The sequence below is a fragment of the Miniopterus natalensis genome, chromosome 7 (assembly GCF_054644295.1).
Source record: "Miniopterus natalensis isolate mMinNat1 chromosome 7, mMinNat1.hap1, whole genome shotgun sequence".
NCBI lineage: Eukaryota > Metazoa > Chordata > Mammalia > Chiroptera > Miniopteridae > Miniopterus > Miniopterus natalensis.
In genome coordinates this window covers 16328934-16473112 of record NC_142087.1, presented here as the reverse complement: position 1 = coordinate 16473112, position 144179 = coordinate 16328934, and the positions used below count along the sequence as shown (strand labels likewise).

At 46.9% G+C, this 144179-nt stretch overlaps 2 protein-coding genes and 2 non-coding genes across 5 annotated transcripts in view; 2 read left to right on the top strand and 2 right to left on the bottom strand.

Annotated features, from left to right (window-relative positions):
• Nucleotides 1–36486: 36486 nt before the first annotated feature.
• On the bottom strand, nt 36487–76487 carry STK35 (serine/threonine kinase 35). Its single transcript, XM_016215786.2, has 3 exons — nt 75980–76487; nt 63163–63912; nt 36487–41089 (listed from the first exon to the last, which is right to left on the bottom strand). Exons 1-2 carry the CDS (start codon nt 76470–76472, stop codon nt 63200–63202), a joined length of 1206 nt encoding a protein of 401 aa, XP_016071272.2. The 5' UTR covers nt 76473–76487; the 3' UTR covers nt 36487–41089; nt 63163–63199.
• Nucleotides 76488–82179: 5692 nt separating this feature from the next.
• On the top strand, nt 82180–123381 carry LOC107539342 (uncharacterized). 2 transcript variants are annotated; one of them, XR_001603391.2, is made up of 10 exons: nt 82180–85241; nt 92568–93419; nt 96217–96453; nt 101736–101824; nt 102744–102862; nt 114747–114901; nt 118593–118816; nt 119064–119227; nt 120145–120637; nt 123079–123381. It is a non-coding gene; the product is annotated as an uncharacterized LOC107539342 (transcript). The 2 variants fall into 2 exon arrangements; XR_015714808.1 differs by lacking the exons at nt 82180–85241; nt 120145–120637 and having other exon boundaries at nt 91240–93419.
• LOC148092700 (U6 spliceosomal RNA) lies at nt 109775–109878 on the bottom strand. Its single transcript, XR_015714880.1, has one exon. It is a non-coding gene; the product is annotated as a U6 spliceosomal RNA (small nuclear RNA).
• Nucleotides 123382–142901: 19520 nt separating the features above from the next.
• Nucleotides 142902–144179, top strand: part of PDYN (prodynorphin) — a 9703-nt gene continuing 8425 nt past the window's right edge. Inside the window, exons 1-2 of the mRNA XM_016215801.2 lie at nt 142902–142934; nt 143403–143460. The gene's annotated coding sequence lies outside the window, so the exon portion shown is untranslated. The remainder of the gene's footprint in view (nt 142935–143402; nt 143461–144179) is intronic.

Here is a 144179-nt window from a genome sequence, read left to right as displayed (position 1 = left end):
CTGGAGGTGGAGTTTCCATAAATAAGCAACTTAAGCTAAATGCTAAACTCTGTCACCAAGTGGAGAAATGAAGATTGCACATTGCCAAAGTGATTGGGTGCATTTGGGAGAAATTATTTTGTTTATCAAGATGAAATTCACAGAACTTTTAAGCCCAAGTGCATAAATGATTAAAATGGGATTGAACTAGGGAAAGTTAATGAATCAATAGAGCAGTGTTTACGGAAATCCTTTGCGGTAGGGTTGGCGAAGGCAGTGCAATGCTACTGGCTGACATTTATCATGACATTTATTGTACTATGAGCCAGACCAAAGGGTGGGTTATCTGAGCAGCTGCTCAAAGCAGGAATCCAAGGGGACAGTGGGAAATATGGTGCCAGCTTCTTGAGAATTTCACACCGGATTCCTTCAGAGGTGGTGAACTGTTAAGTGGTCCCACTCCCACAGACATAGAGTGCATGGGATGGGGGCGAGGGGCTTTAGATCAAGCCGAGGAGGGGACGTTCAAGGGAGGATACCTGAGTGTTCCAGGCAGAGAGACAGCGAGTGCAAATGTCTTGGTCCCAGGTGTTCAGGAAAGACAAGGGTGCCACCGTGGCTGGAGCCTGGGAGGGAGACGTCAGTGCGGTTGGGACATAGTCAGGAGCCATGGGAAAGAATTTGATTTTATTTAAATATTACTTGAGCTACGATGGGAACACATTGACATTTTCCACAGGGAAGTGGCATGAGCTGACTTATCTTTGAAAGGCCCCATGGGGCTAATGTGTGGAGAATGGATCCCAGCAGACAAGAGTGGAGACAGAGAGAGTAGAGAAGCAGCTGCTGGGGTGAATTATTCAATGAAAGATGATGGAGGTGAGAGGTGTGGATGGTGGGAGTGGAGAGGTAGATGGACTTGGGATGATACTTCTAGTTAGAACCAACGGGCTTTGCTAAATAGAAGGGGGGAGATCAAATATGACTCCTAGGGTTGTACAGCGTGCGTCTGGGTGGATGGTGGATGGGGTGGCCGTTTACTAATCTGTGGCACATCTGGGAAGACAGGGCTGTGAGGAGAGGGTCTAAGGTTTTGTCTGGAACATGTTAAGTGTAAGATGTTATTAACAGTTGGGTATCCAAGTCTCCAGTGGGAACTCAGGGAAGAGGCAGGACTGGAGACAGAGAGCCGTGACTCAGCGCATAGATGCTCTGAAAACCTCAGGGCAGAAGGACATGGTCCACGGAGAGGCTGTGGGCAGGGAGGCAGAGGGCTCAGGCATCAGGTGGAGGAAGCTCTGAGCGAGGCTGAGAAAGAGCAGCCGGTGAGCTCAGAGGAAGTTCCTTGGGACTGAGGCCATTCTGACGAGTGGAAAATTCCCAAGTGTTATGTTACAATTAACGCATGTGTAAGACCTCTTTTCCTTTTGGGTTTTACCATATAAGGAAGAGTCTCGTGCAGAGGATCCATTTTTTGCTGCCAGTCTCCTGCTGTTCCCACCTGCTCCGCTTGCAGAAGTCATTGAGATGCTGTTGAGAGAGTAAGGGGGGGGTCTCACCCCACCCCCAACTGTTAAAAGTTGTCCTTGATCCTATTTTATTTACCTCCCTCCCCACTTAAGCTACACACTAGCGGCTTCTGTCTTCTAAACATTCCACATCCAGGCATCTCTCACGCCCTCACTGCCACCGCCCTGTCCCAAACCAGCATCTCTTTCCCGGACGGTGGCAGCCCTTCCTCACCGGCAGGGCTGGACTGCTGCTTCCTCTCTGATGAGCCACCCTTGTGCAGCAGCCAGAGGGCTCTTTCTAAAACATGAATCAGGATGTCCCTTCCCCTTAAAGCCCTCAAGCGAAATAACCGAAATGACTATCAATAGGGAAATGGTCAAATAAATACTGGTTAAATAACGCCTGCGGAATGAAATATTATGCAGACATACCAAAAAAAACACACCATGAGAACATTCTACCAGTAATGAGACAAATGATCTCTAGGACATGAAATGAAAAGAGCAAAGTGTAAATATTATGCTACCATTTGTAAAAGAAAAAGGAGAGGGGAGAGAGAGTGTGTGTGTTTGATTGTATCTCATGTAATACCTCTACAAGCAAACACAAGAAACTAGCCTGTAATTGGCTTCCATGGGAAAATATAAATAAATAAAAATAAATGACTTCCAGGGAAAGCATCTGGGCAAGTGGGAGAGGGGTGGGAGGGAGACAGCTTACCTTTTGGTACCCCTGAATTTTGAGTGGGAAGACCACGGTATGTGTCCAACAATAAGTCAATTAAATGAAAATGCTTACGTGAATTAAATCCTGAACTCTCATCCCACTCTCCATCTCACCTAGAAAATCTGGTCTCACATCCCCACAGAGCCTCACGCCAGGGCCCTGCCCCTCTCTGCTCTTTCTCACCAGGTTCCAGCCTCTTTGCCTCCTCTTGAACCCTGGCAAGCCAAGCACAGCCCTTTCTTGGGCGTTTGCTCTTACTGACCCTGCACCTTGACTTCCCTCATAGCCCTCCGTGGCCACCCTTGTAGTCTTGACTCTGAAGCGCTTCCTCAGAGATGACTTCCCCCACCTCCATATAAACTCGCTACCCCCACTCCCATCACTGAAAATCCACGTTCTGCGTTCTTCATAGCAATGACCACTATCTAAAATGACTTTATTTACTTGCTTACCGTGCATCTCCCCCACTGTGCTCATATGCCACCACAATCTGACGCCCAGAACAATGTCCTGCTCATCCTATACAATAAATATTCGTTAGTGAGTGAATATGTTTTATTTTTTCTCATGGTGGTCCTGACAGTATATTTATAATAACTCCTGTTTTGCTTCTTTACAGATCATAGTGACAGCATTAGAGTTCGAATCCTAGCTTCTCTTCTTAGCTTTGTGACCTTGGGCAAGTCCCAAACCTCACCAGGTTTGGTCAAGATTAAATGAGATCTGAGGTCTCAGGTGCCAGTTCTGGCAGGTCCCGCTCTCTCAGTGGACCCTCATGGCCCAGGAATGACTTGTTTATTTGAGGAGGAGATGTGCCCAGGTGGGGGAATGACCTGCTCAAGGTCATACAACCTGGGCAGCAGAAGCAGGTCTCCACTCCAGGGTTTCTGACTCCATGCTCAGCACCCCAGCGCAACAGGCTTTTTCTCCTTACTGATTTTGAATCAAGAGCCCCTCCTCCCCTCCTCTGGGAATGGAGCCTAAGTTTATAATCAACCACCACAATAATTTCCATCTTTAGGGGGAATTGGTCGTTTATCTTTTGGTTTTCTTCTCATAAATGGTTGATATGTTTTGGCCTAGAAAACAGTACAGAATTTCTAAACAACATCATCAAATTAAATGCGGTGACACGCTGACTTAGGAAAACCATTCGTCTCCTCATGCTTTAAACTCAATGAAACGGTTGACCAGCTCAGCCTCCGCATGTTTATTTGTTATAACTGATAGAAACACCAACAATGAAAGCTGGAGAATTGAACCTGCCTTCTAATCTAAGCGCTGAAATACAAAGTCATTTTCCAGACATCGTGTTCATATGTTATTTTCCCAATTTAGGCTGCAGACCGCAGGAACAAGGGCTGGATTTGTAATGACCTGGAGGGAACAGTGAATAACGGGAATTTGACAATAGATGTCACCAGCACCATGCTGCTCACACAGCCACGGGTGCCACCTGTCATTTCAGTGCTTATACGTTTTCCTTGGCATAACAAATTTTTTTTGCAAGAATGCAATGCCTTATTTTCAAAATTATCTGCCTCCTTGTAACACGACATCTGATCTTTTTTATCCTTGCAATGACCTTAGGAAGGTCACAAACATACTGTCCATTTTATAGATAGGGAAACTGAGGCTCAGAGTGGCCCAGCATTGCCCAGAGCGATGCAGAGAATGATCCATGCCTATCTGTCTCCCAAGCTGTGCCATCCAGTGTCACTGTAAACAATCCCCAAAGTGTGCCATCCCTGGGGAGAGTCTACCTTGCAGCCATCCTTCTGAGCCAATTAGAGCTACTCAGATTAGGAATGTCAGCCTGAAGCAGATCAATAGAGGCAGAGTGGGCTGAGATGCTGAATTGAACCGAGCAGAACGAAGGCACGGAGCTCCCAGAAGCAGAATCCCAGTAGGCCCTCCAGCTCGCAGCTCCCTGAGGCTAAGTCCCTGGCATTTGAAAAAGCCTGCCCCTTGACAAAGCGTGCATCCGATTTCCCTCCCTCCTCCTCTCTGTGAAGTAGCAATCAGCTTTGTCCTTTCTTCAGGAAGCCAGGCAGGGTGTGCCAGGGAGACTGCAGCTGAAAACTTAATGCGTCTCTTTCTTGCCAAATCTAGGGAACAAAGAAGCTGTTTTGCCCTCTTTGATTCACGTCAGTCTTCAGTGCCCTGCGGAGAATGTGTTCCTCCCACCTCCCAGACCTGGGGGAGGTGGAGAGGGCAAGAGTAGAAGAGGGGGAGGCACAGTGCCAGCCCACCCTCAGTATTTTGGGGTGGGGGGACAAGGGCGACACTGACATTTACTAGTCCCTGCTGTGGGCCAAGTGCTTTGAAAATTAAGTCCTAATCTAAACCCAATGACCCTGTTAAGCACCAATAACCCCCTTCTTCCCATTTTACAGATGGGAAACCAGAGGTGCAGCGGTCACATGACTTAGCCAGGAGCCAGAGCCTGGACTGAAAGTCAGGCCTTTGGCTGAACCATCTCAACTTCCAGTGAACCACCTCATTCCCACTCTTGGTGTTCCTGGGGCCAGGCCCCTCCCCAGACCCTCCTCCAGGGTGGATCATTGGAAACACGACTTCCACATCCAGGTTCGGGTGTGGGCTGTGCCAGTGTCTGGCTGGGCAAGCATGGACAGGCCACTTCATCCCTCTGAGCCCCCATTTCCAACGATAAAACTACAATGATGGTCACCGTTCCAGCTTCACATCAGACCATTCGGCACCATTGCTGGGGCTCCAGCTGGAGTCAGCCTTGAAGTGGGGCACTGGAGAGCCCTACTAGCACAAGACTTTAAAGTAGATACTATTAGCAATATAGGGATTAGAAAAAAAAGCGGTGCCCTTAATATCCTGGAACTTGCCGTCTAAATGTTACAAAATAATCACATGAACAAAACATATATTTTTGAGGTGTCCCTCAGTCCTCTAGTAGAAGAACCTGAGCTGGTCTGGGTTACTGGGGAGAGCTCCCTTGCTTTCCTGGGCAAGTGAAGAATGAGTGGAAGTTAAGTGTTGAAGAGGAGAAAGGATGATGGGGAAGAACATTCCAGACAGTGGGAGCAGCATGGACTAAGGTCCTGTGGCAGGAGAGAAGCCTGGTGGGTGTGAGGGAGAAGACGGAGGCCAGAGCAGCTGGAACTGAGAGAGTAATAGGGAGGGTGACCTGAGGGAGCCTGGGATGGGGACAGGGGGGCTTAGCGGTCATAATAAGGGATTCTGCCTTAATCCTAAGAGTGACATAGAGTCATTCATGCATTTTCAACCAGGGTAGTGGTGGGTAGGTGGGTAGCATGGTCAGATTTTTGTTTTAAAAAAGCTCTCTCTCTGGCAAGCCATTTCGAATGCATGTATTGAACTCAAAATTGTGTATACAGGGTGGGGCAAAAGTAGGTTTACAGTGGTTTGTATGGAAAAATAATACAAGAATAAATAAATAATACAAGAATAAGCTCTGGGTTTCACGTACCCATATATATGGTGGGTAAGAACTCTGAACCTGGAATGCCTAGGTTATCACTTATTACCTACGTATCCTTAGGGAAATGAATCTCTCTGCCTCAGTTTTCTTATGTGTAAGATGATAACAGTAATACGTACCCCATATGGTTGCTGTGAGAATTAAATTATTTAAAACATGTGAAAAAGTTTAGAACAGTATCTGACTCACAGTGTGCATTCAATAATATGTTATTATTATTATTGTAAAGTGTAATGGTAATGGGTATTGCTATCTCCATGGAACAGATGAAAAGCCACAGTACTGGGAAGTTAAAGTATGTGTCCACGGTTGTTACGCAAAGAGGAAGATACAAAATTCAAATCCTGTCTAACTCCTACATTATCAAATATCTCAGCAGCCAAGATAAGTAGTACTAGCTATGTAGGTCAGTCCTTGGTGCAAAATTCCAAAATGGATCTGGAAAATTTGGGGGACAGACTAAAGAGTGAATAATCCTAAATAATTAGCTACCTGGACAGTAGTCATTCATTCATTGCTGATTTTATACATATTAAATTCCAAGCCCAATGCTAGAATGTTGAAATAAATTAGATCATGGATCCTATCTTAAAGAGATAACAGTCTAGAGGAAGAGGTATGCCAGTAAACAGAAAACAACAACAACACAAAAGCGTTGTAGGTGTTGTGTTTGAATGCCTTTTAAGGTAGGTCTTAGCTGATGTTACTTTTATACAAGGAACAAGCTCTGCTAGCCTTGGCTCAGGCTTCATTAAGTGTAGGATCAGTCAAGATGCTGTTGGCTACAAGTAACAGAAACATACAACAATAAGAATTTTTTTAACCTCAATAACAAGAAGTCAAAGAAGTTAGTAGGCAGGAATCTCCAGGGTTGGCTAAATCAAAGATCCATGTTCCATCTTTGAAACAACTTCTAGAATGGTGGCATGAAGAGCTCTGCAGACCATCTTCCCAGTGAAACAACCTTAACTGGTAAAAATTATTTTCTAAAAAAGATACTTAAAGTCTCTAGAAAGTGTCTTATGGACATAAAGCAAATGAAGAAACATTTCATGATAAGCAAGAATTGCAAAATCTGTGTCATTTGAGCCATGGTTTGTTCCTCCCCACTCTTCCAGTTCAGCATGATGAAGCTCTGCCCCAGGTGAGTGCAGATAGGAACACAGGACTCCCTCTTCCCCCCAGACCCCTGCTGAGGCCTAGAGTATTATAGGGCACCAGGAATTCTCATCCCACCTAGAACCACGATGCAGAGGCTAATTCTAGGCAAGAGTGGCTGAGAATTCTGGGACTTACTTTCCTCAACCAACCCCCCACAAGTAGGATGGAAGCTCTGCTTCAAGCATGGCAGGCTGAGAATCCTGAGGTCCTGGATGCCCCACTCTAGCTCAATCATGAGGCAGAGGTTCCACACCAGGAGAAGCAAATCAAGAAGGCCAGAAACTCTGACCCCACCCAGCGCTGCACTTACATAGCAAGGATATCACTGCAAGAGGAACAGGCTGCTGGGGGAGTAGTACAGAGATTTTGCCCCTCTGGGAAACGGAAGCCCGAAGAGCAGAAAACTCTGAAGCTTTCCCCCAAATAACTGACTTTATTGAGAACAAAATGAGGAGAAGTTCAAACCTAAGCGTACTCTCAAAAACAACACAGATTTTGGTGTAAGCAATTACAAGGAGGTTGGTAGCCCCTTAAAGCAAGAGCTAAACCTTAGACCATCTAGGAGTTTAATAGAGAGAATCATAAAAAGAGACAGGTAAGAATAGCCCTCTCGGGATGAGAACAAGCCTTAGAGACTGGCCTTCAAGATTATTCTTGCAAAGGGGTCCATCCAAATTTCACTGGAGCAGATTGTGGTGCAATTTATGTTCCAGGGCACTGTCAAAGACAATGGCGCAATCATTCATCAGTTAACAGAGGCTGACAGCCAGGTGTGATACCAAGAGAGACAGCTTAATATATTGGCATCTGATTGGCATCTTCTCCTGCTCTCATGTTAGATTCACACTATGAGCTTCTGTGGTTCCCGGGCCTTTGGACTCAGACTGAATTACACTACTGGCTTTCCAGGGTCTCCAGCCTACAGATGGCAGACTGTGGGATGTCTCAGTCTCCATAATTGTGTGAGCAAATTCCTCATAATAAATCTCCTTTTGCATATCTATACCCATATCTATCGGTTCTGTTTTTCTGGAGAAACTGACTCATACAAAATATTAATAGAATAAAGAAAGAAAATCACATGATCATCTCGACAGAGGCAGAAGATGTGTAACAAATTCCAACACCATTTTGTGATTTTTTTAAAAATCAGCGAACTAGATAGAAGGGGATTTCTTTAACCTGATAAAGAGCATCTATGAAAAATCCAAGCCTGACATCACACACAACAGTGAAAGGCTGAGTATTTTCTCCCTAAGGATAAGAACAATAGAAGAATGTTTCTCCTCAACACTTGTATGCCCCACTTCTATTTTAGAGGTTATAACTAGAGCAATTAGGCAAGAAAAAGGGTTAAAAGCATTCAGATTAGGAAGGAAAAAATATCTATTTGCATACGACACAATTTTGTATGTAGAAAATCTTAAGGAAATCACTAAATCCATTACAATGAATGAATGATTACAGCAAGGTTGTAGGATATGTGGTATACCAGCAGTGAACAACATGAAAGTGAATTTTAATAAAACAATTCTGTTTACAGCAGCATCATAAAGGGAAAAAAATCTTAGAAATAAGTTTAACAAAATAAATACAAGACCTGTTTTCTAAAATCCTATATAAATGGAATGACTCCTGATGGTGATGAATTGTTAAGAAGGCAGCAATCCTCAAATTGATCTACAGATTCAATACATTTTCTATCAAATCCGAGTTATCTGCCTTGCAGAGATTGACTAGGTGATCCTAAAATTCATATGGAATCTCAAGGGAGGCCAAATAGCCTGAAAAAGAAGAACAAAGCTGGAGGACTTGCATTTCCTGATTTCAAAACGGACTACAAAGCTACAGTAATCAAGACACTGTAGTTTGGCATACGGGGAAACAGACAAATCAATGGAATAAAATGGAAAGTTCAGAAATAAACCCTTGCATTTATCATCGATGGATTTTCCGCATTGATCTCAAGGCAATTCAGTAGGGGGAAGAATAGTCTTTTCAACAAACAGTGCTGAGAAAATTGGCTCTCCTCACATAAGAGAATGAATTTGGACTTCTACCTCACACTATCCACCAAAATTAACTCAAACTGGATCACAGACCTAAGTGTAAGAACTAGAAGGTATAAAACTCAGCCCTGGCTGGGCGGCCGAATGGTTGGAGTGACGTCCTGTGCACCAGGAGGTTGCTGTTTGATTCCAGGCCAGGGCACCCAGGTTTCGGGTTTGATCCCTGGGCAGGGCGAGCACAGGAGGAAACCTATCGATGTTTCTCTTTCACGTCGATGTTTCTCTCTCTCACTCTCTTCCTCTTTCTAAAATCAATAAACATTTCCTCAGGTGGGGATTTTTAAAAGAAGTATAAAACTCAGGAAAAAAATATAGGAGTAAATCTTTATGACATAAACTTAGGCAAAGCTTTCTTATATACCAAAAATATAAGTGACGAAGGAAAATTTAGATGAATTGGACTTTATTAAAGTTACCTTTTGTGCCCTGGCTGGTGTGGCTCAGTTGGTGGGTTTTGTCCCATGAACCGAAAGTTTGCCATTTCCATTCCCAGTCAAGGCACATGCCTGGGTTTTGGGCTCCATCCCTGGTAGGCGGCATGTAGGAGGCAGCCGATCAATGTTACACTCTCACATCAATGTTTCTTTCTCTCTCTCTCTCTCAAAAAAAAAATCAATAAACTATTCTTTAAAAGAAAAAGTTCATTTTGTGCTACAAAGAACATCATCAAGAAGGTGCAAAAGGCAATCCAGGGGATTGGAGACATCTACAAGTCATATATGTGATAAACGACTAGTAGCCAGAATATATAAAGAACTCTTACCACTTAATAGTAAGACAACCCAGTTTAAAAATGTGCAAAGGATATGAATGAATGGACAGTTTTCCAAAGAAGATATACAAATGGCCACTAACACATGAAAAGATGCTCAGAATCACTCGCCATTGGGAAAATGCAGTGCGAACCATGAGCTGCCACTTCCACCACTAGAACAGCCGTAATAAAAAACAAACAGTAATAAGCATCGGCAAGGACGTGGTGAGACTGCCGCCTTTGTACATTGGGGTAGAGATCTAAGATGTGTAGTCACTTTGCAAAACAGTCTGGCAGCTCTTCATGGGACAACATCTAGAAGAAAATAAAAAGAAGTGCGTGTAAGGTGTGTGTGTGTGTGTGTGTGTGTGTGTGTGTGTGTGTGTGTGTGTGTGTGTGTGAATTTCCTCCTCTTGTTTCTTTTTACAATCAATAACAACTTTCCCAGGAGCCCTCAGGCAGACTTCCTCTCACACAGCTCATTGGCCCTTAAAGAGAACAGCACTTAGCTACTCAAAACCTTCTAAGTTCTCCCTTCTTACTCAGAGCTGAAGTCCTTACAATGGTCCACAATATTCTGCATGGTTGAAATCCCACCTTCCCCCTTTACTGCTTGGAGTGTCCCATGAGCAGCCCAGGCCTGAACTGTGTTTGGCCCCAGCCCAATCTTTTATGAGTTCACCTGTACTCTTTGCTCTGACACAGGGCCCTGCCTTGTTTAGAAGGCAGTGTTTCCTAAGTAGAGAAGACTCGTTTAACCTCAATAAGTTTTAGCATTAGTAATAGAAACAATGAAGTAAATTATACCCACAATTTGAATATTTTTATGTATGTTTGGTTTAGGAATAATTTGTGTATATTTAGTATTTTTATAAAGTAATTGTAATAGTAAAGATTATTTGGCATATTGAAATAGCTAAGAGATTAGCTTATGATTCCAATTAAAAATTGTAACTGAGTAATTGACTTAGGTTTATGATTTTACATTAAAAAGTGTAAGTGGTTTTATTATGTTTGTAAACTGATTTGGAACATGTAAGAAGCCTTAAGAGTCAGCATATTGCAAACATCACTCAAGTATTTAAAAGTTTTCATTTATTAGACAGGCAAGTAAAGCACTAAAAATAAAATCAACTGTATTAAATTTAATAATGCAGTTTGAAATGTTTAAGTTAATTGCAAAGGCTCCCTGAAACTTGGTTGTTATCATTTGTTAGATCTAGAGGTAGAATAAAGATTTATTAGTTGAACTTAAAAGTTTAAAGAACTAGGTTTTTAATTTCTGACTTTCACATATTTAATGTTAAATTTAAATTTTAAAGTAACCAAAAATAGTCTTTTCTGAGTATAAAAGTTATCCTCAGGGGACACACTCTGATGCTTCAGGGATGGGCCATGACCCAGCAGAGCCAATGAAATGTGAGAAACTCTTCACCAGGATTTCTGGAAAGGTGAAGCTCTTCTCTCCTTTCTACACGGGCTACCGCAGCACACTTCTCCCTTCCCTTAGTCAGCAATAGAATGATATGTGGTCTAGAGCAATGGGACCACTGCGAACATGGGAGACCCTAGACCTATTTTGCGATGGGGCAAATAGGGAGTCAGAAGAAGCAGCTAAGCAACATGCGCTGAGATCAAAGGAAAGCAAACCTTTGGTGACACCATTTGAGCTGCTGGATCAACACTTACCTGAATCTAAATCTAGACTATTTGGTTACATGGTCCTGAAAATCCCCTTCTCTGTTTAAGTCAGTTTCAGTTGTGTTTTCTGAAGGTGTCCTGACTGGTGGAAGGAGTCCCTGTAGTATTGGATTGAGCCTGAAGCTGGATTCCAGCATACTTGGGCTCAAATCCTGACTTAGCATTCACTGGCTGTGCAGCCTTCCTTGGGCAGTGCTTCCCCTTTCTGAGTCTCAGTCCTCTTCTGAAACATGGCAGTCAACCCTCCAGTGACATACCAAAGGTGCTCATCAGGTCTGTTGAACACCGTGATTAATGAATGTGTTCATTTAACACATTCTAGCTGCTGGGGACCAATCAGGAGCAGAGTCCCTGCCTCATGGATAAGTCCATTACTTTCCCTCCTTTCTTTATATTTTTATATATTCATGTCATATGTGCCCCAACAGTAATTGTGCAGCTGAATTGAATTGCTTCCTTTGTTCACTGGAAATACAAAGTCAAAGTTATCTCACTCCTCAAGACTCATTTTGTTCCCCTAGCAACACTCCCAAGATCCCTTCGGTTTATATTGTAGTTATTTGTAGCCATGGTTTATTATTCCTGCTACAACCAGAGTGTCTTACCGACACCCAGCATGGGACCCGGTACACAGTAGGTACATAATAAGTGTTTGATGAGTGAATCAGTTAATTTAAAAATATAAAGAAAGCTCTTAAAACTCTCATCCTGTCTGCTTTCTCACATGTGAAACAGGGGCCCTGGTGCGCATCGTTGGGCTGGTTTTCCTGCCCGTGAATGCCCGCCCGCCCCTGTGGGCCGCGGGCAGTGTGCCCTTTTCCCTGCTCTCTCGTTCGATCGTCCGTTTCTGCAGTGGGATCCGAAGCTGCTGGTGATTAAGGGACTAAAACCGTAGCAAGCTAACAGCTGATGTGCCAGCATTCATCACTGGCTTCACTTTGCTGCCTTGGCTTTGCCCGTGGACGGGATTGAGACACACTATTAACTTTGATGCTTCACTGGAGGGTTGTTCTGTGCCTTTGGTAATGAGATTTGGCAGTTCTTTTCTATTCTCTGCTGGGGCTGGAGCTGAGCCTGTTGGTTCCAGGCATCTGATTAAATTGTCCTCTGAATTTGTCTTTAATTCTCAAACATGAGTAAAACCAAGTCATTTGGGGAACAGTTTCCTTCATCTACCTCTGTGCCAGGTAGAAATGTGTTTTGTGCAAGAAACAGAAAAACTGACTCAAGTGGCAATAAACCAATAGAGGTTTGTTTTTCTAATATGACAAGAGCAGAAGTAGGTGGCTGTTAGTTTTGGTTCAGCAGCTCAACTGTATCAGGACATATGCCTCCCTTGACGCGATGACAAGATGGCTGTCTCCATACCGACCCTCATGTCTGTGTTCAAGGTAGAAGGAGAAAACAAAAGCTTTCAGAACTCCTAGGTCCACCCTCCACCCACCTTGGCAGACTTCTGTTCGGGTCTCATTTGCCAGAACTGGATCTCGAGGCCACCTTTGGCTAGAAAGTGGGCAACATTACTGTTGAGGTTGGCTTAGACCAACTGCGATCCCGGCCATGGGCCTGGGCGCATGGTCTTCCTGGGCATGTCTACCTCAACCTTTGAGGGATGGTGCTTGGAGTTGCAATCTTTTCTGTTATTTTCCAGCCCCTATGCGAGCTGGGGCCTTGCTGCATCCTGAGATCTAAACGAGATTGGCTAGAACCCTTGGCTCCAAGCCCTGTGAAAGGTTTCCCTGAGGCATCTGTGAATGTCCAGGGTGGGGTAGGAGTGCAGCTGATGCCCTCAACGTCAATTCCAGCTTTGGGCTCCTGTTTCCTCAGTTCCACTCTGGATCCCTTTAGATGTCCCCATACAGCTCCGTCCTCTCCACCATCAACACCATCCCCTGCCGGAGAAAACAAAACCAATTCACACAGAGCACTTGTGAAAACGGCAGCCTCTGATGAAGCGCGGGAGCCCCCCGTGGGGAGGAGTCGCACTGAACACCATTCTGCAAGCGACATCAAATTGCATCACCCAAACCCACTCTCAAAACCCATCGCGTCTCCAGCACCAGGGTTTCCTCCAGGGCCTTTGCCCCACCTGGCCCAGACCACAATCTCTGCAGTAAGTCCCTTCCCGCCTCTGCTCTTTCCTCTCTTTTCCTATTCCTTCCCTGGAGAAAAACACAGTTCTCAACAAAATAAACATCTCAAGCAGAGCAGTTTGGCCTTTCTCTCTGGTGCCCTGGCCCTGCCAACACTGAGCCTTCTTCCTCTTCTACCTTCAGTGATAGATCAAGGTGTTTTTCCAGACAAGGAGAGTTCCCCATGCCTATTCTCCGTCAGAGATAAATTCTGATGACAAATACTAGTACAATTTTCCTTTGTTATATGCCCAACTTTCGTTGTGGAGGGGTAGAAGTCTCAATTCTTCACTCTGGGCATTTGATGGGGGTGGGGCAGACCAGAATAAGCTGGTTTGAAGCTATTTCATTCTGACTACCCTGAGAAAAGAGTGGATCGCCATGGTCTACATCACTCACTAGGTTCTCTTCACTGATATTTGGTGCAAAACTCAGCCAGTCATGAAGACTTGCCATGCCTCCCCTTTGACATGACCACCTTTATCTCTCTATATACTCAGAGTGAGACTGCAGAGGGTTTTCACCCACTCTTTGCTTATAGTCAATGAGCATGCATAAATCAGCACGCTTATTTGTAATATATATGTGCGTATGTATGAAACTTGACTCACACATGGGGCTCCATGTTCGTCCTCTTGCAGGATTTCCCAGTGATCCCAAGAGGCAGGTGTGAGAAGGGGCTCCGAGAATGCAGACCTGCCTGACTCCAGGTATTCTCTATAGGGCAGCACCTCAGTTACTCATGCTTTGCGACAGGTGACCGGATTCCCAACTCAGTTTCTTCTCATTGTATGACCTTGGTCATTTTACCCTGAACCTCAGTTTCCTCTCCATTAAACAGAAAAGAAATCCATCGTGGTCAGGCTGTGTGGTGTAGACTCATGTGGTGGCCACTCGGCTTGCCGAGGGGAGCGCACAAGGCCAGACGAGAGGGTGCAGGCAAGTTGATTAGGGCATCTGAGCCCAGGCAAGTTGATTAGGGCATCTGAGCCCAGGCAAGTTGATTAGGGCATCTGAGCCCAGGCAAGTTGATTAGGGCATCTGAGCCCAGACGGCTAAAGCTTCTGTGTGCAGATGGGCTGGGCTTCAAGCATCAGGCTGAGTGGGGGAACCAGTCTCTTTACAGGGGGTAGGGAGGGAACTTCTGAGCGGGAGTAGAAACTACTGAATGTAAGGAGCAGGTTGCTGCTTGAGATACTCTCTCACGCAGGGAGTGAAAGCTGCGTAAGGAACAGACTGTGGCTGGCAAGTGAACTCATCTAAAAGCTGCCTTCTTGGCTGGGCAGGGGAGAGCCCTCAGGAACATCAAGGTTTTGCCCAAACCTAACAGTGGCCTTGTACTCTGTCAAACCCACTCCCTTCTTGGTCCTAGGTCAAGGCTGGCCATCAGAGGAGTGCATGCAAGAGTTGGAAGGTTGGGGAGAAGCAGAGGCCATGTCTATGCTGCAGAGGTGGGCACAAGCTCAGCCTCCATGCGGCGCCCACACTCCGCTGTGCCTTGGCTGGCTCACCCTGCTGGTGGCGGCCATGGCTGGGGCTCCTCCTGCAGCTCCTCTGGACCCAGGGCCAGGTTCATGTGCAGCCCCCTGTCAAAGTCCTTCCCACAAGTCACCTGCCTCATCCCAGTTGGAGGCCTGGGACTGGTGAGAGACTGAAACGGGTGCCAGTGCATCCTGTGGGTTCAGTTTTCCTTGCTCTCACCCGCTTACAAGTCACCTCTCCTTCCCAGCTGCCTGCCTCCCTCACTTCTCTGCCAGGCTCAACCCTGGTCTGGTCTCCAGACCAGCCAGCATCAGAACATCAACCCTGGACAGATAAATTTAACTAACTCCCACAGCTGCATAAGGTCAAATTCCTGTAATAAAGCTCTTGTTCATCTCCGGTGGATCTGTTTTTCACCTTGAACTCTGATGGTACAATTAACCAAAAAAAAAAAAACAGATGGAAAAGCACCAAGCACACAGCAGGGCCTCAATAAATAGTCCTCTCTCTGCCATGGTCCTCATTCCACTTCATTCCGATCAGGTGAATTAAGAAAGATGGTGAGGGTTTGAGGAGGAGGGCTTTGAGTTCCTGCTCTCAGTTTTAGAGAATCCCATTACAATAGTTAGGATTCCTATTTGTAAATAAAAGAGTCACTGCCTTCTGCCCAAGGTAGTTTAAGGGAAGAATTTCAGGATACAGATGTTTTTCCTGGAGCTCCAAGGACAAAGGTATAGCACAGATTTGGGACCCAGCAGGCCTTCAGAGACTTTCTCTCCCTGTCACTCACTGCATCTCTGTTATGCCTTCCTATTCTGCCCTGGTCACCGAGAACCATAGGTTTTTGTAGTTCCTCTATCCAAGAGATCAGCCCAAACTAAACTCTTGGTTCTAAATTTATATTCCCAGGAAAGAGCTTGTGCAGCCAGCATTAGCCTCAAACTTGGTTTATTGCTTTGCTGTTGCCATCTTGAAATCTCAATACATTTCACACAAGGGCCCCACAGTTTCATTTTGCACGGGGATCCACACTGAGACTGGAGAGGCTGCATGGAGGGAGGGGGGATGCAAAGTACTGTGTTCCAGGCCGCGGACACAACATGTGCAAAGGCTCAGAGGCGGGAGAGAGCCTGGGACATTCTGGAAACCGGAGTAGTTTGGTCCAGCTGGAGTGTAGAAGGCACAGAAATGCCAGGGATTGTGGCAGGGGCTAGCTGTACAAGGCCATGTGGGTGTTCCATGCTAGGAATTTAGACTTTATCCAGAGGCCATAGTGCATGTTAATTGCAAGAGAGGGGGGCACAGGGGGCAAGGTTGGAAGCAGAAAACCCAGTTAGAGCTGGTTCCAAGAATACAGGGCGGAGAGACAGGGAGATTCTGGCTGATTTGAATTACATTTAGGGGGTGGAAGCCAGTAATTGGTGACTGAGTGAATACGGGGGAGAAATTATGCCAAAGTCTGTGTTTACCCAACACCTTTAATTCAGAACCCCTGGGAGTGGCTCCTGCAGATCCGGGCATCGTGCCCCTCAGATGCTGGCTTGTGACACCTCCCAGCTTAAACCCCTGTGGGGAGTTTCCAGCCTCTTTGCTTCCAGCTCAAACACAAGTTCCAAATGAGCTTTCTGCCCGGAACTTTAATATGTTAAAAATGACTGTGCGGCCTGCCTCTGCCTCCCAGCACCTGATGCTGCAGGAACTGACGCCTGCGGGGGCCTGAGAGGAAGAGAAAGCTGATGGCACGAAGGAGGGGCCTGGCTCCACACCACGAGTCCCCAGGGTCAGTCCGTTCCGTTTGGTGAGTCTAGACTGAAAAATGCCGAAGCCAGACAGAAACTTAGCCGCAACCTCATGCAACCTCTTTCCCATTTTATGGATGGAGAAACAGACTCTGCAGGGACGAAACTAATTGCTCCAGGTCACCAGGGAGGAATGGAGCCTCTGGGGCTCCTGATTCCTGTTCTGCAGCTTATGCCACCCTGTGGTGTTGCCTTCTTGACCCTTGACCCCTGGCCTCCCCTACCCCAGAGGATTTGAGAGGCACACAGCTCCAGGTCACAGGATGCCTCAAGATGCTTTCAGCTTCAAGGAACAAAAACCTTAACCCCCCAATTCTCTAAATAATGGTTCTCAAAGTGTGGTCCCCAGACCAGCCAGCATCACCATCACCTGGGAACTTGTTAAAATTGCAAATTCTTGGCTTTGCCTGCTGAATCAGAAACTCTAGGGGTGGGCTCCAGACAGCTGTGTTTTAACAGGTGATGTCAATGCGCTCCAGTTTGAGAACCAGTGCCTGAGCAATAAAGATGTTAATCTCACAAAACGGGAGGCTCCAGGGCTGGTTATTTCAGTGGCTCGATGGCTTCATCAGGACCCTGTCTTTCCAGCCTCCAGCCTCCCTGCAGGGACCTCTGTCTTCAGGTTTGGCCCTTGGCTGTCTCCTGGTGATCGCTTCACCATGAAAACATCAGGAAGAGAGGAGACTGTGTTTTCCAGAACAACTCTTTTAATCAAAGAGAAAACCCTTCCTAGAGCTCCCCCAGCAGTCACCCCCTCACATCTCATTGGCCAGAAGGGGGGTCATGTGCCTTTCTCAAACCAATCACTGGCCAGGAATATCGAGTTATTATGATTGGTTCAGAGTAATCTCCACTGCAGAGAGGAACTATAGCATACTGATAGAGAGAGCACAGATTCTACGACCCCTTCAAATCCAGGCTCTGCCATTTACTCATTTCATGACCTTGGTTAAGTTACTTGACCTCTCTGTGCCTCAGTTTTCTCATCTGCAAAATGGATATAATAATAACACCTATTTCATAGGATTGTCAGGAGGACTAAGAAAATTCATATTTATAGAGCATCTAAAACAATACTTGGCTATATAAGAGTTTGCTAAATAAATATCGGACACACTGTTTTTAATCAGGATTTTTAATTAATTTATTTTTATTTATTTATCTTGCTTTTTTATAACTTAACTTATAGGACTTGAGGATATCCAATAACAGTACAGAGAGCCCTTCCTTTTGGTTGCAGAATATTCCATTATATGAGGGTATAGAATTTATTTAACAATTAGGTTATTTGAATTTCTTTGCTATTACAGTGCTGCCACGGATAAACTTGCAGATGTTGTTTTGTGTGTGTGAGTATGTATGTAGGGCAACATCCTAGAAATAAAATTGCTGGGCTGAAGGGTTTGTGTATCTGTAATTTTGATAGATGCTGCCACGTGGCCCTCCAGAGCAGTTATCCCAATTTAACCCCCCACAGCTGCGTGTGAGGTACCTGCTTCCCGAAGTCTCACCGCAGAATAGTTACCTCTTCTCAACTCCTCCTACCCTCATGGCAATTCCTGTGCATTGCTGTGTCATTTGCCCAGGAAGAAACAGACCCAGAGAGGTGAGATGACTTGTCTGAGGGCCGTCGGTGAGCTCAGAGAGGAGACCGCGTGGGACCCTCCCCTAGCCTGGTGGCCCCTTCACAGTTTACAGAGCGCTCCCTGTGGTGGTAGCTGGTCCCTCGGAGGCCAGCTCCCAGGGTGCTTCCACTGCCCGCAGCCAGCGCCTGTCTTTCAGAGGACCGCTCGTGGCCTGGGAATGGATGTCCTCCAGAGGGGGATTTACTTCCTCCAACCACTGCTGAGTACAGGAGTATAAATACCCCAGCTCCCGTGCCCCCCCCAAGGGGACAGCTCTGAGGTGTGACCTATACTATCTCCAGGGCACTGCTGCAGGCTTCATCCAACATGGGGCTTTGAGATGCCACAGCCTTGCTTGGCCTCTGTCCATTACCTGTCCTGATTTCCCATATTCTACCTGGAATGCTGTCCTGGAATGCTTCACAGTAGGCTTATTATAATAGATGATGATATGATATGATATGATGATATGATATGATGATATGCTTTCTTTACTTTCATAAGAATCCTTGTTTCAGGGTCAACTACTGGAAACCCTAATCTAAGGCACCTTCTGTGGTCTCTTTCATGCTTCCCTGTCAGGGTACCCATTGTAGAGATGAGAAAACAAATTGGGGAAGTGAGTACTTGGAATTTACAGAGCCACAAGTGGCCCAGGCTGGGATTAGTACCCAGGACGTCTAACTCCTTCCTTCCTTCGAAGGAGGACTGAAGCTCCAGGGCTGGCTGAGAATGAAATTCGTCCCCTCCTCTTTTCTCACCTCCTGAGTGCACTGAATCTTCTACAAACACCTGCCCATGTGAGCATCTCCCATATGGCATGTCTGGCTCCATGGGCCTCTGCCTTGTCTTGTCTCTGAAGTGACTGAGCTATCCGATACTGAAATCAGCTCGGTATTTCATGTCGGTCACATCCTAAATGCTTCCCAGTTTGACTATAATTGCAGCAGGCAGACCATAATGCACTTATTGAACATGCCCTGAGTTAGAACCTCTTGTATATATTTGCATGCTATTTTCATTTATTCAACTGGACGGGGGGAAAAATCAAGTGATGCAGCTCTTGAGTCAGGTGGGCTGGAGAGGGAGCTGAGTGCCCCAGGGCTGACCTGGGCAGGAGCCGAGGCTCTTGTGTGAGTCGCCCCTCACCCCAGGGCTCTCCCTGCCTGGACCTGGGATGATGGCCCTCTGTGTCCACATCTCCACCCCCGTACACATTACCCCAGACCGTGCTCCATGAAGGCCAGCTCTGTGTGGTCAGCGCTGGCTTCCCAGAGCCTGTTGAACAAATGAATGAATGGATGAATGAATGAATGAATGAATGAATGGACAAGTGAATGCACATGGGCTAGTTTATCTTCCTGAAGCACAGTTAGTTCTGGTCCTGCTCCTCTCTCGCTCAAAAACTCACAGAGGCTCCCTATAACCTACAGGATAAACCCAGGGCTTCATCCTGGCATTCAAAGCCTCTCAAGTCTCATTCCAAATCTATGGGATTGTAAACGTTGGTGGCATAGCTACCGTGCCAGGTGTGTGACAACGACCCTGCAGTTTGACTTGGAGAGGTGAGAATGTGAGCTGACTTCCACTTCCCCTCCTTCCACCTTTCTCTGCACACCCAGTTAGAGAATTCTGAGGGTCAGGCCACCCAAATACCAGGGTAGGGAGGGGAGGCTCAGAACCGATCCCGAGCCCCCAGGGGGAAGAGACAGAAGATGGGAATTGCCCCGGTGTCTGCGAGGAAGGGGAGCTAGAACCAGCCTCAGGCCCAGGCTCGGACCGACTTCACTTCCCCCACTTGTCCAGGAGGGGGCGGCAGCATCCCTGGTTCGGGGCCCCGAGCGTCTGGGAGCTTCCCTGCCGACGAGGCCGGAGGGTCCCGGGTGTGAGCCAGGTGTGGATGCGGGCGTGTGTTTGCAAGTGTGGGAAGAGAGAGGGTTGGAGCGTGTGATGGAGTAGACCGTGTGTCCCTGCAGGTGCAGTTATTCTTTCTACTCTCGCTCATTCACAAATGTTTATCAAGCGTCTTCTCTGCACCAAACCCTGGTCTAGAGGCTTAGGACACAGTAGTGAGCCTGATGCATGTGGTCCCTACTCTCAGGAGAGCAGAGCTGGGTAGAGGGAGGCCAGGAAAAAAGCATGCCAACACCGAGAGTGGCATCGCAGGGGGCCATTCCCTGCAGAGGTCGAAGAGGGCCAAGGGCTGACCGTGTGCCTGTTGGAGTTTGAAAATTTAATCTTAGTCTAAGGACAGGGAGTCCTCAGACTTTAAGCTCAGGGGTGTTGCGACGTTTGACTCAGTTTTAAAACCTCTCTGGCTGCTGAGTGGGAAATGACTTGGAATCGGACAGAGAGGACAGGGAGGAGGCTACTGCAGTTGTCCAGGCAAGAGTTCCGGTGGCGGGGCCCCAGCTGCGGGTGGGCTGAGGGGAAGGGCTGAGGGGAAGGCACAGACTCACGCCCCGTGGAGCTGGCACTGACCTGGGGCCAGAGGAGGGAGCAAGGGCCCTCCTGGGTTCTTGGCCTGAAAGGAGCTGGGCTTCCAAGTGGAAGCAGCTGTGTCAGGGGCGGGTTTGCATTTTAAAGACCAGTTTCTGCCCTGGGGCCCCTCTGTCTCAGCTCCCTGGCCTGTCTGCCCAGCTCAGACCCCTGAGCACCTGTCCTGCTTCAGCCCTACCCTCCAGGCTAGCTCGGGGTTCAAGGACAGAGCATTCTGCTTGGATCCTGCCCGGGGACCTGCCATCTGCAGGCAGCTCCCTCACAGCAAAGCTTTACCTTCCCCTCATTCAGTCCTTCCTGGGGGACACAGGCCTTGGAGACAGGCTCTCAGGACTCAGGCTCAGGTTGTGAGGAAGCGTAGGTCCCATGGACAGCCAGCCACTCAGCAGCTAGAGTCTCAGCAGCCAGCCAGTGCCAGCCACCCAGCACACAAGGAAAGAAGACTTCAAAAGGTTCCAGCCCCAGCCTCCGGGCTAACCCCCCTTCCCCACTAATGCCAGCAGGAGCAGAGATGAGCTGTCTCTGCCGAGCCCTGCCCAAATTGCACATTCACTCACACAATAAGCGTCGCTGTTTGAAGTCATTATGTTGTGGGGTAGTTTGTTATGCACTAATAGTTAACTGGAACAAATAACCTTGAATCCCAGCCCTGCCCTTACCAGCTGTGTGAGCTTGAGTAAGTCGCTTAACCTCTCTGAGTCTCAGTGTCTTCAGCTGTGGAGTAAGGATACTGATACCCATTATGAGGAATCCTCTGGAGAAAGCCTCATAACAGCCAAAGGGTGGACTCATTTGTGAAGGATCACTCAGATGGCAAACAGAGGCCTGGAGGCTGGACCCTGCTTTGTGCAAGGCCTAGTCCAGGGGCCTTTGTCCCCATAGCCTGAAGCACTCCCTAAAGAGCCACGCTGGGTTGGCCAAGGAAGCAATGAGGGGGTCTGAAGATCTGGGTCAGCATCCAGAGGCTCAGGGCTTCTAGGACCACGATCCTATGTGTGTCCACGGAGGGACTGCCTCCAGGAGCCATGGCCCAGGTGCCATGCAGGCTTGTTCTGCCCCAAGTAGCTCAGGGCCTTGATCACTTCACCTCTGGGACTGCCACCTCCATGGCAGTTGTAACCTGGACCTTATGTCACCAGGACTTGGAAGGTATCAGCCATCTCTCTTCACCTTCTCATCTCCCCTTCTCCCACCAAACCCACTCCAAAACCTACCTAGGACCACTGGCCCCTCTGCCCTTGCTCTCTTCAGGCCACGGCTGAAGAGCTGTCTGCTGACCCACCACCCAATCCTGAGCAAGACACGGGGCCACCCTGAGTTCCAGTTTCCTTACCTGTACAGGGGCATAAGGATGAAGGGCCCTATTGGGTGAGTTCCTACCAGGATTAAAGATAATACCAGGAGGACCCGGGCACTTCTGGGAGGTGCTAGAAGGCTGGAGGTGGGGAGGGCCACATGCAAATGCCCCTGGGAATAGGACACTCTGCCCACCCTCTTCAGCACCCAAGCAGATCTGCTCTGGGCTGGTGATGTGGGCACCACCTGCACCCTTGGCCACCCACGGTGTGTGATGGTGCCTGTTGCTAGGCAACAGACCTCAGCTCGGGCCTGAGCCCCTGATGTCAGCCACCTACCAGCTGGACTGCTATTTCTGGGCTGTGGGGGCTGCCAGTGGCCTCCTAGATTTCTCTCTTCCATAGAGTCTGGGAGGGAGGAGGGCAGGCTGTGTGTTGGGGACTCCATGAGTTGCCATGCCTCTCAAAAGGCAGACCCAGGAGAGGCTGGAATGAGGAATCCCGACCTGTGTGTCATCAGGTTTGGGGCCTAGTAAAGGGACTTGCCAAGACAGAGCAAAGCAGCGGTGGAGCAAGGGCTCTAGCACCCAAGTCTACTCCCCATTCCTGTCCTCACCGGAGAGATGATGCAGATAGGTCAGAGAGGTCAAGCGACTGAGCCAAGATCATACAGCAAGCAAGAGGCAAAGAGAGGATTCCAGCCATATCTGCCTATTCTGAGACATCATTTATGCTTGTGACTTGCAGATGGGACTCCTTAGGGCCTCAGGCATCCGCAGAAGTATCTCAGGGGCCTCAGAGGGGAGGTGACGGAGAAGCCGAGCTCACAAGGGGAACTCTGATACTACTCCCCAATTTCATCCATTTTACTTGGGTCTCACAAGGAACAAAGGAAGGCTAAAATCTCTTTGAAAAATTGCTGGCCCATTCAGCACCTTCACAGCATCAATGTGGAAACTGAGGCTCACAGAGACGAAGGGGCTCATCCAGGGATCACAGCAAGGACTGGGAGCCAGGCTGCGGATCCCCACCCGGGAGCTTCCCCAGGAGAGGGGAGGGGAAATGACACGGATTGGGTGCAGAGGGCCTTCTCATACTTCAAGCAGCAACTACTAAGGCGCTAAATGACTTGTATTACACCGGCACGTTCACCCCACCGTGCTCCTAAGCGGCGCCCTGCCCCTTTCCTCTCCATCCGTCTTTGGGGGCGCTGCTGTCAGGAGCCCGAGCGCTGTTCCCAGGCTCGCTCACTCGGTGCCAGCCGCCCCTCTGCTCGAGCCAGCCCTGGGAGCGGGCACTGGGTCCATCTTAGCAGTTACCTGGCTCCCTGCACGAGCCTCGGCTCAGTGATAGGCATGACAAAGCCCTTAGGGGGACATTATCATTTTTGGTCATGGAGTATCCATCTTCCCCTTCCTAACAGCACCCCGATTGCCTTTTGGAGAATTGCCTTTCCCACATGCAATTTAGTAATCTGACAAGTCCCTCAAGATAATTTCTGTAGTTCTCGCCTCCCACTGCAGAATAAAATAATAATAAAAACAATAATAACAATAATAATAATAAAACAACAACTAATATCTATTGAGCGTTTTCTGAAGGCCAGGTACTGTTAGTGCTTCACACATATCACTTCATTCATGGGAAACCCAGCCCGCGACGCAGCGCCCAGCCCGGCTGCAGGGGCAAAGGGAGCTCGAAGGTTACCTCGCTGGGCCGCAGCGGGCTGGGGTCTGAGCAGAGCTGGGCCAGCTCCGGGGGCATCGTGCTTTCTCACTGCCCTGCGGGTGTCTTTTCCTCAGGCCTTGCTTCTTAGCATGCTGACACAACTGAGGCAGGACACTGACCTTGCGCATCCAGATGGGACTTTCGCCCTTGAGTGGGATGATACAAGGACGGACGTATAGGCGGAGTCGCTCATTCCACAGGCAGGGCCCTGACAGTCTGGTAGCTATTCTGGTTCCTGCCTGTTTCCTGGCTCTCCAGCTTTTGCCTCAATTCTGTGGTCCCCAGTAACCTCCCAATAAATTCTCCTTTTAATCAAACACCAGAGAACCTCATGGATACAAGGTGAAGAGAGAATGCCTCAGTCAGCTGCTGCTGTGGAACAAAATACCCCCCTCCCAAGTATTGGATTAAAATAACAAGCAATTATTTCTCACAGTCCTGTGAGTCTACTGGGAAGTTCCTCCGGTCTGGACCAGCTCATCAGGGCTAGATGGTCTAAGATGGCCTCACACACCTGTCTGGCAGGGAACAGGTTGGTTGGTCTGGCATGTGGCCTCCCAGCCTCCAGCGGGCTAGCTCAGGGTCATTCACATGGTGTTCTCAGAGTCCCAAAGAGCAGCCAGTGCTTTGCAAGCCTCTGCGCGTGTCCCATTGCTATTGCACTGTTGGCCAAAGCAAGTCACATGGCCATGCCCGGAGTAGGGCGAGGGGGGACCACCAAAGGGCATGGATGGAGGGAGGGGATAATGTGTGGCCATTTTCACCATTTACCACTGGCGGGAATTTTTCAAGGTTGGGGCTGGGATGATCACTATTGTCCAGACAGGAAACTAAGGCATGGAGAGGGAAGGTGACTTCCAGCAGCACACTGTGGGTAGAGGAGGAGAGGGGACTTTGCAAATCTTCTGGAGTCTCGACCTCAGTCTGCTGCTGAAGGCAGGGCCCCGTTTCTCTCTCCAATGTGAATCAAGCTGATACAATAATCCTCCTTGCAACCAGAAAAAGCTACAGTGAAACATTTGTTGTGCGGAATTAGCGAGGCCCATTTCCTGTGTGCAGTGCTGACCCGGGCTAATTGCCTTTATGCACAGAAAAATAAGAAAGGGACCTGAAAGCATTTCCAGAGCCCAGAAAGGTCGCCTTCTTTAAAAAAATCAATTACCTGTTCCCACTTCAGAGAAAACACTTCGCACATGCATTTTACATTTTAAGTAGAATTCAGTGCTCCTGGCCGAAATCTACCTGGAAATTCTTGTCAGGGCCTGAGCGGCCAAACAGAGGCCCCAATTACCTTGGCTATTGCCGTTTCAGGCGGAACATGGTGCCATCTCAATAATGAACTGCTTTTCCATCCAGAAGAAAATCCCAAAGCATAACATAGGCCTTGGATTCAGTTTCTCCTCCTGCCTGGTCCGCCATCCACGCAGTTTCGTGGCGCCTCTTCCCCTCCCACATACACTTCGTGGTCACATAGAAAAGGCACCGAAGAAATTGTCTGCCTTCCTCTAGGTTGGCATGAGCTCTGGTGTCAGACTCAAGTTCAACCCCCTTCTGCCACTTTCTAATTGTGTGAATCTGGCTCATGATGCAAGAGCTCTTGACCTTGGTTTTCTCATCTGTGAAATGGACGCAAGAACAGGACATCACAGAGTGGGGAACAACAGCAAAATTCCAGGTGGCAGCACCATGTACAGGGGTAGAGATGAGGGAGTGGATGTTTGTCGAGTACTTTCTGGGTTCTTCGGGCCTCAGCCTCCCCACAGTCCTGACTGGTGGGTAGCCAAGGGGCAGAGGGGGAGGGTCGGGCTCTGGAGTAGGACTGGCTAAATTCAAATCCCAGCCCCGCCACTCGCCAGCTGGCTGACTTATGCAAGTCACTTCACATCTTTGTGCCTTGGTTTTCTCATCTGTACAAGGGGCTATCCACAGTGCCTGCCACGCAGAGCAGAACCCACGGAGGCCTGGGGGAGGCAAGTAGTGTCCTCGCCCCCAGACACGGGAGGGCGAGTATGAAAGAGGCTGGGCCCACGTGGAGGGGAGGTCAGCTCTACCTACCTTCAGCCTGTTGACTCTGAGGTGCCCTTGGGTGGGTGAGTGCAGATATGGGCGCACTGGATGCAGGGGTGAAGTCCCGGGCAGGTGGCTGTGGCACGGATGGCTGGGAGGCATGGAGATGACACTGGCCCCTTACTGTGACGGGGAACCGGTGTCCGACAGCGATCTCTCAGGAAAGTGCTGTGTGCATCGGAGGAAGAGCGTGAGAGGAGGGCGGTGGGTGAGACCTGGCACGAGCCACGGCCTCCCTGTAAAGAGAGTCACTGAGAAAGGCAGAGACAGTCCTCTGTGTCCATACCTAGGCTGAGCCCGACAGCTCCTGGTTCAAGTCACTCTCCCTGTCTTTAAAATGAGGACAGTATCGGGCAGCCTTCAGGGTGCTGTGGTCATCAGCGGTCACCAGCGGAGGTGTTAGCGTCCATGGCTGTCACTGTTGCATCTGTCCTGACACTACCCTCCGCTCTGACCCGTCTGTCAGCCCTCCTGGTGGCTCTCTCTGCAGAATCTGCACAGGCTCTGCCGCTTCTCGCACCTCCCCTCTGCCAGGCCGCCCGGCGTGGCCACCTCTCCCACAGTACGTGCTGGCCACCTTCCTCTTCTCCAGCTGCCCCCCACCCCAAATCTATTCCCAAGGTGGAAGGCAAGGGACCCTTTGAAAATGGAAGCCGGATCCTGTCACTCAGCTCACACGCTCCAAGGGCCTTGTCGTGGCCTACAGGCCCTGCGTGGTCTGGTGTCTCCCCTCCCCTCCGCTCTCTCACTGCTGAGGCCACCTGCCTCCAACCCAGTGAGACCCTCCACTCAGGGCCTTTGCAGGTGCTGCACCCCCCCCCCCCAGGCATCCACCTGGCTCACCCCTCTCCAGTCAGGCCCCTGCTCAAATGTCACCTTTGCAGGGAAGCCCGCCTGTCACTCTCACCCTCTTGATCCCATTGTCCTGATGTCTCTCCTTCAGAGCACGCACTGCCTGCTGCCTACTTCAGTTGTTTATTTCTACCTGTCTCCTTGCACTGAGCTTGAAGGGCCAGGAAAGCAGGGGTGTCATGCATGGATGACTCCAGATCCCCAGCAGCCGGTCTGGGCCTGCCTCCGAGTGGCCCCTCCGTGACCTGGACCATAACCACCGCCCTCACTTGCTGACCTCTGGGAGGGAGCCAGGCCTCTGACATGTGTTACATCTCCTAACTGTGTGAGGTTAGGAACCAGTAGACAAGGGAGGACCCCAGGCTGGCAGAGCCTGTAACCGGCCGTGGGTCACTCTGTGGGTAAGAGGAGGTCTGAGGCACCAGGTGGTGTCCCTCCAGGCAGCTCAGGCTGTGAGTCCCAGCACAGGAAGGTCAGTGACAGAGAGGCAGATGCCCAAGTAAGCACCTGGAGCCCCAGGCATGTGTGGGCAGGTGGGTGGGTGAACGTAGCCTCCTGGGGTCAGCAATGCCTAGGTGACCCAGGCAACAGCCAGCGTCCAGGACACACCAGTGCCTGAGCTCCTCCCAGCCCCGAGTGCCTGTGCCTGCAGCTTCTTTCAGAGCCAGTGGGCAGAGTGAATGGGCAGTGGGTCCTGTCGAGGTGATTAGGGAGCTCAAAGCTGAAGGGCTGGCAGCTAGGGATGTGGCCTGGTGACGCTTCTCTGGGTAAACACAGAATAAAGGTCCTGCCAGCCCCTCTCACCCCTGCCCGGTGCCAGATTATGCAATGTGTTGATGCTGCGAGTGGCACCCACCCAGCTCTGAGAACTTTGCCTCCACTCTAGGAAATGAGTCTCAGGAGGATGGCCCAGCTGCTCACCACCCCGTGCCCCAGCCTGCACAACACGCACACGCCCACGTATACACACCACTGTCCACAGGAAAGCAGAAACTTGGCTTTGGAGTCAGCCACTCAAGATATCTTTATTGAGCACCTACTATGTGCCAGGCACTCTTCGAGGTGAGCAGGATGGACAAGCATGGCTGCCCTTAGGAAACTGGCATTCTAGTGGGCGTTATGAACAATAAATAGGACAAATAGATGCTACAGGAGATGGTGATGTATGCTCAGGAGAAAATTAAAAATAAAACCAGCAAGGAAGACAAAAGGAGAGGAGGGAACTGGGTAGATATCAGAAGGAAGTGAAGGGGGAGATGCAATTCAGGAGAGCGAATGAGTGTAAAAGCCCTGAGGCAGGAGTGCCGTGATGGGTGTCTCCCCAAAACACAGCCACTGGTGGGGCTGGAACAGTGTGAGTGAGGCGAGGCGAGGAGTCAGGGAGGGGACAGTGGCAGACTAAGGGCCTGCATGCCATGGTGGGGCTTCAGTTATGCTCAGGGTGAGGGAAGCCACTGCAGGGCGAACCTGCCCTGTGAGCATACGCCATGTCACTCATCTGCACACGGAGCTGCTGGCCCCGTGCCTCTTGAGGCCATGGCAGGAGTGTAGAGGACATCTGCAGCCCGCCACTGCTCTGCTTCTCCATATTTGCTCCCTCCCCCGGCAACTGGACCCTGCTTTTTTATGAGCTCCAAGGGGCTCTGTGAGGGAAGATGCAGGAGGACCCCGGCAGGAGGGGACAACCTCCCTGCCACCCTTGTCCAGGCCAGACAGGACTATGCTGCTGAGAGGAGAAAGCAGCTGCTGGGCAGGCGGCGGGTCAGGAGAGGCCCAGGTGCGGCCTGGCGGTCAAAGGTCTGAGCCTTAAGCTGACTCTCCAAGCAGGAAAGACCCGTCTGGGCCAGCTACCCAGGCCTGATCTCTAGCTTTTAACTGGAGTATTTTTATACCAACAGAAAAATGACAGGCATCTTGCAAGGAACACCCCACATACCCTTCACCTATGCGCTCCCTTCCTCTCTCCAGCCTCTCTCCAGGGAGCGAACAGAGGCAGAGGTTAGCTATGAGGCCCTCACCCCTAGACACTTAGCCCGTACCCATGTATCGCCCCCAAGCAAGGCGCTCTTCTCTTTCTTTCTTTTTATTGTAGTCTCATTGACAGCATTTTTATTTTTTATTTTTAATTAAAAAATTTTTTTTTTTGTTAATCCTCACTTGAGGGTATTTTTTCTATTGCTTTTTCAGAGAGGGGGGTAGGGAGGGGTGGAGAGAGAGAGAAACATCGATGTGTCTCCCTCACATCACACATCGACTGGTTGCCTCCTGCACGCGCCCAGACTGGGGTCGGGGAGCAAACCTGCAACTGAGGTACATGCCCTTGACCGGGAATCGAACCCGAGACCCCTTTAGTGCGCAGGTGACCCTCTAACCACTGAGCCACACCAGGCAGGGCAAAACATTTTTCCCCACCCCCATTTATAAGGACATTCTTCTATACAACAAAACACTAAACTCTAAAATAACCAAAATGTTTAACATTGTTATAATACTATCAACATGCAGTTTATGATCACAGAGCCCAGATTCTCGGTTCCCCAAATGCATGGTAATGCCCCTTTATAGTTGTCTTATTTTAACACTTTTTTCGACCCTAGATTCCCTCAGGGACTAGCTACTTCACTTGGTGGGTGCCTTCCTTTCGTGTCTGATCTAGAATGAACAATGCCACCACCCCACCCACGCGGCCTTTTTCTCCCGTTCATGACACTGCGGGTTTTGGAGATGGCCCAGCTGTCTGGGTGAATGTCCCTCCGTTTGGGCGTGTCTGGCTGATTCCTCGCAGATAGATTCGGGTGGAACACTTTGGGCAGTACCACCACCAAGGTGGGGTGGCCTTATGTAAGGAGGGCGTCGCACCAGCTCGGCCTGTTGTTACTGGCGCTAACGTCACACTTGCTGAAGGTGGTTCCGCCAGATCTCTCCACCGTAAAGTGAGTCTTTCCCTTTGTGAACGACGGCCCGTCTGTGCGATGAACTACATGTTTGAGACCGTGTGACTGTCCTGTGTGAATTCCCTCACCAGTTTTCACCCAGTGACTTCAGCAGCTATCCATACACTTTCCAAATTATTTCACTGGTAAATCTATTTAACCTTCTACATTCTTCTGTAGAGAAGTTTTCCTCCCCTCCATGGATTCTTTTACTGTTATTACTATGCGATGTGTAATATTCCATTGTCAGCATTGTCAGTTATTTTTGATGTTCAGATTGTTCCAAGCTTGGCCTTATTGTCCGTTCAAACTGGCTCTTATGTCCCCCCACCCTTTTTTACATAACAATTTTATTGAGGCACAGTTGATATGGAATAAATTGCACATATTTGAAGTGTATGATTTAATAATTTTTTGATGTATGAAACCATCACCATATTCAACATAGGGTAGGGCTGGGGAAGGGGGTCAAAGGATCAGTCCTGGGAAGCAAGTTTGGGCCCCTGAGAGCAGAGAACTGGCTGGGCTCTGGGGTGAGGGGGAGAGCAGCTGGATCCGCTCCACAGGCATCCATGGCTAATCGTCCTTTGTTACCAGATTACTGTTCACCTGATGACACAGGAATTAAAGGGCTATTTTTCTGTGCTGGAATTGGGTGGCCTCTTCTTCCGGGGCCCCGTCCATAGGGCTAGCCTGGCTGCCTGTCTAGAATTATGTCACAGGTGCCCACAGGCTGCACCCAACCCACAGAGCTGGGACCAGACCCCATATCTCTTAGCCCCTTAGCCTGAGCCTAAGTTCTCAGGACATGTCCTCTGTGTGGTCCACTTCTGGCTCCACACCTCAGCCTAGTGTCCTTCAGGACTGTCAGCTCGTGACACGGAGCTTAGCACACAGTAGGGGCTCAGAAAATATCCCTATGATGAGGGAATCGTGTCTAGATGTATTTCATCTTTGAATCTCAGTGCCCAGCATAGTAGGTGCTCAGTGAATGCTCAAGATGGGCAGGAAGAAAGCAGAAGAGGTATCAAGGAGCTCCACAGTTCCACCGAAGAGATCAGGGCTATTTTTTTCAGTGTTCAATGCACTTTATTTGTATTAATTCATTGAACTCTCAGAATAATCCTTTGATGGTGTTTATCATCTTCTCTATCTTAGGGATGAAGACAACGAAACATAGAGAGGTTAAGTAAACTGCCCAGATCACACAGCAAGAGGCAGAACTGGGATTGTAACCCAGGCACTGTATTTCAGACCCCACTGTCACCACACTGTATCTCTTCACCTATCTCCTCTGCATCTCCAGCCCCAGAAGAGTGCAACATACAGATGGCACTCAGTACGTATTTATTGAACAAGTGACATGCGAACAGACAAGAACCCAAGTCTACAATTCCCCCAGTGTCAGGTAGCTCTGCTGGTTGTACATAGGTGGCCATTGTCCCAGCTCTGAGTAAGGTGCCCTGGATCCTCTCTGGCTAATTTGCTACTTTCTTTTTTAAAAAAACCCAGGCACGTAGAACTATTACTACTACTACTAATACTCAACCTTTATTAGAATGAGCCAGAGGCACACTTGTGGGGCAGAGTGGCTACTTGCCTTACCCAACACCACGTCTCCCCTCAACTTTAGAAGCAGGGCCACTGCCCGCCTTGTTTCCCAGTCTTGGCATCAGGTATGGCCATGTGCTAAGTTCTGGCCAAGGAGATGTAAGTGGAAGGGTAGGGTGGGACTTCAGAGAAGGTCCCAGAAAAGGAGGGAAGCAAGCTCTTTTTTCCTCCCCTTTTTGTGCTCTTGCCTGGGATGGGGAGAACACGCCTGAAGCCCCAGTGGCCATCCTGGACTGGGAGGTGACCTTGAAGATGGGAGCTTCTTGCTGAGTATGTTGGAGCCAGAAGACAGTAGGAGATGGGAGCCCTGATGACCTCATGTGACCAGCACAAAAGCCTCGGATTGCCCTTCACACTTTCATGCACGAGAGAAACGACTTCTCTGTCGTTTCAGCTGCTGTTGTCTGGGATCTCCCGTTTAGGCAGCCACACCTGTCGCAGACACAGGTGCAGTTATCTCCATTTTACATATGACAAAGCCGATTCGAGCCCAGGCGGTCATGCAGCGGGCTGTGGGCGGAACCACTGCAGGTGCTCCCAGCGCAGCCCTAGTGGCCCATCGCACGGAGGAAACACTAGCTGCAGGGTGGCTGGGCTCTGCCAGCGTGGGAACGAGGAGCGCGGGGCTTTGGCAGTGGCCTTGGCCTGCTGGCGGGGGCAGCTGCTCTCCGTGTTCTCACCGCGCTGGAGCTGTCTGGGCCAGGCCGCGGTTATTAAATTCCTCATATTCCGATCTGCCCTCAAGGAACCAGTCGACCAAGCAGAGGCAATTATTGGAGGCTTTTGCAGGGGAAAGCGGTGCCAGCCCCACGTGAAACAGGATGGGGTGGCTGAAGTCCCCGGACAGGGAATTAGGATCTGAGAGCTGCAAGGATGATCTCACGCAGCATCTGCCCACGTGGGCTCCGACGCATTTTCCGCAGACCACCAGTTCATCGGAGGTGGGAGCAGGTGTTCAGTGCAGAAGCATCGGCCATCCAAGCGGCCTGAGACTCAGGACTTGCCCCGGGCTTCTCAGAGCTTTCACGCGTTGGGACCCTCCCGGAGGGGAATGAAATATACAGTATTCCTTAACAGTATTTACATCTTGAGCCCTTTTTTTAAAGGAGGATGTTTTCCCCTTTAAAAAGTATTATCAATAGATACCATTTATGGACAACTCACTGCATGCCAGGCGCCATGCTATGGATTACAAATGCCTATCTCATTAGTTCTCAGAAAAATCTATGAAGTGGGCGGTATTGCTATCATTTTATAGGTAAGAAAACTGAGGCTCAGAGAGTAACATGCTAAGGTCACAAGACTGTGAGTGGCAAAGCAGCAATCCAAACCCTTCTGATTCCATCCTCTTTGGCCTAGAGAAATGTGCCACATCCCTCGCAGTGGGCAGGCAGCCATCCACGCTGGACCCGGACTCAAGTCCCTAGACTCCTGTTTCCATTTTTTCATCTTTTCATCCTTTGCTGCTTCTAGATTCATGAATGTGTCAGTTGGTGGGTGATGTCCATCTCCCTACACTGCAGTTCCCTCCCACGCCCAGAGTGTGACCGAGAGCAGCTGCAGGGGAAGCGGAACTTCTGGGCCTGGCCCTTGCCTTGTCAGCACCATCCTATGACCTCTCATTCACCTTTATGGGCCTGACATGTGACACAGGGACACACCCCTGAACTGCACCCATCAGTTATGGGCCATTCTGTCCACCACAGGCCCAGCTCATAGGATCAAGCCCTAGACTGCTCTGGATGTGTGGTTTTTGTGTTTTTAAATGGTCAAGAAAAACAGTATTTTATGACACTTTGGTGAAAATTGTATGAAATCCACGCAGCCATGCTCATTTGTTTACATATTGCCTGTGGCTGTTTGTGTGTTATAATGGCAGAGGTGAAGGGCCCATGGCCTGCAATGCCTGCAGTATTTACTTTCTTGCTCTTGACAGAAAGTTTGCTGATCCTTGTTCCAGGTGAAAGAAATCAAAGCTCTAGTATCTTCACGCACATCTGGTGATCCCTTCCCTTCCCAAGTAGCTGGTTTCATTGCTGCCTCTCAGGGGTTGGCCGGAATGAAATGGACTGTGACTAAGCCTCAGGAATGGAGAGAAGTGGCAGGCCAAGCCACGAGGGTGGGCCAGGGCCCAGGAGCCCTGGGTTCCCGTCTTAGGGCTACCCCTACGGCGGTAGGCTCCTGAGCAAGTTCCTTCCACTGGGCCGTGTCCTGATACAATGTGCTCTCACCCATCTACTTAATAAATATGTACTGAATGCCCGCTGTGAGCTATATCAGGCACTGTGCATGGACAGAGATTATTTAAACACAGACAGTTCCCTATTGATAGCTCAGCTTTGGATTTTTCGACTTTACCATGGTGCAAAGCGATACCCATCAGACCATTGTTTTTTACTTTCAGCACAGTGTTCAATTACACGAGACATTCAACACTCTATTATAAAATAGGCTTTGTATTAGATGATTTCACTGAACTGTAGGCTAACGTAAGTATTCTGAGCACATTTAAGGTAGGCTAGGTAAGCTATGATGTTTGGCAGGTTAGGTGTACTCAATGCATTTTCAAGTTAAGATATTTTAAACTTATGGTGGGTTAATCAGGATATAACCCCATTGTAAGTCAAGGAGCATCTGTATACATACACACTTATGTGTGTATTATATATGTATGTAATATAGACAACTTTCTGCTGCCCAGGCGGTGTGGCTCAGTTGGGTGAGCATCATTGCAGGCACCAGGAGGTTGCCAGTTTGATTACCGATCAGGGCACATGCCCAGGTTTCAGGCTCCATCCCCAGTAGGGGGCATGCAGGAGGCAGCCGAATCAATGTTTCTATTTCTCTCTCCCTCTCCCTTCCTCTCTCTGAGATCAACAAAAACATATTCTAAAAAAACCTTTCTGCTAGTGGTAAGTACTATAAAGAAAAATAAGGCATGTTACATTTGCCAATGATACATCTGATAAGGGATTAATATCCAAAATTTATAAAGAACTGAACACCAAAAAGAACCCCCCCAAAAAATCCAATTAAAAAATGGGCAGAGAACCTGAATAGACAGTATCTCCAAAGAGGACATACAGATGCCCAATAGACATATGAAAAGATGCTCAACGTCACTAATTATCAGAGAGATGCAAATTAAAATGAGTTATCACACACTTGTCAGAATGGCTATCATCAATAAATCCACAAATGACAAGTGTGGGCAAGGGTGTGGAGAAAAGGGAGTCCTTGTGCACTGCTGGTGGGAATGCAGACTGGTGCAGCCACTAGGGAAAACAATTGGGCAGTTCCTCAAAAAATTGGTTACCATATGACCTAGCAATTCTACTGCTAGATATATGTGCCCAAGGGTATTAAATACAGGTCTAACCTGAAACTAATGCAAAATATTATTAAATATAAACTGTAATTGGAAAAAAGAATCAGAAAAAAACCAGAGGTCTATGCAAAGGCTTGTACAATAATGTTTACAGCAGCATTATTCATAAGAGCCAAAAAACGGGGGGGGGGGGGGGGGGGATACCCGATGTCCATCAACTGGTGAATGGATAAATAATGTGGTATTTCCATATAATGGAATACTATTTGGCAATAAAAAGGAATGATGCACCAATGCTACGACATGGATGAGCCTTGACAACACTGCAGTGAAAGCAGCAGACAGGCCACACACTATATGAAGCCATTTACATGGACTGTCCAGCATGGGCAAGTCCATAGACAGGTAGAGTCGTGGTTGCCAGGGGCTGGGAGCACACACTTGGCAAGGGATAAGTGACTGCTAATGGGAGCAAGTTTCTTTTTAAGGTGATAAACACGTTTTAGAATTCGGTGTGATGGTTGCACAACTCTGAATAAACTAGAAACCACCAGCATGAGCACTTCAAGGGGTGAACTATCTCAGCAAAGTTCCTAAAAAACCCAAAATAGTGGGCAGTCCTTTTCTAAGCTCCAGGCTGCTGTCTAGGCCGAGCAGGGAAGCACCCTTTGCTCCATCCCCAGCAGTCTTTGGACACCAAAGCCTGGGCCTGGAATGCAGCTCATTTATTCTCAGATTGAGCAGGAAGCCTGTCTTATCTTTTCCTCTAACACACATCCCAAAGTGCTGACTCGGTCCTCCTGTAGTTTTGATTTCTGCGTCTACCGGGTCTCCTGAGAAAAGGTGGAGAGGTGGGTCCCACGTCAAACACCAACCCTCATTAGATCGATGAGCTTCTTTCCGAGGCCGTGGGACGCCAGGAATCAGGGCTCAGCATTCAGCAGATTGGGCGGATCCCAAACCTGTCCGTTTGGGAAAGGAAACTAAAGTCATTTGTTGGGAGCCTACTAAGTGCTGGGCCCAACACCAGGTTCCTATTTAACCTTCTGCTGCTCTGAAGGTGGCTCTCACTTCCATTTGCCGGAGGGGACGTGCAGTAAGACCGCGCCACCTGCCCAGCAGCAGGGGGCAGAGCCCCTGGTCTGCCCCGAGCACCAAGCATTCGTTCTCCAAGCGGTCTGGGTTTCTCTGGGATTTAGTTTTCTCAAGGGCAGAGGGGCTCCCACACCTACCAGGCAGGTCACGGAGATATCACAGGGAGGTGGGCTAGATGTACTTTCACCTACCCCAGGCCCACGGCAATGGCCTCACTTGGAGCCCTCTGCTCTCTAGGCCTGGGTGCCACTGCTCGGCCCACAGGGGCTCTGCCCTGGCCCTGCTCCTCTGAGAGCCCACCCCCCTTCCCCTGCTGCTATGGTTTGGAGACCCTGATCATCTCTACATTAAACACCCAAGGGTGGACCATGCAGAGGCGCGGTGCTGGGCCTGAGAGGGCCTGAGGTGTCTGAGGGCCCACGCGGGCTGGGGTCCTGGGCCCCTGCGAAGGCAGGTTCCTCGCCTCTGAACGCCTGGGAAAGGGGTGGGGTGGTAGGAGCAGTTGAGGGACAGCAGGCAGTTTTCTCGTCAAGCGGCCGAGCGTCCTTTCCTCTCATGTTCACCCATGGGGACCAGGGACAGGGAGTAGGGGACTGGGGAGCTGTCACAAGGGCTGGCTTCTCCTCCCCCCAAATAGATGACGACAAAACCACGAACACGTTTTCAAATCACATATGGCTTCTTTGACCCCATCAAATAACTTTATTCACACAAACGTCCCTTAATTTACAAAGCCTCAGTCATTCATACACATTAGGGGGCTCCACAGTGTTCAAGGAACTTAAATAGAATGTATCATACCAACCCAAGTAAACCAAATACAAAAAATACTCATATAAAGTTGTTCACACGTAGGTCCTAGATTACCAGCTTCTGTGCAAAAAAAGAAAATAAAGGAAAATAGGTTTATTAACTAGTATTTGAAATGAACTTTGAGCCTGGGTTAAAACTTTCCTCACTGAAATGGCCCCACACAACTGTTAAATCATTGGAACATACTCCCCTGCTCTGATGGAAAGAGGCCCCTGGGCACAAATGATGTCTTTAAAACATCCCTAAATAAACTCCTTTCCCCTGTAACCTTAGGGGCGTTCGGGCAGCTGATGACATTGGGTTCATCTCCTGATGATGGCTGCGGATGCCTACTTTAGTCAGCCCTCCGGTAACATCTCCTGGTTCCCCCCTTGAGGGCACCTCTCCAGGCTCAAGTGGACAGGATTAGAGATGGGCCTGTGTTGTCCTGAAGGCTGTGCTTCAGCCCAGTGTGGGAGGATGGTCGAGGCAGTGCCTCTGGGCCTCAACCCCAAGCCCTGCCACCTGAAGAACTTAATAGTTCAAGCTTGGCTGTTGTCAGGTCGCCAGTTCCTAGAAGACTCCAGCAGCTGTCTGTCTGGGGGCCAGACAGACCTAGGAAGGGGAAAGGAGTCATGGAGGGCAATAGTCCAAGAGCCCCATTAGAGTCAGAGGCACCAGTGCCCCAGATGTGTGTGTGGAGGGGGCACCAGCAGGATCAAGGGTGGGAGGTGCACTTGGAAGAAGGGGCTGGAAGTCCAGGTGACATGGAGCATGGTGAGGGCAGAGTTAGGATCCCCTTCTTAGGGGGTGAAAGCCTGACTCCTGCTTCTCCAAGCTTCCAAAAGATACCCCAAAGCTGAAACCCACAAGTCCATCCGTCTTCTAAGGAGGTAAACAGCCGACAGCATAAAGAGGAGAATCCCTCAATGTCAAATCTTTTCCTTTTCTTACAAAAAGACTCAAGCAAAAAAAAAAAAAACACCTTATTGCTCCAAACACTGGTTCTCTAGGAGGCAACTGATATGTTAAAGAGCCAAGAATGGGGGGGGAGGGGGAGAAGGAATGCGAGGTGGGAAATGTCCAGGGGCCAGGTGGCTGTGAGGAAGGTGGCGAGTGGTCTTAGCACCGCAGGGTTGAGGGCAGAGGGAGTGCGCCTGCCCCTGGCACCTCTGCCTTTGTGTTCACTCTGGGGCCACCGCTGGCAGTGCCACAAAGGCCAGGCCCTGTCCCGAGTCACTGTCCACCTAGTCGGGCACCATTCTCCTCTGGCTGTAAACAGGGTATTTCTCAAGTAAACATATACACTCCCTCAGAAAGGCAGCCATGAGGGGCAACCCACATCTGGGAGGGAGGAGAGTTCCCATCCTCCTGTCCCAGTGCCTCTGGGATGAGATGAGGCTGAGGCCTGCGACCCTAGTCCCCAGTGCCCAGAAGGGGGTCAGATGGAGCCAGTCTTGAACAGGCCGTGGCAGCCTCCTGGCTAGAGGTAAGAGGCAGGGACGTGCTGGGTGTAAGGGGCAGCGTGCACCTGCCTGAAGCAATCTTCCCATCCTTCGCTAAAGCTGCTAGAGCGCACGTGGTGGGGAGGGGAGATGTGTACCTGGCTGCAGCCCTCAGGTAAGGATGGGGGAGGGGGTAACCCTCCCTGTGTGGCTACCTGTGAATGGGAGTGAGAGCTTGAGACAGATGGACACAAACAAGGAGGAAGGAGAAACATACGCTAGGGGAGCCGGGGGTCTGGTCAGGGGAAGGCAATGGAATAAGGCACTATGATCTGTCTTGCTGATTCCTCTCGCTTAGGGGAAACCAAGCTCAGACCCACAGGGCTGAGCCCAAGCCCTCCCTCCAATAGGCTCTCCCTGTCACAGATTGAAGAAGAGAATTAACGGACTGCTATTTTAAGGTTTGGAAACTTCCAGAACTTGAACAAGCTTAACAAACTTGATGGCGCTGAGATGATGCACCGAAGAGCTACTGCCAGGCCTGAGACCAGGTGGAGAGGGTGAAAAGGCAGGAAGTGGCAAGGAAGCCGACCATGGCGGAACAGGTGGCAAGTGGCTGAGAAAGAGGACAGGAGCCACCTGGGCCTCTGCCCAGGTCAGTCTACGGCCAGGGCAGAGGCAGCACTTCCTTAGGAGGGACTCCTACCTAGCTGCCTGGGGGCCTCAGGCGGACAAAGTGGAGCGAGCGGGGAGGGAGGCGAGGGAGAGGCAGGCACTTGGGTTAAGGAGGCGGCCCTCAGAGCTAGGGAAGGAGGTCCCACCACCAAGCCAGGAGGGCTGGGAGTCCTACAAGGGAAGGGTGCATGGAAGCTGGCTACCCAGGTGCCCACCTCACCCACAAGGTATGGACATCCTGTCGCCTACAGGGGACACTCTGGCACCAGGAAAAATAACAGGGGGAGCACTGCAGTTCCCAGACCTTACTCAGAGCTCAGAGACCGGGGAGGGCAGAAGAAAAAGAGAAGCGAAAGGTAAAAAACTTGTTAGGCCCAAGCCCTCACTAGGTACTTCAGGGCATGAGCCGCACAGGGAGAGTTGGGGCTGCTGAGTTTGGGGACTGTTTTTCCCATATGCTCATGTACAGAGACAGCTGGTCCAAGGGAAGGCAGGGTGGTGGGGCAGAGGAGTGTGCACTGCAATTAGGGGATGCTGCACTCCCACCTCCCAGCTGCAGCTCAGAGCACACACAGGAGGTCACCCAAGAAATCAGAAGAAGAGACAAGAGACAGGCGATCACAAAGGATTTCAGCCAAGGAATGGAAGAGCCTGGTTCCCACCTGCAGTCCCATCGGATCCCACTAGCCACAGCCAACTGCCTGCCCAGGAGGAAGAAGCCTTGGGATCTGAGGGGCTTGAGAAAAGGCTGAGAGAATGTGAGCAAACACACTGTCAAGTTTCAGCTGGGGCTGTGCTAGCCTCTCCCAGACTCCCAGAGCCCAGACTGCTGCTGCAGGGAAAGCGCCCCTTGGTCACACAGCACTTAAATGCCCTCCAGCTGTCCCCCGTATTGATCCTATGCTGCTGTAGAGAAAACAAAACCCAAAAATGAACACAAAAGAATTCCTTCTCCTCCCCAAAGACCCTTTCCTGCTTGGCTGTCACAGGATGAAAAGCCTCTGGAGTAGCTAAAGCAGCATCCAGGTGACACAAGAGGGACAGCACAGGAGGGGTTTCCCTGTCCTTGCATGGGGGCGGGGGGGAATGCCAGGTTCAGAAGCCTGTGAAAAGGGGGCTCCAAGAGAGTTGTTGGAGTGCAGATCAGCTACACTGACAGACACTGCTGGTGGGGTCCACGGCTGGGGAAGCTCTAAGGTGGCAAACCCACAACCAGGCACCAAAGGCTGCGGGGGCCACCTCCCGACTCTCGGCAGCTCCATCCTTTCCGTCAGACACATTTCCACGAAAGTGGGCACCTAACAGCACATCCCTGGGGTGAGGGAGATGGTGCTTGACACTGTTACCATAAGTGGTACCAGGGGACCCGGTGCATAGGGCACACCCTTCACTGCAGTGACAGCCAGTCCAGGGCACCCTGTTCTTATGGCAATGCTCACAACTGGATTGCAGGGATTCAGGCAGTCTCTGTGACCACATGGGAAGAGATTTGGCACGACAGTTTTTTCCTGGGGATCGTCTTCTGGGAAGATCACTAACAGAAACGTAGGCCTGCAGAGTTGGGGTGAGATGACCACTCAAACTGCCAGGAAGTGGGAGATGGTCACTTCTGTCCCGTTACCCACCACCACCCCCCTCAGAGATCCCGGTTATAAAGGGCAGTAGAGGGAATGACTCCCACTGCAGTTAGTCCTGTGTGGCCTGGGGCTTCCACAGCTTAGAGAGAACACACCCACAGTTTAGAGCTTCTTTCTTGAGTTCTCCTGGGCAAAAGCTGGTCTTCTTCCAGGTGGATCTTTATTCAAGGCAAAGGGCTGGCAAGGAGCAGCTCCCGTGTCTGGCAGTTCCTGCACCTGGTAGAGAGGTGGCCAGAGGCCTCCTGTCTCCATGCCCCGTTCCAGGAGAAATGCCCACAATCTCTATGGACAGGCAGGCCCTCTCTGGGAGAAGTGAGGTGTTAAGAGGCAGAACTGAGAAACAGGTAAAAGAAAGACAGGGAAAATAAAGGACAAAAATGAAATAGCTCCCTAACCCCTTATAAAAATGAAAAATGAAATTTATACATATATTTGTCCATATTAAATTTCTTTAAAGAAACTGGTGCCTGTCCACAGCAGAGCTCCTGCTCTTTTGACATCTTAAATCGTTTAAATAAAAAAGAAAAAGAAAAAAGAGAAAGACAAAAAATAAAATAAAAAAAAATTAAGCGAAACTGAAGAAGGGGGAAAACCCAAACAAAGCTTCACATTGCTGGCGCTCCAGCTGCTGGGAGATCGCCAGCCGGCCGAGCCACCTGTACCCTCTGCCGTCCTCTGTGAGACTTGATGAGACTGTGGGTCCCGAGGATCAACCTGGAAGACAGAAGGCAGGGCACAAGTGAACACTGGTCAGTGGGCTCGGGGTGCCTCCAAGCTCCAGATCCCTCCCCCTCAGTGCCAGCATCTAACCCGATGAATTCAGAAGCTGTGATGTGCTGGGGTCCAGGAGAGAAGGTCTCTAAATACTTCATCTGAAATAGATTTAGCTTCACTATTACCACCCTGCCACAGACACACATTCTTACTATTCAGATAACAAAACTGAGGGGCAGGTTAAGTGACATGCCCAAGGCCACATGGACTGAGGGGCAGACCCTGGCTGGGAACCTGGGCACACAAATCCCATCAGGAATCCTGTGCCTCTCTAATGGCTTCCTTCACTGTTGGAAAAATTGCCACTGGCCCGGCAGGCATGGCTCAGCGGCTGAGCATTGACCTAGGATCCAGGAGATTGCGGTTTGATTCCCGGTCAGGGCACATGTCCAGGTTGCGGGCTCGATCCCCAGTCAGGGGCGTGCAGGAGGCAGCCGATCAAGGACTCTCTCATCATTGATGTTTCTGTCTCACTCCCTCTCCCTTCCTCTCTCTGAAATCAATAAAGATACAAAAATAAAATGCCACCAGACCCTAGCAACCTGTCCCCGCAGGTCTTGGCAGTTCTGGTTCCCCCTCATACTTCCTTCCCCATCCTCTCTAATCATGCTGCCCTGAAGCTTCAAGGCAACTCTCTTGAGTTTACTTAACCCATTTTAGGAAAAAAGAAAAGTGAGGTCCAGGCCTCTGACAACTGATACTACTAGGTAGCCAAGGTTCTTCCATCTTAGGAGAGGCCAGAATCCCACAGCCAGGGCAGTGTGGGGCCGAGCCATGTGCTGGGTCCTTCGCTGCAGGGGTCAGGGACGAAGTTCTGGAGCCAGAACCTGTGGCTGAGTCAACAGGCTCTGGCACTTGATTGTGGGCAAATTTAAGAACTCTGTTCCTTGGTCTCATCACCTGTACCTAAATCACAGGTTACTATGAGGACAGTGCCTAGCTCTAATATTATTAGCTATTATTTGAGAATCAATCACCTTGGTGCTAGATCTCAGGAACAAGACAAGCTATCTGCCCTTCGGGGACCTGTTCCAGTGGAGGCCTAGAATACAAGCACCTACAGACAGAGGTCAGCCTTGGGCCAGCTCTAACCCACCACTCCAGCTCTCCCAGCTCAGCCTGACAGGGGCTAAGTGCAGCCCCACCCTAGGCAGGGTGGCATCCAGGGCAGCAACCCTTCATCTAAGACTTTCAAAGTGCCCGTGCTTACCCTGAACCACTGAAGCAGACAGGTCTTTCACTGTGTGCTTAAAATCCCCCCGTTGGCTTCAATACTCTAAGCTCTTTGCAGCGTGAGAAGTGTGCCCTCCCAGCCCAGGCCTTCCCACCATTACTTGCCACCTGTGCAGTCTGACAACACTGGCCGGTCGTCCTCAGGTCCTGGGGAGATGCCTGGCAGTCCTCACGAGAGGCAGTGGAGTACAGTGATATGGAACAGTTCACTTCCTGTCAGCCTCAGTTTCCTCCTCTGAGAAATGGGGAGGGCTCTATTTTGAGGTCTGAGGGGAATAACTAAAAAGTACTGGCCAACAGCAGGAACTGACATACTCGATGAGCCCACCCTCTCCCAGCCATCTGTCCCCACCAGAAATGATGAATGTTTGAGATTTAAACACCCGTGGTCCTCAGCCATTTAACCACCAGCCCTGCTTGTAGCTGGGCGAGGGTGCCACAAAAAGGACACATGCCCATGGGAGGAGGGGAAGCAAGCCTTTTGGAGAGCAACCTGGCAATGTGTTTCTGAGCTTTCGACGTGTTTAGGCCTGTAGTTCCACTGCTGGAAATGTATCTTACTGATAATCCTCAACATGAGAAGGACTTTATGAATAAAGATGTCCACTGAAGTATATTTAAATTACCAGGCAACAATCCACAAAATAAGAGCCTTAAGCAAATGATCCACCCACCAATGATATTTACAGAGGAAATGAGGAGGCTGCGCAGCATTTTGAACATTATGGCAGAACATTCCCTGGGTTAGGCGGGGAAAGTAGGCTACACGGTTCTGCGGCTTGAGTATGACCACACAAAACCTCCGAGTACAGGACAATTGGCAAAAAATACACCACAATGTTGTACTTGTCATGAGTGTGTGTAAGTGTGTCTGTCTTCTCCCCTCACTTTTCCTCTGTATTTTTAGCATTGAGTACACAGCACACTCCATTCTGTAATGGAAAAGAGTGTACTCTAATCAACAAGAAAAGCTGGCAGCTCTGACACACAGGTCCACGGAGCAGCGAGCAGTTCAAGAAACCAGACCCAGGGCTTTTCTGGACTCTTCCACATACAGTGGACGTGGGGAATTTCCCACACCTCGAACCTCTGAGGTGAGACGGTGAGTCCCTCCCCTGCTGCACAGGTGAGGTGACCCAGCACCCGTGTGTGGGGTAAAGTAGGGATGGATGATAACTGCACTGGAAAGCTCTTGGACCTGAAAGAAAATACTGGGTTTCTCAGGCCCAACCTTTTCCTCTGCTGCTTGTTTCCCTGCCTGTCAAGTCCTTTCAACAGAAATCCAATGGTGGGCCCTGCATCTCAGTTTTTGATTTGTAAAAATAAAACCATCATATGCATGGCTTATGAAGATCCAGCAGCCACCACATACCCAGCTTTGGTCAGCATGCCCACTGCCTTAAGCAGAGCCATCAGGAGGCAGGAGAAAGGGCGAGCTTGGGGAGGACCTCACCATGCAAGACACTCTACGTCCTCAGGAAACAGGACAAGAAAAGCCTGCCCGGGAAACTGGCCGGTCATATGTGATCTGCTAAGATGATCTCTGGGGCCAGTTCTGACCTTTCAACACGGCTTTCCTCCCTGCCCTGGTAGGACCCGAGCTAAGACAACTTCCTCATAAGGAAGATCATCAGCAGGAAGGTGGCCCACAGAAGCTGGAAAGCAGTGGTCAAGGAGGCAGAGGTACAGGAGCCGGAGTACCTTTCCACATAACGAGCTGGGGGAACGGAGTGTGACCGCAGGAGGTCAAACCAATAGCAAGGGGCTCTGCAAGAGCTCCCGAGACACCAGCCTGTAATGACTGCTGAAATCACTGGGTCCTGTGCCAGGAATTGAGGCTGACATTTCCCACAGGCTCCTCCACCCCCCTCCAGCTTTGGCACTGGCTCCAGCGCTCATGGTAGGTCTGTTGGCTTCACCCTGTGGGCAGGGACAGGAAAATGAGAGGGTCCTCTCTTCTGTGGCGAGGACCTGGACTTTGAGTCTCTCTCGCATTTCCTGCTAGAGAAGGTACAGCTTTCCAGGGAGCAAATGGCAGAAACCTCACTGGAAAACAGTGGGGGCGGCCTTTTACGGCCACGAACAGGAAGGCTCGGGCTGAAGTGCCAGCCACAGTTCTGGGTTGCAGCAGCAGCAGACCCTCCCAGGCACTTAATGGAACAGTCAACGTGTAGGCCCGAGCCCTGGTGGGTCCTGGCATTTCATCCCAGAGGCCATGCCTCAGCTCCTGCCTACCCAGGCTGGGCTTCCCTTGTCCCTTTCATGGAACCCCTATCTCTGACCAGAGCCCTCCTGAGGGCAAAGCCACACCCACTGAGCAAAATGGTGGTGTGACAAACCTATAGATGACACCTCTAGCACACTCCATCTTTCACACTCCCAATCACTGCATCTTGTGAGGATGGGTTTGCCCATTTTAAGAAGGGAGTGGGCCCAGAGAGTTGGAGCAAGTTGGCTCACATCACAGAGTTGCTGAGCAGGAGAATCAGCACTCAGCCAAAACTTTTGCAGACCCTTCACTGCTATCTTTCCCTAAGACAGTCTTCACTTGATGCTTCCAAAGCCAGCTCAGCCAGTGGTCCTAACAGCCTGCAATTCGAGATCGTCTCCAGGGGGAAAGGTGTCAGTGATCGAGCAGGTGTGTTGGCAATTCTGCCCTTATTTCAGCTCTTGGAACAAGTTCCCTCAGCACACCCAACCTCCTTATTTCTGTTATTATCACAGCAATCACTTGTCAAGCATTTCATATGTGCCAGGCATGTTCTGTGGATAGAACACTGTGTGTGACAACTCAGTCAGGCAACTGTCAACCCTCCTATGCTGCTTTCTACTCACTGTGTCCCAAAATGGACCAAGTGTGTTATACCTACTGCCTCACTCCACTCAATAGCCCTGAGGTCACTCCAGGTTTAGAGATGAGGAAAGGGAAGCTCAGAGAGATCTGCTCCTGCTGTTAGCATATAACTTTGTAATGTAAAATCCACTCCCTACAGAGACTAGAGAGCTTAGTGGAGTTTCAAACCCATTTAAGCCTTTCATTTATAAACATATTCACACAGAAAGAGGCTCCTGGAAGGCTTGGCTTAGGTAGTTCTGGACAAGTCTGGTGTCTAGAGCACAAACGGGGGCATGTGGTGCCAACCAGGCAGTGAGGAGCGTTCCAGCAAGTGCCTCTGCCAGCCAAGCACTTGTCTGGTATGTGCGAGGACACTGGGGAACCGAACTGTTCCCAAGGCCACCAGTAGTGTGGAGGACAGAAGCTGGGGAGAGCAAGCGATGATGGGGATGGGAACTGAATGGGCTCACACACCGTAAAGAAAGCCATCTGGCTGGTGTGCTCACAGACCACAGCACAATTTGAGTAGTATCTCAAATAGCGGTACTAATGGGTGGGTGGACAAGAACTCACCCTGACCTAAATTCTCCCTGCACTCCTGTGTGGTGATGTTCTCCCTGTAGCTAATGACATATTTGATCTGCAAGATTAATATGTAATGCCTCTTGTCCAAAGGACCATGCAGGAATCCTCCCATTTTACAGATGAGCAAACAGAGGCTCGTGTTAATTTTCAGCATATCATGCTGTGGAGGCAGAGAGGCAAGGTAATCTCCAGGTCACAGAGGGCAGGCCTCTCCTTCCAAATAGGATTAGCTTCAAAATGAGTCATTCTTCACTTGTTTAATACACCAAACAAAGCAGCTGGCTTTTCATACTGTTATCAACAAGACAGCCCCTGGGGGGTTCAGTGGCCCCAGCACTACTGTCAATTCTAATCTGTCAGAGGGAATAAAGCCAAGCTTTCTGATGCATCATTCCTCTGAGGCTTGGCTAGCAACAGTGGTGCTAGGAGTCAGGCAAAAACGTACTACTATGCCCTGAGCAGTCCCCAGCACAGTATATGGGGGTCCTGTTGTCAGGGTAAAAAAAAATTGGGATAGAGATGACAAATAGGGTAACAGTGTTTTCTGTCTTCAGGTCCAGAGAAGGGAATAGGGAACAGAAGCCTAGAGATTATCAGAGCATACACACCAGGAACTTCATGATCTCAGAGCCCTGACCAAGAGACCAAAACCAAGTGGAAATCTAAGAGCAGGTCCCAAATTAAGGGCGCGGGAGAGCATCTCCCAGAGAGCGTGTGTTACAGAATGGCCAAGACTGGTGCTTTGTCAAGCACATGAGCTTTGGAGTAGAAAGACCTAAAATTCATATCCCAGCTCTACCAATCTCTAGCTTTGACCTCTACCAACTCCAAGCCTATGTTCTCAACTTCAAGTATGGAAATGTCTACCTTGCAGGGTGTGAAGTCCAGTGACAGCATTTGTAATAGGCATGTAGGAGGTGCTTAACAGTTATGATGGCAGTTTTAAATCACACCCAAAAAACAAAACAAAAACAAAACAAAATCTCACAATCATCACTGGCTCAGGCAAAAATTCTAGACAAGACAACACAGCCATAGTCAGTCTTCTCTTGAGGTGACAGTCTTTCTGCTTTGGGCCTCAACAACTGCTGGTCTGTGGGCACCCCACCCATCCCCATCCCCAAACCTATCCCTTCATGTCCACTCAGGTGGCACTCACCCTTCGAGATGCCCTCACATACCTCCCAGGAAGCAGTCCCAGAGGAGCCAGTCTCCAGTGAGCTGACACAGAATGACCACAGACCCCTCTATCCCACAACTAACCATGCTGTGGGTGCTACTCTTACCACTCCTATCTACAAGCTTCCTTAAGGACAGGGAGAGTCTCCTGCTTCTCTCAACGCTTCAGGTTGCCAAGGCAAGAGTTCAAACACTGGGTGACTGATAGAAACTGGGTGCTAGGCACATGGCAATAAAAAGTTAATTTACGAACTACACAGAATCACTTATTCACCATGACAGGACTTTAATATAAAAATATGGTGATAACAATCCCTGCTTTTGCTTGAGTTCCCACTGAACATCCCAACCAGCCAGAGGCAGCGAGGGCTGGGCTGTTTCTCCAGGCTCCAGCAGCTGGGAGGGGAGGAACTGGGATTTTGCTATTCTCCTGTGCCACATAGTGCTGCTCCGACACCTTTAGAGCTGGGTGGGATGAAGCACACAGGTGTGACACAGGCAGCTAGTTAGAGAACCAGCTCTCTCTGCTACTCTTTCCCTTGCTGTCCATCAGGAGGCCCGCCCTCAAAGGGGAAAGCTGTCTGCCTGATCTGGAGAGGGAGCTTGAAATACTGGTGTGGCTAGTTGGAGCTGCCCTAGCTTCAGAGAATGCCTCTGAGTCTGTCAGTCAGAGTAAGAGGTTCAAGAGAAGGGCAGTTAGCACTGGAAGACATGGGTCTGGCCTCAACTCTGTGGACTTGCCCAGATCTTAAAGACCCACCGTGGTGGCCTCCTGCCAGGCTCAACCACCTATAAAATGGTAAAATGCCCAACAACTCTCCTTAGCTAACAAGTGGCTCAAGAGGTGGGGTGGAGACCTGGCTGGGGTACTGTGAGGTATGGTGGACTCCCCTACTCTACATTAAAAAATACAGGGACTGCTGAGATAGGTGGTGGGGGCAGGGCAGCCCTAAGAAGAACCAAGCTCCAGCCCTTGGCAGCCAGCAGTCCACCCTTTGCCTAAGAAGCCACCCCTCCCATCTTCCACACCTTCTTCATCTACTTAGGTGTGTCCAGAGGAAGCAGCCCCCCGAATTTTCAGAAAGGTGGACTGTTGCCCAGGCTGTGACAGCACAAATACAAGGGTAGAAATATTCTCCCATGTGGCAACCTACTAGGAGACACTGAAGCGAAATGCAGGAAAATGATAAAGAATCTTGCCTGGCGGTGACAGTAGGGGTGGGAGACCTGGCTTCCAGTCTCATCTAGCTCTCTACTCTGGGGACATCATTTCTTCATGTGCCAATGAGAGGCTTAGGACCAGGGCAGGGGTTCTCAACCTGAGGTCCTTCTAATTCCAAGGATGCGCAGGTCTGCACCCCCCCCCCCGAAGGCACATGAAGTACCAGAGCATAAGTCATGTGCATTTTTCTGAGAGAATATCCCCAACATTCATATTCTGAGAAGGGTCCATAACACAAGGAATGCTGAGAACTAAGGATCTTTGTTGGCTCATCTATTAAGGCAAAAACTCCAACCAGAAACAGCATAGGGGGCAACACGGGGCTTCCCTTGACAAAGGTGGTAGCGCCACCTATGTGGCAGGGTCAGGGTGTAAGGGGAGTGCTGTGGGAGGGCTGACTTCAGCTCCCTGCACAGCGCATTTCCTAACAGTGGGAGGGTGACATCCGTCTCCCTGAGATTCCCTTAAGGCAGACAAATGCCACCGAGAGGAGATGGGCTCTATGCCGGGTCAGCTGAGCCTGATCCATTTACCAAAATGAGGACAAACACTCTTGTAGAAACACTGGCAGGCCCAATGGACAGCAGTGACTGGCTGACTGAGGGAAAGGCAATGCGCTTAACGCCATGCAAACAGATGTCAGCTTTATCTCAAGTATGCTGGAAAGTTGGGTGAGGGCAGTGAATGGTTCTACACGAACTGTAGCAAGCAGCTGCCGTGAAGCTCAGACATGGGGACTTGGTCATATTATGACAGTGATCATGTTGTCACCATTGCTGACTTGCTTAATATTGTTTTCAAGTTTTCAATTCCTTGGAGTGTGCTGCCAAAATGCTAGTATTTCAAAGTTTGCCAAATGCACAAAAATAAGAATCACTGGGCAAGACCTAAGACACTGAGATCTGCAGGCCTCTCTGGTGACCAACAATCAGCAGGAGGCACCAGAGGCCTCACACCTATTAAAGACCCTTTAAACCTGGGAAGTCACATATGGAAGCCCTTAGGGCACTGGGGTTGGTGATTTCCCCAAGCACCCAGGCTGGTAAACAGGTACTGGGTGGAACTCACTCAAAACAAACTAAGGGGGAACTTTTTGTCTCCCAAACAGCCTTGGTAATTAGCAGTAGGCTACAGGGATACCTTAACTAATTCCCTTCCTCAACTTATTCTGCGTGGGGATGAAATGAAAGCCGCAAACTGCCTCAACGGGCCCCCAACGAGACAGGTTCAGCTGCGGCTGCTGTGGTTAGCAGAGAAAGGGCTCAAGGGAGAGAGGCTGGGCTCCTGATTTGAGTTCTCCTTGTGAGCCCTTTGCCAGGAGGAAAATGTCTCAGGTGCAGTAATGGCTAAAAGGGAGAGGTCATTCTTCCATATGGGGACAGGACAATTGGCGGTTATAAAAGGAAAGACTCAAACAAGGTCATGCCCAGAGTGGCCTGGGCAAAGGAGACCATAGGGACTTCTGGTTACAGCAAGCAGCCCAAAGCCCCCTGAGCCGACAGGAACTCACTGGGGGCACTTGCTAAGGGGTTTGGAGCTCTCATAAGGGCGGGCACAGCAAATTGTTCACAAGAACCCAAGTGCAAACAGATGATTAGCCTATGAGGATTTGGCAAAAACAAACAGGAGAGGGCAACACACAGAGCCTCCCCGTTACTGAGCTCTTGCTGCATGCGAGGAACTGTGGTGGAGCCTTTCCACTTCTTGCATTTTATCTTTACAACAGCATACAGCACGCATCAGCATTAAATGAGTATCGTTCATGGACAAGGAAATGGAAGCCCAGTAGGTAGGTGACTTGTCCAAAGTCACCCAGCTAGTAAGTGGCAGAGCTGTGGTTTAAACCTAGGTTATTAGCATACAGGTTCAAAAGCACCAATTCGGAAGCACAGGGTTTCTCACTGCCCTGTGAACTGTTGCCCTTTCTCCCTCCCTTCACATGCTGGGAAGGGGGCTGTGCAGTCTCACACCTACTGAAGACTGGTATGGTCAGGTGTAGCATCTCATCCCCGCCCCCCCCATCCAGGGGACTGACAACTCTCGCCTCACTGTGACTGACTCATCTGCCAAAAATACAGCTTTATACCACCCCACCCATCGGCCCTTTTTTTACAGGATGAAGTTCACCCCCCTTAGGCTGTCATTCAAGGCTCTTAGCAACTTTGCTATTTTGCTCTCCTGCTTTAGCCTCAGCGGGAACCAACCCAAAGATCCGCTCTTTCCACAAATTCCCAATGTCTGCCTTTGCTCACGCTGTGTCCCCTGCTTACTCTCCTCATCTGCCCTCCTTTCTTCAGGGCCATCTAAAACAACACGTACTACACGCTGCCACTACTTACTTCATCAACAAAAAGCCTGCACTCCCTCCACTGAGCTCCCAGGAGTGCTGAGACAGTCCTGTGCCACTACACTTGCTAATATGACCTATCCTCAGAAGCTCGTGAAAAAGACCACAGTGCCAAAGAGCTCCACGGCGCCAGTGGGGCAAAACATTTCCTCTCTGGAGTGGGAGTGGGGAGGACACCATACCCGGGACACATGTGAGGATTTCACAAGATAATAAACAGGGGGGAGTATGAAGTCTGGCAAACAGCATGAGCTCAGTAACTTCAGGTGACAGAGAGAGGTGTCTGTCCCTCCTGCTCCACATGCCTTCCGACGATAAAGACTCCAGACTGCACAGGCTTATTCCTGTCCTGAAACAGAGTGTACACAAGACTAGCAGCAAGCAGCAGACACTCTCAGTAAGCATGTGCTCAACCAGTGCAAAACAGGCCTCTACTCTCCTGGGTTCTGGGGAAGGAGATGTGGCGAACAGGCAGGTGGGGCCAGCCTCCATGTTATGCCCTAGTATATATATAATTCAAACCAAGGTGAAAGGATAGGTGAAGGACTGACTTTGAAGCTCCTTCTCCATTAGCTGGAGGTGAAGCTAAGGCGGTAGGGCCATCCCTGGTGCTTGAACTTAGAAATCTGAGGGCAACTGAAACCAGAGGTCTGCTCCCACCTCCTTTCCTTAATCCAAAATAGAAGGTATTTCCCAATTTACAAATTAAAGTGGCCCTCAAAATCAATTTTATAACCAGCAATTATGGTCCTAATGTTATATAACTATTGAAAAAACCAAAGAGATGCTGGCTCTAGAAAGCTGCTCTCTGGCATAACCACCAGCCTGTCCACGTGACAGGACACTGCAGACTTTCAGTTCTAAAAAGCAAGAGTAAACACCAAAACAACAAAATGCTATGTTCTTGAGACATAATTATAGCATATGCAAATGAAGACGCAGAAGAGCTAGACACACAGTCACCTAATGAGAAGCTGGTTACAATGGGAAGAACAAAACAAGGTTCAGCCATCAAATGAAGGCTGTAAACTGAGGTATAAGTGAGCCTCAAGGATAGGGACCGTGTCTGGTGTTTTACCAACGTACCGCTAGCGTCTACCATAGTGCCTAAGACATACACAGTCGATCAATAAAAAATTATAGGCCCTTCTGGGGTGTGTGCTTTCTTTTTATCAGTGAGGGATGGGGTGGAAAGCACATGAGCCTGCACCCATCCTGGTTACTACTTCTAGCTGTTAATAGCATGGCCAAGAACTGGAATGAAAGGACAGCAGGGCTCAACACCTGGGGAGTGCTGACTGCATACCCAGGCTAGCTTTACATACATTCTCCACTGACTCTTCACGAAAATCCTATCGGCAAGTGTTAGCAACCTATTTGAAAAAGGAGGATTCCAAGGCTCAGGGAGATGCCTAAGGTTTAAATGGAGTGAGGCCAGGGGTTACTGCATCTCACGGCCCATGCCAGGCACACAGCGGGTACTCAATACAAGCCTGTGGAATGAACAAGTGAAGTTCTCATTTGGTTCAAAGCCATGTCTAAGCCTCCATGTGGAGACCTAAGCCCTCTCTGTGCATCCTGTTGCCTCCCCTTCCCTACGCCTCCTCCCTTGCAAATTTCCCTCCTCTAAGGGTGGTCACCTGTCCTACCATGAAGACCTCACAGGGGCCCGTTACTCTCGGTGGTACTCGCCCGAGAGCATCCAAGATGCTCACTGTTCCTATGGCTCAGGAGTCCACTGCCCCAGGGCCAGGAAGCCCATGAGAAGCTGGATGGTTTTCCTCCTCCTGCTTTCAGGTGCTGGTGGCCACAGGGCCTCACCTCATCCTCACCAAGGGAGAAACTGGGTGAGAGCCAGGAGTCCCTGGCCCTAGGACCACATCTGCTGGGGAACTGGGAATGCACCAGGGCTAAGGGAGTAGGGAAGAGGGGCCCACAGTGGTCCGTTGAGTAGTTTTTCTGGATGAGGAAACCACGGCCTAGAGGAATGACTTTCCCAAAGTCCCAGTGCAAGGTAATTATAGAAGACAGGCAGGCTTCGAACACGGCAGGCCTGCCCAACTCAGGCCTCGATCCAAGCTCTCTGAGGACAAAGGGGTAAGAGGCAGGCGGCCGGCTGTCTAATAGATGATAGAGTCGATGGTGCCTTACCCTCTGCCCGTTTCAGACCATAGCATGCAGCAGCATCACTGGGGGCTTGTTAAGCACCACTCCCCAGTGTACAAGTCTGTAGGTCTGAGGGGGGCCAGAAATACGCCTTTCTATCAAGTTCCCAGGGCATGCTCAATCTGGGGACCCCACTCTGAGAACCACTGTGCTAAGGTTTGTTATTGGCACTGTGTGTTGAGGGGTGGGAGTAGTGAGGAGCAGGGAGGAGTGTGGCAATCCCTTGTCGGTATTTTCAAGTTCACAGGAGAGAACCTGGATCTGTTGAGTAGAACACTTCTTACCCTTCCACTGAGAAAAGGGAAGCAGCCTTTCTAACCATAATTAAGCCCATGTAATTAGGCTGCAGATCCTCAAGACCCACATCTGGGTCTGCCTATGGCATCACTATGTTATGCCCAACTCAATAAAATCCTAAGAGTAGGTGGGAAATGAGTTCTTGGGACAGCCATGCCCCTGCCACAGGACTTCCAAAACACTGGGCTGGAGTGGCTGCTCTCCGAAGGCTCTCTGTGCTACACCTGGCTGGTGCCCATGCCCTGAGATGCTCAGGGCAGGCCAGGGAGGAGGATCTCTGGATAGTGTCCACAGTGACATCTGGATTTCAGTTTAGGCAACTGGCCTAAACTCCCAAGTAATTTTTTTTAAAGGTAAAAGTCACCCTGTTGTTTGTCCGGGGTGTGGTATACTTACACCCACTTCTGCTGCCCTATGCAAACCAAGAGTTCCTTCCAAACACATTCATCAAACCCAAGCAGGCAATCTGGTTACTAACAACAAATGAGTTTTTACTGTGACTTCCAGCTCTCCCATGTCTGGTACAAGGCTGGGCGGTGCTCGAGAGGCCCATTCATTCTGCCAAGATCTGACAGCACTACTTCCAATCCAGGCCTTAGATTTGCCCTAGACTGGAGCTTTCTGGGAGGACATGTCTTAGACATGTCTAAAAGAGCAGAAAGGACAAAGCAAAAGGGTGTTATACATGATATTTCAGGGCCCCTTTTTCTAAAGGGATGGACGTAAAAGCAGAATGAGTCAACTGGCTCACATCATGTGACTTTCCCATTGGAACAGATGGTCAATACTAAAACCCAACACACTACACCCAACCCAACCTGCCTTCCATTCTTGCTACAGTCCATGCCTCAGAACTGAAAAATCGAGGTCACCATTCACAAGATTACCTGCCCAGGCCCACACTCGGCTCCTTTGTGCAGCCAGGGGACAGAGAAGCATTTTCACCTTCCTCACTGTGCCCTACGGTGTGTCTAAATGGCTCTAATCCATTCCCCAAGTCCCTAGACAGCACTTTCTTTTACAAAGAAACAAAATACAGAATTCTGACCTGTGTGCGATGCAGGCTGAGTTATAGCTTTCCCCTGGCACCTCTAACAGAAAGTGAAATCCCTTTACGTTGGGAAATTCATTGCAGTACTTTATGGTATTGATTTATTTTAAACTTGGCTGGCAGTTTTAAGGCCTGCCATGCCTCTGAGTCCTAGAAATGCTGCAGGAGGTCTCCACTTCCTCTGATTTTGTAATACCACCGAGGACTCACTAGTGGAAATGAAACAAGGGGCTGGGAGCTTATCTACTGCTGCCCTTGTTTATCAAGACAGAACTTTGGGGAGACTCCCCAGGTTCTGGGCCTAGAATGCACCTCTGGTTGGGCTTTTTGCTCTGGTTGAGAACAGTACCCCTCCCCGTCAGCTGAGTTCTGTACCCAGCAAAGCCTCAGTATGCCAAGGAGAGTTTCTGACAAACCCTGAGATGTGACCTCTTCATTTATCTGGCCAACAAGGTACCCCTAAACCTACCTTCTAGAACCAGCCCAGGGCGCCACCTCCTCCAGCTTTCCCTCCACTCTCTCCAGGCTTCCTGTGTATCTCCCAAGTCACGCCCACTACAACAAAGTGTCCATGTCTTATCCGCACTGCTAAACTGAGCTCTGAGAGGGCAACACTGGTGTCTACACTGTCAGCCTCTCCACTGGGCAAGTGCCGGCCATAGCCAGGAGGGCTCTTGCTAACTGAACCTGCATTGGCCAGAATCTTTCAACACAGAGCTGCAGGCAGCAACACCAATGACAGGCACAAATGATGAAATCCCTTGCTTTAGTTAAGACTCAATGAGCTAGATGTGTGTGTCAGGAGAAACCTAGCAATCCTGCCTTTTTGTGGAGTCCCCATCAACCTCAAATGGTCAGGCTAAGTTCACTTGGAAAGGACTTCGGATACGGTACTGGGAACAGAGACAAGGGGCCCTTGTACAAATGCCATACTGTCCTGTCAGCACGCCCCAGTGCCAGTGCTCTCCTGGCTGCCAGCATGTGGGGCGCGCTTTGGGCCTACCACTTCCCAATCTCTTGGTAAGTTTGATGTCTGCCTGCTAATGTGGCTTTTGCCTACTGTTGCCCGACCCTTGGTTATCCCAGCCATGCCTCACCTGCCCATGTCTGAGGCTGTATCAGTGTGACATGAGGAATCCACACATAGGTGATCTCACCTGAAGGAGTGGGTGGTGGCGCTGTTGCAGTGTGCTCACATAGTTGTCAGACTCTGAAGGACACCACGGGCAGCCTGCCCACTAACATCTAAAGGGCCACCTGTGTGATGCTATTTGGAGGGGAAATCGCAGTCTGCCTCAAAATATAAACCCATCAAAAGCTACTTTTAAAGAGGCTGTAAGAGGCAGAATGAACAGTGGAATTTCCAGTCAGGTACCTTGTTTCAAATCCTGACTCTCAAAACCTCAGGAAAGTGATCCTCAGCTTGCCCACCAGCAGAATGATGGCAAGATAACAGAGCGCTTATGCAGATGCCACGCAGACGCTGTACGATAATACGATGGAAAGGACTTGATTCAGGGTTGGAGATAAAAGGGCAGGGCTTCCCCCTGAACAAGTCAAGTGGCTCCTCCACGCAGATTTTTATAACCAGGAGCTGTTAGTGTTGGTGGGAGTCTGAATGTCCCTGGGTAAGAGGAAATGGGAGTTGGAAGGACCAGAGGGACGCTGTCTCAGGAGGAGGGGCCACGGATGCCAGGGAGGAGGAGGAAGTGAGCAGCAACGCGTGGGGCAGGCCTGTCCCCTGAGATGCTTTGATGTCCTGCTGAGTTCAAGGGACAGATTATCCCTGGAGGCCACCAGCCACACTACATAACCTACAGCTCGGCTTCCTCCTGCTGCTACCGGGAGCAGGCAGGGGGTGGCAACAGCAGGGACAAAAGCTGCTCGGGGGAGCTGGCTAACCTTGCCAGCACCAGCCTTCCCCACCTGGGGGGATGTTCAGAAAACACCAGTAGGCGGGCCAGGCCCCAGAAGACGTTCTGTATGCTAGTTCCTAGGGCAGCCAGATCTCCAGTGAAGGCCGAGCTTTCAAACCCTCTGGATCTTCACTCACAAGCCCTCCACTCATGCGCAGCTCCGTGAAGTCTAGTGAGGAAGGTAAGGCAAGGCTGGGACTTCCACTTCACAGACAGGGGCTCAGAGGCTCAGAGGCTCCAGGTCTGCTTGGATGAGCGTCTACAATCACTGGCTAAATACCGTCCCGCCATGCTCTCCCCACGTTAACTAAAACCCCACTGTTTAAGGATCTAATCATCCACTCCAGGGTAAGGGTGGCGTTTCCCTCCCACCCTCCCGTTGTTCAGACGCCACCAGAGACTAAGTGGTACGAGCCTCTGGACTGTAAGGATCAAACCTCTAACTCTGGTGCCTTTGGCAGTTTCACCTTTTCTGTGAAGCCTTTTGCTTACACTATCCTTTGGGACTTCCCACCTAGTTGTTCACCGGCACACTCTGTGCTTTTTCAGAGGAGAGGTGACCTCCCAACTGGAAACCTACTCAGTGCCAGGTGCCTCCCACCCACTTGACTATCTCAGAATGAGTGGTACTAGGAGGGCAGGAGATTCAGTCTACTTGGTGCTCAGTTGTTGGAGTCAGTTATAAAAACACTGGAGTACTAAAGATGATTCAGTGAGGTAATATACCATATTGGGTAAAGCCACCCATGGCTTTACTCCTTATTAGCTCTGTGACCTTCGGGAAGTTACTTAAGAAGTTAATGAAATAATGATCATAAAGCACTTAGCCCAGGGGTGACCAGTAATTATCATCTCTGGTCATCTTCAGCACTGTCGCCTTCCTTCAGAGCCTAACCCCTTAGCCCTCCACACTCATGAGGCTAAGTCTCATCCACCACCTCCCCAACGGAGGGCAGGCCTGTGAGGGAGGGGGGGCATGTCTTAGGTGCTCCTGGGTTAGTTCATGGCTGTCCTGAAGGCTGGGACAGGAAGTCACAGTCAACAGAGAAGGGACCTGGAGACCTATCTGTCCTGGGTTCCCACTTTCTCACCTAAAACCTGCTTTTTAATTTATCCCCCAGTGACTGTTTTGAAGACTTTGCCGTTTAATACAAAACACCAGTTGCCACAGAATAGCCATGGGATGTAAAGTGCAGCATGGAGAGAAGAGTCAGTAATATTCTAATAACGATGTGTGGTGTCAGGTGGGTGCGGGATTTATCGTGATGACCACTTAGTAGGTTATGCAATGTCTAATCACTGGGGTGCAACCACGAAACTAATACAGTATTGGATGTCAACTGTAATTGAAAAATAAGAATGACTGGAAGCCTTTAAAAAAATAAAAAATAAATACAACAAACCACATCAGTTAAGCATTTCTTTTCCATTTTTAGTTTTTAGTGTCACTTCTCATTAACTTGATACCTACAATGTGACACAGTTTGGGGTATAATTCCAGCCAAAAGGAAACAGGTGATCTGACTGGCTTCCACAGCTTCAACGTGAGCAAACACTCTTTGCCTGTGAGATGAGTGGAAAAGTTTGTGAATCTCCAGAAGACCATTAGGGGCCCAACTAGAGGTTTGGGGACCCCATGTTAAAAACACCTCAACTCTGGTAATACAGAAGCAAAATCCGAAGCCCAGGTCAAGGGGCCAATCCAGGTCACTCAGCTTGTTAGCCCAGAACCACATCTTCTGGCCCCAGACCAAGGATAAATAGATCACTGATCACTTCAAGAATTTAGGCCTGATTTCTTTCTCTGATGTTAAGCAGCCACCAAAAATCACATGGAGCAAAGAATATTTTCTATGACCCCTTAGGTCACATTAACATCTGATTCCCTTCAGCAGGCTCAAGCTGCCTGCTCCAAATGAACGGCATTCAAAGGCCCTGGCTTCAAAAAGGCCCTAGTAACCAAGTTTGTATATTAGACAGCAAACTTGGCCATGAATGCTGATTCTCTCATCCCATAACACCCTCCCTGGTAACATGTGGGTGGTGGCACCTGGAACATGAGTTTGGCTGGCTTCTCACTTTGGGTAAGGCTTGTGGGTGGCTGGTAGGAACCATTAGGAATTATTAAGCATCTTCAAAAAATGACAAGAGAAAGATAGAATCCATCATTGAGCAATCTTTATAAACAGAATTTTTCTGAAACAAGTAATCGAACAGTTGCCTTGAGTGCAACTTTGTTTGGGGGAAAAACGCTATTTGGTAATCATCAGAAGTAAGGCCACTATTAAAGACCACTCACTGCCTTCAGAAGAAAACAGAAGACAATGCTTCTACCTCAAGTCAAAGCGTGCCTAAAATTCTACCATTTAACATTTCATTTAGACAGTTGTTATAGGACACTTTCACAACCTCTTGTGATTCCCAACAACCCCCATAGCATAAATATGATCCACTCTATTTTATGAACAATAAAACTTGGAGGGGTAAAATAACTTGCCTGAGGTCACATTGCCAGTAAACCAGAAGTGGGACTCAATCCTAGATAATTCACTAGGCAACATTCCTTTCAGAGGAATCCCATGTGTTGCAAAACACTAAAACCATGTAACCCTGATTTACACATCCCTCTGAAATCTACAAGCCTAGATTACTGAAGTTTCTTCATGGTACAGGTACTAGGGATAAGTGTGTTTTCTATATGCAGCTGGAGTTGGAGCCACAACAACAGGTCTAATAGAATAGCTGGCTAGGAATCAGGACACACAAACTCTGTCCCTTCATTGGTCTCCAGCTGCCCCCAACTTCTCAGCTCCCCTTCCCAGTAAAATTCCTCGGGAACAGTCATCAATACTACCATTGGTTCTCAAAGTGTGGTGTGCAGTTTGGGAGTCCAGGAAGCTAAACCTTTTCATAACACTTGGACATTAGTTGTCTTTGTCACTTTCATTCTCTCCTAAGTACACAGTGGAGTTTTCCAGAAGTTCCACGATGAGGGACATGGCACCAGGTTATAATGCAGAAGGAGATATGAGAATCTAGCTGACTATTAAGGCAGAAACTAAAGAGATCTGCAAAACTACAAAACAGTACCATTCTACTCAAAAAATGTTTTTGAAAAGTTATTTTTCATAAATTATGATACTTATGTTAACATGTAGTCAACCTATTATTTATATTCACTTGAAAGGGCCATTTAAAACATTTCTCAGTTTTAATTTCTAATATCACAAATATCAAGATAAAACCTAAAACAAAAGCTCCCTGGAGTCCTTGGTTTCAAGAGTGTAACAGGGTCTTCAGACTAAAACTAAGAATCATTGGTCTATTCTCTGCCTCCAATTATTCTTTCATTCCCTCTCAAACCTACTCTAGTTAATGGTTTTCCCCACTGTGTGCCACCAAAATTGTTCATGAACACTAAGGTCTTCCCAGTTGTTAAATCCAACGGTCCACCCGCAGTCCTCATCTCAACCTGCTGGCATGTATGCCATGGCTGATTACTCCTTCCTCCTGAGGCCTTTTCTTCACCTGCCTTTCAGGAGACCATATCCAAGTCTCTAACCTCTGACTTCATTTCTCCTCCCCAACCTCAATGCTGGATGGCCCAGAGCTCAGTCATTCTTTGGAATCATCTCTATACTCACTGTAGTACCTTGGCCATCTCTAAATTAAGTCTTTCTAAACCAGCTCTCTTCCCTGAATTCCAGACTCATCCACCTGCCCACTTTACTTCTATCCTTGGATTCTAAGTAGGCATTCCAAACTTTCAGATGACTAAAACCTAACTTTCTCCAGCCAAACATGTTTCTCCTAATGGCTTCCAACCTCATTTGATGGCAACTTTATCCTTCTAATGGCTTCCAAGGCCAAAGCCTTGAAGTCATCCTTAATTCCTTCCTTACATTCAATCCAACAGGAAATCCTGTTGGGACGTCAAAATTCACCCCAAATCCAATCATCACCTCTCCTGTTCCACTGCTCAAAGCCACCATTTACCTCTCACCTGGGTTACTACAATAGCCTCCCATCTTATCTCCTCACTTGCTCCCCTATAGCTTACTGTTAGCACAGAAGTCACATGACCCTAAAAGATTAGGTATCAAATAACTTAATACATACCAATGTCTTTCCATCTTACTCAAGAATAAAAGCCAAAAACCTTACAAAAGCCAATAAGGCCTATTCTAGTTGACTCCTAGTTACCTCTCTAGGCTTTCTTCATGCACTCTTTTCTCTGCTCACTATATGGCCTTCAAGCCCTTCTGCTGGCTGTTTCCTCTGTCTGGAATGCTCTTTTGCCAGAAATCCTCATGACTCACTCCCTCAACTCCTAACTTTTGCTACTCAAATGTCACTGTCTTAAGGAGACCCACCCTGATCTCTTCTATTTCAAAACACACCTCCACCCCAGACCTAGTATTTTGATCTCCCTTACCCTGCTCTACACTGCCCCCCAGCACTTAGCACTTTCTAACATATCACTTATATGTGTCTGTCTCCCTACTAGAATGTCTCCACAACTGTAAGAATTTTTGTCTGTTTTGTTCACTAATGTATCTCCTATGCTTAAAATCATCCCTGCCAAATAGTTTCCCAATAAATCGATATATGAAATCAGTTTCTCCATCTATAAAGCCTAGTGGGAGAAAAGGGTGTTTGGACTCAATAGCTCTTCCCAATTTTAACCAGGCACACAGAGCTCACTTATATCATAACTGATTTGAAACTTCTGACACAAGGCTCAGCTTCTGGTCACACAGGCCTGGGCCTAGGCCCATAATTCTAAGTGCCCGGCTAGGACAGGGCAGGATAGGCTACACTCAAATAGAAACCAAAAGACCAAGTACTGTACTGTCTTTGTTACCTGTCAGAGCCTGGGACACTCTGTACCTAATGTTTTTCTCCTCTCCTCTATTTCTCCTACTTGCAGGAATCACTCCTATTTAGTTAAAACTTGGCCTGCAAATCAGCACAGATCCCAAGTGTAGATGTCCAAATGGAAGTAGTGATCTCAATTAGTTGTGACACCCCATAATCCTAACCAAAATTCTGGTCCCTCTTCCAATGACTACCTTTCTACTCCAGGGCAAACTTGAATTCTAAGGGGTTTTTTAAAAGTGGAAAAGATGAGATGGAAATGGGAAGGGACAGCGTGAAATACAATTCACTGAGAACACAGATGTAACCAGCTCAAATCAATATTAACCAAGTCCATACAATAATAAAATTTTAAAACAAAACAAAACAAAAATTAACCAAGTCCAACCAGAAATCTGAGGGTGATGGAAGGAAAGGAGGGGACTAAGAATCCACCCAGATGATGGGAGAAAAGGGTGTTTGGACTCAAGAGCTCTTCCCAATTTTAACCAGGCACATAGAGCTCACTTATATCATAACTGATTTGAAACTTCTGACACAAGGCTCATGTGCTAAGGCCCCTTCCTTGTGACCAACCACTGGGATCAGCCCCAGCCCCATCACCTCATCTCAAGGCTTCAGCAAAATGTAAGGGTAGCTTACTTCCAGCTTGCCATACTGATATTAAGAAAAAAGGGGAAAGAAGGGAGGGTCACGAGTAAGATACACCTGCCTTTAATTTAGTAGGATTTTGGGTAGTGACTCAACCCATTATAGGGTTGCAAAGGAGAAACAAAATGGTACATGTGAAAATACCAAGCAAAGATGGTAGTCAATGTTTTTTGTATTTTTTTCCTTCCCACAAAACAAGGCTGGGGCTTTCTGTTAAGAAAAAGAATTCACATCTGACCAGAACACTAGCCAGCATTTGCATACTTCCATTAATCTCCCACATCTACTTTCTTCTACTTGCACATCTGGCCCATGATCTTGCCAATTCTCTGCTCGGAAGATCAAGGTACTCCTCTATCCTCAGTGCTACCCAATTTCAGGTTCAACAATGTCCCATACTAGTGGTAATAAAACAATTGACCCAACCAGTCTCCAAGTCTCTAGTCTTCTGTTCAATTCAACTTGCACATACTAAGTTCTTAATGCTGCATTGTTCCACTCTGGTCCACAGATGGCTCCCAAGCCTGCTAAGTCAAGGTCAAATTCCAGGGCGCCAGGTTTCACCTAATTTCTGATCTTATTTCCCCTGCTCACACCGCAGGTTCTGGTCCAACTGAACTTGCTGTTCCTGGTACACACTTTGGGATGTTCCACCTCAGCTTTGCCCACACTCTGGCAGGTCACTGTTACCCCTTACCACGTGTCTGCATTCTTCACTTACTCAAGCTGGTGGAGTCTCTCAAATGTGCTAAGGTCCCTCTGGCTTCAGGTCCTTTGCAGAGGCTAGGATCTTCTACCTGAAGTGCTCCTCCTTGTCCCCAATTCCCTAGTCTTGCTTCTGGGCACAATCCCCTGAAAGGTCAGTTTTCCTTAATATCTCTTCTCCTTTGTTGCAAAGCAACTATGGTAAATATTGAGTAATGTTTCTCTCCCCAACTAAGCTGCAAAACTCATGAGGGTGGGGCAAGTTTCTGATGATGCTTACCATTGTTACCCCAGAACCTAGCACAATACTTGAAAAGTGAAAGCCCACAATAAATCTGGGCAATAATCTACATAAGCAAAGCTTTCCAGATAATACTCACTCACAGAGTTTATAGTGTCTAAATATGGAGAAACCATCTGATATCTAGAGTAGGAGAATGGCTACATTATGGTACATACAATGAAATGTCAATTATTGAAAGCCATACTTTCAAAAGCATGACATGGGGAAATGCACAGATTAGCGTTGAGTGAAAGAGCAGGAAACATAACTACCTAACCACAGCTTCATCTAAACTATGTAGAACTGGATGTGCGAGGAGAAGGGATACAATTTAGGGACGGCGCTTATCCTCTGAAAAAAACTGCCTGTACCTTTTCTGCACATTTTCTACAGTAAGCCTTTATTAATTAATGAGAAAACATGTTTCTAGGAAATTTAAAAGAGACTCAGCTCAAATGCAACTCCACTCAGAAAACTTCTCTGGACATTCCAACTCATACTCAAATAATCCCACATATCTCATCAAGACCTGGGGGATCTCTGATAAAAAGCACTGAGTTCCCTTCAATCCTGCCTTTCCCAACTCCATAGGGCCCACCCCAGGGCCCAGGGCGAAAAATCCAGTCCAGGAAGACTGCATGCACAACAAAAAGAGTACACTCACCTAGTTTAAAAACACCCAAGATGCTTTGCCCTGAATTTTAAGCAGCACATGTGACCTGGTCCATTCTGGTTTCAAGTTCAAAGGCATCAGGCCGGTCCTGTGGGTTAGCAGCTAACATATCTTTCAAGAGCTGCTTGATCCCCTCAGACATGGAAGTCCTGCGTTTCTGGGGGATGTGCAACTCCATCTTTGGGTTTTCTAGCAGCGCCTCACCAACAGGGACGATCTCAGTCCCCTGTTTGATATAGGTCCCCAGGAGCTCCTTCTTGGTCTCAGAGTCAATGAAAGTGATTCTTTCTATCATTGCCCAGATGATAATGCCCAGGGCAAAGATGTCAGCCTTGGCTGTGTAGTGTCCCTCCCAGACTTCAGGGGCCATGTAGAAGTCTGAGCCACAGGCTGAGGACAGCCAGTATTTATTCACGTTCACATTTTTGTTGTTCTGATTGCCCTCTTTGCCTCGGGGGGCCAGCCCCGCACAGACCTTGCTTAGTCCAAAGTCTGCCACCTTGAGGATGGGGGTGCCAGACCTCTCTGTGATAAGGATGTTGTCTGGCTTTAGGTCCCTGTGCACGATGTGGTTTTTGTGCAGGAAGGCAATGGCGCTTGTGAGCTGTAGCATGAAGCTTTTGTTGGTGGCTGGGTCCGGCCTCCGGGACAGGACGTACTGATTCAGGTCTCCACCTTCACAGAACTCCATGACAAACCAGAGATAACAGGGCTCCTCAGCATAACCCAGGATCCTTTCTCCTAAATCAAAGGAAGACCGGAAAGAGCTTGAGTGAGATGGGCACATTCACACCACCTTTAGGCTACAGGAATGCAGTGTATTAAAAGTTAAGAGTGACAGTGGTGACAATTGCTCCAATCCAAGAGGACCAGTACAATTGGTATGGGCCAACTCTATAAAAGCCAGCCCATCTCCACTCACATAGAATGAGTCAAGGGACAAGACATGGTATGACACAGGCTGCAGGGACTGGCATCAAGCTGGGTTTGGGGTTAAGGGTGCCTGGGTTTAACTCTGGTTTACTGCTGATTGGGTGAACAGCCAGGAGGCAACTTAGTTCACCTTCCCAAGTTTCTACTTCCGCTTCTTCACCTGCAAATGGCCATGTGTAACCACTTACAGAGTGCCTGCACTGGCACTTGACATTCAACTTAATATTTACCATTACCTAAGGGGGCAGGGGGAAATAGCGCCATCTTATAAAATGAAGAACCTGCGGCGCAGAGACTTAAGAGTCGAAAGACTCAAATCTGTGACTGTGAAACCACTGCATTCCATGACACTGTCTCCAGATCGGCAGCAGCACACCACCCACACCTCCCAGGGCTGCTGCTGAGACAGGCAAAGCATGCGAGAAGATTGTCAAGTGTCTGCTACTCCATGCCAAGCAAATGACCTCCCCTCCCTTCTTGACTGACTTGTATACTGATTCTTGCCAATGCACCTAGAACTGCACTAGCTTGTTTATTCCAGGGGCACACTCCAATTCATCAGTGTTTCTGCTAGCCCACCATATGGCTGGCAAAGTGAATACAAAACACCCCCGTCTCTAACGAAGCTTGATTTAAAGCAGATAACTAGTATCTAAACTAGCAATCATCATAAGCTGTGCATCTGCATCAAGGTCATTTTATAAACAGTGAAAGGTGGGTAGGAGTTGCCAGATCTAAAGAAATGAGGAGGGAGAAGGGAATTCTAGGTCGAGAGCTGGAATAGATGAACGGAATAACTGACTAGAGGTGGAAACAGGAAGTCTGGTAGGATCAGTGGGGTCCAAAGTAGATGCATAGGTGGAATCACATTGTGTTGGCTTGAAACTCCAGCTCCATCTTTCCATCTTTCCTTTTGAACCACAGAAGCTCCAGGAAAGCTGGTGACTGGCATCTCCACACAAACCCGACTATTCTTTTTTGTAAAATTATTTATTTTTTTCCATCACCATTTATGCCCTCTTCCATCTCCACCCACCACCACCCCTCCACAATCACCACACCCAATATTCTTTATGGCAGTTCACAGTACACTGAGCCCTTAGGTGAGGTTATCTGATGAGTGCTGGTGCCCCAGAAGCTACGCCTAAGTAGTCGGAAGTCTTCCTAGCTAAGGCTGGGCTGCCCAAGGTGGTCACATGGATCGTTCATGACTAAGCCAGGGCCTAACCATAAGTCCTGTGATCCCCAGCATGGTGTCTCCATACTACCAAAAATGAGGGCTACTCCTCCTCACGCAGCCTCTCCCAGAGAGTTCCTTTTTACCAGTTATTTACCCTATTATAAAGAGAACTAGTGATCCAGGATACCCCCCTGGCAACCCAAATGGCCCCAAAATTACCACAGCACACAGTCTACCAAAGCCAGGAGTTTGGGATTTCTGGGTTAAGGCAATAAGATGCACAAGGCAAAAAACCCTTAGGTTTCTGACCATGACCTGACAGGCCTCATTTCCCCTGTAATTATATAATTTGTTTGTTTATATCACTAACAATCAAAGTAATACAGGTAGAACCAGTTTAGGGCAGATGGTTTTTTTTAAAAAATCAGTTGTTTCCCATCTCATAATCCTCTTTCTAGGTCATCAGCTCTAATGGGCTGCGGTTCTTTATCTAAAAACACTATAAATGAAGTGGTGATCTGAATCCTGAATCAATCCAGACTCCAGAATACACACTCATAAACAGGAGGGCAAGAAACGCCTGCCGGAAAGGAAATGATTAAAAAGCGACCAAATCCCTACTGCGGAGGCCCCATAAGAAAAGAGTGCAGCTTTCTCACTGAAACAGTGGGGAAAAAGAGGGTGCGGAGTGATGATTATCTGATATACAAAGTTGGGAACCATGGCAACTGAAGTAAAAAGAAAACAAGTCTGCAAAACAGACTACAATGTAAGTCCAGGTTATGAGAACCCAGGGAAAGAGAAAAGTGCCCTAAGTGAGTGGGTGGGGCAGATGGGACCCAGGACAGAAGGGCTTGCTCTGGGAAGTGAGCTCAGCTCAGAAGCTACAGGAGGGGGCTGTTTATTGAGAGGAAAGCACTGGACAGGAAGAAGCATTCTCAGAATCAGACACAGCATCCGTGAGCATGACAGAATGGAAAACTGGGGAACACAGTTACTTGTCTCATAGACAAAAAAGTACTTCTTTGCACAGGCTTATTTCATGAGAAGCCCCAGCACGTTTTCACACAGAATCCTCAGCTGCCCACTAAAAAACAGAAGAGGCTGGTCAGAATTCCAGTCATTTCTTTCAGGCAGACGGCCTACCTGGGCCTCTCAGTTACCTCCCAGCAAGATGGAGGGGAAGGGATGTGGCACTGATGCCTTTCTCTCAGGAAGCAGGCCAAGCTGAAGTAACAGGAAGGGCACGGACCAGAAGGCAAAGAGTCCCATGGGTTTAATGAGTGGTGTCTTAGTTCAAAGGAAAACATGGGGAAACTGAGACCTGATGGCTAGAACTCTGGGCAAGTCCCTGAACCACTCTGGGCCTCAGTCGTATAATCTACCAAATGAGAACACCTACCGCACATATTACTGTGAGTTAAGGACGGGCATCACAAACATCCTGACTATCACTAACGTCATCATTCCTACCGGACCTCAGCCTAGTCCTAGGAAGTCACCAATTTCAACAATCCCAGTGCTTCAGGCCATGTGTTAGGCAAAAGATGAAACGGATCAGAAAATGAAAGTGGATGATTACATACCACATTTTGCAGGCCGTTACAGCCAAAACTCATGTTCTAGCCAGACCAGGCCACTTTTTTTTTTTTGAGCAATCTCCATCTAAAAAGCACCCCCCTCTCCAAATATGAATGTGCACCTCGGGGACCAGCTTGAATGCCAACCTACTAACATTTGCCTGATCTCTCAGGTAACTTCCCTCTTCCAAGCAGCCAAGGCCCTAGTCTTATATTTACCAAGGTGACTGAACTGGAGAAGGGAAACTGGTCAAACTTTTACAGAATTACCAAACACTGCTTCTGAGATTACACTAATTCCTAGAGACCTAAAATGTCACTGGGGTTCGCCAGTTGGAGTAGGGACTTACGGAGGTCAGGTGATGCACGGAGTTTTAGCACAGATCCATCACACAGTGGTCCCAGTGGGTCCCCACACCAATGTGTGGTAATTTCCCCAGTTTCAGGATGTGTAACTGGAATAGACACGTGCAGCAAGCAGTGGAATCCCCAAATGAAATTTACAGTTTTTTGAACCAATAGAAAAAATTACATTTTAAAAGTTTTATAATTCCCTTGTTTGACATAATCGGACAGTCCTATAAGATTAATGAGTTAAAAATTTTGCTTCCCAGAGGGGGAGAAAACAGTGAGTGTTATCTGGAGGTGGCAAGGATTCGAGGCAAATTAACCTTTGAGAGCCCACTGGATTACAGGCACTATTTCAAAGGCTCACTCATCTCACTGGGCACTGCTTTAGAGGTGGAAAACCCGAGAACAAGGAATAGGTGCTGTCCTGCCCAAGGAGCAGGGGACGGCAGGGAGGATGAGAATCGCTGCGAGCATGGTCCTTGAGCTGTCTCCCGGGATGAAGAGTGAGCAGAGCACAGCGGGATGTGAGCTTGCAGCAAAGGGGCCCAAGTAATCTGGGGCGATCACAGGAGAGCTGGTAGGAGACAGGCACAAATGAGGTTGGAGATGAAGCTGGAGTCAGGTCATGGGAAATGGTATCTGGCAGACAAAAGGACTTTAAGTTCAACTCGAAAAAATGGGAGTAACTAAAAGCTCCTGATCTGTTTTAGAAAGATATACTGCTTATTGAATCTAAGAAGTCATTGGTTTTAAGACATCTCATTTAAATAAGATCTACGGGCTGCTGACAACAAGGTGGTATGCCATTGACTGAGTTCTGACTTAAGAGATGTTAACATGTGAAAGAGCATATCTGAGAATTGATCAAACAGTTCCCTCTGGAAGCATGAGGAGTTGGAGATGGAAGACTTATCAGGTTTTGAAAGCCAAAGAAGAGAGGCTGGCAAGGGAGGGAGTAAGAAGGGGATGGGAGAAAGAGGTCTTAGAGGTTTAGAATTAATAGAAATTAGTAACTTATCACATGTTATGTGTGATGGACAGGAAGAATTCAGAGAGCACTCCAGCCAATCCTCTCTTCTTATTCCAAACCCCTATCTACTTAGATGATAATTATATCCCCTTTCACAGGTGAGGAAATTGAGCCTCAAAAGATTAAATAACTTGCCTATGGCCTCACAGCCAGGTAGCCTGGATTCTAACTGTGATGCTCCACTACTGTCTCTTAGTGCCAGCAGCAGAATTTAACACCTAGATGCTTTATTTCCACTTTGACTCAAGCTCCTTATTAAGTACACTCTTATGTACAGGATACCCTCAAAGAGTTTTAATGTTCACCCAGTCCCTAGTAGTGATGGTCCAACCACACGAGATTCAGGTTCATTTTCCAGTAGAGGACTAATTAAGATTTTGACTTAAATATGCTGAGATGCTAATTCGGCAATATGTATCACAAATCTTAAAAACGCTCAATCCAGTTGACATAAAAATCCTACTCAATTTATTCTAAGTGAAGAGTATCCAAAAGACAAAACACACAAAAAAATTTCCCACCACCAACAGCAACAAAAAAGGTACACCAAGCTCCAAACCCACCAGAACTGGTATCCATACAGCACAGTAAAGCGAAGAGCTGGAAGCAACTATCCAAGGGAAGTTAACCATACCATAAGCGAGTTTAATGCCAAGTAAAAAAACAAAACGAAGAATATAAAATGTTGAAGAAAAAGGATTAGAAAGGAAACTAGAAAAATGAAGTTTGAATTTGTTGACGCCAACCACCCATTTCTTGACCACTTATGGGTCGTACATTAATATATTTTAAAGAAGTGGCTCGGCTGAAGATCAGTCCTGAGAAGCTGCTGAAGACAAGGACCCATCTCAGCACGTCTTCCCAAGGAAGAGATGAGCATATAGATAAAGCTCTGGTCCCAGTCTCAATGACCTTGGGCTGTCACTATAAGAGGCTGGGGGTTGGAGGTCCAGCATCAACACAGCAGGGTGTGTTCAAAGTACTTCCTAAAACTAGTCAAATGTCATTGTGCACTACAGAATGGAACCCTTAGGGTGGCCGCCAGGGCAATATACGGAGTTCCAGAGAAGCCAAGAGGCCAATGCTGAACCACAGGCATAGCAGGAAGGGCAAGGAGACAGCAGGTCTGCAGTCAACACCATCCCCACTCTTCCACCTCCCTGGCTATGTGACCCTGCGCAAATGTCTTAAGATGCTATGAATCTGCTTCATTTTCCGTAAACTGGGAAGACACTTACCTCACTGGGTTGTTGTAAGGCTTAATTGTGACATACGAAGCATCTAGCCCAGTACCTGAATACCACAGCAGACCACTACTGTGTTCATTATAGCACTGTGCCCGGACACCCCTGGCAGCTGTCCATTATGGTCGTAAGAGAGTATGTCAGGAACAAGGGAACCAGAAAGCCCATCTGGATGTAAACCTAGAGCCTGACCCTGCGCTGGTGTGATACTGAACAAGTTACTTGATCCTGATGGATCGCTATTTTCCCACGTGTGATCCTAGGTTACAAAAACATTAACTGAAAGTGGGGAAGACTAACAAATGAAGGTGAAGATACTATGAAAGCTTAGCTACCAATGCTTGAACATTCCAGGGAACTTGTTAAAATGCAGCCTGCACCAGCCAGGCAGAGTGGGGAGTAACCCAGGCAGTCCTGGCTCATTTCTCTCTCCATAAGCAACGGGCCTCACCTCTCACCAGAATAGCTTCTGATTTACCTTCTTAAACGTCACCCTTCCCTCCCCTAAACTTAGTCCACATTCCTTGCAGCTGTTCCCCTCAGAACACCTCTCAGGCCGCAGGGAGGTAACATATCATATGCTGTGCCCACGTCCTTCAGTAGACTGGGCGTCGAGTGGAATGAAAGCAAATCTCTGGGCTCCCCCGTGTACCTCACACACAGCACTCAATAATTGGGTGGAATGAATCAAGGTAAGAATTGTGAGCTGGAGACTTAAACAAAGAAAAAGAACAGGCAAAGTTCTAGAATAGGGCATGCAGAATATGTAAATTAAAGACATCCAAAATTTGACAGTCACTAAGCAGGGCTCCTGGCCATAAGGACCCCAGAGGCCATATTGGAGGTGAAAATAAACTGATGTTCTATTAGGAGGCTAAGTTCTCCTTGAGAGTTTAGACACTATAAAAAGCCCTATCCAACACAACCCCAATTAACCAAAGCTCTCAATTAAGTAAGGGTTGTTTCTACCTCCTGCGACTGGTATTTAAAATCCCCAGTGCACACAGAAGGCAGGCAGTTGGTCGGCAGCAGAAGTCTGCGTGGTTGTCCCAAGACATTCAAGAGTAGAATGGAAAGGAGGTAAAGGGTCCCTGGCAGCTGAGACATTTAGAGAAGGCACTGACAGTAACCAGCAGTGCCACAAATACTGACTAATATATAATTAAAAATAAACAGTAGCCATTAGTTCCTGTGCAAAATACAATTATGCTCATTTAATGACCCAGAAGAAAAGAACCACTCAGAACTTAAGCCACCTGTCCCAAGAGCATAGCACGGCTATTAAGGAACTCAGACTCAATCTGGAACGCCTGGGCTTGGATCCGGGCCTGGTTAGCTTTTTCACCCTGGCAATTTCACTGACCTCAGTGCCTCAGTTGTCTCACCTGTAAAATAGGTGTAATTATAGTACTGACTTCCAAAGGTGGTTTTGAGGACTGAATCAGTTAATAGGTTAAAACCTTTAGAATAGACCTGGCACATTGCAATCAGTAAGTTTTTCTCTTATTAACAGGATAAAACTGGGACTAATGCTTCCCGACTCCAAGTGTTCTACTTTATCTCATTAATTTCCGAGGCCTTTAATGCAGCCTTTTATCTGTTACTGTCACAATAGCTGAAGATCACCATTCAGCTCTCTACTTTCACTGGGGAATCTCTAAACTCTGAGACTCCAAGCATAGCAGACAATTCAGAGTTGCTTTGTAGAGGCCTGGGCAGTGGTGGCCAGTGCTGAGCCTTAGGTTTCCCTAGGCACGCAACAGGCTGGTGGGACTTTGCAAGCTGACAACCAATCCACTGCTAAGACCCTGATCTGCCTTCCTTCTACTCTCCCCCTCAGCTTACTCAAATCTACTTCCTTTCCTGTTTCCCCTGGCCTCTATACTCCCAGAGGGAACCTCTTACTGTTTTCTAGGATACCCACCACTCATGAGCTTGCACTATCATTTGGGCATATGTCTTCTGTCCAAATGAGGAAAACTTTTGTGTAGCCTCCTGTAAATCCAGTGCCTAGCTCAGTCATCACTGGGCATCAGTGCACCGAAAAGACTATCTCCCAAGGGGTGAGATCCCCACCCATTTCAAGCCACCTAAAAGTTATCTTGAGAACAGCAAACATCTAATAATTGGTAAAGCAGAGCTACTGTTTACCAAGTTTGGATAAGCTAGGTTCCCAGCTTTCTAATTTGGTTTTATGAGCCTTGAGAATTTGTCCTGTTTTTTTTTTGTCCTTAGGATCAGTGTGTGCTTTAAGAGAAAGCACCAGAATTTGAGTTTGATGCTAACCTTAGGCTTGCCTGCTGTCTTTTCTCTCTCGCTTTTTTTGCCTGCTGTCTTCTAAGTGGCAGTAATCTTGAACTTAGTCCTAGGTGCTTTCAGGACAGGGTCCCTTAGCAATGGAAACAAGGAGATAAAATGAACTGTTGATGCCTTAACTTCTTTTGGTGAGAAGTACTTAAAAGTTAAATAAAGACACCAACTCATTAACCAAATAATTTACAGGATTGCTATTCTGGTGTTTAAAAGCCTGAAGGCTGGTTTGAATGCTACCACTAACTCCTTTGGGGCAAGTCCTGTGCCTTTCATGGGCTTCGGTTTCCTTCCCTGCGAAACAGAGACGGCCAGATCGACACCTAAGACTGCTTTTGACTGCAGCTTCTGTTGTCTACATAATGCTGTGGGTAGGACTTGTCCGCATATGTTCAGAGAAAAACAAAGGACAAACGTCTATTAAACAAAGTTGGAGAAGACCAAGAACTGCATTAAAGTTTCCCTTTTCTTACGGATATTGGATTATTTATATGTCAAATAATTTGTTAAGACTATTGAAATGCCTCTAAGTATTCACTAGAGAGCTGATATGAATGGGGGGAAAACACTATTCTCTATTTGGCCCAATTGTGAAATAAATTATTCCACCTCTTCTCTACCTATCCACATGGTCCTAGGCTCCCTTTTTAGAAGCCCACCTTCTCCACCAACTTCTGATTCTCATTCCTGTTAATTTACAACATTCTGTAGGAAGCCCTTGTTAATAAGCCAACCTGCTTTTTCCTCCTGTGACCTTGATTAGCATTTAAGTCTTCTACAAACTTTGCAAATTAAGTTCCTTTAGGGCAAGTTCAGACCATTCACTAACCATAGTGGAGGAGACAGCCCCAGAATGAAGAGCTTGTATAATACAGGTGAGCTAAATAACACTATAAGGATTCCAGTAAAAGAACAGAGTATACAGGCATACCTCATTTATTGTTTTGTTTTGTTTTGTTTTGACCAACTGAAGACCCTCCAGCAGCAAAAAGATGACTGGCTTTATTGTGGTGGTATGGAGCTATACCTCTTGAAGGAGGTATGCCTGTACGTGGAATTTGGTTCAATTGAGACCTTAAGGGAGATTAACACTTTAAAAATTTTTTTTACTGATTTCAGAGAGAGGAAGATAGAGGAGAGAGAAACATAAATGATGAGAGTCATTGACCGACTGCCTCCTGCATGTCTCCTACTGGGGATGGAGCCCTAAATCAGGTCATGTGCCTAGATGGGGAATCTCTGGGTTCATGGGTTGATGTTCAACCACTGAGCCACACTAGCTGGGCAAACTGACACTTTTTGGTCTGTTTCAAAATTATCCTAAATTGCCAAAGACTGGGACAAGGTGGCTGCAAAGGAGTTTCTATTTAATGACACTTGAACCAGATTATCTTTAAGATTCCTTCCAGTTCTAACATTTCTGAATGATATCAGTATATTGTATAAGTCAGCACCCCAGCTAAACTTTGGAAGCCGAAGCCAGGAAAATGGAGTAATCTGGGTCTTTGTTCACTTTAATATTTGTAGCACAAACAAAACCAACCAACCAAAAAACCCTGAATGCCTATTTACTGCTTCCTAAATTAACACTTGACGTGTAAATTTCAATGTTAGTTTCATAAGCAGAGGCAATGGCTTTACTCTTCTGTGCTCTAGCTCCAGCCCAGAACATTAGCTGACCCGTAACAGAGGCTCATACATTTAACACTCCAAACTACTGAAGGGACATATTATGTGACCTAAAGCAACATACTTCATTACTATAGGTGTTTTAGTTCACAAAGGAAGGAAGAAAATACCAGTGTTTCTGTCAACTTGGTGTTCCTGACAACACAGGAAATAGGATGTGTTCCATGTCAAACAAGTTTGGGAAACTTGAACAAGAACACTGTGAATCTCAAAAGGGATGGATGATGGTAGAAGATTCAAAATACAGCCTGAACTTGAGGCAGTGAATTCCTCCTTATCTGGAGCACTTACTGACACTCCCAGGCTGTATAGCAACCCTATGCCATGGGTACCCTTATGTTAGGGATAAAGGAATGCTCCCCACAGGTTTGAAACAACTTGTCCCAAGTCTCATGCAGTCAGTTCACACAAGCCATAACTAAAAGTGAGTCTAACTCCAAAGCCCATGGTATCAACCACTGTTGACTGTGGAGTTGTGACAAATTCTACAGGTGGGGAAAGTTTTAACAGTACAGTTGACTCTTGAACAAGGGCTTGAATGCACAGGTCCACTTATATGCTGAGATTTTTTTCAATAAATACTACAAATACATTTTTCTTCCTTATGATTTTCTTAACATTTTCTTTTTTTCTAGCTTACTTTATTGTAAGCATATCATATATAATACATCGGTAAGGCTTCCGGTCAACAGCAGGCTAATTAGTAGTTAAGTTTGGGAGAATCAAAAGTTATACACAGATTTTTGACTGTGTATGTGTGTGTGTGTGGGGGGGGGCTGAGGTGGGTGCCCCTAACCCCTGCGTTGTTCAAGGTCAACTGTAACTACTTAAAAGGAAAAAAAAGACTTCAAACCCAGGTTGAAGTTTCAAGACTGGCATCAATGAACCAAGAGTAGAAGGGGATCATTTGGCAAAGCAAATTCCCACACCCCAAGGTAGCTGGGTAATACTGAAGTTCAGACCACTCATTTTGGAGAAGACAGACTGAGAATGAATTGAAGAGCTTATAAAATACAGGTGAGCTAAAAGAATCTATTGGAAAGTCTTTTCAAAACAAATATATTCACACTGGGGGTGGGGTGGGCTTTTCAGGATGGATGAGGCCCGGATAGACTAATAGGAAGCCTGTTTTGAAAAAGGACTCCAGGCGATATTCACCATGTCCCTCAACCCACTGTCAAACACTGACTTGAAATAGGACAGGGAGTTCTCTTGGGATGTTTGTAGGATCTTAAAGTCAGGCAAAAGCTCCAAACAAAATGCCCTATCCAAACCCACCCCAAATCCTACCCATTCTTAAAGGTGAGCTCTAGTTCATCCTGGGATACGGAGGGGACCATTACCCATTTGAAAGGGTCTAGGCCTTAAATCAAGACAAATCTGGACTCACATCACTGGATCTATAAAAAAGTTTGTAAAGAAACCAGTAGTAAAATGTGACTTCCCTTACAAGCTGATTAACCTTCATCATTGTTCATGTTTAATTCTAATTTCTCCGTTTACAGAAAGAGGGGAGGACTTTTAGAATTATTATCTGTAAGTCGCTTCTGGAAGACATCTAGGACATAGCTGGGACTCAGATTAGTGACCTCTTCCCTGAAGAAGTCTCCTCAGACCCCTCTAGCCCACTGGCCCTCTCCTCTCTGAACAAATCCTTGGCTTCATTTAGCAAGAACAAGATGTGAGTACTGAGAGCTCAGGATGAACTCACTAACTGCAATGAAGCCTCAAACTAGGATTAGCCTTCCCGAGGAAGGCAAAGCCCCTCTGCTTCCCTGAGCCCTCTTTCCTACAAATAAAATCACTTCCAAGCCAATCTATTAAGAAACAGATTTAGGGATGTAAAATGGACGAAAAAATATGTTAGATATTGTTATGTCACAGCTCCGGGCCCACCTGGAGGATTATTATTCTGCAGGCCCCAGAGGACTCGGCCAGAAAACCGACAGTTTGCACGACTGCCCTGGGATGAGGGGCTGGCAGGCTCAGAGGGAAAGGAAGCAAGAGTTTGGGGGTGGAGCTGGGGGAGGGGGCTGCGAGGATATTTGGAACCAGACAGAGAAGGGGTGCGGGTAGGTCCAGTCAAGTTTCTTCTTTTTTGTTTGAGGGGAAAAGAAGGGGCCCTGGGGAGTGACGGAGCTTATGCAGTTCTTTCACCAACTCCGAACCCAACCCCCTCCACTACCCGACCACTCTTAAAAGTACTAGACGTTTCATAATAATGGCTCGCACGTATTGAGTACTTATTAAGACAATGATTAGAACTTAGCGAGCGCTTGTTATGAAAATACCAGCTAACGCTTGCGCCAGGGACTACCCGAGGTCCTGAGCCGAGCGGTGGGGCCCAACGCCTGGGCCCCGAAGAGGAGGGTGTGTCTGGGCCCAGGGTGACAGGACCGGGGCCTAGGGGTCCCCAGGCCACTTCGGGCCAAGCGGTCCACAGCAGCGGGCCCAGGCCCCGCGGGGGCGGGGTGGGCCGCAGCGCTCCTACCTTTGAGCGAGGTCTCAACCAGGCGCAGGTAAAGCTGCGAGCTCTTGTTGCCGTGGCTCATGCGCTGGGCCAGGCCGTTGCGCTGCAGGACGCACTCTTCAAACTGCACCACGTTCTGGTGGCGCCGCTTGAGACTGGTCAGAGCCCAGAACTCCGCCAGCGCCAGCTCCACGTTTTCCGGGGCATCGCAGCGGATCTTCTTGACCGCCACCCGGGCCCCGCTGCGCCCGGCCACTGCCTCGTAAACCACGCCGTAACTGCCGCGCCCGATCTCCGCCAGCAGGCTGTAGCGCGGCTGCGCGGCCCCGCCGCCCTCCGGCCGCCGCCGCGCCAGGCAGGCCTCGCCGGGGGCTTCGGCCGCCACCGGATCCATGGCCTGGGCCGCAGCCACCGGCCTCAGCTTCGCGCTGGGCGCCCGCGGCACTGGGCTTCGCCTTTTCCGCTCGGGGCTTTGTGTACCTCTGCGGGCGCCGTCCTCCTTCCCCGTTTCCATGGCTGCGGGCGGCGGGGGTAGCAGCAACGGCCCTGCCCGGGCCCCCCCTCCCTCATCCCTCCGTCCGGCCCCTGGACGCGGAGGAACGGGAGCTTGGATTGTGACCTGCGGGTGCAAGAATCGGTTAAACGACCAGGCCGAGGCGGGGAGGCCAGGAGCCCAGGCCACAGAGCGCCCCTGCCCCTCCTCCTCCACCTCCGGCCGCCGCGGCCCCTTTAAGACGGAAGCCACCGCGGCTGATAGAACCTGGGAGGGGAGGGGAAAGTGGGAAAGACGAAACCACTGGCCGGGGCTCAGAGGGGAACCGGAAGGAAAAGCAACCTCCCTCCACCTTCTCGGTTAATTTGTCCTGCAGGAGTTGGGAAAACAAGTTCTAACAGACTTCACGACTTAATAAAATCGCCTTAAGAAGCAATTGGGACTGTGGAAATCTTTTTTTCCTGCCTGCCCCGCTGTGGGACTCCCCCTCCCTGCGGCCCGCCTGGCGTTCTCCAGCGTGTAAACCGTCCATTGAATTAAGCCGGAGCGGACCCGAGCGGACCGATCCACGTCTCCGAGGGCAGCGGGTGGAGAGGATTGGCTTAAACCCCGGCGTCCCTGAGCGCGCCAAATCCGGGGCCCGGCTGCCCTTCCCGCGGGCGCGCGGCGGTGGGGGTAGCTCCAGCTTTGGCGCTAACGTTCACTCCGCACGCCGCGCCCTTACCTGGCCCGAGCCCCTCCACTTCCGGGCGGCGGGGTTCCCCCCTGGAGTGTCCGGCTGGGGATGGTCCGCTCCCGGCCGGGGCTGCCTTCGGTACCGAGCCACGCGAGAGGCGATGGCCTGCGCCGGGCTTGCGCCGGGACCTGGCGCTGCCCAGGAGGTAGCGGCGGCGCGCGCGGGCGAGGGCCCGGCGCCCAGGCTCCCGCGGCTCTCCACGTGCTCGCGCCAGCTGATCCCTTTACATAACCTTTTTATATAAGCCGCGCCTTCCGCCCGCGCTCGGGCCAGCGGGGGCTCCTGGTGGCCCATTCCCCGGAGGCCGGCCGAGCGCCGCCCGCCCGGGTCCTGCCGCGGTCCACGGAGCAGCCGCAGACGGGGCCAATCACAGGCGAGAACACCCGGCCTACAAAAGTAGGCGCCAAACTCCCGCGCCCCGCCGCGCCCGCCGGTCCCGGCCCCCGCCCCGCCTCCGCCCGCAGCCTCCGCTCGCCGCCGCCGCGGGAGGACCGCCTGCGCTCAGTAGGCGCTTAATAAGCAGCTTGCTCGACGGGATTAGTCGGTTTGATTGATTTATAATAGCTTCTTCCTGGGAACCGCCGGGACGAGGTTGGAATCCACCCCCCGCCTCCAGTGAGCCCTTTAGTCTTGGGTAAATCATTCCTGAGATCCGAGCCTCATTTTCCTCATCTGCAAAATAGGTAGACTGAGCCTTACCTCCCAGGGTTGCATGGAGTTTTGAATATTTTGGTCACTGCTCTGTACCCCAGTGCCTAGTAAGTGCCCAATATTTGTTACCTGAGTGTACAGATATTTATTAAATTCCTCGAATTGCTAGGCATCTTTCTAAGTCGCTGGGGAAAGAGAAGCGAACAAGGTAGAACCTCAAGTTTCTACCTTGAGGTTCTGTGCCATGTGAGACAAGTCATGTGGGTCACCTTGGGCAAGTCATTCGCGTGTGTCCATTGGTCATCTGCAAGATGGGAAGAACCGTAGTTGCAAGGTTCACTGAGGTTATACACTTAAAGCCCTTAGAACTGGACAGGGCCTTGCACACAATAAATAGGTATTAAAGACACAGGATAGCTTTTGACAATAAGTGTGATGGAGAAGAATGAGCTAAAGAGTGCCTGGGGGTTGGGGACAGGCCACTTCTGATAGTGTGGTCACTTAAAGACTTATTTTTTTTACATGTAAAATTTCAAAGGTATGTATAAATTGCAAGAATAGTGAAGAATTCTCATACATTTCAACCAGAATAACAAATTGTTATATTTTGCTGCATTTTTATTATCATGTTCTCTCTTGTGTGTATGTGTATAAAACATGAATTTTGTTTATTCCTAAATCATTTTAGAGTAAGTTTCAGACATCATGTCCCATTATCACTCTGTGTATACTTCCTGGGAACAAGGACATTCTCTTGCATAATCTCAGTACAATTATCAAAATCAGGGATTTTAATAATGATGTGATTCTTTTATTTAATACACTTTCTACATTTAAATTTGCTAATTGCCCCAATAATGTCCTTTAAGGTATTCCCAAGGATTGATCTAATTAAGGATCGATTGTTGCATTTAGTTGTCATGTCTCTTTAGTTTCCTTTAATCTGGAAAGGCAGTTAGTTACTTGGCCCTTCTTTGTCTTTCATGACCGTGACATATTTGAAGAGTACTGGAGAGTTATTTTGTAGATGTCCCTGAATTTGGATTTGGCTGGTATTTTCTCATGATTAGATTCAGGTTACGCATTTTATCAGGAGTACCACAGAAAGTTGTGCTCTCAGTGTATTACAGTGGGAGGCACATGACATTGGTTTGTCCCAATATTGGTGATATTAACTTTGATCATTTGATTAAGGTGGTGCCTGTCAAGGTACTCCACAGAAGAGTTAACTATTTTTCCCTTTGTAACTTTTGGGCATCTTATGGGAAGATATTCTGAGACTATCCTGTTCTTCACTGGACTTTTACCCATTGATTTTAGCATTCACTGATGATTCTTATCTGAATCTATCATTATTGTTGTTGCAAAATGGTGATTGAAAGACCTCTGTATTAGTCTGCCAGGTCTGCCCACAACAAAATACTACAGACTGGTGGCTTAACAGAAATTTGTTTTCTCACAGTTCCGGGGCGGTAGAAGTTCAAGATCAAAGTGTTGGTAGGTTGGGTTTCTCCTGAGACTTCTCTCCTTGGCTTACAGATTGCGTGCCTTCTGACGTGTCTTCACAAGACCTTTCCTGGGATATCTTTTCCTCTAGAACAAGTGGGAAGTCCAGCCCGAGAGCCATATATGGCCCGAGAAATCATTTAGTCCAGCCCTGCCAAGGCAACTGCAGGTGGGACTCGAAATTCAATAAATCTAGGAGCTTTTGTCATAGCTGATTTTTAAGTTGATAATTTTGTATGGCCCTCGAACGATATTATAAATATCCAAATGGCCCTTGGCAGAAAAAAGGTTCCCCACCCCTGCTCTAGAAGGACATGTTATATTGGATTAGGGCCTCACCCTAATGGGCTCAGTTTAATTTAATCTCTTTACTGACCTTCAAATATGTTACCTGCTAAGGTCCTGGGGGGATGTGAATTCAACATGCAAATTTGGGTAGGGGTGAGGTTGGGGGAAGACACAATTCAGTCTATAGCAGTCTCTTTGGAATATGACCTGTGAGACCTGAAGCCAGCCATGCTAAAACTAGTGGAAAGGCATTTAAGGAAGAGCAAACTAGTGCAGAAGCCACAAGACAGGAACAGGATGGATGTTAAACTTCAGCCAATTGGTGAGACCTTCAAATTGTACAATCACTTTCGGGAAAAGAATTTGGCAGTTTTTGTACATCTACCCTATGGCCCAGCAATTCCATGCTCAAATGAAATGAAAACTTACGTTTGCAAATACATTTGCATAAGAACGTGTATAGCACTTTTCCCGAAAGAGTCCCAAACTGGAAACACTCCAATGTTTATCAAGAACTGAAAGGATAACCAGGCTGTGGTATTTCTATACCATGAAATGCTGCTTAGGGGGAGAAAAGGAATGAAGTATTGATACAACAATGTGGATGCCTCAAAATAATTACGCTGAGGGAAAGAAGCCAGGCACAAAAGTGAACATACTGGATGATTCTAATAAACAATTCTTGAAAATGCAGACTAGTTTGTAATGAGATAAAGCACATCAGTAGCTGGGGTAGGAAGGTACAGGAGGAAACTTCAGGGTGATGGATATGTTCATTATCTTGAAATTATCTTGTGCTCATAGTTTCAAGGGGGAGCATATGCTAAAACACTTCAAATTGTATACTTTAGATAGGTGCAATTTATGTCCATTAATTTTACAGCTTCACCTCAATAAAGCTATAAAAAAATGAGGGGAAAAGAATATATACAAAACTGATCCATGCCGGCAGAAATTACACCAGTGATTATCTTTGGGGTGAGAACTGACCACTAAGGGACACAAGGGAATTTTCTGGGTGATGGCATTTTGTTGTACGCATATTATACTGCAATAATGTTGATTTAAAAGATGAGAAAACAACCTTGCTGCCAGAGTCAACTGTATCTTTACTTAGAGCTTCGAAGGACCAAAGGCTGCATGGTGCTTAGGCAGGGCTGGCCGGTTCCTGCAGTCACTGGCCCTGTAGGTTGAGCAAGGCCAGTGGAATCTTTCTTCTGGTTAGTTACTTGACCTGAATTTTCAGAGAGATGGGGTCTGACATTCTAAGAGAACCACAAGGCTTGTAAATCCTTTTGTATGCTATGAGAAGGACCAGGCTACTTGCAAAATTGTTGCTGGTTTGACCTTTTGTTGTTTTTCCTTAAGTTTCAGCAGTAACCTATTCTTACTCTTATGGCTAATAGCCACCTTTTACTAAAGTTTTTATTTGTCAGGCGCAGAAATGAGCAGAGAATTCTTATGTCAATCCTGTGATGTAATTACTATCATTAGCTCCATGTTACAGGTGAAGAGACTGAGGGAGGAGGTAACACAGCTGGGGTTTGAACTGAGACCCCAGGCTTTTCACGCCACCTGACCCTGCTCAGCTCTCCCCAAGACAAGCATTTTCAACAAGCACACCTACCTCCATATCCCTGGAGCCTCAGATGTGCTGGACACATGGCTGCAGCTCAATATTTAGTGACAGAAGAAATGGGTGGGCAGCAGTGAGCCTTTAGCCCTTTCAGTAGGACCCTGCCTTCGAGGGACTGACAGAAAATAAGACATAATGGAATTATGTGATTCCAAATCACAGTAGTTCCAAGGAGGACAATAAAGCAGGTAGAGGGATAGCACGGGACCCAGTAGGTGCTGTTTTAGAAACCTCCCCAAGGAGGTGACCTTTGAGCAGAGACCTGCCTGAAGTGAAAGAGTCAGCCAGATGCAGGTTTACTAGAGGAGTTTCCCACAGCAGAGGAAAGGGTGCAGCAGCCCTGAGAGGAGAGCTGGGAGGAGGCCCGTGTGCTGGAGCGAAGGGAATGGGGAGGAACTGTGGGAAATGAGGGGAGAGAGGTGGGGTGGGGGTGGGGGGCTGTCATGAGGCAGGGACTTGTGGGCCATGGTGAGGACTTGGGACCTGTCAAGCATTTGCAGTATTTCACGCACCATGGGCAGCGGTGTAGTTGGAGAGAGTTGACACTCAGGTAGGATGTTATGCTAAGGACTGTCGCAGAGTGAGAAGGCAGAATGGTGACGCTCCCTTCCCCTCTGTGTACTTGAGGGGGTGAGAAGCAGCCTCGGGGGTGGTTCATGGGAAAGCAGGAGGCTCTGGCCTGGGAAGGGAAAGTTGGGTGGCAGGGAGGCCTGCGGGAGGATGGAAACTGGGGAGGGGCTGAGACTGCTCTGGGCAGAGTGAAAGGATAGCTGGAAATGGGGCAGGGCTGGGCTCTGGGGGCTGGGGGTGGCGTGGGCTGTGGCAGGGAACCCTGCGAAATGGCAGTTGGGGGGAGGGGAGGGGTTAAGGGAAGAGAAGCTGACGGGTCCAGGAGGGGGACTTCAGAGGGCCATGGAGGTACTGAAGGACAGAAGCTTGAGATGGCTGCCTTGAGGGCCATCTCCAAGAAAAAATGGAGCTTGTCATGCTGCCTAGCACCACGCAGCTCACAGCAACTATGTGGGAGAGATGGATAGTCCCCGTTTTATGAATGGCAAGATTGAGCCTCGGAAACTTACATCACAAACTGGTGGAATGGCTGGGATTTGAACCCTGGCAGCCTTAGGTTTTTGCATCCAAGCTTGTAACCATTTTATAGATGTTTTCAAGCTTGAGTGCGTATCAGCATCACCTGGAGGGCTGGTTAAAGCCCAGATCGCTGGGCCCCACCCCCAGAGGCTAATCAGTAAGGCTTGGGTAGGGCTTGATCAGGCACATTTCTAACAAGGTCCCAGATGATGCTGATGCTGATATTGCTGGCTCAGGGACCACACTCTGACAATATTACTATACACTACACTACAACTGCCCCTAGAGTGAGCGCAGAGCTGAGGCGACTATTTCTCAGAGCTGGCAGAGAATTTAGGGTGAAAGTGGAACTATTACATAGGAAACTAAGCAAATAAGACATGAGGTGATGATTAAAGGCAAGACAACAAAAATAATTTATAAGAAAAACATAGTAATCATCGTAAACTACAAGGCTCAGCTGGAAATAATATTACATTGTCATTATAATGTAAAAACAACACATTGATTTAACCAAAAATTATGATATAATTATTTGGGGAAAATTGGAGAGGGTGTGTGTGTGTGTGTAGAGAATAAAGAGAGGAAAACTAAATTCTTCCATAGCTGTAAGTTAATAGAAAAGGTCTAAAAGTAGAATATCTTGAAGGTAAAACAGTAATCCGGATTGAAGAGGTAACCACAGAATACCTAAGTATTGCTTCATAGGATGGGACTTGGGGGTGGGACAAAGGATTTTTGTTATAAGCCTTGTAGTAGTATTTAACTTGAAGAGTAACTAATCTTAAACTTCTGTATATTTATTACTAGGGTTAAAATTAAAAGTAAAGGTAAAAGTGGGCGTGGGCTGTAGCCACCACTGAAGCAGCCTGTCAGCTTGGTGGCGCTGTTCAGCCTCTGGCCATGAGGTTCACCTGTTGTCCTGCATGACCTAAAAGCATCTGGAGGGTTACAAGTAGTCAGTGCCCAAATCCCACCCTAGGGACACTGCACTAGAGACACTGCCCCCAGTAAGACAGCCAAGAGGGCCTCTTGTATGGTCTGAGTCTCAGAATACAGTGATGGAAGCAAATACAGCCTCCCTGTTTCAAATTTCAAAGGTTCTTCCATCAGCCACTGAAAAGGCTCAGAAATCCCACCATTTCTTCCTCTCTTATCTGGGAACTGCATGGAAATTCTTTGTCAGGCTACATTTGCAGCAGAAAATTGGTTGCTAAGTTCTTAGCAGTTGTTTATGCAGAACTGGTGGGGCAAAGTCTTTAATTCTGTAACTACTGGGACATTCAGAATAAATGATCGGGGCATCTGGTTGAAATGTACACAACTGTAAGGCCACAAATTACACTCATTGATCAAAGTGTAAAGCAATAACAGCCTTTTAGGAAGGCAAATTGATCATTCATTATTTATTAATGTGTTTTAAAGTTAATATACTTTGGTCCAGCAATTTCATTCCTGGGATTTATCCTATAGAATACTTACCCATGTGAAACAACATATGTGCAGCAAGGATTTTGGCGGTCATTTGTAATAGTAAAATATTGGGAATACTCAAGTACCAGAGGCAGGAGATTAGTTACGTGCCACCACACATTTGAATATGAGGTAGAAAGAAGGAATTAGCTCTGTATGTACTCCCTCAGAACAAATATTCACTGTGTATTTGTACATAAAAAGCAAATGTAAATAGGATTTATAGTGTGACCTCATATTTTATTTAAATATGTATACATAATCACTAACCTTATTTGAGTTGTATATCTGTATTCGAAGCTGTCCTAAGTGCTCTATGTAGACTAAATTTATTATTCCAATAATCTATAGGGTAGGTTTTATGATCATCTCCATTTTTTGGAGAAATTGAGGCACAGACAGGTTATGTGACTTTATCACGGCCATGCTACTTGGAAGGTGGAGCTTGGATTCAAACCCAGGCATATCTGATTCCAAAGCTTGTGATCATAAACCATCACATGATACAGCCACTGTACTTATGTACTTATGTGTGTTTATGCACACATAAAGGAGACATTTGGATAAATAATACTCTAGATGACAAGAAACACTCTTTAGATGATTCTTTCGCTATCAACATTTTTGTATGATTTGACCTTTTTATGTATGTATTTTGGTGTTAAGTTAAAATACATTTTTGCAGGTATGAAAAAAAAGAATAAAATTCAGTTAAGAAAATAACATGCAATGATGCAGACTGCATCCCAACGCTTATTTGCTCAATGAGCACTGATTAAGCTCCTACTGTTTGCCAGCTTGGGGACTTAGATGAATAAAACTTAGTGTGTGTGATGGAGGAACTCATTGTCTAGTGAGGACACAAAGAAAGAAATATCCAGTCCACAGTCTTTTCTGGCCCTATTGCACTGTGATTTTACTTTAGATTTTGGTCAACCAGTGAAAAATGGGGCTGCACCATAGATGTCAATAGTCCAAGTGTTGCCTCTCTCAACTAATGGGAACCAGGTGCTGTGCTGGGCCCTGCATATTATACACAGCCTTTCTTTCTCTATAAAATTTATTGCTTCAACCAACATTTACTGGGCAATAGGCCCGATGTGTAAGTTGGGGATTCTGGGATGACTGAGACAAATTCCCTGCTGGCAAAATCTGGTATTATGAGGAAAACTTGTCATGTTTATAAATAGTGTCAGTTCCCCATTGGTGAAAAAATAATAACTAAATTTAAAAGCACTTACCAGGCACTGGTTCATACATCTTAGATATACTAATTTATCGAATTCTTAACCTTGTGATATGCTATTATTCTCTGTCTTTTACAGATGAGGAAACTGGGGCACAGGGAGGTTAGGCAGCTTGCCCAAGATCACACAGCTAGTAGGTAGAAGATCAGGGAATTTCAATCCAGGTAAGTGCTTGGAGGAGCATGGCTGAAGAGACCAGCTTGTGGTAGAACAATCATAATAAAAATAGTATCAACAACCGTAACAGTACCTCTCACAATCGCACAGAGCTTTGTGAGTCTTAAGTGCTTGCACAGAGTTGTCTCAGTATTAGGTGGTCCCCAAAGATAAAGTGACCCTCTGGTTTTTCACAGTGAGAAGATTGCCAAAAAGAAAATGTTTGGGGGGCCAACTTGAATATATACATTCTTAAGGCTGTGGATGAGATAATCAAATGTCTATGTAGAATATTTATTATTTTAGGTGTACACATACTTTCAAGATTATTGTTATTTAAATAATATATTTAAAAATATATTATGTATTAATAAGTAATATATTACTTTAGAAACACTGTTTTTTCTCCCCGACGCTTGCATTTAGCAGAGCAGTTTTATTCTATGTCTTCTTGTTGTGTACCTTTGATCTCAGTATTTTTATTATCACTGGGGATGGTTTCTGAATCACCCCTCACCTCTTAGATCACATAAATTTCACTTCTATCTAACTTGTTTGTGATCCATCACTTTTTGAGCCTTTATACAATGCTGCCTCTGAAATGTTTTATCCTCAAAGTCCCAGTTCACTCATTCTTAGGACAGTATTGTTTTTCTTTGTGTCCTATTGATTTATATTTGTGATCACAGCGTCTTAACATTTTAATGTATTGCTTTTAAAAGGCCCCTTTATAAGGGTATGAGGTCAAACCTCCAGTATTTTGACCACATCTATGTCAAAAATTGTTTGCTTTTTTTTTTTTAACCATTTCCTTCAGGTGACTTCTACTAATTGGTCTTCCACAAACAGTACTTTGTTGCTTAAAATAAAGTAATTGAGAGAGCCTAGGGAATATGAAAGATTCTGTGAGCTTTCCTAGGAACTTAAAGATAAGGCAACCCCTTTTTTCTTCTGAGGGCTACTCTTTGGGGAAAAACACCCTGCCTTATATCTAGGCATAGACCACATGTTAAACTCATCTGTTAAACATGGCAGACTTGCCTGTACACATCTGTGTGGTGAGCACTGTCCTCAACGCACGAGTAAGTCGAGTCTCAGATGAGAAGTGACTTGCTCAAGGTGTCTAGCAGGTGACTGATATGAAATACAACTTGAATCCAAGTCTCTCTGACTCTCTCACCCCCACCTCTCCCATTCAAGCCCTGGAGAAGTTTCTAAACTGCCCTCCTAATTGAGATTGCTGGCCCTTGTAAGCACTTAGGGCCAGGCTGACAGAATGCTGACACTAATTTAGTCTTCTATTGCCTTATGAGTGTATAACCACATGCAATATTTCATAAAGAGAATGGCAGAGCAATTTGCAAATATAAAACCCAGATGCTTAATTTTAATTTCTGGGTTTTCATTTCAAATCCATTGTGAAACAGGCAGGTTGTTTCCAACCATAAGTAGATGCCTGGTATCTGTCTATAAAGATCCCCGGGAGCTACTCTTAGATCCTTAGTGGTGTTTCTGCTTACATTTGCTTTACTCTTGGAAAGCCTTTCACCTGGAGTGGAAAGAGTCAGGCGCCCTCCTTGGGAGACTGAGGTCCCGTCCAGGGGGTGCTGCAGTGCTTCCTCCAGGCTCAGGAGAGCTCATTGTGTGCTTCTCTTCCCGGCTCTGCTCAGTGACATCACTTCCACAGCGTGAAACTAGCCACGGTGGGAATATTGGAACATTGGAAATTGGTAAACCCAATTCCAGCAAATCAAGACTCCTTCCATTCCCCCTCTGGCCTCCCCCCAAATGACTTAGCCTCCTTCCCTGGGCCTTGTGAATAATCCGAGTACTTCCCTTCTAGGTTATTCTGCAGATTTAGTGAAATGAAGCATGTAAAGCACATGGCACTGCTTCCATGTTTATTTGTTTAAATAAGGTAATGCACATGCAGGGTCCAAAAGTCAATCAAACAAACAAGGTTACAGCAAAACGGAAGTTTCCTTCTCAACCTGGACCCCATTCCAGTTCCTAAAGGCAGCCTGCTTCTCTGAAGCGCCCCAGAGATGGGCTCTGCACAGATAAGCATATGTACATGTATTCACATGTATATGTATTAGTATCAGCATTTCTATCCCTCATATATATATATATATGAGAGAGAGACATACATTTATCGATCTGTATCTGTCTTACATTCTGTCTGTCCATCTATCATTATTCTAAACTGGCTCATATAGATCTAACTTGTTGTTTTTACGGACTGCCCATTATTCTATTTCTGGGATGCAACCAGCCCTCTGTGGGTGATATTTCTAAACTGGTGGTTTCCCATTTCTTGCCAGTAAAAACAATAGGCGTTGAATAACCTGCCTATTGCACAGAAACATGAATGTATCTGTGGGCTCAGTTCCTGGATATGGAACCATTGGGTCAAAGGGTATGGGCATTTTCATTTCTCGTTTGATTGTCAGATTGCCTTCAAGGGGTTGTGCCAATTTTCTCTCCAACCCATGATGTAGGTGAGTCATGAGTCCAACTTTTTGATCTGTGCCATCTGAAAGTCCTTGGCTTCCCGAGGGACAAATGGTCCCCATTATTATTATTGACAGAGGAACTCAGGCGCAGGGAGGAAGGGGACTTACCCACCACAACCAGGCTTCTGCACGTGAAGCAAAGAGCTGGTGGGTCCAGGTTGACACTGACCCCATCAGCCGTGCCAGGCAGTGGGTGGTGACCCCTGGGCACTCGAGTCCTGTAACCTCTGTCCTGCCTTGCAGGCTTTGCCATCCTGTTTTCCTTGAGTGAAATTTCTCAGGAACATTAAGGGTCAAGAAGTTGGGAGGCCCCAGTGCACTGGGGAGCTTCAGGACAACTTGTTCCCTATCTGAACAGAATCTGCTTTCTGAAGCCCAGGCTTTGTCATCTCACTCTTTCTTTAAAACTTTCTGAGGCTCCAGGATCACCTGAGAACGGGTTGGCAGTGCACATTTTTGGGCCCCTCTGCAGACCTACAGAGTCGGATACTCTGGAGGTGGGGCTCAGTAATTGGGGTTCAATAAACACTTGGATGATGGCGACATGTGCCCAAATCTGAGATAATAGAAAGACATAAGCTTCCATTTTATACTTGTTCCTAACAATAACCCCTGGTGTGCTGCCCCTCCACCTGCCTGGCATGGCCTTCTTCTTCCTCCTAAGGACAAAGCCAAATGCACCCCCTCCCCCTGATCCAAGGAGGGCGATTTCTCTCCCCAGGGGCTCCTTTCACTTCAGAGTCCTTGCTGCGGCCAGCGTGGAATCGCTTCCCCACTTCGCGTGGGAGCTCCTGAGAATGCTCCGCGGCCTGGCTCAGTGTCTGACACAGAGTTGATACTAACATTTTTCAATGGCAATTTGAGGTGAGCCTGTGCATTTTTCTGTGCTCCCTGCTAAATTGTGCTTTGATGAATACCTCAGATGAGGACCGAGAACCAATTTGTAATCTGGAATGGTGGCAAGAAACTGTTTTTCCCCTTCCCAGAGCTGCTATGGACCCAGTGGGCTGAGACTGACCACTAATGGGTGCTTTGGGGATGACCTAGGGAGCTAGGAGCACAGGGATAATAAATCAGGAGAGGAGAATTTAGTATGTCACTGCCCAGCCCACTGAGCCCCTTTCTCCCCAGGCTTCGTCTGGATGGCTTGGAGAGGCCTCAAGGTCAAAACTTGTGAGGAATTGTGACATGGCGAGACCTTTCTCAAAAGGCCACTCAGTCATCGCAGATTCATGTTTCATGCCCAGGAGCCTCCCGGATTCTCAGAACAATGTTTGTTCCATAGGACCAAGCTATACCAGAACACGCTGACCTTTATTCTGGTGCAGAACTGAAAGTCTAAAGCAATACGCTGCCAACCAGATTGGCAATCTCCCCCCACCCCCCTCAGCTAACAAGCCTTTATATCCCACTGGTTCATCAAACATTTAGCGGGCATCAGCTTTCTGGCAGGCACTGTGCATGCTCTTGGAACACACAGATAAAAAGGTGCTGTCCTCTCTCACTCGCCAAGTGCGGGAGCAGAAGTGTGGACGAATGATCGTGACAACGCAGGAGTTTCCAAAGCATGGCCCCAGGACGCCTGGGGGCCTCTGAGACCCTTTGAGGGGATCCATGTTATTTTCATAATAATACTAAGACATTACTTGCCTCTTTCACTCTCAGTTTTCATGTGTGTACAGTAGAATTTTCCAGAGGCAGCATGCTGTGTGATAGCACGACATACTATAATGTACAGCAGATTTGAGATCCAGTTGTCTATGAAACCAGACAAAGAGATTTTTAAATTTGTAAAACAGTCTCTCTACTCACTATTTTTTTGAAAATGTACTTATTTTTCATAAAATATTTTGTTTATATTAACATAATGGGTTATCATTTTAAAGATAAGTTAATACTTTTAAAATGTCTCCATTTTAATTTCTAATATAGTAAATACTGGTTGATATTAAACACAAACAAAAATCTCTTTGCTGTCCTCAACAGTTTTATTAAACTTTTCATTTTGAGATCATCGTAGGTTCACAGGCAGTTGTAAGAAATAATACAGAGAAATCCTGTACACCCTTCACCCAGCTTTCCCCGGTGGTAATATCTTGCATAACTAGTACAATATCACAGCCAGGGAATTGGCAGCGATACGGTTCACGCATCTCATCCAGATTTCACCAGTTTTACATGCACGTGTGTGTGTTTGCACACGTGCACATGTGTGTGCAATTCTATGAAATTTTATCACTCGTGTAGATTTGTGTGACTACCACCAAGGTCATGACAGAGCAGTTTCATCACAGGGACCTCATGCAGCCTTCTGTGGCCGCAGCTGCCTCCCCTCTCGCCTCCCTAACCCCTGTTCTCCCTCTCTAGAATTTTGTCACTTTGAGAATGTTATATAAATGGAATAGTACATTATGTAACCTTTTGAGATTGGCTTTTTTCACTCAGTATAATTCCCCTTGAGAGCCATCCAAGTGGGTGCGCGTGAAAATCCTGCTTTCCTTACTGTGGCTGAAGAGAGTTCCAGGGTATAGATGCCTCACATTTTGCTTAATCTTTCTCCCGTGGAAGGGCGTTTGGACTGGTTCTGATTTCTGGCTATTATGAATAAAGTTGCTGTGAACATTTATGTACAGGTTTCTGTGTGGGCATACATTTTCACTTCTCTGCCTCAAATGTTCCAAAGTCCAATTGCTGGTAGTATGGTAAGCGCTTTTTTTTTTTTAATCCTCACCTGAGGATTTTTTTTCTATTGCTTTTCAGAGAGAGAGAGAGAGAGAGAGAGAGAGAGAGAGAGAGAGAGAGAGAGAGAGGAACATCGATGTGAGAGAGACACATCGATTGGCTGCCTCCTGCACACACTCTACCGGGGCTGGGGATCAACCTGAAACCGAGGTACATGCCCTCGCCAGAATCGAACCCAAGACCCTTCAATCCGTAGGACAATGCTTTAACCACTGAGCCAAACCCACTAGGGCGGTAAGCACGGTTTTAATTTTATAAGGAGTCTCCATACCTTTTCCCTGAGTGGCTGTACCTTTTTACTTTCCTACCAGTGACTGATGAGTAGCCTGGTATCTGTGTATCCTCACCAGCATTTGGTGTTATGATTTTTTATTTTTAGACATTCTAATAATTGTAGTGATATCTCGTTGTGATTTTAATTTGCATTTTCTGATGGCTAATGATATTGAAATATTTTCATATGCTTATTTGCCATCTGTCTATCCTTTTTAGTGCAATGTCTGTTCATGTCTTTGGCCCACTTTCTAATTGGACTGTTTGTTTTCACTCTTGAGTTTTGAGAGTTGTTTCGTGTGTTCTAGATACCAGTCCTTTGTTAGCTAGGTGGGTTGCAAGTATTTTCTCCCAGTGTTTTTTTCCTCTTCATAGGCCTTTTTCAGAGCAAAAGGTTTTCATTTTGAATGATTCAAGTTATCATTTTAAAAAATATGTCTTTATTGATTTCAGAGAGAGGAAGGGAGAGAGAGAAACATCAATGATGAGAGTCATTGGTCGGCTGCCTCCTGCAGACCCCCAACTGGGGATCGAGCAACCCAGGCATGTGTCCTGACTGGGAATCGAACTGTGACCTCCTGATTCATAGGTTGACACTCAACCACTGAGCCACCCTAGCTGGGCTCAGTTTTTTCTTTTATGGATTATGCTTTTGGTATCAAGTCTAAGTCTCTTTGCCCAGCCCCAGGACCTGAAGACTTTTTCCTATGTTTTTCTTTCCCCTAAAATTTTTATAGTGTTACATTTTTTACATCTAATCCTTAATCCATTTTGAGTTAATTTTTTGTATAATTTGTGAAGTTTAGGTCGAGGTTCATTTGCCTATGAATGTCAATAATTTCTAAGGGATCCTGGGACCAAAGATTTGAAAACTTCTGCAATGAGGTATATGAGGTACTCCAAGACGGGTGTGTGCGTAGCACCATGGGAAGGTTAACTCTGAGCAAGAAGTTCTAGAAAACTTCCCAGAGAAGATGCCATCTGAGTTCCGCTCTGGAAGATGAGTAGGATCTTACCAAGCAGGAGAGAAATCTCCTTTTCTTTTCTCCATCTTCCACAGCCAGTGATATTCCCAGTAATGGGGTTAATTCTAAAAGAGGGAAGTATGGAAGATAAAGAGGACCTAGGGGTGAGGCAGGCCTTGGTTGAAATTCTTATATAGCTTAGTTACTTACCTTTTCTAAGCCTCTGTTTTCTATCTGTAAAATGAGAGAAATAATTTTTTCTTTTCAAGGAAACTGAGGATTAAATGAGATAACTATGTAAATTGGCAAGCGTGGTACCTGACACATGGTAGGCACTCAATGAATTACCTTCTCTCCCCCTTTCACGATTTCCTCGATCTTTTCTCCATGTATGAATTTAAACCCATCCTTTGGTGTTCAACTTTTATTTAATTTCATTCTTTCCCCCCACATTGCTCTAGATGAGTGACTCTCAAACTTTATGTATCAACCATCCACAAAGCAGATAATATTTAGTTGTGGAGGGCTTCTTAAAACACAGATTGCAGAATTTTGGTTTAGTACGTCTAAGATAAAACCCAAGAATTTGTATTTCTAACAAATTTCCAGGTGATGCTGATGCTACTGATCTGCAGACCACACTTTGAGAACCATTGCTCTAGATATTTTCAATAACTGTCTCAATAGATTGTATAGAAGTCAAAATATTCACTTTCCACATGTAATAGATTTTCAAGGAAATGGCTTGTTGTGTTTGTTTTTCAAAATTCACAGAAAACTCCAATGGGGTGACTTCTGGTTTTAAGATGGCTGAATTTTGTTTTGTTTTTAATTGCAGTAAAAAACACATGCCGTGAAATTTACCAGCTTAACCACTTTTCAGTGTACTGTTCGGTAGTGGTAAGTATACTCCAGGATGGCTGAGTTTTATTTCCATCCTATTCTCAGAAAATCCACTCCAGACAGTAAGGAGACCATGCAGCATCCTCTCTCCATCTTTGATGAAACCAGGAGAGCTCTCTAACCCTGAAACAATAAATGAAGACGGGAACTGGGTTGGGGAATGACAAATGATTTGGCAGAGTGGAGGAGGGCCCACGGTCCTGCCTAAGGAGGGGCATATATTGAGGAACAGCCAATTCACCCCAGGATCCCAGAAGGCTCAGGAATGGGCAGAACAGATATTTCAGCAGGTGGAGGTAAAACAAGGTGCTAAAATGGGGGGATTGACTGAGGTCTTTGTCATGGGGAACTTCAACCCCATGTAGTCAGGCACTTTTCAGAGGACACCAAAGGGTTAGTCTCTGGAGAATCTGAACCAGAGAGAGTCCAGATTTAGTGATCACATCCCAGCATAGAGGAAAAGTTTGGGGGGCTGAACTAGACACGGGTGGCCTAAAAAGCTGCACCCCAAATGATGACACCCCAGCCCATTCCTAATTGAACTCCAGAATATTTACATGTAGTCTCATTAAGCAACATTGTCCCCACCCCCAGTGGACTGGAGCCTCCTTTTATGAAGAAACCCACCAGCCCCAGAGAAAAGACCTGCAACCATGACATTTGGGGCTTCTCAGGAAGTCAGTTGCCCTACAGTGAAACACATCAGTCAACCCCAGTCCATGCTGGCAAGGCTTACAGTCAGCTCGTACGTGCCTCACTTTGAAACAAAGATTATTAGTCGCTCGAGGTAAGTTTCCAGTCTGGAGCAGAAACCAAAGAAAATACTGCAGAGGCAACGCTTTGTTGCAACTGCACTCTGGCCTTTTCTGGCCTGTTTGGGCATCTGTGAATGAGGGGTTGGCTATGTAAAGGATTCTTTTTTTTTCTTATATGTTTATTTTTTTAGAGAGGAAGGGAGAGGGATAGAGAGATTGAAACAGATGAGAGAGAAACCTCTTTGGTCGGCCGCCTCCTGCACACCCCGTACTGGGGATTGAGCCTGCAACCTGGGCATGAGCCCCGATGGGGAATCGAACCAGTGACCTCTTGTTTCGTGGGTCAAAACCCAACCACTGAGCCACACCAGCTGTACTGTAAAGGATTCTTAACCTGGATGCCTGCATCCCTGCCAGTGGGTGCCAGTTTCTGTGTGCGTGTGCATCTGGGCTCAAGTCAGGTTCTCCAGGGGAGCCTGAGATGCACGAAGTCAGGAGCCTCGTATTGACTAGATTTCTCAGCTCTCTCCCTGGGTTTGTTTCCTGCATGTGTCCTGCTTTCTCACACCTCTGGGACTCTGCTCATGCTGCTACTTTGACTGGAGCACCTTTTCCTTTTTGGTAGAGTTCATTCCTAATCTTTCCAGGCTCATCTGAAATATTGGGTTTTTCAGAAAAACTCTGACCTTCAACCTCCACTTGGGTGTCCCTTGGTGCCTCCCAGATCTATGTACACCTTCCTCATCTCCTTTAGAGGGATGTGTCTGCTGCCTCTGTGTGCAAAAGCCCCTCTTCTCCCAACAGCCTGGCTGGAGAGCTGAGTGATAATTTTCTGGTAGCACCTGCTTGCCCAGTCTCAGGATAAAGTGCTTGTTAATGGGACTGAGAGCTGGACTGGTGGGTAGTTGGGAGTAAATCAGCTTAGGCCTTTGAATTATACTTTAAAGCTCAGCAGAAGACAGAGTGAGCTAAAAAAAAAAAAAAGTGGAAGACAGGACAATTTTTAAAATTCTTTTTGGCTGTTTTTAGGTTACCCAGTAGGGTTCAGCTTACTGATTGAGGCTCTTCTGAATACTGTGAACTTGGTGAAGGGAATTTGAGGTCAAGGCAATACCCTGACTCTCTGATTCAGCACCGGCATCTCTCAGAAGGGTGTGAGGTGTGTACGTCAGTTCAGCCCTAATCCACATGCTAAGTGGAATAGACATTATTATTTGGGGGCCACCCTGCATTTGAACCCCTTTGCTATCTTTGGAGAATTCCACATTTTATGAGTCTTCATGGGAGGCAAAGACCACTATATTTCTGTTAAAGGGTTTTAAGCTCCAACATTTATTTTTTCATTCTTAGGATTTCCATCTCTCTGCTTCCATTACCCATCTGTTTTGTATACTGTCTACTTTTCCCATCAGAGCCCTCCTTAGCATATTAATCATAGTCATTTTAAATTTCCATTCTGATAATTCAGCATCCCTGCTATATCAGTGTCTGGTTCTGATCTTTTTTCTGTTTCTTTAAACTGTGTTTTTGTCTTTTAGAATGCCTTGTAATTTTTTGTAGAAAGCCATACTCTATAAAAGGAACTCTGGTGAATAGGCCTTTAGTGATGCAGTGGTGAGGTGTAGGGGGAGGGGAGGCATTCTGTCCTTTGATTAAGTCTCAGTCTTCTAGTGATCCTGTGTCTCTGGGCTGTGAACTTCACAAGCGCTTCTCAGTTTTTCCCTCCCTTAGAGGGACAGGGTAGCTGTCAAGGGCTGGAGTTAGGTATGTACTTCCTTTCCCCCAGGTCAGTTCGGCTCTGATAAAGCCCCAGTAGGTAAAATAATTTCTCCTGAGGGCAGGCCTTGTTAAGAGCAGAGTGCTTTGGTGTACTTCAATATATGGTGTATTTCCTGTTCCCCTACCAGAAGCATGAAAAGATTTTTCTCCCCTATTCACTGAAATTCCAGTATTTACTGTGAGAACCCGGTCAAGCTCCTGGAGGTAAAACTTACAAAAGTGTGGGGGTTCCTCGTGTCCTGGTTCCCCTGGAGTTTTTATCTCTCAGTCTTATTTACACTGAACCTCCAGGAATTCATCAGTTATAATTCACACTTTCCTACCCTGGCACTGGTTCCCGTGATGGTTTCTGCCCCAGTAAGCTGCGATTCTCTGTGTCCGCCTGTCAGTCTCTAATTGTGGCAGCAGCAGTTCGCCCTGTGACCTCACTCTTACAAATCTAACAAGAGTTGATTTTTCAGTTTACTCAGCTTCTTACTTGTTAGGACAGAGCGACAACTTCCAGGTTGAACTAGACCAGCAGTCAGTGATTTTTTTAACATACTTTTCATTGTGGTAAAATATATGTAACATACATTTTAGCATTTTAATCAGTCCTGAGTGTTCAATTCAGACGCATTAAGTACATTCACATTGTTGTGTGACCATCACCACCATCCAGCTTCAGAATTTTCTCGTCACCCCAAACTGAAACTCTGTACCCATGAAACAATAAATCCCCATTATGTAAATGATAACTTTAATATTAGTGTTGATGCTGAACAGCAGCGATTGTTCTATTAGGACATTGGGCATCATTCTCAAGGACTTGCTTGGGGTTGGGCGCCATGACGTGCTTTTATGAAGAGGCTGGTGGAATCAGCATGTTTTAGGGAGGGTCACTGATGAGAAAAAACTGGAGGCTGAGTGTGGTGTTGATGTTCATTCTAGTCAGAGCTAAGCAAGCTGCCCAGAAAGTCTGTTCTAAATGGACACATTTATCAGGGTAAATGTCCTGAGTCCACATTGACTTCATTTCACTGGTTTTGTTTTATTGTTTCATCTGCCCAGGAACCTTGGAACTCTGAGAGAGATGAATGGGAAGATTCCATGTGCTAATCTCATTTCCAAATGTAATTGGCACCTGAATTACGAAGCGCTCTGCTTCCAAAGGCTGCATTAACAGAGCCATCCATCCTCTCCTCCATCTAGGTGGGCCAGCATGCCTCGGTGATGCATGTTCATTGCTCCAGCAATGGAGAAGTAGTGGAGCTGGTACAACCTTTCTGGAGGGCAACTTGGCAATAGGTATCAACATTTTAAATTTGCAGAACCGTTAGCCCCACAATTTCATTTCATGGATTTAATTCATCTCAAAGAAGTAATTGGACAAGTGGGTAAGGATGTTTGTACAGAGATGTTCAATGCAGCTTTGTTTATAATTGTGAAAAACTGGGAACATTCTAACTGCCCAACAATAGAGGACAGTTTACATTAATTATGACACACAAAAGGGCATATTTACTGTGTAACTGTTGCCAAAGATGAGGTAGGGCTGAATGTAAGGCAAAAGCTCCACAGTATTCAGGCATAGTCAGTAGAATGCTTCCCTGGTTAACCTTTTCCCAGTAGAGTGACTGTTAGTTTATAAAACCCAAACTTGATAGTGTATATGTATTTCTCAATAGCAATGCTTTGGGGGCAAATGCTTATATTAAATTATATCTATACAGCTAAAACTCAGTTGAATAGTTTAAACAATATTACTTGGGGAACGAAGTTTCACATTATATCCCAAATAAAATTGGTAGATCAGGATTACATGTAGAAGTGTGGACAAATCAGTTGAGTGATCCAGACTGTCTAGTACCCATCAGTTTGGCTGATGAATGCCATGGGAGTCACAGTGTGACACTTCCAGGAAAGCTTTTATAGAAGGAACAGACCCCATTTTCTGGCCTCCTTTGGACTTTTTTGCCCCTTCCTGCCTGGAATATTGATGTGTTGCCTAGAGGTGCAGCAAACGTCATGCAACTGTGAGGCTACAAAACCCAAAGATAAAAGTCTTTGGCAGAGAGGGAAGAAGGAAAGCGGAGGCATGCCCAGGACTTCTTGTTATGTGAGACATATAGGCCTTATATTGTTTATGTCTCTTTTCTCATATCTTCTGGCATATGCTTCCAAACGCAATCCTGATACAGCTGTGGTTTCCATTTTTCCTTCTTAAAGGCAAATGATAAAAATATACCATGTACGAATAAATACAACTGGATGACTCAAATAGAAAGGTCCAATAAAAAATCAACTGAGTGATAAAGGGTTGTGCAGCTTGATTTGCTAGCAATAAGAGATGCTGTTTTACATACACTAAGCAAATATTTACCAACGAATTTAATTGTTGATGATGGGGAAGTAATGCTAAGCATCTTACATTGTAACATGACAGTTTTTAAACACGCACACACACACACACACACACACACACACACACACACCCACACCCACACACCCACACCCACACCCACCCACCCACCCACCCCTTACCGAGTTTTAGTAAAATTTCAAGAAATTGGTTTAGAGTTTGGAGCTAATGTGTATATAATTTTTCCTATTTAATATAATGGAAATAGGTTTCCTTTTGGCATTTTCATTAAGACCATCTTAATGAAAATTTTAGGACCCAATTAGTGATATTAACTGGAATATGCCAGGTCGTGGAGGGGATCCTACTGCCCTGCGGCCAATCCCTATCTCCACTGGTCTCCAGGTTCAGTTTCACCCTTTCCCTCCCCCACCTGCTGATCCTTGCAGCCCCCCCCCCATATCTGGCACAGCCCCTGGACCCCTCCTTCCTCCACTGAGCTGGGCCTTCCCTCTTCTAGTATCTCCTCCTTCTGCTCCCCAGCACCCCCAGTCTGTGGAAAGCAGCTACTTTTTAGGTTCCCAGTTGGAGCCCCTCAGCTGCCTCATCAGTTCCGAGTCCTCCCCACCACGGATGATCTCCCTCAGCAACCATATGCAGGGCTGGGCGCAAGGAGCAATAATGTACAACTGCAATAGAAGTAAAAAAAAGAAAGAAACCAAAATAAAAGAATACAACTAAGTTGAAAAGCACGTTGTAAACACGATGCTGCTGCCATGTACAGAGGCAGGAAAGGCCTTAAGCACGTCCCTCTTTGAGACTGTGGGAAACTGCCCCAGAATCTCATCAGGTTTCCCCTCCTTGCTCACGGCAAGAGCTGGGTCATGCGACCCATCCTCAAGCCAGTCAGTGGCACGGGGAAGGGGGCATTACCAAGAGTTAGAGCAGATCTCCGCGGGAGCTACTTGTTAGCAATTCCTGCAGAGCCTTGATGCCTGAGCCCACAACAAACCAACAGTCTGTGGCGCAGTATTTCTGGGGGTGGGACCTGGGGATTTGTACCTATTTTTAATTCCCGAAGGGTCAAACCACTCTGTTACACTAATCATAATATTAGGGTTGTTAGCAGAAAAAATGATGGAAAGTGTTTGTTGTGTAGACAAATGATAATGTTTGACTTATATGGTGTGCTCCTATTTCTTTAGGTTAAAAAATTATATAAACATATAAAATGACATACATGCCAAGAAAAGGTTCTGGAAGACCATAGATCAAACTTTTAATAGTGATTATCAAGGTGTGGGGTCAGGAGGATTAAGTACAGTTGATTTGCACTTAGTTGAACTTTTACAATAAGCATTAATCACATGATCAGAAAAACAATGAAGACAGATGCATTTTAGAAAACAGGATTTTTTTAAAAAGGAAAAAGGTTGCAAGGGGTGAAACGCTGCTTTATCCCTGGGGGATGACCTCTGCGGGGCATTGCCTTGCTCAGGAACTCTGCTGTGAGCGTAGGCTTTATCACTGACCCAGCAAGTGTTCCTCTCTTTGCCACCTGACTAGGGGACGGGTAAACTGATCTCTGCGGTCCCATCTCCCTTGCCAGCGACTGGGTTAAGCCAGGACATGATGCAGTTGTGACCAATAAGATGTGCGGAGGCATCAGCTGGGGGGGTGGTGTGTGTTTCTGGGAATGTTTCTTTACTTTGCAAAGGGACAGGGGAAAAGAGGGTCTCCTTCCCCAGCCATATTCTTGACTATAAGTGATGCTTGAACATAACAGCTGCCATCTTATTATATGGGGACAAACTGAGGACAGCAGAGTGAAAATCCTTGGTAGCACGTTTTTAAACCTGAAGTATAATTTACATACAACAAAGCACACAAATATTAAGTGCACAGCTTTGAGAATTTTTATGTATGTACACACGTAACCTCCCCGATCTAGATGTAGAACATTTCTGTTACTGCAGAGGGCTTTCTCCTGCCCCCTTCCAGTCAATACCCAATACCCGCTTCCAATATCCTAATTCTTCTCTCATAATTGCTTTACCTGTTCTTGAACTTCATGTACATGATGCACATAGTGCAGGCTCTTCTGTGTTTGGCCTCTTTTGCTCAACATGTTTTCTTTGAGATTCATTCATACCTTTATGTTTATCTTTAAAAAAATCATTGATCAGTGTTCCATTGGTACCACAATTTATTTTTTCATTTCCTGTTGATGGATATGTGAGTTATTTTTAGTTTTTGGCTATTATGATCAAAAAGGTACTATAAAAACTCTACATACCTGTCTTTGAGTGGATATTATCTTATTACTTCTTACATATGTATATATGAGAGAATAACATAATATATATGAGTGAAATTGCTGGGCTATAGGATAAAGAGCTATTTTAGCTTTAGTAGGTTCAGCCCAATAGTTTTCCAAAGTGGTTGAGCCAATTTACACTCCCACCAGAATTGTGTGAGATTTGTAATTATTCTACATTGTTGCTAACACCTGATATTGTCAATCTTTTTAATTTTATCCATTCTGGTGGGTGAATAGTGGTGTCTTTTTTATGAAATTGAATTTATTGGGGTGACACTGGTTAATAAAATTATATAGGTCTCAGGTGCACAATTCCATAATACATCATCTGTACACTGTGTTGTCAAGTCTCCTTCCGTCACCATTTATCCCCCTTAACTCTCTTCTACCCCTCTTCCCCCTGGTAATCTCCATGCTGTTATTTGTGTCTATGAGTTGTTGTCGTTTTTCTTAATCCCTTTACATTTTCACCCAGCCCTCCAACCCCCTCCCCTCTGACGGCTGACAGCCTGTTCTCTGTATCTTTGAGTCTGTTTCTATTTTGTTTGTTAGTTTATTTTGTTCACTAGATTCCACATGTAAGTGAAATCATATGTTATTTGTCTTTCTCTGCCTGGCTTATTTCACTTAGCATAATACTTTCCAGGCCCATCCAGCTGTCACAGAAGGTAAGGTTCCCTTCTCGTTTCCAGCTGGGCGGTAGGCATCCATTGTGCAAATGTGCAACAGCTTTCTCACCCGCTCATCTGCTAATGGATACTTGGGCTACTTCCAAAAATTGGCTATTGTAAATAGCACTGCAACAAACATAGGGGTGCATATATTCTTTCAAATTAGTGTTTTGGGCTTCTTTGGATAGAGTCCCAGAAGTAGTGGTATTTTATTGTAGTTTTAGTTTGCTTTTCTCTGATAACCTTTTCAAGTGCATTTTGGTTATTTCCTCTTCTGAGCGGTGCCTGTTCAAGTCTTTTCCCCTTTTTGAAAGTGGACTGCTTTGTCTTTTACTTATTGATTTGTAGGAGTTCCTTCATGTTCTGGATATAAGTCCTTTGTCGGATATATGAAATGCAAATATCTTCTCCCAGCCTGTAGAGTGCTTCTTCACGTGCTTAGTAATGTCTTTTGAGGAGCCTAAGTTTTTATATTTTAGAAAATCCAAGTGATCAATCCTTTCATGATAGTGTTTTTTGCACTCAGTTTGAGATATCTGCTTACCCCCAAGATCATGAAGATATTTTTCTATGTTTTTTTAGAAGACTGATTCTTTTTAACTTTTGCTTTAGACCTATAATCCATACTACATTAATTTTTATGTGTGGTGTGAGGTAAAAATTCATTTCCCCCCATACAGATTATCTTCTGTATGGAAATCCAATTCTCCAGCACAAAAGAAATGCAGTAGCACCCTTGTTGTAAATCAAATGAACATACATGTTTGCGTCCATTTCTGGACTGTCAGTTCTGTTCCTTTGGTCTTTGTCTAGCCTTGTATCACTACCACTGTGTTTTAATTATTATAGCTTTATATTAAACATTGACATCTGGTAGTGTGTGCTCCTCTTTAAGATTATCTAAGCTGCTCTAGGTTTTTTGTATTTCCATGTAAATTTTAAAATTAGCTAGATAATTTCCACACATAAACCTTGTAAGAATTTGATTGCAATTGCATTAAATCTGTAAGTCAGTTTGAGGATTGACAACAATATCGAGTCTTCCAATTCATGGTACATTTCTCCATTTATTTAGATCTTCTTCTTGATGACTTTGTTGAACATCTGATTTAATTTAATCAACCCTGGAGTTGCCTGACCTTGGTCTTCTTGATATTATATTACAACATTACATACAATTATTATTTAATACATTTTCCTTTCTGCTTATACCATTTTTTTTCCTGGTTACTTGCAGCCAAAAACGCCTGAACTGACAAACTTTCCTTGTAGTGTGATGGATTAAGCAGAAGGCTTGAATCTATGCTACTCCCTGTGTGGCCATGGGTAAGTCACCTAACCTCTCTGGGCCTATTTCCTTATCCATGGAAACCTCACAGGGTTGGAAAGGTGTTCTCTTTTTCACAAACTGGTGAACGCTGACTCATCTTTCATGTCTCAGTTTAAGTTTCACTTTCTTTGGGAAGGCTTCCCTGACTCTTTCAAAAAAAACCAAAACAGCCCCTAGCTGTTCTTTTCCTCCGCATACCTCTCAGAGCGGTCAGCACGCTGCGATGCCGTTGACTGCGTGCTGGTCTCCATCAGAGCCTTACCGGGCCAGTCAGGGACTTGGCAGGGAACAGAGGATACGCTCAGAGGGCTTAATTAAAGAAAGTGAAGGAAGAGACAACAACAGAGGAATAGACAGGATGGAGGGGGCCCACGGGATGACGAAGTCCCCCAGGGAGTAACCAGGGAGGCCACAATCTCCACTCTTGAGTCTGAAGGCTAGAGACGAGGGGGTGCAGCTGGAGCTCAGGGAGAACCGTCGCCAGAGGGGCTGCCCAGCAGATGCCACGAGCTGTCAGGGAGCAGAGCCTCCTGGGAATCGTGGGCAGGCGAGGGGGAGGAGAACTACGCCGTCCTCTCTCCTCTCACTCTCTGACCTCCTTCAGCTCCCATTGGGTCAACCCAGCCAGCAGACAGAGGGCAGAGGAGTCCAGGTGATGCAGCTTGTAGAGGTTGGCCCCTGGCGGACAGAGCAGAGCAGCAGGAGGCAGAAGATGAATTAGAGAGAAGAAATAGGTAACAGTCAGCATGCTCACCTTTCGCATAAGCTTCTGCAGATTGGAGGCTGTCTTTAAAAATAATGTTGCCATAGTGTTTTAAACATTTGTTACAAAAACCCAAACATCATAGAAAATAGAATACCCCCTTTTAGCCCCAGCAATAACCGTAGCTAACTATCTGTTCTAAAATATTTCAGATTTGCTATACATGCACACTGAATATGTGGGTCTGTGGAAGACTGCATTTCCAAAAATGACCACAGCAGAATTTCTGGCCTTCTGTGGCCTTCCTGACATTGCCACGTCCCATCACAAGGTGAGTCTATTTTTCCTCCCCTTGAGAGCCTGGGGAGGGCTTTGTGATTGCTTTGATGAGAATGTGGGAAAGTGATGCTGCATGACTTCAAAACTAGGTCATAAAGGCTATATTGCTTTGCCCAGAAATTGCTCTTTCTTGGGATGCTCACCCTGGGAACCCAGTGAACACGTTATGAGGAGGCCCAGGTCCCATGAAGAGGCCACGTGCAAATGTGCTGGCTGACTGCCCAGCTGAGGTCCCAGCTGACAGCATTAACTGCCAGATGAGTGAAAGAATGAGCTTCCAGATGATTCTAGTTTCCAGCATCTGAGTGACCTCTGCTGATGCTGCATGGAGCAGAGGCAGTTATCCCCACCAAGCCCCACCCGAAAGGAAGCTTCATGAGCAAAATAAATGTTCTTTATTTTATTTTATTAAAGCCACTAGGATTTTGAATAACTTGTTATATAGCCATAATAGCTAGAACAGAGGCAGAATTAGGGGGTTAAACTCTCAGGCTCTGGAGTCAGACTTCTTGGGTTTGAATGTGGCCTCTTATTCCCTGTGTAATATTTGGCAAGTTGTTCAAATTCTAATCCTCAGTGTCTTCATCTGTAAAATGGGAATAATGATATTAAAACTCTCAGAGAGTAGGATCAGGGTATAAATCAATCAGCTCAGTGCCCAGCATGCATTAAGTTATTATTATTATTGATTGTTGATTCCCTGAAAGGCCACCAGGAAAACTTACTGATTGAACAAGGCTAAGCTTACTGCAGAAAGGGAGAATAGCACCTGGAAAAGTCTTAGGAGTATCTCCAAGTGAAGACACTTCGTTAAGAAAGGCTGCAGGGCGCAGCTGGCATGGCTCAGTGGTTGAGCACTGATTGGCTCACAGGCTCGATCCCCAGTAGGGGGCGTGGAGGCAGCTGATCAATGACTCTCATTGATGTTTCTCTCTCTCTCTCCCTCTCCATTCATTTCTCTGAAATCAATAAAAACACTATATATATATATATATATATATATATATATATATATATATATATATATTTTTTTTTTTTTTTAAAGAAGGGATAGAGGGGTTTTAAAGGCTGTACTGGGTGGTTCTAAGGTGGGTCATATAAGGCAGGTAACTGGTTGGGATTGGGCAGAATTTATGACATAAGAGCTTTGGATTGGTGGGTCCAGAAGGGCAAGGGCCTTGAAGTGAGTCTAGATCAGCAAGTTCTCTGTTTTGATAAGTAAAGTGTTTAGTTGGTTCCACCTTAAGAGCCTGCATTTCCCAGAGCGAGCAGCTAGATTATTACCTGGTGCTCGTATTATTTAATGCAAACAGAAGGCTGTGGCTTTCAATTCTCATTATTATACCTTTTTTTTTTTCATAGAAAAGGGATCATACCCTAACTCACCTATTGAAACTTGCCTTTTCATTTAATATCTTTTGAATATCTTTCCTTATAAATTCATTTTATTCTTTTTAGCATCTGCTTGATAGCCCCTTGTGTCATGACTTGTTTGCCCTCTCACATTTCAGCAGCCACGTGGTGTGTGTAGTGGGTGGGGGGCCCGGACCCTGAGCACGGTGCCTGGCTCAGAGGAGGCACTCAGAAAGGCTTGTTATTGAGAGGAGAGTGTGTCTGAAATCTCTAAAGTGTCATATACATGTAAGGTTTGGGTGGATGCTCGGGCTCCTCCAATGGCTGCATCTTATCCCACCCCAGTTTTGTCATCTCAGGATTGGAAAGATCCAGAAGTCCTTATGTGCACCCAGCAAGGAATGGGGGAGACTGCTGAGAGGCATGCGAGCCAGCAAGCCTGAGGAGCAGAAGGGTGGCCGCCTGGGCGGGGCTCGATGGAGGGGGCAGCTGAGACTCAGGGGCTCAGGGTCCCAGGAGAGAGCTGGTGGCATTGAGTCAGTGTCAGTGAGAACAGATCATGAGTTTCAGCAGCTGTGGACATTAGCAACTCATGCCATTAGGACGCCACTGACCAGGCAAGGGACACCTTGTGAAACCAACAAGGACCCAAAGGACAGTAGGAAGGCCACCTCTTCCCATTGCCAGGAGAACATTTCCCACTCAAGCCCCTGGGAATGGCCAAGGAGAAAACATTAAAAAAAAAAGGAGTCCCCGTAGAGGTTTTAAATTGATAATCAGACACAACATTCATGAAAATAAAGCTGATACAAAATGAGGATATAGTTTTTCAAGGAGGGGTGGTAACAGTCTAATGGGGGCATTTAGAAATAATGGGGCATTTCCCCCTACTGTTTATTATGAAATTTTTCCAACAGAAAAGTGAAAAGAATAATTGAACACATATATCCACCACCTAGATCTCTCAGTTGCTATGCTTTTTCCTTTGAGAGTAATTGTTTCATCTAGTTTTTTCTGAAGCAGTTTAAAGTAAATTGCAAACATCCTGACATTCACCCAAACACATCTCTGAAAAATAGGAACACTTTTTTCTGCATAATGTGGGGCATTCCTGGTTGACACTGGGAGCGCTACTGGTACTTAAGTGGGCGAGGGGCAGGGGTGCTCACTGTCCCGTAATGCGTGCTTGCCGTCCGCTCAGGAAGAAGTGCCTGGGCCACGCTCCGACAGCGTCACCCTGTAGAAAGCCTGCTGTACAGAAAGACAAACGCGTGGGAGTGTGTGTGCCTGGGGGGGGCAGCGTTATCATATACTTATTCCTTTTATATGTGTGTCTTTATTATAAAAGTCACACATAAACCGATAAGATGTGCGGACATTAAAGAAAAAGTTATAAAGAAGTAGTAGGAAAATATCACCTATATTCCCATCCTTCAGGGGCAGCCACTGTTAGCATAGCTTGGGCACATTTCTTTCTTTTTTTTTTTTTTTAAAACATATCTTTATTGATTTCAGAGAGAGGAAAGGAGGGGGAGAGAGAGAGATAGAAACATCAATGATGAGAGAGTCATTGATCGGCTGCCTAGCTCGCAACCCAGGCATGTGCCCTGACCAGGAATCGAACCCCGATCTCCTGGATCCTAGGTCGATGCTCAACCGCTGAGCCACGCCCGGCCGGGTGGGCACATTTCCTTCTAGTCTCCATCGTGTATATATTCCCGTTTTGGACAGGCAGAGTTTAAATTGGTTATTTAGAGTCTCCTGCCCCCTGCCCATTCCCACGCCTTTGTAGGGGATGGGGAATGAGAAGAGATCTGTTTCTGGAATGAAGAAAGGCCACATTAAAAAGGGGAACCTGATTGATTGCTTGTTAATTTGCTTCCACCCAACTTACCTCAGTTTATTTGTTATAGTTTTACCTTAACATTTACTATTGGGCATGGATACCCTAAGGGGTGACCCAGAAAATCCACTGAGTTCCACACATAGTTCTTCTTGTCTCCATTTTCTAGGAGCAATCCAATTAATTTCCTCTTGGTAACCAAGATTAAGCACTCCATCCTATAAATAACCCCCTTTTTTGCTTATTGGTTTGGTGGCATAAGGAGTCCCAAATGGCCAGGTGACAGTCTCACCTTCCAAGTAATGGAGCCATTCTTGTGGCCTCTAGTTGAAGTACTCCCACCTTGAAGACTAAGACCCCCAAACCAGCAGAGGCTAAGGCTCCTGAGATGGGAAGCAAAAATTCTGTGAGTGGGTCACTGGGTATAAGGAGAGAGGAGACACTTTCCTTTCTATGCCTTTATTCTTGGACTCATGGACTTAGTCTGCCTATGGTTCCTCATAACTAGAATCAGTGGTTTCTGATTTGAAGCACATACTGTGTCCTGTAAGACGGAACCCTGTCCTTTTAGGATGTTGTCTCACAACTGGTGCAATAACTGAGTCTTCAGCAAGCTAGTCCATCTTTCAACTAGTCCAGCCACTTCCAGATGATGGGGTGTGTGGCAAGAACAATTAATTCCATGGACATGATTCTCTTTCTGCACTTTCTTTGTTGTGAAATGAGTTCCTTGATCAGAATTCATACTACAGGGAATACCATGATGATAGACAAGGCTTTCTTTGCATCCATGGTGATGGTTCTGTAGTTGCATTATGGGCAGAGAAGACAAATCCACATCCAGAAATGTGTCTTTTACAGTGAAGATGGATCTCTGCCTCCTCTGCGATGGAAGAGACCCATGTAGGCAATCTGCTACCAGGTGGGTTAGCTAGTCCCCCCAGGGAATCAGGGTTGATTTCTTCTTTTGACCCATGAGGCACTCAACAATAGCTGTAGCCAGGTGGACATTAAGGTTGTTGACCATGTCGTTGATCCCATGCATAGCCTCCATTACTGCCACCAAGGCAACTTTATTCATAGACCCATGAACTTGCCACTGATAAGGGAAGCTCAAAATGATTTGGAAGTTCAAGGTTGTCAGTTTCATCTGGGTCCAATGCAATATCCTCATTTCAAGTTTTATGACCCCATTTTTTCCCATTCAAGTTTCATATGAACAACTTGATGAGGTGTGAATTCAATTGATATTATAACTCAGCAATTTCAACAATTAAATTTTATGTTATATTTTCAGCAGTATCATCCCTGTGTCTTTAAGAAATAAAATATTCTTTTAAATTCTATCCTTGTAGCTTCTCAGATCATGATTTGAACTGAGCTTGGCATTTTCTCTCCGTAAGCATTCAAGTCCACTCAGAAGAATATATCCCAAACCACAATCATTATAGTCATTATTACGGCCATAACAGTCAAGTGAAACATCTAATTGGGCTCCCTAGGCACTCGTTTCAGTTGGCTCTTCATCACAATCAACCGCAGATGATAGGGTATATAATGGGCATTGCATGCAGTGGATCACTAGCATTTCAGTTCCCATAGGTAAAGAGCTCGTCACTTCACTCAAGCCCCTGGGAATGGCCAAGCCAATGCTCAAATCCCATATTTATAGGTCTGTCTCCTGAGACTACTCCTATATCAGACAGAGTCTAGTCAGAAGATAAAAACACACACAGTAATTTGAACAGAAAAGTTAAAGATAAAAATTATTAGCTATAAGAGAGGATTGGAGCAACATGGGATTGGCAAGTAAAAAGTAAAGAACTGTAAAGAAAAGCGGAACAGTGGATATAAGGTCCGAGGGTAGTCTTACCCTTAGGACTGACATAGAGTGCCTGAGGAAGGGCCCAGGCACCAGGGTGTGATCCAGACCAGGGTTCTGGAGAGGCCGTGGTTATGGCTCATTGGCTAGTGGATGAGCCTCTGAGGTACTGCCCTCTGGGGTTTCAGTGGGGGAGCCATCCACATGGAGATGCCATGCCTTGGAGCTTGCAGTACAACTGCCCAAGGTGGTGCTAAGGAAGGCTGTTCACAGGGAGGTGCTTCATTTGCAGCATTTCACTCTGAAGTCACCTGAAGATGTTCTGGGGAAAGCTGCTTGCCTCTGGGCACTGCTGGCTGCCGCACAGGGCAGGAGCTAGGGCCTGCTCTTCAGGAGCTGAGTGTCGGAGAAGCTGCTCATGGAGCCAGGTGCTGGAGAAACCATGAGTGCTGCTGGAACTGGGACCTGCAGAAGCCGAATGCACTGCCAGAGCCTGGTGATGCATAAAGCAGGCAGAGCTGTAGAAGCTGACACGGAGGAGTGGACTGGACATGGAGATAAACTTAACAGCATGCCAGCTGGCAAAGGGGAAATTATCACAAGGCCCAACTTCATTACTGCAGAGCAGGCAATGAGAGGTGAATTTGGAAATGAGAGGCAGTAAATTTGTAATTGGCACACTGGGAAAACACTGTGGGTTATCTAATGCTGCACCATCTAATACAATAGCCACTTGTCACATGTGGCTATTCCAATTTGTAATAATTAAAATGAAGTAAAAATGTGTCGCTGGCCGGGTAGCTCAGTTGGTTTAGGCATTGTCCCGATATGCCAGAGTTGCAGATTCAGTCCCCTGTCAGGACACATGTAAGAGTCAATCAGTGAATGCATAAATAAGTGGAACAACAAATCTCTCTCTCTTTCTCAAATCAATAAATTTTAAAAAATTGAGTAAAAATGTAAATTCTAGTCTTCAGTCACACCAGCCACATTTCAAGTGCTCGATAGCCACATGTGAACGGTACAGATATAGAACATTTCCATCATCACAGAAATATCGATTGAACAGTTCTGATCTAATGAATCTGGATTGCCTCTTTGCTTTGGCTGTTGGAAACCTTGGAGATAAATTCAGCCTCCAAGGTCAAGCATAAAGTCTGTCTCTAGCAAGCACAGGCCTGTATTCTCACCCCTGGCTTCTTCATCCGAATTTCCTAGTCAGTTTGTTTTATCTTCTGTTCCTTTCAGTGAACTTTAAAAACATACATTTGGGAATTGAGATGAGTAAAATAAAAAGCTTTTCAGTAAAACGAAATTATTTTTAAAGCTGGATGAAATCAACCAGCTCGTTTTTCAAATATAGAAGCCAAAGCCCAGGGAGTGAAAGGAAGTCACCCAAAGTCACAGAGTTAGAACTGGGGTGATGATTCAGGTATTATGACTCCCATTCCAGGTCTCACTGCCTAGGATGCGCTTTGTGCCCAAGATCGGAGAGCAGGGTAATGCCATCCAAAGAAATAATTAGAGATTTAGTCCGTGATTCATGGTTCTCTTCTGAGGCTCAAAGGCTCAGATGAGAAGGGAAATATAAACAGGCACAGGGAAAGGTCATGGCTGCTCACAGCAGACCTGCCAGGATCACTTGTCACTCTCACACTGTTTTTCTTCTTGGGTGGGGGCTAGTTGTTCCTCTGCAGCCATCACTCAGGACCCTGATCACATCTTAGGTGCATCTTGATTCCAGCCTGCCTTGCTGTCCTTCGAGTTTCTGTTCTACTGGGTCCCCAGTGACCTCTGCCCACTCAGCTAACTTCTCCTTATGAAACTACGAGGCCATAGCATGCTCTAAATGGCAGAAATTATAGATATTTGAAGGTTGTCTATGTATACATATGGCTCATAGAAATGACAGACAGAACAGCTGAGAGCGGCTATGCCAATCCTCTCTGTATTGTTCCAATTTTAGTATATGTGCTGGGACAGCGAGCACGCACATCTCTCTTGTTCACTGCTGTAGCTGAAGGGCCAGAACAGAGACTGCACATAGTAGGTGCTTAATAAAGATCACTTGGGCGAGAGGTCTCATTTACTTGTCTCAACAACCCTGAATGGAAGGATGATTACTTTCATTTTATAGAAAGGCCCAGAGAAGTGCAGTAAATTGCCCGTGTCGCTCAGCTAGAGCCAAGATTTGAGTCGTGGGCACTCTGAAGCTGTCCTTCCCCGTCATCTGGTCTGAAGGCTCTTTGCTCCCATGACTGCAAGTGCTAGGAGGAACTGGAGCCCAGAGGAGGGAGCCAACTGCTGACAGTTGCCCAGGGACTCATCTCTCTGTTGGTTTTCTCTCCACTGTAAAATATGTTTCCAAAGCCAGAGAACTGGGCCCTGCCTTTTGTCCCAGGACATCTTCCTCAGGTTTTCTAGGAAGACAAAAGAGAGGCAGGATGGGCCCTTCAGGCTTGTCATAGCCCTCATTCCTTGGCTGCTCACAATCCATTTCATAGTGGAGAGAAGTGAGGCTCGGGTAAAGGAAAAGGCCTGTCTTAAGTCCCAAGGCTGTTGCAGCCATTTTTGCCCATCTGAGGGAAGGGACCCACTGGGAGTGTTCTAGGAAGAGCGAGGGATGCCTGTGGCAGTGGGCCTCAGGCTTGTTGTGCATCAGCATCACCCAGAAGGCTTGTTAAAACCCAGATTGATGACTCCCCCACCCCTGATTTGCATTTTGACAAGTTCCCTGGGAAAGCTGGGGAGCACACTTGGAAGACCACTGCCTTATGCTGTGTTATTTCTTCAGGCCAGTGGGGCCTCTGTGCCCCTGGAATCCTAATAATAACATCCAACCTTTTGTTGAGCAGTTACCACGTGCTTGATACTCCTCTTATGACTTCACATACAATGACTCAAACCCACAATATTCCCATTTTCCACATGGGGAAACTGAGGCACAGAGAGGTTAGGTAACTTGCTCAAGGTTGTATCAGCCATAAGAACTGGAGCTGGGCTTTGAACCCAGGTAGCCTGGCTCTAAAGCCCACACCTATGAGCACCACACTATAGTGCCCACCTGTCATCAGTACCTGCCCTTTCACCAAGACTGAAGGACTAGTCCCACCTAAATACACAGGGCAGGGACCAAGGGCCACGTTAACCATTTGGCTTACAACTCCCTCCCTCCCCCAGTTTAGATCCTGGGCTGCATTTAAATAGAATGCAGACCTTGCCCAGTCCTCAAGCAAGTGACAGATGACACCTTTGCTGGCATTTTGTGAGCCAATCTCCGGCATAAAGCTACTTGTTGACAGCTCCTCAGCTAGATGCAATCAACAATTATGCCCTGTCAGAGGCTTATAAATAGCTTCCCCTTGGAGTTAGTGACTCAGAAGGTAAAGGTGTCTTGAAGAGGATCCTGTAGAGACAAGCTGGCGATGACACCCAAGGGCCTGGCTGGGAGGACAAAGCCTTATATTGAACAGCGGCCAAAAATAACTCTTTTATATTGAGAGGAAGAGCCAATGAAACTTCATGGTAGTTGAGGAAAAAATGCAGATGTCAACTTTCCTGAGGCTGTTATAAGTGACTATAAGTGGCACATTTAGCCACACAGTCCCAGAGAAATTCAGAGGGAAGTATAAAGTCAGAGCTGGGGCCTCAAGGATCTGAGAGCCAGCTCCTTTGTGTCCCATGAGAAACCTAAGGCCCAGTGGGGGTCAGGTGCTGCTTAAGGTCCCACAGTGAATCAGTTTCCCTGACCTGCCATCCAATGAGTGGGCTCAGGAATCTGGGAGGGGAGATGCAGGTTGTCTAGGCAAAGGCAGGCACGCAGAAGAGGCCAAAGGTGGGCGCACAGACCAGACCTGTTTTGTCTTCCTCTGTCCAACCTGCATAGTCATCAGGAGGGTATTTCTAGTACTCACATTTTAGCAGGTTGTTTATTGCCTGTTTAAAGCTTTCAATGGCTTCTCATGGGACAGGATGAAGTCGCACTCCTTGTGGAATGGGTCAAGTTCAAGCTCCCCGGGCAGTAGAGCGTGATGGTTCAGAGCAGGGACCGTGGAGTCAGAGAGATGCGGGTCCAAGTCTTGGCCTTGCCACTTATTAGCTGGTGACATTTAGTAAGTTACTGGATCTTTCACATGCTCAGCTGCAAATTGGGCTATCAAGTAGCAATTAATCTCACATATTTGAGATTAGATGAGACAATACAAGTGAAACTGCTTAGCAGTTTGCTTGACTCATAATATGCATTGCTATTAATATTACTATTAATTATTCTATCTATGGCATTCAAGGCTCCCCCCCGCCCCGCTGTGATTCAGTCCCAGCCCACCTCTCCAGTCTTGTCTTTTTTCCTGCTTTGCTCTCACAATTAGGAAGGACTTGTTATATCTCCTTGGTGCTGGACTCTCTGCTCTTTCTGCCTGGACAGCCCTTTCTTCTCCTGGCCTTTAAGACTCAGCGTAGGTAGCTCCTTGCCTGGGAAATATTTTTGGACTTCTAGTTGGTATTATGAGTTTTTTATGTGAAGATAAAGGTCAATCACAGAACTTGACCACAGGGGTGAAGAACAGGAGTTTGGAGTTTTCAGCAGCCTGAGTCTGAGTCCTGATTCTGCCAACTACTTGCTGTGCAACTTGGAGACGGGCCTCTCTGTGCTCCAGGTTCTTTATGGGTGTAGTATCAGTGACCTCAGGACCTCCGGGAGATGGTCTCTGCAGAGGGTTGAGCACAGGCTCTCGTGCATGGTAAGTGCTTATTAACTACCAATAAGTAGTTGATAATTATCAGGGAGCAACTTGCACTTAAGTACCTGACTACACTCACTTCCTTCTTCATCTCACGTCATCCCTGGCTAGTGCCTAATCTAATGGTTGTACCTTGTGAGTTTTTAGGTATAAAGCAATTCTGTGCCCCTGTCCATCTATCCACCACCCATCCATTCATCTTTCAACTATCCAACTATCCATCCACCTACCATTCTCCCAGCCACCACCCACCCATCCATCCACTATATATGAATGTAGCCACCACCCAGCCATTCATTATGCACCATCCATCCATCTCTCCACACTCCACCCACTGTGCGTAATCTACCCACCCTTCCATCCTCTCCACCAACAGGAAACAAGCATCTCCTGTGCCTCAGCACTTGTGGAGATGTAGAGAGAAATCAGTGAAGGCAGTGAGGTGTCAGAAAGATCAGGAGCTTTGGCATCGAACAGACCTGAATTCTAGACCAGGCTGACTTCATGACCCCTAATATTGCTTCACTCTGAGAATTTGGCAAGAAACTTCTCATACCACATCTGCCTGTAACAGATGTCCTCATACTGCGTGTCTGAGCATTGGTGCCACCATGAAACATCTTTCATAGGAAACTCCTTTTAATGGTTTGCATTATCCCCCCCCCCATTCTGTCCCTTTTCCCCAACCTAGTTGTGAGATCCTTAAGGGCAAGGACAATTTTCTTGGCCCTTTGTATCTGCCTCAGTGTCTAATACTACGCTTCTGCCTGGCAGCTCTCCATGATTGCTTTTCTATCCTTGTCGCCCCTGGACTGTCTGCAGTAATAATAATAATAATTATGGCTAATATTTACTGAACACTTACTACAAGCCAGGTTTTGCCACTGAATTCATTATTTCATTTGAGGTTTACCACAATGCCATGAAGTAGGTAGTTTTAAACACCCATTTTACAAATGAGGGAACTGACGCTCAAAAAAGCAGTCACTGGCCCAAGATTGCGAAGCTGCTAATTGGCAGAGTCAAGAGTGCATGCAGCCAGTCTGACGCCAGAGCCTGTGAGCTTCTCTGTGACACTGTGCCACTCCCTCTGCTATCAGAGGGACAAATATGACTATATTTGTCCCACTTGCGTCAAAGGATGGTCTGAACACAGTACAATGAAAGAGCAGGAGAGGGCTTTAAAAAAAAGTTAAGAGTTCAAAGGAAAAGCATTGTCATTAAACTTTGGGGATTTTCAGAAGTTATTAAATAGTGCAGGTTCCCTGACACTATCATCCAGTACCATCTCCCCTCTATTAATACTTCCCAAGGGAATGATGTTGATGAGAAACTAGTGCGTAATTGGGAGGAAATTGCTCCTTGCAGGTCTTTTAGAGGCAACTTTAAATCTCTACCTTGTAGATAAAGAGGTTTTTGAGAAGTTCAATTTTGGTGCCTCATTTGAAGAAATGACAGAAAACTATCCATCTATTTGGGATTTGGGATAATAGGGAGTTGGATCTATATTTTGTCTGTCTCCCGTCTAGACTCAAGGACTGCCTGGGGCCGGGGCTGGGCTTTATCCACTGTGTATTTCTGGTTCGTTTTAGGTATTCCACATCCCGGTGGGAGAGAGAACTTAGGGAGGACCCTCCCTGCGATAATGCTGATCCGTAAAGCAACCTCTCTGGCCTGGAGGAAAGAGCTTTATCCAGGCCTGGGTGGGTGGCTATCCCAGTGGCAGTAGAGGAAGCAGAATTAACTCAAACCACATTGAATGGCTTCCCCCTCTGAAAAGGGGACTCTATCACCTGGAGGAGGTAGGGAAAGGGGCTCTAAATCACAGGTGTCCACCAGTCAGGCATCCAAACTCAACAGTCAGAGCAAGACCTCTTTCTGCACATCCAAACTGTGACCACCTTATCTTGCACTTACAAGAAAATAGCAGAGCTCATTAGCTGGGTGATGACTTCCTGCCAAATCAAGAGAAACTCGAGACAATGGAATTATGCATCCATTAGGGGAGCGAGGCAGATGATAATGACAGTTGACATTTACTATGTCAGGCTCTGATACACACCTGGCAGGCACTATCTCCTTTAATTCAACAGGTTCCATTATTATCACCCTTTAGGGAGAAGGCACTTGGAGAAGTTGAGTCACCTTCCAAATGGATCGTGCAGCTCAGACTCCAGAGGCCAACTCCCTCATCCCCCAGCTTTTCATTTTGAAAAATTTCAAGCCAACTGGAGACTTGCAAGAGTAGTACAACGAACACCCATGTATCCTGTACGTATTCCATCAATCGTTAACATTTTGCCATATTCGTGCTGCACTCGGGATCTTCAACATTAATATATTATACGTTCAAGTTTACATTCTATTGTCACATTTCTCCAGTTCTCCTCAGAATGTCCTCGTTAGATTCAGGGCGTGCGTTTTGGGCGGGAGGGCCTTAGTAGTAATGCTGTGTCCTTGTTAGTGCATCACATAAGAAGGCATGTGATATCAGTGCGTCCCTCATCGGCGACTCCAAATTTGGTCCTTTGCTTAAAACAGTGTTGACCAGATTTGTCACTGGAGAGGGACCCTCCTCCCTCTGTAACTGAGTAACTCATGGGGTGATACTCAGAGACTGCGTGACTACCCTGTTCTTTATCCATGTAAGTCCCCTGCACATATAGGCTTTATGTACAGACATGGGGTGTGTCCACGTTATTAAATTTAAATTTACGTTATTAAATTTAAAAAGCTAGTGGCAGAGCAGTGCTGGTAATTACAACCTTCCCTCCTTTGTAAGTGATTATCCATGCAAATAAATGCACATGAGAAAGGTGCTGGTTGGGAAAGGACTGCCGGCTGGCTGTTTTTTTGCAGGAAGCCCCAGCCGTGAGTACCTGTGGGCCTTTGCTCTCAGGCTGCTCATTTTTCCAGAGTGGACTCTTCCAGTTGTCTGCCTGCTGCAGGAAAAGCCTGACTCAGAGCAGAAAGAATGAGGTCTCAGCCTTCAGATTCTACCTCTCACTTAACTCAGCTCCCTCCTGATTTCCAGATGGAAACCCCCAAGGCCAGAGTCTCTTGTTTCAATCCAGAAAGACACCCTCTAATATTATGCCTGGGGGAGGGGGAGTCCTCTCTCAGAAGCTATTATAACTGCTTCTTTTATAGACTTTTAACAAACCTGCCATTTCCTGCTCTGTGTGGGCCCTATTTTAAGAGGCACATAACACCTTCAATTCCTGAGCCTTTGGGGGAGTTGACAGCGTAAATTGGATGGTTTTTCTGTGTCTCCACTGCCGAGCATAGGTTTAGCTTTCTGAGTCTGGAGTCAGTCACCATTTGTCCATTGCTGCGTTGCTTCCATGTTTTAGGGCGTTGTCTTCTCTCTTGTCCTCTCCACACTGGGGATCACTTCTTTCATCTCTTTACTTGTAGTGGGAACTTGGAAGGGTGCAGAGGTAAGCCCATGTGCTCCATCGGTTACTGTTAACCCCAAATCTGTACCTTATATAGTTTTTTTATGGTTTTAATTTTTAAAAAATAAGCCCTTATTTTGAAATGCAAACTAAATGTTACTATATATTATTGTATTATAATATATATAACTAAGGGAAGGGATTAGCCAAAGAACTTATATGCATAACCCACAGACACAGACAACAGAGTGGTGAAGGCCGGGGGTGGGGGGGCTGGATAGAGCTGGGCCGAAAAAAGAAAAAAAGAAAAAAAGAGAAAGAAACTAAATGTTAATATATATTCTCACATATTACATATGAACATTTAGTTTGTTTTAGTGTATATATATGTACTACACACACACACACACACACACACACACATACTTAGAATGTATCTTTTTAAAGTCATCACATATAAGAGGCATAATAGAAGCCGTCTGACTGCAAGTGAGAGAAAATCACCTCCCGGGGGCCCAAGTACAGGAGGGAATTTCTTGGCTCACGGAACTGAGCCGGCCGGGGCCAGGTCTCGGGGACCCCTGGACACCGGCTGCGGGACCTCTCTTTCCATCTTCGGTTTTCGCTGCAGCCTTCCTCCCTTGCTCCCCATCCGCACAGGTTGCCACCTGCGAAATGGGGCTGTCAGGAAGAATGAGTGATGGGTAGGGCTGAGAATGAAGCGCAGCAAACACAGGAGCTTTCTGAAATCCTAACCAGTAATAAGCATAATTGCTTTTCAGAAACCTGCCCGAGCCCCCCCGCAGAGCAGCGCTCGGGGGGCGGAGGCGAGGGCTCAGCTCAGCCTGAGCGGAGGGAGCGGGAAGGGCCCCGGGGGGTGAGTCAGCCGTCGGCCTGGGCACCCGCCGTCTCCGTCCAGGCCCGGGAGCTGCGCCCACTCGGAGCTGCTCCAGGCCTTGCTCTCAGGGCTGAGGGCTGAGGGTGCTGGAGGGCGAGGTCTCGAGGTCACTGCTGCCCTGGCCTCCCTGCTGCCGTGGGCGTGCGCCGTGACCCCTCCCCAGCTCTGACAGGCTGAGCTGTTGCGCAGGTTGAAGGACGGGGGTCGGGTCTGTTTGTCCCACAGATATTCAGATAATGGGAGAAGCACAGGAAGGAGCGGGAGGGGAGGCCTGGGGCAAGAAGATGTGCTGCAAGCTCAGGGTCAAGTAGCTAGTTCTTGTTGCCAAGGCAGCATCCCTGATAGTTTCTTAGGCTGTGTAAGTGTAGGATCTCAGACAAATTATTTTATTTCTTTTATCCTAGGTTTTCTCATGTATAAAATGGACCAGTCCATTAAGCCCCCTACCTTATAGATGTTAAAAGCCCGAGAGAACATTTTATTTTCCATTTTCTCCCTTTTATTTGTATAGAAATAAATACTTCAATAAGCCCATGTTATGTTTAAACCACCAAAGGCAATTTCTGTGGTGCTGTACAGACAGGGAAAGGAATGCATTTTGCTCCTGAGAGGGAGAGAAAAAAACAAGAAACGATGACACTGCTAGACAGACTTTGCAGGAAGCCTCTTGCCTGCTTCCTGCGGCTCCCAAGTCTTTGGTCAAGTTGATAACACAAAATGCTCTGTGTGAGTCGAGTTCTTGGAAAAAAAGTGAAGAGGCTGAGTAGACAGGGGATAAAACAGAGGGCACAGCTAAGAAAGGCCCTTTGCAGAAATCAGAAGGGAGGACTTTATAGCCATGAAATGGGAGTCTGAGCAAAGAAAGCTCTAGATCTGTAAGAGGGGGGCCTAACGGAGGGACCACGATGTATGACGTCTGAGGAGGTTTAAAACGATAGTGAATGGGGAGTCTTGGGCACAACATGATTAGAGTAAAGGCTTTGTAACAGTAGCTACTATTATTTAAATTGCCACTACAATTAGTGCTCCTGGTACTTTCCCATGCCTCTCAGGGAGTGGGGGCTGTGGGCCTAACCAGTCTGCTATTACAGGCATTTTGCTTCTCTACTAGGAAATGCAGTTAGTACAGGAGTTGAAATTTACTGAGCCTCACTAGCAATAAAAAAATATGCAAATTAAAACCACAAAACAGCATTTTGTCTATTTGAAGAAGATTTTGTTTTTCAAGTGTTAGGACCTGGTATGGATATGAGCGAGGGGAAATCAGCAATCCTAAATCATGTAGGTGGGAGTACAAGTTGTTACAACTTTTCCTGAAGACAATTTCACCAGAAAGCACTAAGAGCATGAAAAACATGCATGTCCTTTGACTTAGCAATTCCACGTCTAGAAATAACATATAGTAGATGCTTGCAAAGATTCAGTTAGAGGGCATACTGTGCTGATTATTGCAGTGAAAAATTGGAAATAGCTAAATATTCAACAACTGGGACTTAATTAAATAAACAAATGGAGCCTCCATTCCTAGGGCTACAAAGCAGTCATTCTAAATGATGTTGGAAGCATATCCATTGACACAGTTAAAAAGATAATCAGAAAGAAGCAGGGAACACACTGCATGTGTGCTATGGTTTCAGTAGTGGACATGAGCTTTTCATCTCCCCAGGGTCTTCTTGGCTAGACCAGGACATTAAAGGACACCCCGGGCTCATGACTCAAGCTGGACTAATGAGGGTCATTGCCAGGATGATGACAGACCTCTCAGGAAAGAAGCAACTCTCTTTCGACAGGCATAAGGACTGAGGACCATGCGTGCCAAGAGCCAGAGTGTCCCTTTTGCCATCATGTGCTCGCCAGAGATCAAACCAAACGGGAAAGTAGAACCAACAGGTGCAGCCCAACAGATTCTGATGACATTCCCCAAGCCCCTGGGTCCACCTGCTCCTGAATTTTCAACTCTAGGCAATAATACATTTATTTTATCGTTTACATTAAAGTCTTGACTAAAACCCATTTTTATAAGTATTAGTAACAACAATGTCCATAAATGTAGACACCAAGATATTGAGTGTGATTTTCTCTTGGTGAGAAGGCTGTGTTGTTGTTTATTGTCTTTTTTTTTTTTTTTTTTTTGTAGAACATTGTGCTAGTTTGAAAACATGTCCACAAATTCTTTGACCCCTCTGCCAGCAAAAGATGGGGTCTATGTCCTCTCCTATTCAGTCTGGAGTGACCTTAGTGACCTGGGAATAGCTGAAAGAGCGTTGGAGGGGAACTGACTTGCTCAAAGTTGTATAGCAGGTAAGTGACAGCAGGACCTGATTTGAGTCAAAGCCTCTCCCTGTGTGATGCCATCCAAGTTAGATCATTCACCTGATTAGCTAATATTGTTATGAATCTCTTCTTTAACATGAAAAAGAGTATAGACTTCGAACCATAAACACTACACAATACTGCTTCTCCTACTTGTAAAATACCTGGCACTTGACAGTAATCAATGATCAAAGCAACAATTTCCCCTGGTCATCAAGGCTGATTAAAGGGATCATCACAATTAAGGGTGCAAGAAGGGAGCTAAAAAAAATCCTGGGGTGGATTTGTGACCCTCTAGATCTGGGTTTATATTCTGAGTTCAAGGCCTGGTTCCACCAATTGGTAGGGGTGTGGCCTTGGGCAAGTCACTTAACCTCTTTGTGTCTCACTTGTTTTCGTCCAAAAATTGGGGGTGGAGGGAATAACAGTATCTTTTTCCTAGGGCCATTGTGAGGACTGAATGAGTTAGAACTTATAAGTGCTTTTTGATCCGGGCACATACTAAACACTGATAAAGTATTACCTTGATGGCGAGGATGGTGGTCTTTGAGTGTTTACCCTGTACCGGGCTTTCCATTCATCGTCTTATTCCAGACTCACACTAACTCCAGAAGGCAATACACACACACACACACACACACACACACACACACACACACAAAATCTCCACTGAGGTGAGAGCTTGGGCTCAGAGACTTTAAATAACTTGCCCAGGTCACGCAGCAAGTACATGGTGAACCTGGAATTTGAATCTCCATTTATTTGGTTTCAAAGTCTGAATCTTTATCCACCCCCACCCTTCCTCCTGTCAGTCAGCAGCCCTCCCAGACTGGAAGAACATGGGGGCAGAAAGCATTCTTACTAATTTCCATACCCTCCACCCCCACCCCCACCCCACCCCCCAGCGCTGGAGCAGAGCGGGCATCTCATCCTGAAATTGTTTGCTGGAAGATTCCTTGACCTCTCCTCCCACTCCTGGCACTTCCAGCCCCTCAGCCGCCTCCGCTCTACTTCCTTGAACCGGCTTTTACTGAACACAAGAGGAGGGATGGTGAGAAAGCGCCTTTCTCCCCAAGGCTGCAGTGACTCAGAAGGCTGGCGCTCCCGTCTATATAAGTACATATGTTTGCACCTGCTCCGGTGGCAGCGTGCACAGAGGTGCCGCTCAGGGATGCGGGTGGAGCGGAGGCGACAGTGTGGCTCGCGGCTCAGGTCAGATTGAACTCTACCTGTTCCTACAGGACAGACTGACTGCCAGGGCCCTCTCTGCTGCATCACTGCCATGGGCCCACCTTCTCTCGGGGAGAGCATTTCCACCTGGGCCCGCAGTCTCTCGCTGCTGCGCACCCACGTCAGATCTGGAGTCTCCTGGCTGCTTTCCCAGCAGTGTAGGCCCAGGTGAGAGCCACCCAGGCCCTTGTCAGCAAAGAGAGGAGCAATCGAAGCTGCGGCAGGAGGCACCCTGCCAGGAAACGGGGGGTGTGAGGTGGAGAATCCCCTGGAAAACGTGGTCTAGAGAAAGTCTTTTATCCATCCATCCATCCATCCATCCATCCATCCATCCATCCATCCATCCATCCATCCATTTTTCCATCTGTTTTTCATTCAACCATTAGTTACATCTACCCACCGATTATATACACCCATCTTTTACATTCATTTATCTATCCCTTCAGGCACAAAATATGTACTGAGCGTTTACTTGGTGCCAGACACTGTACTGAACACTGAGGATATAGTGAACAAGTCAGGTATTTTGCCTTCGTGGTGCTTACATTCTAGCATGAATCCAGACAATCAACAGATAACCATGCCAATAACTTTTTAGTTACAGGCTCCAAGGAGTGTTATAGAAACGAGGCAGGTGGTATTAAGAGATTCTGTACCTGGAGAGCTTGAGCTAGTCTTGGAGTCAGGGAAGCTTCTGAGAGTTCATAACGAGAAAGGGCCATCCATCCATTTGGGAGCTGAGCAGATCTTTATAAGCAGAGAGAGGAACCTGAGGACAGCTTTGAGGTTGAGAAAGCCTTTGTGTCTTCTCACAGAGCAAGGGGCAGGTGGCTTGAGTGAGGGAAGGAGGAGAGAGTGATAGGAGACTGGATCTGGAGGCTTTGGGAGGCCAGATCACCCAGGGCTTTGAAAGCAATGGAAGGATTTGGTGTCTGATTTTGCTGTGGCTCCATTTTCCATTTGAAGAAGTTCCCTGGAAAGAAATGGGAGTTTCATAGCTTTGTTTAGCAGAAAGATGGCAAACCATGGCGGGACAGCGCAGAGCTCGGCTGAACTCTTGGCTCTACCACACTACAGATATGTGACCTTAGGCAGGCAGGCTCTTTAACTTCCCTGACTCAGATTTTTTACCCATCAAATAGTAACAATCCTGCTTTTCTTTCTTCCTTTGTTTAATATTGATAGAACACCTACTATGTATCAGGTGCTCTTCTGGACACTGATGGTATTCCAATGACCCAAACAGACTAAACTCACTGAGTTGTTGTAGGATTACATAAAATAATACATATAAAACATTTGGTACCATGGTTAGTCCATTGCATATGCTTATTAGATGGTGCTGTTTTGATAATTATGTTAAATATTAATCAAGGGACACTCACCTACTGCTGCTCAGTGTACTGGGAGCTCCAAGGAAACAGCAGGCAGCATTTTCCGCTTCAGTCGCAGCGCCCCCATTCGCCTCTCCTCCCAGCGCAGGAACGGGGCGCCCTTCGCTCCCAGCTCTGCCCTTGCTTCTCCGAGGAGCCTCAGATGTGTCTGCCCAGCTCCAGTCCTCATTCACTGACACAGTTCGGGGCTCTTGGTTTCGTACTTGACATTGATAATTGTTGACCCAAAATACACATTCCCTCCGTCTTCCGTACTGAACGCATCACGACTTTGTTGGTGCCTGTACTGCGCACTCTCAGGTGAATGCGAACTTTCCCAGCCTCTTTTGCACTTAGTGACAGTTACGGCCAAGGGGATGGAAGCAAAAGCCTTTTGGAAGTAAAAGGAATAAATGTAGAGCCTTCTACCTGTTCTAAATTTTTCTTTCTTTGAATGTGGTTGTGACGTCTGGAGCTGTGGCAGCCATCTGGGAACCGTGGAGTGACAACCATAAAGATGAAAGCAAAGATGATGGAACAGAAAGACCAGAAAAACCAAACAAAAAAAACGGGTCCTTGGTGAAAAATCTGATTATTTGAATTTTCTGTTACTCAGAGCTGAATGGTCTACCTGTCTTATGGTTATAACAGCCTTCCAACTTGCCTCCCCCAGGTTTAGCCTCCTAATTCATCCTCTGCGTAGCTGCCCAAAGTATGTTTTGAAATATACAGACCTGATCACTCCTGGTTGAAAAAAATTTTTTTACTATATCTTTATTGATTTCAGAGAGAGGGAGAGAGGGAGTTGAAACATCAATGACGAGAGAGAGTCATTGATTGGCTGCCCCCTGCACACCCTGGACTAGGGATGGAGCCCGCAACCCGGGCCTGTGCCCTGACCGGAAATCCAGCTGCGATCTCCTGGATCCCAGTAGATGTTCAAGCGCTGAGCCATGCCCGGCTGGGCTGGAAATTTTTCTAAAGGTTTCCCTTCACCTACAACAGTTCCTGGGCATTGTGTTATTTTCTGGCTAAATAAAGGTTTCAGAGAGCACCTCAGCACCTTGATGAGGTGGTGGTGTTTTTTTTCTGATGAATATTGCAGTAATATTTTAAATAAAAGTATTAAATTTTAGTTTACCTGAACTTAAAGGAAAAAACAAGTGAAGTGAAATTAAAGCAATTGCTGATTTTCAAAGAATTTTTCTTCACCCGTGGGATATTGTTTCTTAACAGGTCACTCTGAGGGAATTATTAAGGAGATACGACAACTAAATGCAGTGTGAGACCCTGGATAGGATTCTGGACTGGAAAAAGGACAGCAGTGGGGAAATGGACAATATTTTAATGCGGCCTGTAGTTTTGTTAATAGTGTTCTGTCGATGCCGATTTCTTTGTTTGGTGATTGTACCATGGCCACGTAAAATGTTAACATTAACAGTAAAATGTGAGTAGCATACCAAATTCTCTGTATTATTTTTTTTAACTTTTCTGTAATTCTAAAAATAACTCAAAATGTTCTTTAAAATTACTTTAAGGTTAAGAAATTTATAAAATACAAGAGAATAGAGTAGTTTTTAATTACGTTTTTATTCTAGAGAGTATGAGATCACTCCCTGTTATGAAACATGATGGCATTAGCACCCTTAAAATTATTTTCATTTTCTCTTTCCCAACTTGCCAATTTTTGTTAATTATTTTCATATTGTCAAGATTTAAAACATTGACTTTTTTTTGGCAACCGTAATTATTACTGGAGCTGTTGAAACTTAATTATGTATTGAAATAATTCAGTGCTCACCACTACTCCTTTTGTTTCCCGAATTCTTTATTTTGATTTATCTCTTTATTGGCTGAATTTCATATATAAGTACTCTTCCCATGAATGCCTCATTGCTTCTGTGTTGTCTGAGCTCATGAACACTTGAAAATGTCTGTGTGTCGCCATCACATTATACAAATGAAAGCTTGGCTGGGTATCAGTTCTGTCTGTTCAGAAAGAACTCTGTAGACATTGCTCTACTATTTTCTGTCCTGAAGGGTTAAACTTTTTTTTACATACAGTGGAGTTAAATTTTTGGTAGATTGTTTTATGAAGTTTAATACATATAACATTCACATAACAACAATCAGAATCAGAATCAGAATAAAAAACAGCCCCATCATTCCTCAAAATTTCCCCATCCTGCCCCTTTATAGATAAACTTTCCCCTAACCATTAAACCCTGGCAACCACTGATCTATTTATTCTTTGTCCCTATAATTTTGCCTTATAGATGTCATACAAATGGAACAAATTATACATTACGTAGCCTTTTGTTACTGATTTCTTTCGCTCAGCATAATGCCTCTGAAATGCATCCATATTGTTGTGTGTACACACGGTTCATTCTTTTTATTACTCACTAGTATTATATTGATGATCCACAATTTGCTTATCAATTATTGAGGGCCAGGGTGGCTCAACCATTTTCCTTCCCACCAGCGATGTGTGAGAGCTTACTGAGCATGGAACTCTATAGGGGAGGTTCCAATTTTTGGCCTATTTTATGTCTTAATGTTTCATTTTGGGTGGTCTTTATGTATTCTGATTACAAGTGCTTTGCAAAATGTGTAATTTGCAATTATTTTCTCCCCATATGGAGTTTGTTTTTTCTCCATTCGTCCAGCAGAGCACACATTTTAAATTCTGATGAAGTCCGATTTGCGGGTAATTTTTAATGGATCATGCTTTTGGCGCCATGTCTATGAACTCTCTGCCTAACTAAAGGTCGCGAAGATTTCTCCTACATTTTCTTTGAAAAGTTTTGGTTTATATTCTACCTGTGATCATTTTGAGTTAATTTTTGTATAAGGAGTAAGGTATAAGTTGAGGTGTTTTGTTTTTGTGTGTGGATACCCCAATGTACCAACACCGTTTGCTGAAACCCCTCGTTTCCCCATTGAATTGCTTTTGCACCCGTGCTGAGAGGCCGTTGGCCTAGCCTCTAGCCCTGGGCCATCGATCCTGCGCCTGTCCTGGTGTTAACACCTCGCTGTCTTTATTACTGCGGCTTTATAGCACATGTTAAGCTTGGCTAGTGCGAGCCCGCCAACATTGTTTTCTTTATCAAAATGGTTTTGGCCATTCTAGCTCTTTCGCTTATTCATATACATTTTAGAATCACCTTGCCTATATCTGCAGAAAAGGCCCTGCTGTGACCTCTGTCAGAACTGCATTAGTTTGGGGATACCTGATGTCGTAACTGCGCTGTCTTTCGATCAGCAAGTGTGCTATGACTTTCCATTTTATTTAGGTCTTTTATCCGAGATTTGGAGTTTCAGATCCCACACATGTTCTGTTAGACTTATACCCAAATATTTTTACCTGTTTAGGACTTATTATGAAAGGTACTATTTTTAAAACTTCAGTTTCTAATTGTTTATTAATAATACATAGAAATAGGATTAATGTTTACATGTTGACCTTATATCTTGTGACCTTGCCAAACTCACCGATTAGTTCTAGTAGCTTTTTCTCTTCGTATATTCCTTGGAATTTCCTATATAGACAATCAGATTGTCTATGATAGGGACAGTTTTTTTTTTTATTCCTTTCCAATATGTATGCCTTTTATTTCTTTTACTTGCCTTTTTGCAGTGACTAGGACTTACAGTACAATGGCAAATGCCCTTTTAATGTCCAGTAATTTTCTTTTCTCTGAAGTGTACTTTGCCTGATATTAATAGAGCTGCCCCAGTTTTCTTTTTGTTGATACTTGCACGGAGTATTATTTTCATCCTGCTAACCTACCTATGTCATTCATTTAAAATGAGATTCTTGTCAAGAGCTTATAGTTGAGTCTTTTTAAAAATTTAAATTTGACAGTCCTTATCTTTTAATTGGTTTGTTTAGAGTATTTTCATTTAATGTAATTATTGGTAAGTTTGAATTTAGGTCAACAATTTGATTAGTATTTTCTTTCTCTTTTAAATCATTTCTTATTTTTCAATTATAGTTGACATACAATATTATATTAGTTTCAAGTGTATACCCCAATGATTAGACATTACATAACTTATTAAGTGAACATCCCGATGTATCTCATACCCACCTGACACCGTGCATACTTATTAGAATATTACTGACTCTACTCCCCATGCTGCACTTTACATCCCATGACTATTCTGTGACAACCACTTTGTGCTTCTTAATCCCCTCACCTTTTTCACCCATCTCCCCAAACCTCTCCCATCTGGCAACCATCAAAATGTTCTCTGTATCTATGAGTCTGTTTCTGTTCTACTTTGTTTATTTTATTTTTTAAATTCACTTGTGATAGATATGTTTTTACTGCCATTTTATTGTTCATATTTTTAATCTTTTTTCTTCTTCTTAAAAAAGACCCTTAACATTTCATGTAATACTGGTTTGGTGGAGATGAACTCCATTAGCTTTTTCTTGTCTGGGAAGGTCTCTATATGTCCCTAGATTCTAAATGGTAGCTTTGCTGGGTAGAGCAATCTTGGTTGTAGGTCCATGTTTTTCATCACTTTGAATATTTCTTGCCTCTCCCTTCTGGCCTGCAGAGTTTCTGTTGAGAAATCAGCTGACAGTCCTATGGGAGCTCCCTTGTAGGCAGCTAATTGCTTTTCTCTTGCTGCTTTTAAGATTCTCTCTTTGTCTTTAACCTTTTGCATTTTCACTATGATGTGCCTTGGTATGGGCCTCTTGGGTTCATCTTGTTTGGGATTCTGACTTTCTGGACTTGTAAGTCTATTTCCTTCACCAGGTTAGGGAAGTTTTCTGTCATTTTTTTAATTTCTTGCTCTCTCTTCGTCTGGCAACCCCATGACACAAACATTGAAATGCTTGAAGTTGTCCCAGAGGCTCCTTACACTATCCTCATTTTTTGGATTCTTTTTTCTTTTTTGTGTTCTGATTGAGTGTTTTATGCTTCTTTTTATTCCAAATCGCTGATTTGACCCTCTGCTTTACCTACTCTACTGTTGATTCCCTGTAATTAATTCTTTATTTCAGTTAGTGTATTCTTTATTTCTGACTGGTTCTTTTTTATGTTTTCTGGTTCTCTTTTCATGTTTCCTAATCTCTTTGTTGACTTTCTCTCTGAGATAGTTGAGGATCCTTATAACCAGTGTTTTGAACTCTGCATTTGATAAATTGCTTGTCTCCATTTTTTAAAGTTTTTTTTCTATAGTTTTGTTCTGTTTTTTCATTTGGTACATGTTTCTTTGTCTCCTCATTTTGGCGGCCTCCCTGTGTTGGTTTCTATGTATTAGGTGGAGCTGTTATGTCTACTGGGCTTGTTAGAGTGGCCTTATATAGTGTCCTGTAGGGCTCAGTGGCACAGATTCCCTTGTCACTCAAGCTAGGCACTCCCTTCAGGTGCACCCCCCCCCCCCCCAGTGTGTGCTGTGAACGCCTTTCTGTTGTAGTTGTTAGCAAATCAATGAGAGGGATTTATTATCTTCAGGCAAACCAGCGGAGGACTGGCTGCAACCACCATGGAGGATCAGCTGTGCAGGGGCTGACCCCACAGAGCAGGGCTTAATTCAGCAGGCCTCTGGTGCCCACTGAGTCTGCCCCTTGAGTGTGTGGCTTATGGAGGTGGTTGGGTGGTGCTTCATTGCGGTCTGAAGCTGTCCACTGGGTGTACTGGCCTTGGAGCCTCTGGGGAGGTGGAGGCCAAGGTCAGTCACCACCTGTGTTCTGCCTGAGTCCACCTGGCATGAGCTACAAAGCAATCTGTAGATGGCTGAAACTTGTGCTGGGCTTAGAGGTACACAGGAGAGGCCAAGCTGTGAACCAAGGCCAGCTGCTCGTAGTGCCGGGCCTGGGGCCACTTAGCAAGATGTACAGGGCACGCCAAGGCCAGATGCTGCTTGTGTGGGCCAGCAAGTTGGGTGGGGTGGGGCCTCAGGGAATCAAGAGGCGGGGTGAACAGTGTGAGCCAGGTCGATGGAGACTCAGATATGGCACCTGCCAGCTGGCTCTGTGGGGGGGTCTCAGAGAATGAACAATGGCTTCTGCCAGCACTTTTGTCTGGCAGAAAGCTGCCCTCCCCAGCTCTCGCCCTGATGCCAGGCAATTCAGTTCCTGCACATATGTCCTTTGTGCCTTTCTAGCTGCTGCCCAGGCCCTGGAGCTCAGAGGGAGTGCGTCTGAGTAAGTCTGTGTGCGCCCGTTAAGAGGAGCTGCCTGGGACTCCTGCAGCCTCCATCTCCCTCGGCCTCAATCCCTGCTGGTTTTTACAGCCAGAAGTTATGGAGATGTCTCCTCTCGGCACTGGAACCCTGGGCTGGGGGGCCTGATGTGGGCTGGGACCCCTCGCTCCTCAGGGGTTATCTCCATAGCCGAGACATCCCTCCCCATTTTTATCTGCCACACATGGGAATGGCACCAGCCTATTCTGCTTCTCCGCCCCTCTTACCAGTCTCAGTGTGGCTTCCTTCAATCCTTAGTTGTAGGAACTTCCATTCAGCTAGATTACAGGCAGTTATGGTTGATGGTTCTTCTGTAGTTTAGTTGTAATTTTGATCTGGTTGTGGAAGGAGGCGAGTTTGTGTTTACCTATGCCTTCATCTTGACCAGAAGTCTTTTATTCCTTTTTTAAAAAAATAATCCTCACTGAGGATAGGTTTTTATTGATTCTAGAGAGACAGGAAGGGAGAGAGAGAGACACATTGATGTGAGAGAGAAACATTGATTGGTTTTCTCCTATTCGTGCCCCGACCTGGGATTGAACCCACAACCTAGGTCTGAGCCCTAATTGGAAATTGAATCTGCAACCAACTGAGCCACCTGTCCAGGGACATATTCTTTTTTTACTTCTGGGTGTTTTTTTTCCCCTCTGTTGTCCCTTTCCTGATTTCTTTGTATTTTTTGAATATTTTTTTAGTATTCCATTTAAACTTTTCCAGTGTTTTTTACTATATCTTTTTCCCCCTTACTATATCTCTTTGTAAAGAGATATAATAGTTTTTAGTGGTTGCTCTAAGGCTTACAGTATATATACAGGACTTTTAACAGTTTACTAGGATCATAGAAATGTAGTGATTAACTCAGTGTAGGGGTGGAAAAAAGAAAAACGTTAAGTATGATTCTGAAATTCTTGGATCAGGTAATTGGGTATAAAGTGATGTCATTCACTATCAGGGTGACTATAAATTGGGGAACACATCTGGGGGAAATGAGTTTTGTTTGGAACATGTGGAGTTTGGGATACCCGTCGAGCATTCAGGTGGAGATGTCAGAAAGCAATCTATCACATGGGCCTGAGGCAAAATGAAGGATCCTGGGCTTACGGATAGATTTGGAAGTTATTAGCTGCAGTCAACATCTGTTGTTTTTTACACTCAACATTTGTTTGCCTCTGGTAAACCATCCCAACTGTTGGCCTCGTGAGAGGGACTAACCCAGTGTCAACTCAAGAAGTGGGCCTTGAGTGGACTCAACTAATTATCCTATCTCATTTCTCCTGGCCACAGGCTTTGGTTCAGGGTTAGACTTGTAACCAAATTTGGCCAGTGAGAATGATGTCTAATCCTTCTGTCCCATGGTCCTGGGGAGACACACTTTGTTTCTAATTGGAGCTAATTGGATAGGAAGTAAGATCTGAAGCTGCTGCTGTCATCTGTCTTCCCTGAAGGACAAGCCATCTGAAAATATGTCAGCAAGAGAGGAAGCAAAGGGATACCAGGAATAAGTGGGTCCAGGGGATACTGTTTGAGCCCCTGATCAATCTGTGCTTAGTCTCTAGACTTTTCAATCATGTGAGCCAATAGGTTTTATATTTCCTAAATTATGTTGGACCAAGCTTTCTATACCTTTCTAGTGGGCATAGAAGCCATGGTGGTGCATGAGCATGTGGAATGAGTGCATCAAGAGAGCAGAAAAGAGGGCGCCCCACGTGAGGGACAAGCAGCGGGAAAGGAGCCCGTGAGGGAGGGTGAGAGGAGCGCTCAGAGACAGAGGCGAGATCTTTGTCTTGGAAGCCTTAAAAGAGGGTGAGTCGAGAAACAGAGAATAATTACCGGTGTAAAATACCAATCGAGGATCAGCCAGGTAAGAACTGAGAAGGGCCCTTTGGATCTATCAGCAGTTGTAGTTACCAAGCTAGAAGGATTCTTGAATTATCACTCTATACTCTCTTCCACAGACAAAAAAATAAAAATAAAAATTGAGGCAATGAGATAGTTGGGTTTTTTTAATAGCAGATACAAGATGACAATAAGTAAAGATCAGGGGTCCAAGGGTCCTTAAAGGTCTCCTGACTCAGTTACTTATCCGATACTTGCGTCTCTTATACAACATCTCTCTGAAGCCTGTGCTTCAATACAAGTGCTGGGAAAGAACCCATTACTTTCCAGGTCTAATGAGAACCCCGGTTTCTGACTTCTTACACTATGTTTTCTTTACTCCACAAAGCAGACATGTGCCAGGAGATTGTATGAATCTTGAATTGATCCCTGGGGAAGCTAGTTGGATTTTGGGAACTCAGAAGATTAAGTCAGACTTTGAGCTTTAAGGAAGCCCTTGGCCGAGATGGAACCCTCTCCTGTAACTCTGCGCGCTCCCTGAATAAAGCCAAATCCTTAGGGAATTCCGGGACTGGATATTCCAGGACCAGCACAGCATTTCCATGTGCATGTGTATAGGCACCTCAAACCCAACATGCCAAAAGCTGAACTCATTACCTTGCTCTACTAAAACCTACTTTTACTATTGAGACTCTGACTCCCCTTATACCCGTGTGCTCAAGGTAAGACCCTCCAGGTCTCCTTGCCTCTTCTCTGTCCCCCACTCCCTATTTCTTATGATCACCACCGTCTTCCCAGGGATCCTTAGAACTTGTCAACTTCTCCTTATTCCACCATCACACCCAAGTAGAGGCCACCATTACCTCTCATCTGGACAATGGTCAGTCTCCCAATTGGTTTCCTGCTCCCAGTGTCTTCCCATATCACCTGATCTCCACAGGGAAGCCTTATTAGACTCCTGCTCAACACCCTTCAGTGACTTGCCATTGCCCTCAGGACAAAGCACAGGCTCCCTAACATGGCCTGGAGTGTGGCCTTAATCCTGGGGCTATTTAGCCTCACCTTGTGTCTCCCTTTCTCACGCTCATGTCTTCTACCTCCTTGAAGAAGCTCTGCTGTTTTTCTCTTTTCTTGGAACTGTTTTGCGTCACCTCCCTCTTCCTTTCAATAATACCTGTGAGTTCTTTGTTTGGATAGCACCTTCTCAAGAAATCCTTCCCTAACGCCCCACCACTGGCAGGACTGGTGCCACCCCTATTCTCCCACAGCATGTTGGGGTTCCTCAATTACAGAACTCTTACTGTTCTCTAGTTACCTGTTTTGGAATATTTCTCCCCTGTTTTGCTTTAAGGTCCATGAGGATAAGAACCATGCCTGCCCTCTTTATCACTGTCTTCTTATTGCCTGGCACAGTGCCTGGCACACAGTGTGTGTTACGTGTATACAATTCTCTGGTTTAGTTTTCGTTTAATGCTTATGGTGTTGTTAGCACCACTTGGCTGAAAATAAGCTGAGCTCGGGTAAGTTCATGTTACAACATTCTTATTACACCTTACAGAGTCCAGCTGAGCACAGGCCCTTGCTAAGATACAAACCCTCAAAGATCTTCCCCAGGAATGAACATTTTCAATGCCAGAAATTTCTCCTGGAACCCCAGTAAGCCCCTTGATGACATCAAAGCCAATCAGATTTTCTGGTGAGCATGAGCTAAAAACCATTAGTAAATGTGATTTAAGCCTAAATCCAAGGCCTTGAAGGTCTAATCATCCATTCACTCATTTGTTCAGCAAATACTGTTGGCACCTATTCCATGCCAGTCCCTGTGCTAGATGCTGAGGGCACAAGACCAACAGGGTCCCTGTCCATTGGTTAACATGAAGGTGGTCAGGTTGAGCATGGGGAAAGGGATGGCTATAAATTACATAATTACCTGGTGATTTTGATTAGTGCTACGAAGGAAAGCATTGGGTGCTCTAACAGCATATAATAAGGGGACCTGATGTAGGCCTCAAGAATCAGAGAGTGTTTCCCTGAAGCAGTGACGTAAGGTATACATGTATTTTGCCAGGCAATGAAGTGAGCAAAGAGTGTTCCAGGCAGAGGAAGCAGTGGAGCAAAGGGGTTTGGAAGGTGTGAGGGGGCATTATGCCTTTAGTTCCCGAAGGAAGGCAACCGGCAAGGCATTTGAGGGGAGAGATGGGCAAAATGGGGCTGGAGAACAAATCAGATCCAGATCATGCAGGTCCTGTAGACTTGTAGATTTCTATCTAAGAATAATGGAAAGCTCTCACGGTGAACTGTTCAATCCTCTGAGCAAACAGGAGTAGCTGGTGTCAAGTACTTGGTATGTGTTTGTCATAATATCCATGCATGGTAGGTGTAGTGGTTTAAAACTTGGCTGCAAATGAACACTCCTCTCACTTAGAGGTAGGCTCTATTCCCCGCCCCTTAATCTGGGTGGGTTTGTGATGGCTTTGACCAATCGAGTACAAAGGAAACGACTCTATGTGACTTCCATGTTTCATAAAAGGTCACGAAACTTGAGCCTGTTCACTAGAAAACTAGCTCTTCGATGATAGAGTGCCCACAGGCAAGTGCTCTAGTCATTGTTACAGATGAACCCAGCCTTTGAGTCACCCCAGATGGGGACTGTGTGAATGAAGAAACTTCCAGGTTATTCCAACCTCCAGCCATTTGGGTTTTCCCATTTTGAGGCCCCAGATTCATGCAGCAGAGACAAGCCAAACCTGTTATGTCCTTCTGAATTCCTGACCTAAGGATCTGTGAGCGTCATAAAATGGTGGTTTTGTTATGCCACAAAGTATTAATATGGAATAGATATTATGCAGAAGCAGATAGCTGGAAGAAGTATTATTATCCCATTTTACAGATGGAGAAGCTGAGTTTCAGAAAGATTAAGCAGAGCCAAGATCTGAACCAAGGTGTGGGTAATAAAAGAGCTTGTTCTCTTAGGCGCCACCTGCTGAGTTAAGCTCCTTGACAAAACCTCCCAAGTACCACCCCTATTACTGTTTCAATCTGGACACCCTCCTCGGCCAATCGAGATTTTAATGGCCGATTTAGTTAGAGAAACAGCCTTTATGAAATATTTGAGTCACAATCTTTTCAAATAATTGAAAGGTATCCACTCTGCGATCAGTTCTTTCCTGATTTTATTTTCCCTTCCACACCTCCAGGCAGGAGCCAGACACTTCTGCCAAGCCTGACAGATCTGCTCCGCCTCTCCTCCGTCTGCCCCCCGAGTGCAAATACCCACGGGCCCCCATTAAATCCCAATCAGGCTTGGAGAGAGCTGATTCAGCCCCCCCTCCTGCCTCCCAGGAAGAGTTAAGGATGAGCAGATCATTTATTGGAGTAATTCTGGGAGCTAAGGCAGAGCCATGGCTGGAAGCCACCCACTAACTAGAAACCCAGGACATCAATCAACCAAACTGATTTTTCCGCTGCCGCAACCATTTAAACAGTTAGCTTTGCTTGGGGCTTTGTCCAAAGTTACTCAACCAGTGGGTTCCTGAACGATAAGTCACCACAACCTCATTTCACTGTCTCTGTGTCCTGGGGCTGCCTCTTTACTCACTTCTTGTGAGGGGTTGAAGTTCATTTGTTGCACTCTAAAGAGAAGAGAGTCTGCACTGCTTGCGCACCCGCTCTGGCTATAGCAGGAAGATGAAAAAGGAGCCCGAGGTCTGCTGGGATATTAATATACTTCTCATTTGACGCCCTGCAGAGGCAGGGGAAGGTGTTTTAAGTCCATTTCAGCGCCCCCTGCTGGTCCCCTTTCCAACTGCAGCAGATGCATGATCCAGATTGTGGGGGCGCGTCTGGGGGGTTGGGGGTGGATCCTTACAAGCCATGTGTAAGGGGAAGGGAGAACTTAGCCATACAAACCTCTTTCCCTCATTTTACAAGTGGGGAAACTGAGGCCAAAAAGAAAAATAGGATTTATTCAAGGTCATGGTTTACTAAGTCTAGGTTAACTTCAGAACTGCTCTCTGTGGTTGGCTTTTTTTTCTTTTCTGGGACCCAGGAGTGCCCAGCACAGCATGAAATCAGGAGGTCCTGGATGTGAATCCAAGCTCTTCCACTTCATAGTTGTCATGAGAAGGTAGTTCTCTGAGCCTCAGATTACTCACCTGTAAAATAGGGGGTAAAGAGAAAAAAGTAAAATAGGGGTTTGTAAACATCCCTTCACCACACACTGGTTCAAAAACGACAATCTACCGTGTGCCAGGCCGGGTGCTGGGTACTTGGAATTTAACAAGGCACAGGACATTGCAGTGCCTGTTCTCTTTGAGGGTGGCAGTCTAGTGAGAAAACTAGAAGACACACAGACACAGAGCAGAAACTCAACAATTGTTAGAAGGAAGCCACTTTCCCGTGATTCCCCCCCACTTTCCGAGTGTGGGGAGGCTTGGGGTTTTGCCCCAGCTGTATAAGGCTAGGAGTGTAGATGACTTGAAGAGATTAAGTTGTTTGAAGGCCCAGACCACATAAATCTTTGTATTCACTGTGCCGGGCCCCAGGATGCCCTCAGTAAGTACTTGCTGGGCGGCGCGGACGCCCGGGTTCTGGCTCCCTCTGGCGCGCCGGCGGCCAGCCGCCCGCTGTCCGTGGTGCTGAAAGCAGATCCCTGCGCTCGGCTTCAGGCGGCGCAGGTGCCGCGGCGGAGACTGGAGCCCGGGGGGCGGGGGGCCAGCTTCTCACTCGCTGTTAGTGACATCTTCATCGCCGTATCTTGGAATCTAAAGCTGATACCTCTTTTCCCAGCTGTCCCCACTTGGCTTTTTTTTTTTTTTTTTGCTGGCTGGCTGGAAACTCTGGGCAGATAGGTGTTCTTAATGACCGCACAGGTTCACAATCTCTGCAATGGGAGCCCATAGCCCGATTTGAAATTGTTCTTGAAAATTGGTGGACCCTTTTTAAACGTCTTTCTAAGCAAGGAAAAGGAAACAATCATAGATTCCTCCCCCTCCCCACCCCCTGCTGATTTCACCCATGTCTGTCACCCAAGAATGTAGGCAGCTCTGAGTCAGAACTGGCCAAAAAGGCAGAGAGGTAGGGCATGAGATCAACAGTCTGGAGCTGGGTGAGTGTTACAACTGGCAGGGTGATTCATTTTAACCAGTATTTCATGTGATCATATTTGTCCATTTATTCATTCTATAAATATTTATTGAGTGCCTACCACTGCCTGGCACTGTTATAGGATCTCCAGATACAGTCAAGTATAAGAGAGACAATGTCTCTTGCCTCCTGGAACTTACATTCCAGTGAGAGAAACAAACAATAAACAAATATACAAATGAATGTGTCGTATAATTCTAGGCAAGAGGATAGATAATGATAGGGAATGTCCTTTTAGATAAGATAATCATGGGAGTCCTCTTTGAGGAGGTGACCTTTGAGCGCAGGTGCCAATTAGTTGAAAAAATTAAGACATGTAAATATTGGGGAAGGGCTGTGTTCCAGGCAGAGGGAACAACAGGAACAAAAGTCTTAAGGTGTCAACAAGACGGTATGTCCGAGGAACAGCAAAGAGACCAGTGTGAGTGGAGCAGACTTATCAAAAGGACATTAGAAAAGGTTGGATAAATATACAGAGATCAGACCATGTGCCTTGGGGAGGGCAAAGCAAAATGCTCAGAATAGAAGAAGCACAGAATTACAGTTACTGGTGCACCTGCCTACTCTTCCTGAGCCCTCCCCCCCACACCTTTATTAATTTCCTACTTCCCTACATTAAACTCTTTTGCTTTTAAAAGCCTAGGTGGTTTCTTTCTTCTATACTGAACCATGACTGATCACTATGATGTACTCTTACGCATCCTTCAAAACCCACCATAGTCTCCAGCTCCAGGTGACTTCCCTTATCAGCCAGGCTGGCGTGGGCATCTCTCCTTTGTGATTCCACAGTTGCCCTTATCTCAGACTTTTCCACATGGTGCTGAAATTAACTGTTTACTTTTATCATCCCACCAGACTGTGATCCCAGAGGGCAGGGCCAGGGTCTTCAAAGCCATGCATCTGAGCGTTTAGTGGAGAACCTGACCAATGGCAGGTACTCTGGGAACATTTTGTGGAATGAATGCAGAAAAGGTAGCAACCTGTCAGTTCAATAGGATTTAGGAGAAATTGTAAGATTCATGGACTGAGAAAAAAGCAATTTAATCTCCCCCTTTGGCAAAAAGAAACTTACTTCTTATTAAGAGCTATTATTAGGAGCGATGTACCTCAGGGAGCCCCTGGGATGATGAGGGGCTGCTCTCAGATCAAGCATCTCATTTCAGATCAAATATTTGGGATCCCTCCGTGGATCTGCCCCCCTCCTGATGCCCTCAGGCTGATCCTGAGGAATTTAAGCAGCATAAGCGAAAAGAGCCCTGGGTTTTGAGGCAGACCCTCTGGATCTAGCTTATTGGCTGTGTGACCTCAGGCAAGTGACGGCATTGCTCTGAGCTCAGTGTCCTCATCTGCGGACTGGAGTTAATAATATCTCCATCATAAGGTTGTTGTGAGGGACAAATGAGGTGGTTTAGGAGAAGTACCTAGCACCCCTCAGGGACGCAACACATGCTAGCTCTGATGAGATTTCAGTAATTCGAGGTTGAAGTTTTTCTCTTCTTCATCTGGGCAAAATTACAGCCCACCACTGGCCTCTTTTATGCCTGGTGGCAGAGGTCAAGAATGTGAAACCTGTAGTTCAGGACCCAGAACGCAGTAGGTGCTGGGTGAACAGGTGTCCCTTTTTGCCAAGTGCTCTTTGGATCTTGTCCAGGACTTGTTCCCGGATGGCTGGGAGTGCGGGAGGAGCGTCATGGGCAGACATGACATAGCAGAAAGGGCTCGGTCTTCCCAGTGAGACAGATCTTGATGCAAGTCTTGGCTCCACCACTTACTTGGGAAGTCATCTCATTTCTCTGGGCTTCAGTTTCTTCATCTTCAAAGTGGCTCTACAATGCCTCCCTCCCAGGGCCACTGATTGCTTACTGCAGATTGGCATCCCTGTTCCTGGCACTGTGGCTGGCACAGGGTCGCTCTCAGTGATTAGTAAGACATATGCATCTCCTGCTCCGGGCAGCAGTCTCCTCTGTGAGGAAGTGGTCCACAGCCTGGGCTTTGGAGGCAGGTCAACTTGGGCTCTACCCCATTTATGAGCTGTGTGACCTTAGCCGAGTCACTGCCTCTCTGAGCTCAGTTTCTTCCTCTGACAGAGGAAGACAACCTCCCTCAGGGGTTTGCTTGAGAACAAATGAGGTAACACTTGGAGACGACTCAGCAGCACTGGCGTCAAGTTGATGGGTGATGACTATTATCCGGAGTAATGAAGTTCGGTTGCCAGCTGAGGCAAAATAGCAGCGAGGGGAAGTTGTGCCCACTGGGGACGGGAAGTGCTCTCCCAGGCCAGTTCATCAGCTGGCTGTTGGCTTCTGTCTGCACCTCTTGGCTGGGAGGAGAATGCAGCTGCTTTTGCTACCAGAGAGCTCTCTGCAGCTAGGAAAACTGGTGCCTTCCTCCCAAGGTCTTGCCTGCCCTCCTCCATTTTAACCAGTTTTAAGTGTGTAAGTCAGTGGCATTAAGGACATTCACACTGTTGTGCACCCAGCTTGGCTGTTTCCAGGACTTCTTCATCATCCCAAACAGAAACTCTGTACCATCTAAGCAGCAACTCTCCCCCATCCCCAGCCCCTGGTAACCTCTATTTACTTCCTATGAACTTGCCAGTTCTAGGTAGCTCAGAGGAGTGGAATCACACAGCATTTGTCCTTTTACGTCTGGCTTATTTCACTTAGCATAATCATTCAAGGTTTGCCCATGTTGTACATGTATCAGAACTTCATTCTTTTTTATGGCTGAAGCCATATTGACAGGCACTGGTTTGTTTTCACCTTTTATCTATTGACAGGCACTGGTTTGTTTTCACCTTTCGGTTGTTGTGAATGGTGCTGCTGTGAACACTGATGCACGAATCTGTTTGAGTCCCTATTTTCAGTTCTTTGGGTATATCCCTAGGCGTGAAACCACTGGGTCGTATGGTAATTCTATTTTAACATTTTGAGGAACCACCACATTTTTCCCCCCACAGTGGTTGCACCATTTTATATTCTTACTACAATGCATGAGGATTCCTATTTCCCCATGTCCTTGACTTTGGTTCTTTGAGGTGCATTGGGAGACCCTTCCCTCTGCCTGGAAGGCCCCTTCCTTCCCTTTGCTTGGGGAAAGCCTGCTTGTGCATCAGCTCCTACTTAGCTCTCACTTTCTCTAGGAAGCCTTCCCTGGCTCCCCTCCCCCGTGCCCGCCAGGCTGGGTTGGGAGCCCCTCTTCTGTGTCCCTGCAGTATCCAGGCCTCCTCCTAACCCAGCACTTGTTATACTGCTGGGCGTTGTCTGTTCATACAACTAGCCCCCAACCTGGACCACGAACACAAGGAGGGCTCATGGTCCTCACTCTGTGTGGCACGGTTCATTCCCAGGGCCAAGCACAGAATGGCATATTGTGACATTTCAATATGAAAGCATGACGGGGCGAAAGAGAGAGACTGAGCACCACTACACCTTAAGTACAGCTTCTGACTCCCTGTTTCTGTTCCCGTGGCAGCCACACACTGACATGGCTCCGGCAACCAGGAGCCGGTGCGGGTCCTCCGAGATTCGCTGGGCGCGTTGCAGCAGAAAGAACGATGCAGCGTGAAGAGCTGATGGGAGAGTGGGGACTGAACTCCGCTGAAATCCTCCCCAGTGATCATGTCACCTGCTGCTACCTTCCCGGTGTAACAAGTGAACAGAGAAAATACACAGAGCTTTGTGGGCGAGGCAGAACCAGGGCGGAGAAAAGCTGGGAAGCAATACAACCCGTGGCTGGGCACAAGCCTGGAGTCCCACAGCCTGGTTTCAAGCTGTTGTCTGCCATTTCCTAGCACATGACTTGATGCCAGTGACTTCCCTTCTCCCAGCCTCCGTTCCTTATCTGTAAAGTGGGGGTAGGAATCATATCTAATTTCAGGGTTGTTGGGAAAATCAAGTTTATAAATGGATTACAACAGGGCCTTTAAGAAATGCTGGCTTTATGGGGTTTTTTACTTTTTCTATTCCTACCAACAGAATGTTTTGAGGGCTGGTTGTTTCAACGGCGGCCTTCTCTTTAGTCTGGTGAGTGGGAGACCCACGTGCACCGCAGACATGCGGGGCAGGGAGCACGCTGGGGCTTTGGAGTTGGCCCTGACCCCTGCCTGAAGCGTATGATCCTCCTATGTTCAGATGACTCAGGAGCTCCGAGAGGCCAGGTATCCACGAGCTGCCACATAGTGAGTAAGCAGGAGCGTCAGGATTCGAGCCGAGCGAGCCTGTGCTGACCCCATGGTTTCCCTGACGCTGCTGCCCAAGGGCTGCGATGTGACCCAGCGTCACCGAGCCCGGGAGAGGGGTGAGCTTTATGACAGGCTGCCCTGGGACGAGGGAGTCAGCTGTTCCTGGCCTTGTCCTGTGGTGTGTGTGTAAAGAACATTGTAGAAGGAAAGGAAAAGCACATGAATGAACCATTTACTGTGAGGCAGACATTAGACTCTGGGGGTGAAGGATGTTCCGCATTAGTCGCTTAAAGCAGGATTATCCGCAGCATCGCTACCATCGCTGTCTTTACTTCTCTTTATGATGAACAATGGCGAGGAGAGGCCCCTGCTCCTCTATTCTGGTGCCTGCTGACTTCCAGGAATGGGAGCCATTTGGCCCATCTCTTGGAGTCTTTGTTTGTTTGAAGGTGATTACTAAGAGCTTACAGAGGCAGAGCTGGGGCGGGGGAGAATAGTGGATAGAGGGCAGCTGCCATGCGGATTTGGGCTTGGGCAGGGGAGACGCTCACCCCAGGGCGCTCATATTCCCGGGGTCTCAGTAAGCAGACTCCACCCAAGTCCTCGGGTTGCCGGGTGGGAAGCCAGCCTGCGGTGCTAACCCGTGGCCGTGGCCGTCAGGTGCTGGGGCTGGGGCTTCCCCAGAGGGCACCCGGAAACCTCCTGTATCTGCCTGCCAGACCCAAGGTGCTGCCTGGGACTATGGAGGGGGAGGGGGCAGGGTCCCGCGGAGTCCTCCCTGGGGAGGGCGCGGGAGACCGCATCTCAGGGCTGGGGGGTGCAGGGCTGAGCCTTGGGGCTCACGGGACTGGGTTCAACTCCTCCGCCCTCCCTGTGTGCTGGGACCCCCTGACCTTCAGTTGCCTTATCGTTCTGAGGATGCGTTGTGATACCCATGCCACATGCTCGTCTGTTGCGAGGATCCAGTGAATACGCAAAATGTCTCAAACGTAGTAGGTGCTCGCAGGCGGCCCCTTCCCTCGTCCTCCCTGGAATGAAGCGGTGCGGGAAGAGCAAGAGGCCCCGGGGAACCGGACACATCAGAGCGATGACGTGACTCCCCCGGGCCAGGTGGCGGTGGGGCCTCAGAGAGTGTGGCTGCCACAAGTGCCGCTGCGCACATCCTCCTGTGGCACCCCCGCGAGAGCCCGATGAATTGGATACTGTTATCCCCATTTCACAGATGAGCAAACGGAGGCTGAAGCTGGGAACTTCTCTAAGGTCTCTCCACTGGTGAGTGGCAGAGCTGGGAATCAAAGTGCATCTTAAACATTACCAGGCGCAGCCCTCTCCTACTCTGCGCAGGTGGAGAGACTGTCCCAGGGAAGGAAGCGCCCCGCCCCCACCGTGGTGGGCAGGTTCAAGGCTGCGTGCCCAAGGCGGGGCGAGGGAGTGGGCACGGACTCTGGGTCAGATAAACCTGGGTTTGGATCCTAGCTTGAGGGCTTACTTTCTGCATTTCTTTGGGCAAGTTTCTCAGCTCTCAAGCCTCATCTTCAAGGTGGGGATAATATTCACTACCTGGCCGGGTTGGAGGATTACACCCGTCAGCTTTGAATAACAGCTTGGTGCAGATAAGCGCCCACAAAATGGGCAGCCCCTGGCAGACTCCTGAAACAGTCATGCCTCCCACCGTAAAGTGCCTGTCTGCTGCTGACTGAGGAGAGATCCCGTGTTCTCTTCCAAACACGGAGACCCCCTGCGATCTGGAAGGGCCTCGCAGCCATGGAGCGTGCAGCCTTCAAGCTGCTGCTGGCTCAGGCCGAGGGTGCACGTGAGGTGGGTGTGCCCTGCCCCCCGGCCGTGTGCATGCAGAGACACATCACAGCCCATGTATTCTGAGGGGGACTTCATGATACTCGCTTTGTGTGGCTGCCAGAGAGAAGTCAACTGCAGCTCCTGGCTGCTGGGGAAGGGCTGTACTCCTGCCAGGGCTGCTTGTGCCTGGCACCGGCCCAGGCTTCTTCTAGCATCAGCTGTGGGTTGCAGACAAATGTATGCACAAAAACATTCCAGCACACACGTGCACCAGGCACACAGAGTTGCCACAGCACAGCACCGGGTGATGCGCGCCCCGCTGGCTCGCTCAGCTGCTCCCCTCCTCGTGGCTCCCGTATTCCCGGACTCTGCCTGCCTCTGGCTCAGTGTCTGCTTGGCTCTCCGTGTGGGCTCGAGTCTGACTGTCTTCTTTCTCGGTTTCCTTCTCTCTCTTCCTTGGACTCAGTTTCTCCCTGTCTCTCTGACACCCTGGACACTTTTTGTCTCTCTGTTTCTGATTCTCTCTGAATCTTTCTGTTTTGCTCTCTGTTTGTCTGACTCTCTGTCTCCATCTGTCTCTATATCCATCTGACTCCCCCCCCATCTCCATCTGTCTCTAGATCTCTATGTGTCTGTCCCTCTCTGACTCTCGTTTGCTGTCTCTTTCTCTAACTCTTTTTGTCTCTGTCCTCCCTTACCTCTCTCTCTCTCTTTTTTTCTTCTGTGAAACTCTCCTGCAAATGCATCAGACTGAAGTGGCCGGATTTCAAGTGACAAACAGCACTACACCCAGAATCCGCCCCCTCCCAGCGCGGCTGCTTCCACCTCCACATCCCCGTCACGAAGCCTATTGTGTCGGGCCCAGGGAGTTCAAGTTGAAGGACCCTGGGGTCTGCGCCTCTGACTGCTCAGAGCTACCTCCCCATTGGCTCTGAGCAGCTTGTGCTCAGCAAGGGCTGAGCGACAGGGGAAGGCTCTCATCCATAAAAGGGGGTGAGGCACCAGAACTGCCATTCGAAGGGGCTTTGGTGTCTCTCACAGTCGGCTCTTTGGCATCTCCTTCCAAGCCGGAGTCAGGGTGGCCCTTGAGTCTTGGACCGGCCACCTGCTACCACCCTCCGACCTGCTCAGGCAGAAGCTACCCAGGGACAAAGAAGATCACAGGTAATATCCAGAGGGGCACTGGAATCTCTCTTGGTTTTGTTTTGCCTGGTCCTCTGGACCTGGAGATGGTGGGAGCTTGGGCTGGGGGATTTTGGGTTTGGGTCTAATTATCTGGAAGACATAGTTACAGTTAGAACGCTAGTTTACAAAAGACAGAGCAGTGGGAGACAGACTGCTCTTTGGAATTTCCTTCTTCCCACAGTCCTGGCTTAAAACAGGTGGGTTGTCCTCTCCCAAGAGAACCACTGCTCCGTTTTAGCTCCAGGGTCTTCTTGGTCCTACAATCCACCTCATAGCATTTCCCTTGAGAGAATGGGACAGAATGGGACTGCACCCTGGGTGGAAGAAGTGAGAGTTTTAGCTAATCGGAGTGATTTTTAAAGGTCAGTGATTCTCACTGGACTTAGAGAACAAGGGCTTGGGGACGTTAATGAGCTTCGGGGCTCTGGCATTTACCGTGAACCATGTACATCAGTGCACAGCCAAGTTCAGCCTCTTCATTCTTTTTGGATCGCGTTTAATTGCTGACAGAGTACTGGCTTGAGTGGCTCCCTTTGACGTAATTCCACACAGAAATGAAGTTTGGGGCTGTCTTGTTGGGAAGGAACGGGAAAGAGAGTGACACCTGGCCTGGAGAACCAGCCTTAGCGGGTTTTACTTGTCAATTTTACTTGAAAGGACTTGTTGCTTTCATGTAAATTGCAGCCGCAGGAGCCTAGTCAGGCAGGAAAGAAGCTCTCAAGTGAAAGCCATTTGCTCGCTGGTAAAGATATCCGCACTCGAGAGTGTTATAGAATCTCAAAGTTTGACTCTAGCGAAAAAGCGCTGAGTTTCAGGGGGGCAAAAAAACCTGCCCACAACTCTGAGGCTGAAGAGTAAATTCTGAGACCTGCTACTTTTTCCTGGGTATCTTTTATGTAGAATCTTTACAAACACTCCTTAATTAAGCCTCCAAGCTTCTAAGGGGGAAACAAGCTCTTTCTAGTTATTGGATCTGATTTCAATTCCCCTCCCACAGATCGAAGTCTTCATTACCGTCTTTCTTACAAGGGTTGGTAAAACAGACGAGGCTTGTCTTTCTAATTTGACAGGCATTCCAGCCAAGATCCATCGCGGAACGTTTCTGAATGTGAATCCTTTTATCTTCCTCTTCTCCCCACTGCTCCCCCTCTTACCATCGAACCTGCCACCCCAACCCCACCTCTTCTTGCCTTTTGTTCTATTTTTGCAGGTCATTTATCTCCAGGCGTTGAGATCTGTGTGGGGAGCTGTTGCAGCAGCCCAAGCGGGTAAGTTACATTGGCTGGGGGAGGTTTGCGTTTGCTGGAGGGATCTGGAGCCCACTGCTTTGCCCCAGGTGAGCTAGAGTTGTGATGGGTGGCAGGTAAATCCTGTGATCCACTGGCAGCTGGGAGAGGGATGTCACAGTGGTTCCTGAGGAACCCAGCACATTTTAGAGGAGCAGGCAAAGAGACCAGCCCTGGGGCTGTTTGAGAAATTTGCATTTCCCTTAAAACACATGGAAAGAAATTGGGGTCTCGAGGTAACTCCATGTAGCATCTAAATGCCTATCTCACAACACCCGAGACAGTGCTGGGTTCAGATCCCACCACTCATTTGCTGTGTGATTTGGGGATAGTAGCTGTCTCTTTCTGAGTGTTAATTTCTTCACCCATATCTGCTGGGGTTATTGTGAGACTCCTACGGGATACTGTATATGCTTCAAATGCTAGTACAGCTGCTCAGGTTTCCACTGTTCCAAGTGGCAGAGTTGGACCCTTTCCCTCCCCTCAATCTGTTATAGTCCTTGATCGTCTCACTCTATTATGTTGTGTGCAATATCCGGAAAATAGGATCGAACGTCTATTTTTTCCTGTTTGTGGGGAAGGCACGGCTCTCCCCTCCCCACCCCATTCTCTCCACACAACAGAAGACTTTATTTCTTCATTTGATCGATCCTCCCTGACTCCCCGGCCCACTGCCAACCTCCTCGGGTCATTCTCACACA

Excerpts from the sequence above, each read along its gene's own strand:
- STK35 (XM_016215786.2), bottom strand. The coding sequence starts at position 76,472 with ATGGAAACGGGGAAGGAGGACGGCGCCCGCAGAGGTACACAAAGCCCC. Across the intron at positions 63,913-75,979 it reads GGTTGAGACCTCGCTCAAAG|GAGAAAGGATCCTGGGTTAT; the intron begins GTAGGAGCGCTG and ends CCTTTGATTTAG.